General features: G+C 41.6%; 7 protein-coding genes across 11 annotated transcripts; 2 read left to right on the forward strand and 5 right to left on the reverse strand.

The window, feature by feature from the left end:
• The first annotated feature begins 55,133 nt into the window (after positions 1-55,133).
• Positions 55,134-61,338, forward strand: LOC129811850 (uncharacterized). The gene is made up of 3 exons (XM_055863524.1): positions 55,134-56,826; positions 58,918-58,973; positions 59,352-61,338. Exons 1-3 carry the CDS (start codon positions 56,290-56,292, stop codon positions 59,452-59,454), a joined length of 696 nt encoding a protein of 231 aa, XP_055719499.1. The 5' UTR covers positions 55,134-56,289; the 3' UTR covers positions 59,455-61,338.
• A 726-nt stretch (positions 61,339-62,064) lies between these two features.
• On the reverse strand, positions 62,065-82,814 carry LOC129811851 (uncharacterized). 4 transcript variants are annotated; one of them, XM_055863526.1, is made up of 8 exons: positions 78,794-82,814; positions 77,531-77,606; positions 76,003-76,147; positions 65,827-65,971; positions 65,569-65,638; positions 65,339-65,446; positions 65,136-65,225; positions 62,065-64,536 (listed from the first exon to the last, which is right to left on the reverse strand). In XM_055863526.1, exons 3-8 carry the CDS (start codon positions 76,137-76,139, stop codon positions 63,656-63,658), a joined length of 1,431 nt encoding a protein of 476 aa, XP_055719501.1. In that variant the 5' UTR covers positions 76,140-76,147; positions 77,531-77,606; positions 78,794-82,814; the 3' UTR covers positions 62,065-63,655. The 4 variants fall into 4 exon arrangements, with proteins under 4 accessions (XP_055719501.1, XP_055719500.1, XP_055719502.1 ...); XM_055863525.1 differs by having other exon boundaries at positions 76,003-76,150; XM_055863527.1 differs by having other exon boundaries at positions 65,905-65,971; positions 76,003-76,150; positions 78,794-82,813.
• Positions 82,815-84,589: 1,775 nt separating this feature from the next.
• On the reverse strand, positions 84,590-87,217 carry LOC129811853 (membrane progestin receptor beta-like). The gene is made up of 4 exons (XM_055863531.1): positions 86,678-87,217; positions 86,250-86,519; positions 85,939-86,154; positions 84,590-85,832 (listed from the first exon to the last, which is right to left on the reverse strand). The coding sequence occupies exons 1-4, from the start codon at positions 87,215-87,217 to the stop codon at positions 85,497-85,499; spliced, it is 1,362 nt and encodes a 453-aa protein (XP_055719506.1). The 3' UTR covers positions 84,590-85,496.
• Positions 87,218-88,248: 1,031 nt separating this feature from the next.
• Positions 88,249-96,055, reverse strand: LOC129811852 (interleukin-17A-like). The gene is made up of 3 exons (XM_055863530.1): positions 89,566-96,055; positions 88,856-89,031; positions 88,249-88,484 (listed from the first exon to the last, which is right to left on the reverse strand). The coding sequence occupies exons 1-3, from the start codon at positions 89,596-89,598 to the stop codon at positions 88,253-88,255; spliced, it is 441 nt and encodes a 146-aa protein (XP_055719505.1). The 5' UTR covers positions 89,599-96,055; the 3' UTR covers positions 88,249-88,252.
• An 8,036-nt stretch (positions 96,056-104,091) lies between these two features.
• Positions 104,092-105,841, forward strand: il17a/f1 (interleukin 17a/f1). Its single transcript, XM_055864048.1, has 3 exons — positions 104,092-104,097; positions 104,753-104,991; positions 105,317-105,841. Exons 1-3 carry the CDS (start codon positions 104,092-104,094, stop codon positions 105,555-105,557), a joined length of 486 nt encoding a protein of 161 aa, XP_055720023.1. The 3' UTR covers positions 105,558-105,841.
• Positions 105,842-105,858: 17 nt separating this feature from the next.
• Positions 105,859-110,938, reverse strand: LOC129811854 (stathmin-4-like). 2 transcript variants are annotated; one of them, XM_055863533.1, is made up of 7 exons: positions 110,830-110,938; positions 108,933-108,992; positions 108,698-108,787; positions 108,268-108,473; positions 107,828-108,019; positions 107,405-107,422; positions 105,859-106,497 (listed from the first exon to the last, which is right to left on the reverse strand). In XM_055863533.1, the coding sequence occupies exons 2-7, from the start codon at positions 108,943-108,945 to the stop codon at positions 106,489-106,491; spliced, it is 528 nt and encodes a 175-aa protein (XP_055719508.1). In that variant the 5' UTR covers positions 108,946-108,992; positions 110,830-110,938; the 3' UTR covers positions 105,859-106,488. The 2 variants fall into 2 exon arrangements, with proteins under 2 accessions (XP_055719508.1, XP_055719507.1); XM_055863532.1 differs by lacking the exon at positions 105,859-106,497 and having other exon boundaries at positions 106,593-107,422.
• Positions 110,939-117,785: 6,847 nt separating this feature from the next.
• Positions 117,786-121,691, reverse strand: gpn1 (GPN-loop GTPase 1). The gene is made up of 13 exons (XM_055863535.1): positions 121,477-121,691; positions 121,098-121,191; positions 120,751-120,857; positions 120,585-120,622; positions 120,357-120,435; positions 120,164-120,258; positions 119,964-120,009; positions 119,622-119,768; positions 119,317-119,399; positions 119,187-119,226; positions 118,979-119,069; positions 118,694-118,804; positions 117,786-118,480 (listed from the first exon to the last, which is right to left on the reverse strand). The coding sequence occupies exons 1-13, from the start codon at positions 121,651-121,653 to the stop codon at positions 118,389-118,391; spliced, it is 1,200 nt and encodes a 399-aa protein (XP_055719510.1). The 5' UTR covers positions 121,654-121,691; the 3' UTR covers positions 117,786-118,388.
• Positions 121,692-122,269: the final 578 nt, after the last annotated feature.

A 122,269-nucleotide genomic window follows, 5' to 3' on the forward strand; every position in this document is an offset into this window, starting at 1 on the left:
GCACCCGTAAAACTGCTGCCATTTCTTCCGGCACCATTTCTGGCGGTATGCTGGTCAGAAACATTTTATTCCAGCAATGTAAGCCACTATACGGTTTGTTGACCATTACATTTACAGTGTTTTCCCACATAGTGTGAGTAGGTAATCAATACTTTCCCAGTGGTGTGAAGTACTTAAGTAAGAATACTTTAAAGTACTACTTAAGTAGTTTTGGGGGGTATCTGTAGTTTACTATTTATATTTCTGACAACTTTTACTTCACTACTGTACATTCCAAAAGAAATAATGTACTTTTTACTCCATACATTTTCACTGACACCCAAAAGTACTCGTTACATTTTGAATGCTTAGCAGGACAGGAAAATGGTCCAAGTCACTCACTTATCAAGACAACATCCCTGGTCATCCCTACTACCCCTGATCTGGCGGACTCGCTAAACACATATGCTTTGTAAATGATGGCCAGGTGTTGGAGTGTGCCCCTGGCTATCAGTAAATTTAAAAAACAAGAAAATGGTGCTACATGGTTTGCTTGACCTCTTTCAGCTAGGGGGCAGAATTTTTATGTTTGGAATAATAACGTTCCCAAGGTAAACAGACTATTTCTCAGGTGCAGATGCTAGAATATGCATATAATTGACAGATTACCATAGAAAACACTCTAAAGTTTCCAAAACTGTCAAAATATTGTCTGTGAATATAACAGAACTGATTTGCAGGCAAAAACCTGAGGAAATCCAACCCGGAAGTGCCTTTAATTTGGAAAAATCCCTGTTCCGTTGCCTGCCCCTCCTCCATTTAAAGGGGTATCAACCAGATTCCTTTACCAATGTCTTTCTCAGGCTGTGACCAGGCTTTAGACATAGTTTCAAGCTTTTATTTTGAAAAATGAGCGAGATTTTTCAAAATGCGTCAGGTGTCCTTTGATTAGTTCCTGCGCGCGACAGATGTAGCTCGACATTTTCTTTCTCTGTAGTATTGAAAAGGTTACCGTCCGGTTGAAATATTATCGATTATGTATGTTAAAAACAACCTGAGGATTGATTATAAAAAAACTTTTGACATGTTTCTACGAACATTACGGATACTTTTTAGAATTTTCATCTGCCCTTCAGGACCGGAACGAGCCTGTGGTTTTCTGAACATAACGCGCAAACCAAATCTCGGTTTTTGGTTATAAAAGTAATCTTTATCGAACAAAAATAACATTTATTGTGTAACTGGGAGTCTCGTGAGTACAAACATCCGAAGATTATCAAAGGTAAGCGATTATTTTTATTGCTTTTCTGACTTTCGTGACCAAGCTAATTTAAGGCTAGCTGTTCTTAGTGTTTTGTTTAGTGATTGATAAACTCACAAACGCTTGGATTGCTTTCGCTGTAAAGCCTATTTTCAAAATCTGACACGATAGGTGGATTAACAACAACCTAAGCTGTGTTTTGGAATATTTCACTTGTGATTTCATGATGCTAAATATTTTTACTATTTTTTTTTTATTTGGCGCTCTGCAGTTTAGAGGTTGTTGTTGATAAATGATCCCGGTAACGGGATAAGACATTTGACATTTATTTAAATTGTATTTTTATTTCACCTTTATTTAACCAGGTAGGCCAGTTGAGAACAAGATCTCATTTACAACTGCGACCTGGCCAAGATAAAGCATGAAATTATTTATTCTTGTATTTTTAATATGTATATTTTAGAAATTACATTTACTTTCGATCCTTATGTATATTTAAAACCAAATACTTTTAAACTTTTACTCAAGTAATGTTTTCTGGGTGACTCACTTTTACTTGAGTCATTTTCTGTTAACGTATCTTTACTTTTACTCAAGTATGAGAATTTTGTGCTTTCCACTGTGCTTTCCCACTGAGACTCACTCACCTGTCTGTCCCTTGTGTGAACTGTAGAACACAAAGCAGTTGCATGTGTCTGCAGAACAACGGGACCTTGCAATAGCCTGAAAAGCTGTGAGTACGTATCTCCCTTCATTCAGCGTTTTAGCGGAAGTTGAAAAGGGCATTGCAGTCAGCTTTGAATGGGGAGAGGCTAGAGTGTTACAATGACTGCACAAGTTTCATTGTGCTGAGTGTAATACATTATGGCCTTGTCGTTAAGATATGTGACAGCTATATTGAATATCCTAGGTGTTCACCATGAGATGCTAGAAAACAAATGACATTTTCAGAAACAGTAAAACATTTTCATTAAGGGCAAAATACTTATAAATACATTGGTAGGAGGACTAATTATTCGTCTTTTCATTTGGTTTCTTTCAGTACTTGTGTTAAGACACAACTTTGGCCTTCTGATGCATCATTCAGAGAACATAGACGTAGTGTAGATGATCATCTCAGCAACACATACTCATCTATATTGAAATGACAGGACCTTACTCACTAGAAACTCTAACACACCAGCTGCTTTACTGACGTCAAACACAAACTCTTTGTTCAATTCCTGCGGAATCACATATGAAAACTGAAAAATACACCAGAGATAAGACATCTTTGTGGTTGTCTTAGTAAGAAAATCAAAATAGGGGAATATGACATACAGTACCTGAAAGTGAACAGCAAAAGCATGTGTCGAAAAGGGGGCCTCAGAACTTTCACATTGCGATTAGGAAACTTTGGCATCTAGTTCAGATGGAGTTCAAAGTTAAGTGGGCTTTAAGTGTGGTTGTATCTAGCTCTGGAAGAAGAGACTGTCATGGCTGCCATTAATCCTCATTAGGGAGGAACATGACAGGACCATATGTGCGTCCCTAAGCTGGAGAGGAGCCTTCCTTCCAGAGACCCAGCCCAGCCGGCTGCTCTCAGTCGCATGCTCCTGTCGCTAATTAAGATGCCAAGGCAAAGAAAAGGAAGATTTGAAATTTTCCCCTTGAAAGATGGATGGGTTATGATCACAGCAGTGGTGAACCGTGGCTATAGGATTTAAGCCTTCAGAGAGACCAAAAATAATTTTATCAAACTCAGAAATCAAGAAAATAACAGCATCAATTTGCCCAAAATTATATATTCTGTAGTCGGACCATTCTACTTCTAGTGAAAGAGGAAAAATGCTTTTTGATGACATTATGACTGAATCAAACAGGCATTAGCTGCGCTTTGGGCTGCCGAAAACCACAGAGACAGAACAGGCATTGACAAAACATGTGACACACAGGATAAAATAATGCGACCAGCAAAACATAAAAACACACTGTTTAATAACCTATAGTAACCACCCTTTGCCTTGATGACAACTGTGTACACTCTTGACATTCTCTCAACCAGCTTCACCAGGAATGCTTTTCCAACAGTCTTGAAGGAGTTCCCACATATGCTGAGCACTTGTTGGCTGCTTTTCCTTCACTCTGCAGTCCAACTCATCCAAACCATCTCAGTTGGGTTGAGGTCCTGTGATTGTGGAGGCCAGGTCATCTGATGCAGCACTCCATCGCTCTCCTTCTTGTTAAAATAGCCCTTACCTAGCCTAGAAGTGTGTTGGGTCATTGTCCTGTTGAAAAACAAATGATAGGCTTACTAAGCGCAAACCAGATGGGATGGCGTATTGCTGCAGAATGCTGTGGTAGCCATGCTGGTTAACTGTGCCTTGAATTCTAAATAAATCACTAACAGTGTCACCAGCAAAGCACTCCTACACCATCACACCTCTTCCTCCATGCTTCAGACCAAAGGACAGATTTCCACCGGTCTAATGTCCATTGCTCGTGTTTTTTTGGCCCAAGCAAGTTTCTTCTTCTTCTTTGTGTCCTTTAGTAGTGGTTTCTTTGCAGCAATTCGACCTTGAATGCCTGATTCATGCAGTCTCCTCTGAACAGTTGATGTTGAGATGTGTCTGTTACTTGAAGTGGCAGCTAGATAGTTTTGCTCAGTGCACTGGCGCAAAACCATATATAGACCTTGAAACATGGCTTGAAAAGGAGAACCAACATTTGGCAGCAGAGCAAGAACCTGGTCACCTGGACTAAAGTGACGAGGCTTTCATCCTCCTTTCATCCTAACCTGTGAAGACCACCAGTGGCGTACAGGCGTCGCCCAAAATCACACACATAAAATAACAAGGACTGAGGTGGCTTAGGAGACTTCCAGTCATCTTGGAGCACTGCTAGAAGCCCACGCACATTATGTCCAAACACTAGGTCATTTGGACTGAAACTTGTCATTAGGTCATTCCTGGGAAACCTCCCAGGCGGCTAACAGTAACCATGGCAACCCCTCCTCCCAATCGTTAGCTCTTCCCCACCTGCCCTGAATGACGGGCCGACACTGGTTACAGCCTTATTCTAAAATGGATTCAAATAAATGTTTTCCTCATCAATCTACACACAATACCCCATAATGACAAAGCGAAAACAGGTTTTAAGGCATAAAAAAAAACATATATATATTTTTTAGAATAAGGCTGTAACGTAACAAAATGTAGAAAAAGTCAAGGGATCTGAATACTTTCCGAATGCACTGTATATGTTTGTGGCAGAGTGCAGGCTTAATTCAATCAATTACTCAATCAGCCCAATACTCTACAGATCTAATGTCAGGGGTTCTATACTGTATATGACTTCTAACGTACTTGCAATGTATTTAACCTCTTCAGTGCTGAGATAAAAATGAATATTCTGTCTGTGGTTGTGAGACTTGCTCACTGGTAATTTATGAGTAAACTGTGTGTTCGAAAGTTAAGGGCAATACCTAAAGTCTGTACAATTATGTCTGTACAATTATGTCAGAATTATTTATTCTGTTACTAATTATACTTCAATCCTGCAATCCTTATCAGAATGTTCTAGGTATGTACGGTTAGCCACTTTGTGGGTGCTATAGAATTTGAAAAACTTTCGACTGGAAATACTGATGAAGATGTGTAGTGACACTTTAATGTGGTCTTTGCCCGGATGCACATGAAGAGAAGTAGAGACATGTTCAGTTTGACCCACTAGAGTGTCCTTGTCCCTGGATTGAATCTTTTGAGGTGACCAAGGTCTAGCTCTCCTCCTACCTGTTGGCAAAACACCAAAACATCAAACCCAACTCGAAGCAGAAATCGAAATACTCCCCTCATATTAAAGAAAGTAAAACACTAAATGGGAAATCTGTTAAGGATACTAATGATGCCCAGAAGTCACTCTGAGTGAACAGTGTTTTACATCAGCATATACTGTATCTATGCAACATCTAACATGTTAATAGATGCTGGAGTGAAGCTTTTTTCCATTTTATTTGTTAACTCAGGTATCCAGTAGATCTAAAACAGGATATTGTCTCTGAAGATATCCTAAAGTTGGAGGATGCCTATCATCATCAGCTAGTGTCTCTCTAAAACCTGACCGGATACCCTCCCAGCCTAATCTCAGGCTACCACTTATTTCAAAAGCCTGTCAGGCTCGAGCACATGAAAGAGTGTCTGCCGAGACCCCACCGCCGGCCGACTGCAACATTCACAACAGCATTCATTTTTATCCTGGAAACATTTAAGGGAAAAATAGGACAGTGCCCATCTGAAAGTCCTCGGGTCAGCACATACACTTAAAACGTTTTAATCTCATGGAAATGCATTCAAATGTATTCCCCTCACTGCAGGTTGCTACTGTAAGCAGCATACGCTGTATAATGACGGGCTGCTGTGGTGTAAACAATACTTAATCTCCAACATCATCAATCAGACGAGACTTGGGATAAAAGGAATTGGGCAACGGAACTTTGATGGTCATGCACTTCAAGCGGTAGCCAACTTTTAAAGAGTGTTGAGGAAATTGTCTCCATTGCCTGTGGTATAGTTACAAGCCCAAGCATATATAATTGAAATTGTTCCCCTACTGTACACATCAACAACAATAACATCCCCACCTTCAATGGATGGCGAGGGAAGTAATGTCTCATTACATTCATGAGTCTCAGTACCATCTAGAAAAGGACAGTATACATTCATAAACAACAATAGAAAAAACGGATGTAAATAACATAGCTTGCATGATGAAAAGGGTTCTGGTCCGTTTGTTTGTTTGGATGCATGGATGGCAGCATCAGCGAGTCGTATTACCTGAGAGTAGAAAGGATAAATGTATGAGTAGTACAGTATTGCATAACTTAGAAAATATTTAGTGTTATATGTCGACATGACAGCATCCGATGAAGTGGATTTTTGCAGCCCCTTTCAATAGTGCTGCTAGATAACCGGATGACATTGTTTTGTGTAATTTTCCTCAATACTTGACTCCAACTTCCCCTTGAAATTACATGATTGTGTTGTTGATGATGCTTGTGTTGCCTTGACTCTAAATGTAAATTTAACAGATTCATGTGATGTACTTCAAACAGTTTATTATTATTGGCAGTACAGTATTATGATGATTATTAAGATACAAACTATACCATCAAAGAGCTTTTCGTACTTAATATGGAGATCAAGCAAACTGGGTAAATCGAGAAAAACACTCAGTGCATAAATAAACCTAATAAAGCCAGAAAAAGTATCTATTTAATTTTGGTCAGACACTGGTTATAGAGCCGTTTTTTGAAGGGGGCTTGAAAGATAATTGTAGAATTGATTCAGCTAGAGATGAAGTGGAACACATGCCTTTTTCCATATTTGGTCTATTGAGTAATAACAATGCACAGTTCACCATCTGCCTCTACACACTCTACTTAGTTACAGGCTGCTAACCCTCAGGTCTGTTGATCTCTTTCCCCTGTATGTTCATTGGATTTACCTACTAACTTTTTATCATTGAACAACGGCAGGTATTGTTTCCATAGGAAAGCATGGTGAATCAACCATTGAAACGCACACAGAGAAGGGGAACAAACATGTTGGTACATCTATCTTGGATGCAAACGGATGCAAACCCCATCTGCCAAGTCCCTGACAAATGATCCATGTGGTGGAAGATATTAACATATTGAGCATAGGAAACATCTAGCAGTGGGATTACAGCAACAAAATCCTAGATTGTTCAGGAGATCCGGGAGTATTAAAAATGAAATAAGACATTTCAGACTCTGTTAGTGGACTGCTCCGGTCCACTCATGGCAGATGATTTAGGTGGTTTAACAATGGTACTGTACTTCACATTCTCTATTCTTTTCTTTTCTTTCTCTTTTTTTGTATTTCTCACCCAGGGATTGGAGGCCATGGGTTTGGCAAGATCTCAAGCCTATCCTTCAGATATCCATCCTATCAATACCTCAGTAGGTTCTGTATCGACTCTAGCACCAGAGACTGGCTGTCTGTGTTTAGCAAGGGAATATTTGGAAAGTTTGGGGCTGCATGGGAGATGGAGTCATGGCAAATAGACCTCCAAACATGGTGAAGAAAAGCATTGAGACACCATTGAGCAAAGACTCTGCCTTTACAGTTCACAGCCACTGAAATACAACAAATCCTTTAAAAAAGTTCAATAGTGGACGTTAATTAAAACCTCACTGATTTAAACCATTTGAGAACTCATACATTATCATTTTTATTTTAATAGACACTAACTTCAGAATCATTTTTTGAGATCTGAGAATATTAGTATTGGTATGAAATACAGCATAACATCTCCCTGATGGCTGATAAATGTGTTTTTTCAACACTGTCATTAGGTGCTCTATGAAAGGCAAAAAAGGAATCAACATTTATTGGATGCTCAATAAAAAAGCCTGATAGGTCAGTTTTGAAATGATAAACTTTTTTAATCCCCTGTACTTGACACAGTGCTGAGAATATATGCATGAGTGAATATGCATTATTAAAATAGCCCGTTGGAGCTGCTCTAACGCAATAAGCAGAGGGGTTCTCCATGTTAATCTACCAGGCATCCCCTAGTGCTGACTGCGCGTGTAGCAAAAGTTAAAGGGCTACATTTCAGGTCTTATTTCATAATCATGTGCAGCGTTTGCATATTTCATAGCTGGAAATGTACGGGGCTCCTGGTTCTCCCCTTACTGTGACACTGGGCCTGTTCTTGCCTTCCACAATCGGTCCTCACTAATGTCTCCATCTATGGCTTCCATATCTAGGTATCTGTCACGTTCCTGACCTGTTTTCTGTTGTTTGGTATGTGTTTAATTGGTCAGGGCGTGAGTTTGGGTGGGTAGTCTATGTTATGTGTTTTCTATGTTGGGTTAATGGGTTGCCTGGTATGGCTCTCAATTAGAGGCAGGTGTTTGGCGTTTCCTCTGATTGAGAGTCATATTAAGGTAGGTTGTTCTCACTGTTTGTTTGTGGGTGATTGTTCCTGTGTCAGTGTATTCCACATGGGACTGTTTCGTTTGTTCGTTCGTTTTAGGTAGTCTGTTCCTGTTCTTGCGTCCTTCGTCTATATGTAAGTTTGTTTGTTTCAGGTCTGTTGCCTTCGTTTATTGTTTTGTAGTTTGTTCTCGTGTTTTGTCAGTGTTTCGTCTGTTTGTAATAAAGTCAGTATGTATTCATCACCCGCTGCGCCTTGGTCCGTTCATACACCACAAGACGAACGTTACAGTATCTTACACTGTAAGAGTGTGTAGGCTATTTTCCTCAATTGAAAAGGATGAATGCAGCAATAAAATATCACCACCAATGTCATATGTTCCTAATAGGTTATCTTTGTAATATAGGGTAGGTAGATTGATAGGTATAACAGATAATACAATGCTCGTGTTGATGATAACAGTAATAACATGTTAATGACATGTTAATAAACTGTTATAAAACCATGACAAATGCTGAATATTAGATTAATTGTAAAGTGCATTGTTGACTATATTTAGCAAGTTGTCAAAGTTGTGATAGCTTATAGCAGTTGAATAGTGGCATTTAACTACTTTTTCATTGTAATTCTTACCAGTACCTACCCAAACAGTGTTGAGTTTGACAGCACAATTTCACAGCATTAAAATTCAAAACTTTTTTTCTGGACAGTTAGTATTGCCCCAGGACAATATCAATGCAGAGCTAATTGATGAGCAAATATCTTCATTCACCATCATTATATAACGAATCTCTAATATGTCCTGAAAGTTTTAAAACATCTCCTACGGCGTTAGAAATGGGGGAGTTTAAATTCTCTCCACGTCTTCTCTCTCTCCCTCTCAGACAGAGCTTTTGAGAGTCTTGAAGCTCACCGCTCTATCTACTAAAAGCGTTTTCATCAGCAGATTTAAAGAATTCATTAAGGTCCTTGGGTCACATTGACTGTCATATCCTGCTCTTATCATTTTATGGAATCCCATTAGGAGTGTTTATCTAATTTCAACCACTTTCTCCTTGGTTAGTGAGACTCTTACTGCTCTCAATGGAATAATCAAAAATGTGTACTCAGTTTCTCGTCTAGTATGGTAATATCTCCTGCATGAGTTACATGTCAGTACAGTATGTCAAAATGTCAAACGAGTTTAACATTGGCTGTCATAGGTGGACCAACAATAGGCTACTGTTTCCCCAAATAAAGGTACAAGTGTTTGTACTGTAAACCAGTGCTCCTGTAGGTCTATCAGAGTAACTAAAGCAGATCAAGTGTTTGTACTGTAAACCAGTGCTCCTGTAGGTCTATCAGAGTAACTAAAGCAGACCAAGTGTTTGTACTGTAAACCAGTGCTCCTGTAGATCCATCAGAGTAACTAAAGCAGACCAAGTGTCAGGTGGTGCATGTACGTACTTTGTTCTTCAAAATCCACTGCTTCTCTTTACATCCACATTAAAGACTCAACATGGGCACAGTAAGTTATGACCAAAAAGAAGGTTAACATCACAGTATGGATGCATCACAAACATGACACAATCCTCTCTCTCTCTCGCTCCCTCTCTCTCTCTCTTTCTATCTATATATTTCCACCCTCCCTCCTTCACTCTCTCTCTCCCCCCCTTTCTCTCTCTCTCTCTCCCTCCTCCCCTCACTCTAATCTTATTTATCTCCCTCTTCTCTCTCCCACCTCCACAGATAAGATGTTGACGCATAAATATGCATTAAGGGTATTGGCGCAAGTCAATACATCGCATTCAAGGCAAAGAAGTTGGTGATAGAGCTGCAATGGGTAAATTGGTGAAAGACTCAGACAGACAAACAGACAGACATATCCACTCACAGACAGAGACACAGACAGGCAGGCAGGCAGACAACCTTTAAACTCAACCCCTAAACTTAACCCTAGCTTCATGTCCACCTCCCTGCTCAACCCTAGCCCTCACATCTTGGCTAGACATAACCCTAACCTTAATACAATTAACAATTCATTCACCTGCCCTTACCCCCACTACATAATTGGCCCCTGCCCCCAATACATGGCAGAAAGGTAGGCCTCACTTGAAGACTGACCTAGAGTTAATGTGCTTTTGAGTGACATCGGCAGAACGGTTCAACTAGGAGGTGGAGATGAAGTGGGGGTTAAAGTTAGGGGAAGTAGATAAAGGACCTCCTTGCCAAAATCCCGAAGTATCCCTTTAATGTGCTTTGAGTGACATCGACAGGATGGTTGAGGCTAGAAACAAAATTCATGCATGGGATTGATGCTCCTGATGAACACAAGCCTACTGTACATCTGACCATGTGAAATTCACTCTTCACAGTGAAAACTTGGTCCCACAGAGAACAAGGTCTTTCTTTCATTACCTACAGCCCTCACATAACCATGACGCCCCCGTTGACTGTGTTCGATCTGGCTAACCCTCCTTGCACACAACCAATCATGACCTTATAGGAATGCCCTGTGTTGAGGTTCAGCTTCCTGTGGCAAAAGGACATCTTAATTAATCCTCAACACGGTCCTTCATTCTCTCCCTGCAGTAACACAAAAACACTGTCTTCCATCATCATGGTCAATTCTTAAGGTAAAGACTTGAAACTTAAAGGGCACCCCAGGAGGCTGTACATTACTTTTCGAAGGGTTAAAAATATTTTATATTCCCAAATTTGACCTATTTGTTAGCGGGGAACCCAGTATATAAAATTTGAAGTCAATCGACCCAAAAGCATTTTTTTACCTCCATTTGACATAATGGTCTTGCAGTTCTATAAACTAAGACACTTGTTATGAATTCTTGAATGAATTCTGAAGAGGATATTGGTCTTTTTTATTGACTTGAGGGTGGAAGGGGTGCAAGAATGGCGAGGGAGAGATAAGAGATTGAGGGGTGAAGGAGGTAGAGAGAGAGACAGAAAAACATTAACCCCGTGACACTAATCTATTCCCATTGACTGCAATGTATTGAGAACTTTTCCTATGATATCATGTTGGGAGTAAACGTTACCTGTAGGGACAAGACAGGTCTAGGAGCCAGAGGGAAGCAGCAGTCAATAGAATGTAACTAGTGTGTTAGCTTTAAGCTTTCCAGATTGTTTTAATGATAGACAAACTAAAAGACCTTCAAAAATATGTGTTTTCTTGAATATTAAGATGCTATGTTTGCCAGCCTTCAAAAGCGGTTGTAAATAATTAAGCATCATAAGTGATCTTGAAATCACTTAATCACATTTACATTTTATTCATTTAGCAGGCACTCTTTAACTAGAGTGACTTACAGTTAATGCATCCATCTTAAAGTATCTAGGTGAGACTACCACATGTCACAGTAATAGTAAGCACATTTTTCCTAAATAAAAACCTCTAACTGTAACGTTTGTCGTCTGAAGATGAGGAATCATCGGACCAAAACAAAATGAATGAACGAAACAAAACAACAACACAAAACAGAAAACAACTACCCACAAAACAAAGGTGGGAAAAGGCTACCTAAGTATGGTTCTCAATCAGAGACAATGATAGACAGCTGCCTCTGATTGAGAACCACACCCGGCCAAACACACAGAAAAGAAAACATAAAACGTAGAATGCCCACCCCAACTCACGCCCTGACCAAACCAAAATAGAGACATAAAAAGCATCTCTAAGGTCAGGGCGTGACACTAACTATAAGGAAAGTATCTTCTCAAAATAGTCTTCATGGAGGACATTAGAATTGTCACGCCCTGGCCTTAGTATTCTTTGTTTTCTTTATGTTTTTTAGTTTGGTCAGGGTGTGACATGGGGAATGTATGTGTTTTTGTAGTGTCTAGGGGTGTTGTATGTTTATGGGGCAGTGTCTAGTGTAGTTGTCTAGTTATGTCTATGGCTGCTTAGATTGGTTCTCAATTAGAGGCAGCTGTGGTTCATTGTCTCTGATTGAGAGCCATATTTAAGGCAGTCATGGGCATTGGGGTTTTGTGGGTAATTGTCTATGTTGAACGTTTGTTGCTTGTCTATGCACTTACGTCACTTAGCTTCACGGTCGTTTGTTGTTTTGTTTAGTTTGTATTCAGTGTTCGTTTCGTGTTTTCCCTTCTCTCAATAAAAGAGAATGTATTTTGCACACGCTGCGCCTTGGTCCTCTCTCTCACCCATAGACGATCGTGACAAGAATAAGTAAAAAGGTTCATTAAAGGAAGCAGAAAACATTAGGGGATTTCCCAACATCACACCAAATATGGCATTATAGATTTAATATTTTCCTCCATTATCGTTATTGACTAAGATATTGGTTTACTGTCCTGTATGACTGTGTGTATCCCAACCAAGGATATAGGTTTTGACATGTGTTGAAAGACACAACAAACCATGACCACTAAAATGCTATGAACTCATATGAAGGTTCAAATTATTGAAAAACTCAAAGTTGAACCCCCTTATGAACCACATATGTAGATGCATGTAGAGGTCAGTGATGGCTTGGAGCCTTTTTTTCTCTCTGTACAAAAAGGGGGATTGGGTCAGGGAGGGCGGGTTATGACATGAATAATAAATGAGAGAATAAAAGTGAGGATGTGGGCTTCTTTCATCTAGAATACTGCTGCCTTTTTAATTTTTTGCTTACTTTGATTTAATACTGTCTTGTAAGCACACCTAAATGTTAATAATTCCAGTGCTTACAGCTGCATTTCTATAGCGTCCACCCTCCTTTTCTTGCAGATGCGAAGGCCTTGGACTGTCAGTGTCTTCCCTTTCAAACGCCAATGTAGCAACTCTCTGATTCAGCAGCTTTGATAATCATCTGACCTCATCGGGTTTGGTCAGCTGGAATATTCAGAAATCCCAACTTTCTCACTTACCTCTAACATGTGAAAGATATCATCCTAACATATCCAGTAATGTAGGCCTACACTATGTGTGAAGGATACAAGTACCATTAAACATCTTTTAAGTCCTTTTTCAATCATCTGAAAATTCACAATGGAAAAAAAAGCAGACCACTTGTATATTTTTTATTTTTAAGTTTGACTGACCAACAAGCGTTGGCCATTTTTTTTTAAGTCAAAAGCTTTGCATGTTATTTTCTCAGTACTTCAAGAATTATCTTAACATCGAATGTATTTTCTTATCATACTGTGTCCATTAGATGAGCCAGCTACATCCTGGATTGAAGCCATCTTCTCCCACTGATCAATACAGGGGCTCCTGCACGGAGCGGCGGTCCAAGGCACTGCATCTCAGTGCTAGGGTGTCACCACAGACACCCTGGTTTGAATCCAGGCTGTATCACAACCGGCCGTGATTGGGAGTCCCATAGGGCGGCGCACAATTGGCCCATCGTCGTCCGGGTTTGGCCTGACTTGCCTAGTCAGTTAAAAAAGGTACAGGTAAACAGAAAGAGTAGACAGTAATAGCAGCATGGCTTGACATGAGATGGCACACTCCATTCCTTATGCCCTCCGATGAAGACCACCCTGCTCACAACAACATTAGAACAACACAAAAAAACATCACGTTAAAAATGTGTCACAGTGTGCTAACAATGGATATTTGGAGACAATGCATAAGTGTTTAAACGTAATCCTCCAGGTCACATTGCCCATTATATTTATTTTGAATTATATGGAATTATCCATTCACCAGAACCTCCAGTTGAACAGTACATGCTTTCACTCAGATGTACTTGTACTTGCCTATTCAACAAATTCAATTATGTGAAGAGAAATCTCTGTTGGCTCACTTTCGTCTCTCAAACCTCAAACCTTCATTAAACTGAAGCCAAACCCATTTCAATGGCCTCTCATTTAGATATGTAGAAATGATGTAATGATTGTTAAGTCCTGATATATTTCTCTCTCAAAACTTCTTTAGAATTTATTTTGTTCTTTAGAATTTTTAAACAATCTTTACAGCTGGAGAGCCTATATGTTTTCAAATCTTTTACACATGTATTGTACCCTGAAACTCCTTGCCACATCTGTGTTTCATGTAACCCAGCTAAGAGCAGCCTGTAGCTCAAGGTTGTGCCACTTCATCACACCTCTGCTTTGTGTTTCACCTCTCTTGGCCACCTGAGAGGATGGTTTAACATACAAAGATGTGAATGGGATTATGTAACTCGGTTGACAGGAATATAACCTACAGGAGTCCAGTCCCAGCTAGCACATTTTGTTCCTTGTAAGTTGTGGGTATGTTTATGGTTTCACATTGTTGGTGGGAACGAAGCCATACATTTCCTGACCGGTAAAACAACGTTTTACATTCAGAGAATGTTTCTTTTTAGGTTGCAGGGAGGTTCTGAGAACATTTTACTCTGGTTCCTTGAAAGTTTTCCTCAGAGGTTTTATTAATGCTCTGAGAACAAAAAATAATAGGTTATTTGGAGATTTTAGAATATTTTCTTTAAAACTTTAACTGAATGTTTAAAAGTGACTTTAAATAACACTGCTATCTTATTTTGAGTTAACTTGTATATAACTCCAAGCACAAATAGGAAATGGAAATTCATGGAAATTCATTTTCTTAGGTATTAATCATGCATTGCAAACACATTTATTTTTTATTGTGAAAGGGCATCAGTGAGATTCAAACCTATATTCTTTTGTTCTTTATCCATGGAATTAGTCCACTGCACCACCAACTTGGAGCTAGCGTGCCATGTTTTTACGCATACAACATTTTTCATTGTAGTCTATTCAAACAGACCCCATTTCTAAGGAAACAAGCACTCAATAAGAACACACTTAAGAGGATAGAGAAAGTTTTGTTGATGCTGAGAACGGAATGTATATGTTTTAAAATAGAAATCTTGGAACGCTCTCTGAATGTTTTTAAAGTTTTCTTCTGGTTTTTCTGGAAAGTTTTCTTAACATTCTACGAACAATTTGAGAACACGACATTAAATAGAACCATGACGAATCCTGTAGGAAATGTTATGCTGAAGTACTGGCATAGAAATTGTGCTCACTCGTCAGAACACTGTTGTTCAGAGGATCTAGCCCAGAACACAGCTATCACAATCACTTCAAACTGAAGCTGGAAAGATTGCAAACTAACTGCACTTCGTTTCATTTCACCTTTTTTCAATTGACATTTGTTTGCATATATCCATAAAAATTATGCCAGCTGATTCATGATTTCGCCTGGCTGAGAAACGATGCCTGTCTGTCCATCTCCTCCCGACTCCCGACATGTTCATTACTATGGGACAGCTGGAGATCGAATTTGAATATTGAAACAATGTTGCAAATGTCGGAGAGACAGACAGTAAGGTTTATACAAATCTCCGCTGTTGAAAACTAAATGTTGTTCTAAAAGAAATGTGAGATAATGTCTACAGTAGATGCTTTTTATAGTGGAGATCAAGTTTACAATGGGCTTATGAGACAGTGGATTGCGCAGTGAGATGGAACAGAGTATAAATCAATTTTAACGTCATAGATTTAGCCTGTGGTAAATTGTGGAATAGACACCGGCTGAAATGCGGTTTTAACCAATCAGCATTCAGGATTAGATGCACATGGTGTATAAATAGTGATAGATATATAATACTGTATGAAGAGATTCTGCATCACATTTTGGGTTGGCGTATTCTGTATAGGTATGTTTAGTGTTGTTTTGGTACTGTACATCAGGTTGAATAAAGACACAAGGACAGGTGTCAACGTGGGATTGGGCCTGATGTCATCGACACGTGTGATCGCTATGGAAACACTTCCTGTCGCACCCCATTGGGTGTCATTGCCATGGAGGTCCCTGGCAGGGTTCTGTGTACCTCAGTGCTACTGTATGGCAGCCTGACTGTTCCAGGCCACCACATTGTTTCAGCTATGATTAATTACTGTCCTGATGAAATGTAATGGCTCTGAAAATGTCACGGGATGACACAGGCTCATCAACGCGGGGTGGCGGGAGGGAAGGGCATATCACACACAGACATCTGGAAGAAACCATCCCCTCGCTGCCTCTCAAAGGCACAGAGTCTCAACTGTATTTTTCTTCTGTTGAGAGTTTATTTCTATGACTCTTCTATTAGCTTTATGATTAGTTTTATAAGCAAATGCCAACCTACGTAGTGATTCATTTCTACAGAATGAGCTGAGAATCTATAGAAATCAGTATACTGTAGATACCCGGCTGGCCAGAGGTCAATAACTGCCGTAGGTAATCATGTGGCTGATTAATCTATCAGTGGCACATTGGTGTCACAAGATCACAACTTGTCGGTACATTACATTACTATTATGTAAAATATATATTATATTATGTAAAATAAGACAATAAAAGTCAATCTAGTTAGATTGGAGGCCGCCTTAACAATGTGTCGGTTTTTTGTCCATCTGTTGTTTTTTTTTGGACCATTTCCTCTCTTGTACATAGGATTAATCAATGTCAATTCATCAATTTATCAAGTGTTCCTTCCATTTGTGGTCATGAGAAAGCAGGGCAAGGTATCGCTTGATGAAAAACACAGACGACTCACTACATTTCCCTGATGAATTGGTCCATTTACTGAAATAAATTGAATTGATGTGAGAGATCCCAGAGGTACAGAAAATTGTCCAGTTAAAGAACTTACTTTACACTCAGCTTATTTATATTACACATAACACTTTTAAAGATGTGCTGACGACTTCTGTTTTCCACACCTCTGTGACTCCCTTGGGTTCAAGTAAAACATTATAATTAAAAAACAATTGTCAATTAAAATATCTGATTTCTTTCATATGACCTTACTCATTTTTCTCAGAGCAAAGCTTGCTTGGAAAATCAAAGTCCAGAATTGTGTTGTTCAAGAGAAATTCGAAAGGATCCTCATACAGCACCTGTCTATTATTTTATTCCATATGTGCAAGGTGAACCCCGCACAGGAACACACGGTATCCTTATGCTAAAGCAGATTGGTATTGACTTTATAAGTAAGTAGCGGTGCGTTCAATAATCTTGATGATTGGGCAGCCATATCTTTTAGTTCAGGTAAGCCATATGTTCATTGCAGCAAAGATGAGTCTGATTAGTGACGTCTTGTTAATATAAATGTAATATCAAGGATGAACAGTACTATTAATATACAGAGGAAGTCCAACATCTAGGGAATAAGTATACTTAGGCAACATATTGGAATGTTTTGTTTGTATTTAAACAATCCTCCCAGTAACAGTGGGCCCAGTTTTGTTTCAGTAGAAAGCATATGGCCCATATCTCCTCCTGATTATGTATATTGTGAGCAGATGTTATTGGTTGATTAAAGTCCAATTGATTTTATCTGATGACTGTCCATCAGAGCATTTCCTTGTTTGGCTTCTTAATTAGATGGGTGCTAATGTGGCACTTTCCCCTCTCCTCTGGCATTGTGGGTAATGTATAACTGGTTCCAGATCAGTGATGTCACCAGCACAGGGTTACACTTTATGGTGTGGAAAGGTTTAAACTAATTTTCATTTTCAATTAGTATGTTGTTAGTTCATGATGCTATGTCCAGTATTTCATCAACATTGTTGTGATTTTTATAGAATTAAGACATTTGGAAACGTCTTTATTTGACATGTATATGTGTAATGTAATTACTTTTCTTGTACAGTTTTTAGTCATGTCATTCAAATAGATTAAAAGTAGTTTTCCATTCTGTATTTTTATTATATTTACATTTTCATCATTTTGATCATAGTCAGACTCTTGTAACCCATTGCCTATTTAGGGAAAATTACAGAGAAGGGGTCATTGGAGATCACTTGCTACTGTGGGTGAATAGATCAAAGACATTAACAAGCAATAGACTAACAAGCTCCCATCATGACCATTTAACTACAGATTTATTTCCTGCTTTTCCAGTCTTGGTTACATCAAACGTCTTTGGTGGTATTGATCCCAGCAGATGATTAAGACACTGAGATGTCTTAATCGTCTGTGGCTTGTAAGGACATAATATATGAATCACCATTAAAGCACATTAAGCTGTCTATTTGTCAAACCATTGATTTGCTATGCAACCGTCCAATATCTTCCATCCGACCACTTTATAAAGCTACATCATTTATGTGGGAAAATTACAAAAACCTTCCTTCAGTTTTGGCAGAATTAAAAGATTCTGCCTTTAAATGGTAATCATGATTATTTCCAGCCTTTTACCAACATCAAAGAGAGTGTAGGGGCAGAAGTCAGATAGTTAGCAGTATTCGCAAATTGAAAAGAGAGAAAATATCTGATTTAACATGAAGAATATTCGGGAAGAAGGAACATTTGCTACTTTGGCCTCGGATCGGGTGTGACCCCATGGCTCCCTGTTTTGAAATTCTCTTCTGATCAGTGGAGGTCATACAGTAAGCTCAGAAGACAGTAGAAATGTTCCTAACACTCAGAAGACTATGCTGGCTCTCTGTTTGATATCTTAATGAGGTGATACAGTTACTGTATATTTACATAGGACTGTAGCCTTCATACTACAGGTGTTACTGGTACACAAGGTAGACCTGATATTGGCAGGTGAAATCAGCATACTCTATATCAATTGATTCCCTTTGTTTGAATAAATTATGGGGAAAATGGGTTTTCATTTTTGAGTCAATACGTGAATATCCTGTCTTTATTTTTTATAATATTTCAAACATGGTAACTTGGTATTTGGGCTGCAAGGTGAACAAATCAATTTAGAGTGCATCTATGCTGTTACACTGACTTAATGGCTACTGTCCACCATGCATGCACAGAGACATTCAAACTAGCTAACACACTTCTGTCCTTGGCCATAGTATATGGTTGTAGAGGGAGGAAGGAGGGGAGGAGAGGAAGGGGGATGGCAAAGATTGTGAACGTGTCTAATGAGCTTTTTCATGTTCGTGACGACCATGAGAAAACAGAGGGAGCTGAACAGAACAGAACAGAACAGAGGTCTGCTGCAGGGGTGATACGTGTTGAAGATCACTGATCATCCATCTTGGCTGAAGAGCTGGAGAGCCCCCAATGGCAGTTTTTGGAAGGCAGGATTACTGACTAAAGGACAGGACATCTGTGATTTGACCAATAGGGGCTCTGTGTTTGGGCACCACAGCACTTCTTTCCTCTGATTTTGTCTGGAACAGTGTATAGTATGGTGTGAGACTGAGTGTTTGGGTTCCAGGACTCAACACACACTTATAACAACTGCAGACAGACAGACACCATTGTCCTCAATACCTTTTGTTGCTCATTTCAATACCTCCATACCTCATCTCCTTGCCGGAAACATGACACGAGCTGAGATAGGTTCACTATCATACTGTCTTCCTCATTTATAAAATGTCTGAGAAACATGAATGCAGAAGTGTATAGAGTCTGTAAAAGTGAGTTTGTAGGGTCACACTACTCTTTCCCTCTCTCCAAGAGGGCTTGAATAAGTTATGTAAATGTCAGACAATATGCAGCAGTTAGCATCCTCCACGAGGCCTCAGTGCTTTGTTTTCAGAAAGAGTGTGTAACTGTTACCCAGAGTGAACCACAAACAGGCTCAGGTCTGCTTGACTGGATACAAGGGCACTTAGCAACATGATACTAATTGGGGGCGGCGTTGGGCTATAAAATATACAAACGCATTTAACACAGGAAGCTTCACAGACCTAATAGGGCAAAGCAGTAACTCCTCACTTACCCATTTAAACTCGCTGCTGAAGAGTAGATTCTAGGGCTATGATTCCAGATGACAGTTTCTTTACATTCAGTTGCAGTAAATCTGTGGTTCTCAGTCCTCTCCTCCACCCTTTCATCCGATATGCTGAAAGATAGAAACAGAAGCAGAAAAAGATATACCATTTGGTAACTATTACAGCCACTATATGTCATCCGTTTTTTCGAAATGTATAAAAAGAAAGACAGGCAAGGTAATACATCACTTTAATTAGCCTTGTCTTTTTTCCTTCCTCCAGAAAAGAACAGTTATTGTCACGAGGTGTGAGGGTCCTCTTATGTGTCATTTTTTGGGGTCTCATTCGCCATTTTTACCAATGTCAATCAATCCTGAGCAGGTTGTAGTTAAATACCCCTTTTCATTTTATTTTGATGCTCGGGCAGATGGTGTGCCCTGCTCCAGAACAACGCTGACTTTATTGAAAATTGCTTTATAAAAAGCTGTGTGGAACTCACTAGCTATATATCCCTGTGGCAAACATGTGAAAGGGAAACAGCTTTGATGTTTAGGGAGAAAAGAGGTAGGTGCTTATTATGGAGTCAGCATTTAATAGCACACCCGCTTAAAGCTAAAATTCTTAATTGAAACAATATCAAAGAGTATAGCCCGTCTCTGTTTTGGTAAAAAGCTGAGGGATGGGCCTGGAGAAATGTAACCACTCTCAAATCATAGACAGAGTTATGGATGCAACGATTGACCATACATTATCTCAAAATTATAGTTTTAATAATGTTCTGAGACTAAACAGTGTTTGTTTACATTTACATTGTTCACAAACATTGTAGTAAAAATAACGTATATTTTGGGTTCTGATGGGGTACGACAGTTGAACTAAGCTCATGAGGCATTTATCAGTCATATTCTTCAAGAATCAATGGGCATACTGTATATCATTAATTTATAAATCCAACAATGTATGTAGCAATTCAGGATTCTAGCTTAAAGTGTAAAAAATATATATTTGATTTTCATTGTTGGAAAATGTCAACTCGTGAAATGCCAAGATGATACCAGTATTAGCCATGATTTTACTCTGGATCACCATTTCCAGAGTCAAATCAATTAATCCGTGTCATGTGTTTTAGACTAATCTGAGCCCTTTTTCTAACAGATTGAGAGGTAATCAAATCACCACATGGCTCCATCTAGTGTCCTAAAGGTCTGCACTGACCCAATGCCTGCAGTGTAACACTTCAGCACCACTCTACGAGTCTCGCTGTCTTGTCATCAGCATCGACTCAATTTGACGTTCTGCCTGCTACACAGAGCGCGTTGTTTTGAGAGCGGGTAGTAGCAGCAAGGAAGAGGGTCTTTATTCTATTTCCCCCTGCTGTACTGTACCATATTCATCGATTATTCGTAAGTACAATAGGCTTCGGTCCAGATTTTCAAGAGTACTCATTAAATTGTTGCTAGTGGATGTACTAAATTATCCTCTAAATACACAAGTCGCTTTTGTTTACATTGTGAACATAGTCCATAGTACATACTGTACCTTCTTGACTTCATAAACCACCTTTGGTGCATAGTCGAGACCATATGCAACCAAAATCAAATGTATTTCTCATTAGTTATATTCGCAAGATAGAATGAACGTGCTCGTCAGCCATCGAAAATTTAACCTCAGCTCATTCTTGAGCTTGAACGTGACGCAACGCAGGCGCAACATCAGTATAGAGGCTCGCATTGATTTCAAAGGAAACATTCCCTCAATGGCTGATGGCAGTGCTGGATGCCCAATGGCTGTAGCGTAGCAGGGCCATAACTATACTGAAACAGTTCACCCGTAAGTAACTTTTCCTTTCCTTATGTCTTTGTTTTAATGTTCAATTGATTCATGCAACTAGTCTCAGCTCAGACTGTGTAGAGAAGTTTCATTATGTATGATGAAACAAACGCCAGTTTCCTGGCATGTTCCAGAGTGGTCCTCGGGATTCAGGAAGAGAGAGGCGATATTACACTATTTCAATTAGGGACCCGAATCCTCAGTGGCCCACTTATTCCAGACCTCTAGGAGCAAAAATAATGACAAAGAAATTAAACTTATGTCTAAGACTATAGACTGAGAATATGTAAACAAGCTGTTGTTATTGCATGACGAACATAGCCGTTCCCCATGGCAGCGAGCGGCAGTCCTTAAATATTTATTAGTTCTCTGACACAGACATGTCTGCAAAAGTCCCAGATCTTTTATTTATCAGGAATGATCCTCTTGGTAACTGAGAAGAATACTAGTTAACTACTATGCTATAAGCTACTTATAAACAACTCTTGATAGTTTTGGCATGGGTGAAAGGAGGTAACTGTTCTTAGTCATATGGACATCCTCAGCTGGGCTACCCCACACTCCATATTCCATACCATGTGTGTCCATCCATATGTCCCATGTACTGTGGGCCAATGAGAGTGAAAGTTAGATCCAAATTCCAAGGTCAGACCAAGGCCAGCTCAGCCCAGGGAATCACTGTGGACCTCATCTGGTCCATGCTCTGGATGTAAGGAGGAACCCAGCTGGACCAGCAGGGTGCCAACATCATAATAAGAGTTGCATAAGCTCCATACAACAGGAATGCCCTATACCAACTCCTGTTAAGAAGGAAGTGTTATGGGGAAAGAGACTATGTGTGCGTACTGTGCGCATGTGCATGGACAAAGACCGCCAAGCAGATCAGTACATCTGGTCCCACTGGCGCAGTCTTCGTGTCTTAGCGGCTGTTTAAGTTAACAGCATACTGTAAAAGAGAAACTGTTCGCAAATGATTCACGACCGGATCATTATCTGCATCCTCTCATCCTGGAGGCTGTATGTATGATGACTCAAGTGTTCCCTAAAGAGGTGTGAATCCTATTAAGTTTTTAGGGGACCATTTCTTATGCTAATGCTTGTGTAATACTGCAGGCTTCAGCCCGCTATCTGACAGCCACAATTCCCTGTAATTAGGCTGACGCTGGCCACCAGTAACGCCTCGCCACAGGGATTCACTGTGACAGTACACTGAGGAATTTAGGCAGAAAAATGAAACTTATTTAGCCGAATTCTAATGAGGAGTAATGGTCCCTTTTGACAGGTAAAACGTGTGCTTAATCTTTACCAGGTAGATACAGTACGTGTTAGAACTACTATAAAGTTAGGTAAAAGTTGGAAAAACATGTATCTCTACGATGACTTTCATTACAATCTGCCATCTACTTTGATAAACTGTTTTGTGCAATATTACAGCATTTTCTTAGGATCAACAGTTCCAAATTAGGTAGACATACTTATTTTCTTCAAAACAAGCTAAAATGATGGCTATCAGATCACAAGCTTTGTTACGGGTGTGTACTGGAGGCGAAGTCAGGTGCAGGAGAGCAGATTGTAGGTAACAGGCGCACTTTTTATTCCGGTCCAAATGAAAGCACATAAGTACATAAATGTGCCCAAAACACGGAACATAAACAAAAGTCTGACAATACCCACATAACATAAAACAGTTTCACACAAAGACATGGAGGGGAACAGAGGACTAATACATTCAGTGTGATTAGGGAATGAAAACCAGGTGTGTATGGAACAAGACAAAACAAATGGAAATATGAACAATGGAGCGGCGATGGCTAGAAAGCAGGTGACGTCGATCGCCGAACGCCGCCCGAACAAGGAGAGGAGCCGACTTCGGCGGAAGTTGTGACAAGCTTGTGTCTTTTTCTGGGTAGATTGTTAAATATTAGAGAACTTCATAAAAAGTAAGCAGGTAAAGTAAATCAAACTTTTCTTTCACCTGCTCTGAAGATGAAAGCACCTGTCTTTTTGTTCGATGCAAGGAAGAGACTCTGACAGACAGTATTTTTTATGTATTGGTAACTACAGGCAAGATATAAAAGATTAATGAGAGGTCCCTGTTGAGAATGAAATCAGTCAAGTCAAGTTATAGTAAGGAGTAGATACTCTTGCTCTTTCTCCTCTCTCTCTTTCTCTTTCTCTCTATGTAAGGCCTGGGTGTCGGAGTGTGAAGTCAAAGCGCAGGAAACAGCAGGTGCAAATACAAATTTTCTTTAATGAACACGGACAAACTAGGCCACCCTACTAACACACTGGGTGTACTTCTTAACCAACCCCAGACACGGGGGAAACGAACACAGTCCAGTAAACACGTAGCACAAAACCAACACCACTACTTACAAACAAACAATCCCGCACAAAGAAACGTGCGGGCCGGCTGACTAATAAGCCCAACTAATTAACCCTAATACAAAACAGGTGCACCCAATAAACACATAGGGAGGGGGAGAAAAGGATCAGTGGCAGTTAATAGGTGTAAGGCCTGGGTGTCATAGGGTGGAGTCAACACGCAGGAAACAGCAGGTGCCAAATCCAAAATGTTCTTTAATGAACACGGACCATCTAGTCCACCCTATTAACACACTGGGTGTACAATATAACCAACCCCAGACACGGGGTAAAAGAACTCAGTCCAGAAACATGTAGCACACCATCAACACCACTACTTACAAGCAAACAATCCCGCACAAAGAAACGTGAATGCCGGCTGATTAAATAAGCCCAACTAATTAACCCTCATACAAAACAGGTGCGCCCAATAAACACATAGGGAGGGGGAGAAAAGGATCAGTGGCAGCTAATAGGCCGGAGACGACGACCGCCGAACGCCACCCGAACGGGAAGGAGAGCCTGCCTCGGTCGAAGTCGTGACACTCTATCATTATTACATGTTTATTTCATCGAGACAGAAAACTAGACATGGTCAATGGCAGACAAAGTGAGTTAAATAAAAAATACCAAATTATGTCGAAAATTGGATTATGCAATCTAACATGCAATCAAATCTCAAATCTTCATAAAATGTGTGTTGGCCCATGAAGCGGTAAACATCAAAAGTTCAACCACAATAACCTGAGCAGCATTCCACTAAAGGCTGTCGTGACCTTAAACTTCTTATGGCTGCAATCCCGTTAACGGGATGATATGACAACAGCCAGTGAAAGTGCAGGGCGCCAAATTCAAACGACAGAAATCTCATAATTAAAAATCCTCAAACGTACATGTATCTTATACCATTTTAAAGGTAATCTTGTTGTTAATCCCACCAAAGTGTCCGATTTAAATAGGCTTTACAGTGAAAGCACCACAAACGATTATGTTAGGTCACCGTAAAATCACAGAAAAAAACAGCTATTTTTTCCAGCCAAAGACAGTTGTCACAAAAAGCAGAAATAGAGATAAAATTAATCACTAACCTTTGATGATCTTCATCAGATGACACTCATAGGACTTTATGTTACACAATACATATATGCTTTGTTCGATTAAATTCATATTAATATCCAAAAACCTCAGTTTACATTGGCGCCATGTTCAGAAATGCATCCAAAATATCCAGAGAAATTGCAGAGAGCCACGTCAAATAACATAAATACTCATCATAAACTTTGATGAAAGATACATGTTTTACGTAGAATTAAAGATACACTTGTTCTTAATGCAACCGCTGTGTCAGATTTTTAGCTGGCAAGTTAGTACAGAACGCTTGGATCAACCCTTAAAGAGATGGGTAGGGCTAAGGTAGGGCTAAGGCCTCTCTGAACCACCCATCCCGGATCCGGGATCATTGTCATCAGAAACGCTGACTAGCATAGCCTAGCCGAGCGCCACAGGGATATGAGGGAGTGAACAATGCTGAATGGGTGTAGACAAAGAAGGGCTCTCCAATAGTAGTACCAAAACATTGAAAGACGGTTTTCTCAAAAGTGAGTTTACAAGTTAATCAACTTGCAAAGCAGAATTACTACCCCATTGTTTCCTCAAATGCAGTGTATGATATACCATTTTGTAGCTCTGAGTCTCAACTTGTATCCAATGTAAAAATACAGACATTCAAAGTTTGCGACATAAGACTGAAACCAAGTTGTGAGTCACAAATGTAAATCACTTTCCGCAAATGTAAATCACTATCCACAAATGCAGTTCACTATCCACAAACAAAACCTTTTGATTTGTATCTGTAAATCGATATATTGTGTTCGAATTTTTTTATAACTGCAGATATGCAGGTCATTTCCACGGAACTTAAGTAAAATGATTGCCATAAAGATTCTCACATAAGGAGAGATATGCGCAAACATGACAAACCTGCAACTCCATATTTGGAACGTTTCGGTCACCTGACTTTTGGCAGGGATTTTGACAAGAAAAATACAAAAAGTTCTCACACGCAGAGAGTGATTTGTATTCATAAAAAAAAGGTTTGTACCCGTAGAAAGCAATTTCTATAAATCGCTGGCGAACGAGAGGCAGGCCATGTTGATGTCTGCCTTTCAAGGCTGCAGAAATTAGAGTATAGAGTCATCTAATATAGGGTTTCGATTGGACATACTATGGTTAAACGTATGGTTAACATATTATATCACATATCACTTTCTACGTGAGAACTTTTCTTCTACGACTACAAATCGCTTTCTACGCGTAATAACTTTTCTTCTACGACTACATATATGCGTAATAACTTTTCTTCTACGACTACATATATGCGTAATAACTTTTCTTCTACGACTACATATATGCGTAATAACTTTTCTTCAACGACTACATATCGCTTTCTACATGAGAACTTTTTGTATTTTTCTTGTCGTCAAATCCCTGCCAAAAGTTAGGTGACCTAATCGTTTCCAAATATGGAGTTGCAGGTTTGCAATATCTGTCATGTTTGCGCATATCCCTCTTATGCGCAAATCTTTATGGCAATCATTTTACTTAAGGCCTTTGGAAATTACCTGCATATCTGCAGTTATAAAAAAATTCTAATGCAATTTATCGATTTACAAATACAAATCAAAAGGTGTTTCTTTGTGGATATTGAATTGCATTTGTAGATAGTGATTTACATTTGTGGAAAGTGATTTACATTTGTGATTGCTACTTATTTGTACAGATCATGATACACATTACCAAAATGCATGCTGTGTGTTCACAATACATTTGGCATGATATTGATCCCATAGAGGTGGCGCTGCAGCTGCAGAAAGCTAAGTGCAAGGCAATGGGGACAGTAGGGATACCGGGTCGAGTCCTAAAAGCCTGCGCTGCTGAGCTCAGCTCCATCCTCCACAGGCTGTTTGACCTTTCACTATCCACTAGCACAATCCCCACCCTATGGAAAACTTCTAACATCGTCCCCATTCCCAAAATGAGTTCAACCATTACTGACCTGTCACTCTCACATCACTGATCATGAAATGCTTGGAAACATTGGTTCTTAACATCCTACTGCCCACCGTTCACCCCTCCCTTGATTCCTACCAGTTTGCTTACAAAGCAGGGAGAGGAACGGATGACGTGGTGGTCTGCATGCAAAAGCTCCTGGAACACCCCCAGGGGAACGGGGAATTACGCACTCATCCTGTTTGTGGATTTCATCTCTGCCTTTAACACCATCCAACAGCACACTATGATCCAAAAGCTCAATAACTTGGACGTATCTCCCACCATCATCCACTGGATCCACAACTGTTTAGTGGCTGACCTCAGGCCTTGAGGACCGATAACACCCAGTCCTCTGTTCGCATCACCAACATGGGCACGCCACAGGGTTGCATTCTTAATTCGTTCCTGCACACTCTGCATACCAATGACTGCCAAAGTATGGACCACAATACACTCCTTTTCAAGTACTCTGATGACACAGCCATCCTGTCCCTCTTGAACGACCCCCCCCCCCCTCCTTCCAGCAATATCAATCATCCGTTACTCAATTCAGTGAATGGTGTTGCAATAACTACCTGATCTCAACGTCTCCAAAACAAAATAAAAGACAATGACGGCAATATCGTCATCAACAGAGAGGCCGTCGAAATGGTTCCTTCATTCAAATATAGACCAAAGACTCACCTTCGAACAACACACCACTGAAATAGCTAAGAAATCACAGCAAAGTCTGTCTGTCATCAGGCATATGCGCAACCTGTCCATCAAACACAGCCCCCTTCTTCTACTGTACCGGAGCATAATTGAGCCACTACTCCTCTACTCCTCTCATCTGTTACCACAATGTCTTACGACGCAACAAACTCTTAAAGATCACAAAAACGGCATCAAGACTGATTGGTCTCCTCACTCCTCAACTCTCCCTTCTGAATAACCGCAAAGCCTGCCATATAATCTCCTGCCTGATCCATCCACTTCACCTTTGCTTTGATCTCCTCCCATTTGGTCGGAGATCCCAGACAATTCTGTGGTGCACAATGCGTTTTGGGAGGATTTTCATTTCGGGGGCTATCACCACACTATTTATGCCTTGACTGTTGTTTGTTTCTTCTGTGTTTTCATGTTGTTTTATGTATTCATGTATGAGCTGTGCCAAGGTTTTTCTCTTGTAGGACAATAAACGAGATTCTGATTAATAAAATAAAATAAAATGGTATTAGTCACATGCCAGAATACAACAGGTGTACCTTACAGTGAAATACTTACTTACAAGTCCCTAACCAACAATGCAGTTTAAAAAATACAAACAAGAATAAGAAATAAAAGTAACAAGTAGTTAAAGAGTAGCAGTAAAACAGCAATAGTGAGACTATATACAGGGGGGTACTGCTAGAGAGTCAATGTGCAGGGCACCGGTTAGTCGAGGTAATTGAGGTAATATGTACATGTAGGTAGAATTATTAAAGTGACTACATAGATAATAACAGAGTAACAGCGGTGTAAAAGAGGGGGGAATGCAAATAGTCTGGGTAGCCATTTGATTAGCTGTTCAGGAGTCTTATGGCTTAGGCGTAGAAGCTGTTTAGAAACCTCTTGGACCTTGACTTGGGGCTCCGGTACCGCTTGCCGTGTGGTAGCAGAGAGAACAGTCTATGACTACGGTGACTGGAGTCTTTGACAATTTTTAGGGCCTTCCTCTGACACCACCTGGTATAGAGGTCCTAGATGGCAGGAAGCTTGGCCCCAGTGATGTACTGGGCCGTACGCACTACCCTCTATAGTGCATTGCGGTCAGAGGCCGAGCAGTTGCCATACCAGGCAGTGATGCAACCAGTCAGAATGCTCTTGATGGTGCAGCCTGCTCCACTACAGCCCCATTGATGAGAATGGGGGCATGCTCGGTCCTCCTTTTCCTGTAGTGCACAATCACCTCCTGAGGTCAGGGTCACATACAATTGTTATTGTTCTCTGGCCACTAAACCCTATAGGGGTCACTTACTTGGAACAGACACCGTCAGGAGATTGATCTCATTCTTTTTGTGTTGTTCACTATTGTAGTAAAAAATATTAGTCAATCACCCTGACAATCTTAACTAATCATATAGTCCTAAATATGTGGCAGGTTTACTGGACCAAGTTTAAGTCTCTTGCTGGACTAAAAAGCATGCTCAATTGAGAATCTAGGCATAATCTGAGTCCAGGAAACTGGCCAATGATGTTTATAATGGGATTCAAATGGTATATAAAGGCCCTCATCGTAAACAAAGTGTCTCCATGTAATCCTTGCCACGTACAAATCAAAGGCTGTTTTTGTGGAGGAATAAAACGACAGCGAGGGGAGGCCTGCTCTATTGCTGCTGACACCCAGGGTAATTGCATTACTCCACAGCTGAAATGTCACGCATCCTTTTATCCCAGGTGGGTCATCCCATCAGCTAATAAATGTTATTCCCCAGTCTCCCCCTCTCTCTCAGCTCCAAACACTATTAGGTTATACAACAGCAAAAATAAAACTCTTAACTACTGTGTAAGATAATAAAATGTGAGGGGATTAACTGTAGGCTAAACGTGGAAGGCTGTTTATATGTTCATTAGCTCTTGTAATATAACCATATTTTATGATATGTAAGGACTGACAAGACTGTTAACTTCAACCTTTAGGAGCAAATCTATATTATATCACTGTTGCAAAACTGTGGCGGGATCTCCTACAATTTTACGCCGGTCTCCTTCATTTTAGGCTCAAAAGAAGAGTGTAATCCTGTTACAAGCCACTGGGCCCTTTATATTCCCAAGTATTTTCAGAAGAAAAAAAATGTTCAGGTAATTTTCCAGTACTTTTTTTTCAAAAGAAAGCAATTGCCATTATGCTCTGTGGTTGAGAATGATGGCAGCATATCCAGAGTCCCAAAAGTTAAACAGATACATTTCCTAGGAGGGGGGAATTGCATTGAATCAAATTTGTAATTTGATTACTGACTTGATTTATCGCCCGCAAGGGCGAGGTGCTGCTAGTAACTTTATATTTCCATGATGTACATATATTTCAGTAGGACATTTGTAATAAAGATACTGTACAGTATTATAACAATATGGTAACTAATGCCAGTTTTAAAACACCTCATGTGGCCTATAGTATAGGCAAGTTGTTTATTATATGTGTATATTCTCTTTCATTAGTAGCTCCTTGTCAAGCTGGGGAGCTTAATGTAACAATCCTCGGGGATCTAAAACCTGGTAAACACAAGGACACAAAGGAATCTTATCCGAGAAAATTCAAGACACCGGCATCTCCTTCCTGAGGTAAAACTTTCTCCAATGCATGGCTATTTGGCTTTAATTTGCACGAGCAATTACCGAAGCCCTTGTCTCATTTATATGGTAATAATGATATCAGCTCAACTGGTGCAGATCGCAAGCTAATCAGGATTGGCCTTTTGTGGCGAGGGCTTGCTCATTCTCTTGCCTGAATGCCCCTGACTATGAGGCAGTCAACCCTTGTTTGGTCTAAGAGATGAGGGGATATGAGTCTGTCAATGGCTTGAGATACAATGAAGAGCTGAGGTAAAGTTAAAAACAAGCATTTACACAACAAAGGTTAGCTAACTGACAAACCACTTAGCACAGGTAATATACATTTACATTTTACCAATTTAGCAGACGCTTTTATTCAGAGCAACTTACTGTTAGTGCATCCATCTTAAGGTAGCTTGGTAAGAAGACCACACATCACAGTTATGGTATGTAAAACTTTTCTACAATAAAGCAGCTATCAATCAGCAAAGTCAGTGCTAGTAAAATTGAAGACAAGTGCAAGTGTTAGTGCAAGAAAGGCAAGAGTTAATTTTAAAACTATTTTTTATTTTATACAATGTTCCATGACCTGTCAGAGTGGGTTATGTGACCTTACAGAATTCAACAGACAACAACTAAATTGCTCTGAGAAATAAGCAATTGAAAACACATGCTAAAGGTAAGTATGAACAGTCCTCAAGACATTAAAGTAAACTGATACTCTGGGTAACAATTACATACCTTACAGTGATTGTTTTCAATCAAAATGGTCAAAAAGAAACCAAAATAGCTTCTTAGCAAGAGCAATTTCTCAAGCAAGAATTTTGCTAGTACTTTCTGGGAGTGGTCTGAGTGGGGAGGGGAAAACTGAAAACTAGATGTTATTGGCAGAGAGGTTTGGAACTCTCTTTCTTATTATTCACAGAAGGAAAAAAAAGCCAAATACATTTAAACTCAGTTTTTCACAATTCCTGACATTTAATCCAAGTAAAAATTCTCTGTTTTAGGTCAGTTAGGATCACCACATTATTTTAAGAATGTGAAATGTCAGAATAATAGTAGAGAGTGATTTATTCAGCTTTTATTTCTTTCATCACATTCCTGTGGGTCAGAAGTTTACATACACTTAGTATTTGGTAGCATAACCTTTAAATTGTTTAACTTGGGTCAAACAATTTGGGTAGCCTTCCACAAGCTTCCCACAATAAGTTGGGTGAATTTTGCCCATTCCTCCTGACAGAGCTGGTGTAACTGAGTCAGGTCTGTAGGCCTCCATGCTCGCACACACTTTTTCAGCTCAGCCCACAAATTTTCGATAGGATTGAGGTCAGGACTTTGTAATGGCCACTCCAATACCTTGACCTTGTCGTCCTTAAGCCATTTTGCCACAACTTTGGAAGTATGCTTGGGGTCATTGTCCATTTGGAAGACCCATTTGCGACCAAACTTTAACTTCCTGACTGATGTCTTGAGACGCTGCTTCAATATATCCACATACTTTTCCTCCCTCGTGATACCATCTATTTTGTGAAGTGCACCAGTCCTTCTTGCAGCAACGCACCCTAAAAACATGATGCTGCCACCACCGTGCTTCACGGTTGGAGTGGTGTTCTTCGGCTTGCAAGCGTCAACAGTTTTCCTCCATACATAACTCCATCAGAACTGTTTGATCATTATGGCCAAACAGTTCTATTTTTGTTTCATCAGAACAGAGGACAATTCTCCAAAAAGTATGATCTTTGTCCCCATGTGCAGTTGCAAACCGTAGTCTGGCTTTTTTATGACGGTTTTGGAGCAGTGGCTTCTTCCTTGCTGAGCGGCCTTTGATGTTATGTCGATATAGGACTCGTTTTACTGTGAATATAGATACTTTGTACCTGTTTCCTCCAGCATCTTCACATGGTCCTTTGCTGTTGTTCGGGGATTGATTTGCACTTTTCACACCAAAGTACGGTCATCTCTAGGAGAAAGAATGCGTCTCCTTCCTGAGCAGTATGACAGCTGCGTGGTCCCATGGTGTTTATACTTTCGTACTATTGTTTGTACACGTGAAAGTGGTACCTTCAGGCGTTTGGAAATTGCTCCCAAGGATGAACCAGACTTGTGGAGGTCTACAATTTTTTTCTGAGATCTTGGCTGATTTCTTTTGATTTTCCCATAATGTCAAGCAAAGAGGCAGGGAGTTTGAAGGTAGGCCTTGAAATACATCCACAGGTACACCTCCAATTGACTCAAATGGTGTCAATTAGCTTATCAGAAGCTTCTAAAGCCATGACATCATTTTCTGAAATTTTCTAAGATGTTTAAAGGCACAGTCAACTTAGTGTATGTAAACTTCTGGCCCACTGGAACTGTGATACAGTGAATTATAAGTGAAATAATCTGTCTGTAAACAATTGTTTACAATACACCAAGAAAATGAACTAAAGAGAAAAAAGGAAAAGACAGAAGAAAACAGCAAACAATGCAAAAAAACTAAAAAATAAATAACACATTTAAAACAAAAGACATCAAGGACAACTGAAATCATAACAGCAATGCCTACTTTATATGTTTGAGTGCATGTCTGGCACTATTACATGAATGTGTGTGTTCTTGTATGTGTTCATTTTAATGAGAGTGTGTATATATGCATGTGTACGGCATCAGCCTCAGGCAAACCGGCATTAGTTGTAAAAACACTGCCACTTAGTGTCATTCAAATGTACTTTTATTATGTTTTATTTCAACTTTTTTTCCTTTATCTTTTGACCATCATTCTCTCTCTCACAGAGTTACTCCACACCCACTTGTCTCCAATTCCACATACCAACCCTCAGCTTCCCTCAGCCCATCCCATCTATCTCTGCTGGACACCCACTTCGTGTTTCTACGCAACAAATATTTTTCAACTATGCTAAGATGTTTAACGTACAATTTCAATCTATCTAATCGAATAGAATCTACAGATTGCGTGTTGAAGATAAATACTTTTACTAAGAGTATTAGTATATTAGTAATTGACTGACCCGGTCTCTCCAGATCTCCTAGAGTACTATTTCTAGGGTCAATTTTAGATCAATGCTATGCATTTTCAGCGGTTCCTGAACCTGAGACCAGAAACAGGCTACCTGAGGGAAATACCAAAATAAATGGTCTACTGATTCTGTATCCTCACAACAAAATCTGCAGAGCTTCAATGACTTTATGCCCAAAATATTCAACATTTTGTTGGTGGCAAGAATTCTATATAATAATTTTAGCTGAAAAGCACGAAGTCTTGAATCTTGCGTTGTTTTATATATCAACTCATACAGACCAGTTCCCCGTCTCCTCCATTTTTGGGGCAATGCTGTAATCAATTGGTTGTACTCTTGGATTGAGCAGACCTTCCCGTACAATTCTGATAACTCCATGAAGGACATAAATCTAGCATTACAATTTACAATATTATTTAACCTGTTGAGGCTGGGGGCGCTGTTGTCACTATTTATGCTAATCGTGTAATTTTTGAAACGGCTTCCCACAAAATTCTTGATCTTACAATATGCATATTATTATTATTATTGGATAGAAAACAGTCTATAGTTTCTATAGGAGTTGACATTTTGTCTCTAAGTGGAACAGAACCCATTCTACAGCAATTTCCCCGACATGGAGTCAGATTTCAGAAATGTTGGCCCCTGATCTGGAGTCAGTTAAAAGGCCACAGTTATTGCTATGAGTATACGGACACTGCTTACGTCTTCCCCTGGATGCCTTTACGTGATGACGATTTGAATGGGGTCGATTGCGCGTTCACAGGCACTACAAATTAAAAAACCCTGTAGCTAGGAACTCTTTTCTTGCTGCGTTATGCGCCTGGAGGACATCGACCCGCACTTGTTCCAAGCATTAGTGGAGGGAGTAATATTACTCTGGTCATGTTTCTACTCGTTATAGGAGTTAAAAACATCATAAGGTAGTTAATTTAAAGCGTTTTATAGCAATTTATATCCGTTTAGTGCGATTTTGGGACGTTTATTTCTGAAACGCTGTGAATTGCTGGGCACGCTTCCAGTTCATCCCGAACGCAGTTGGCATTTCCACATGGCAAGAGGACAGCTTTCCACCAAAAGACGATTAGACCCAAGAAAGGATCCTTTGCCCAAGATACTGATGGAAGAACAGCTCAAAGTAGGACATTTTTATTATGATAAATCGTGTTTCTGTCGAAAAATGTTAGTGGCTTAGGACGCCATGTTTTTTGACGTAGCTCCGCTTGGCGCAAACTGTATTGAAAAGTAAGGATAATTTAAAAAATGTAATTCCGCGATTGTATTAAGAATTAAATTGTCTATCAATCCCTGTCCACCCTATATTTTTTAGTCACGTTTATGAGTATTTATGTATAAGAGTAGATCACTGTCTAATATGGCGCACGGACATTTTCTCACCAGCTGGGCTACATTTCACATTGTCTAACCATGATTTCGGTGGCTAAATATGCACATTTTCGATCAAACTCTATATGGATTGTGTAATATGATGTTACAGGAGTGTCATCTGAAGAATTCTGAGAAGGTTAGTGAAAAAATTAATATATTTTGGCGATGTTGACATTATCGCTCACTTTGGCTAGAATCAATGCTGGGCTGCTATGTGCTATGTGCTATGCTAATATAACGATTTATTGTGTTTTCGCTGTAAGACACTTAGAAAATCTGAAATATTGTCTGTATTCACAGGATCTGTGTCTTTCGATTAGTGTATGCTGTGTATTTTTACGAAATGTTTGATGATTAGTAAGTAGGTAAACACGTTGCTCTATGTAGTTATTCTAGTCCATTTGTGACGGTGGGTGCAATTGTAACCTATGCCATCTACCTGAAATATGCACATTTTTCTAACAAAACCTATCCCATACCATAAATATGTTATCAGACTGTCATCTGATGAGTTTTTTTCTTGGTTAGGGGCTATAAATATCTTAGTTTAGCCGAATTGGTGATAGCTACTGGTGTTGGTGGACAAATAAAAGATGGTGGATTATGCTAATGTGTTTTTAGGTAATAGATTTACATCTTTACATATTGTGTCTTCCCTGTAAAACATTTTAAAAATCGGACATGTTGGCTGGATTCACAAGATCTGTGTCTTTCATTAGCTGTATTGGACTTTAATGTGTGAAAGTTAAATATTTTAAAAAAATATTTTTTTTTAATTTCGCGGCTCTGCCTTTTCAGTGGGGGTGGGGGGGGAGTGCCGCTAGCGGCACCCTCATCCTAGACAGGTTAAGAACAAAATACCCTTTTCAAACATCTTTCCCATAAATACAGGTATTTTATCAACCAGCACATTTGAGTTCAGCCATGATATTTGTTCTATCTTTTCAGGGGGATGAAATTTAAATTGTAGTCAGCTCTGCAATGCTTGTTTGAAAAAGACAGATACTTTGAAAAAAGTTACGTTTTCAATTAATCGCAAATGAAACATAGCAATCTGCACAAATGCAAAAAGGCAAATTTTAAACAATGGATGAGCTTTTCTTATTAATCTACTTGAGAACCATTTAGGGTTCAAATAAAACTTTTGAATTTATTTATTTATTTATTTATTTTATTTTACCGTTATTTTACCAGGTAAGTTGACTGAGAACACGTTCTCATTTGCAGCAACGACCTGGGGAATAGTTACAGGGGAGAGGAGGGGGATGAATGAGCCAATTGTAAACTGGGGATTATTAGGTGACCATGAATGAGTGAAGCTTAGTGCTTTTATATTTAATAATCTCAACCCACCCAATTCATATTCATTATATAGATTGGCTTGTTTTATTTTGTCTGGTTTAGCGTCCCAGATAAAGCAAAATAATTTTTGCTCATATGATTTGAAAAAACGAATCATCAGGAGTAGGCAGCGCCATAAGTAAGTGAGTAAACTGAGATATGACTAAGGAGTTAATCAGGGCAATCTTTCCATAAATAGACAGGTATTTACCTCTCCATGGTTGTAGGATCTTGTCTATTTTTACAAGTTTTCTATTGAAATTCATTGTGGAGAGCTTTTTTATATCTTTTGTGATATGAATACCGAGTATGTCTACTATCAGCCCGTTTTATAGGTAAGCTGCAAGGTAATGGAAAAGTTGTATTTTTTAAGGATGCAATACGTAATATCAAGTTTATTTTATATAGCCCTTCGTACATCAGCTAATATCTCGAAGTGCTGTACAGAAACCCAGCCTAAAACCCCAAACAGCAAGCAATGCAGGTGTAGAAGCATGTGTAATATTGTACACTTATCATAATTAGGTTTTAGTCCAGAGAGTACAGAAAAGTTATCTAGATCTTTAATGAGACATTGCAGGAATCTAGCTTGCGGACTTAACATAAAACTTGAGTCATCGGAATACATTGACCGCTTTGTTTTTAAGCCTTGGATTTCTAATCCTCTAATGTTGTTATTGGATCTGATTTTAATAGCTAGCATTTCGATGGCCATAATGAATAGATATGGTGACAGCGTACACCCTTGTTTTACTCCTCTTGACATTTCAAAACTCTCTGAGAAGTATCCGTTATTCACTATTTTACACCTGGGGTTGCTATACATTATTAAGTCCTTCTTTATATCCCAAAAGGTATGTTTATTTGGTGCGCTTCATTCAATAATCCACCTGTTTCCTCTCGTTCAAAATGCATACAAATTAATCCCAAACGTTACCAATAAACTTGGTCCAAACATGTCAAACAACGTTCCTAATCAATCCTCAGGTACCCTAATGTGTAAATAAACTAAATGTCCATTTATTTTATTCGTTTGATTCAGAAATACACCTGTTCTAACTCGCCCAACATGCCTACAAAGGAATGCAAAAAGTAACCTGTAAACTTGGTCCAAACATTTCAAACAACATTTATAATCCAACCTCAGGTACCCTAATATGTAAATAATTGATCAAATTTAATTCGGAATAAACTGTTTTCAATACCAGAGAAAAACAACGAGGAGCGAGTAGTCATTCACGCGCACCAAAATACTAGAGTCCTTCTGAGTGACACTTAGTAAGAATACAAATACTTCTTAATTTTTCAAAACAAAAAAACATCAAACAATTTCTAAAGACTGTTGACATCTAGTGAAAGCCATAGGAACTGCAATCTGGGTCCTAATAATTAGGCTTTCCCCTAGAAAAGCTTTGGAAAGTCAAATTACCCCAACAACAACAAAATTCCTGGATGGATTGCCCTCAGGGTTTGGCCTGCCAAATCAGTTCTGTTATACTCACAGACAGTATTTTAACAGTTTTAGAAACTATATAGTGTGTTCTATCCAATGGTACCATGCATATACCTATCCTAGCTTCTGTGACTGAGTAACAGGCAGTTTGCTTTGGGCACCTCAGTCATCCAAACTTCCGAATACTGCCCCCTATCCCTAAAAGGTTTAATACAGAGGACTGAAAACGACCTTGTTATTTTTGAAACCTCCCGTTTTGGACTCAATGTATAGTCACATGCATTATAAACCATAGTTATCTTCTAACATATAAAGACACAAACTCCTTACATTCAATTCTTACAAGATTTAGTGTTCCTTCATTTAGAGGTGTGTGCTCTGCTTGGAAACAGCAACAAATATAACCAACAGCAGACACAAGCCTATGCAACAACCAGCAAGTGAGAGTAAATCAAATACAACATTTTTATGAATTCATCAGAAATTAGAAGCATTACAAATTGACAGATATAATATCTACAAGACCTCATTACTTGGTTAGTTTCATTTCTCTCTTTCAATGCATTTCACTGATATTATATAATGAAAATAGTAATGAAAAGAATTTGGGTGCTGGCAAAAAAAAAAAAAAAAAAAAAAAAAATCATGGTCTACAGATGGAATTTCAGCTGAAAATAAATTACTAGATCGACCAGATCAAAACCATCTTGGTCACAATCGTATTTCTTAGCTATCTTGAATTTGGGGAGTATGTTTCACATTACTTTCAACATACTTTCAGAGAAACCCTGCTCGCCACACACACAACTTTTTATTATGTGAATGTATTCTACAGCAGCAAACGTTTTTCACCCAATGTTTTTTGGGGTCCTTTTTGTCTTGATAAACTCACAACAGGTATTCCAATTATGAAATTATTTTGAGGATGTTTGTGGTCAGAAATTCTCTGGTGTTTGTGGCATCTAACCTAATAAAAGAATACATTTTAATAAATTATTATTATTTTTAGCCTATACTGTATGTGTCATCCTATGAAATTAAGATTTTATTTTATTTTGCCATAGACTGATCCGAACATGCAACAAAGTGTGGTAGCCCAGACAATCAGTAGCCTACAACCGAACATGATGGACAATGTTGATTGGCAGGTGGAATCATGTCCAATGAGATTGCAAGGTTGAAGTGGGAGGCGGAATCAAGTCGGCCCAGTATTGTCCAATGAGGTAACGGGGTGGTCCCAAGCACGTGCACACCGTATGCACACCAGAATTTTTTTAAACTCTCTTTGTGCACACTCTGGCTCTTGAACAACAACATGATACACATATGTGACGTTGTACTGAATTGTGACAATTTTTGGCTCTTGAGTGCTACTTTCAAAACTACTAGTGTAAAAGTATACATAACGTATTTAGCATCTCTTTAATGTCAGAGTTGTTATCTGCTAGTTGGGTGTCATGAATAGGTCAAAAGGGGCTGATAGACACAAAAATATGATAATAATGAGGCAAGAGGAAAGCTCTGTGCTCTGGCCTCGACTTGTCAAGTCTGACAACTTTTGGGTGGGAGGATTTCCACCATCTGTAATGGCAATTGCTAGCATAGCAGGGTCAAAGAACTGGTGGTTGTCCGTCTGTCTCTGAGTGAGTGAGTGAGTGAGTGAGTGAGTGAGTGAGTGAGTGAGTGAGTGAGTGAGTGAGTGAGTGAGTGAGTGAGTGAGTGATTGAGTGATTGAGTGACTGACTGAGTGACTGAGTGACTGACTGAGTGACTGAGTGACTGAGTGACTGAGTGACTGAGTGACTGAGGCGACACAGCCAGTTAACTATGGAGTCCATTCTCCAGCTAATTCCTAAACGGACATTGACCTTTCACAGGAATCATATCATTCTATGTCATCATCACGCGAAGTAAGAGGACTCATATTATTCTCTCTGATGATGTATGTATGCTGTAATGGCAACCAACCCTTTATCCTCAGTTTTCACCCATGTTTTGAATTAGCAAGTTATCTGACAAAATGTATCGCTCTACGATAGTACAATTACACAAAACATGAATATGTTTTTAGTTCCACAGTTTTTTTAACGATTTCCGTTTGTCTGGCATGTTGAGAAAACCCTTTCTGTATCATTTCTGTGAGTCGCCTGTCATCAACACAGAGGTATGAGTACATTAATGAGAGGGACAATATTGATTTCCAATGAAAACATTTCATTGCTTTGTTGCATTTCCTTAACAGGGACTACATTTTCTTCTCAAGGTTGCCGGTGTAACCGGTAAGAAATGGTTAGCTAGTTAGCGGTGTGCACTTCAACGTTTCATCTATGATGTCACGCGCTCTGAGACCTTGAAGTAGTTGTCTAGGAGGATCACGGACAGCTCAGTAGTAAGAGGCAGAGCTCATGGCTGAGATGAACTGGTGTTCTGTTTAACAAGGTGGAACGCTTCTTCTCTCCTCTCGCCATGGAGGCTGTATAAACAAACACACCTTCCAAAGGGGAGGACACTGAGCCTTGTTTGATATCTGGAGATCTGCCCCAATGACAGTAAGTAGTAAGTCTGTTTGTGCTTTTGAAACAGTCTAGTAGCCAAGCAGGGCAAGATTACGTTTATTACAGCAACGTAAGAATAATGAACATTACAACTACCATTAAACAAGTTCCAAACCTGTAGTTGATTAATGTGATAATGTGATAGATGCATGATCTTACTGTTTTCAAAGGATATTAATTACGGTTTAACCTCTGTTATCGCAGCCAGAGGTCTGAACAAGGCTAGAGTGTTGCAGCAGTAGCCCCGCCTCTCTGGCTGTGAACTGGGCCCATGTAGAGGAGAGATGCTGCTGGCAGCCTGAATAATTCAAACGCTCCACTGAGCTCCGGCTGACAAGTATAACAACAGGGGTGCAGAACAAGCTGTGAGACGGTAAGAGAAGATTGAAAATCACTCCACAATAGCAGAGAGGATGATAACATGGATGGATAGAAAGGGTATTTTTTTGTTTCTGAAATTCAGTGATAGCATGAAAAAAGAGAGCTATGAGCAGTGTGTAAATGGTGACAGTCAGGATTGTTCATTTTTGGGTTTAACTACTGGCTCAGTGTCCACAATGTTGTTGATCATACACTACTTCTCATACCACAAAGTTTGTTATACCAACACAATCTACAGTATGAGGCACTGTTTTACCCACTTTTTACTGTTTTACCCGACCTGCTTTCTGTGTACAGTGTCTTCAGAAAGTATCTACTTTTCCCACATTTTATTGTGTTACAAGGTGGGATTCAAATTGATTTACTTGTCATTTTTTGCCAATGATCTACACAAAATACTCTGTAATGTCAAAGTGGAAGAAATGTTCTATCATTTGTAAAATGAAAATGTGAAAAATTAAACACTAGTATATCTTGATTACATAAGCATTCAACCCCAAGTCAATACATGTTAGAATCCCCTTTGGCAGCGATTTCAGCTGTGAGTCTTTCTGGGTAAGTCTCTACACCTGGATTGTAAAATTCCACCTTACATACCACCTGAACAATGTCATAAAGTCACGTAAACAAAATGCTGAAGTTACATAACCCGTAACATATGTTAGATTACTATTAAACACATATGTTACAGATATGTAGTCATGCACAGGTTATTGACTTTTACAATCGTTCTGAGCGACAGGAGAAGTGCACACGTCCTCACAATTTTTTGGGTGGGGGAATCTATTGAGGGTTTCTTTCTGTCGTGGACTTTCTGCCTTGTCTGCCAGATCCAGCCAAATTAGGTATGGGTGCAGACGTGCACATAAATCTCACAAACACTGTGCTAACGCATTTTCAAGTTGCTTACCTTGTGTAGTTTGTCAGAAAAGTCACAGTTCCATACGGTTCTCTTTCTTTACACCCGTCCTCCAAGGATAAAGCTCAAGTTTATGTGCCATTATGTAATACATACATTGGAAATCTTACTCATAGCTCAACCCATCACAGGGATATTAATGGTTAGTCACAACATTAGGCCCTTGGTGTAAAGTATCTAAGTGAGTTGTGTGATTACAGTGAACTGCTTAGGGGCTTTGGGGCTCATCTTGGCTGATGGATGCCCTCAGGATTAGCGTTGTGTGCTGCTAATTTTAAATGGCTGCATTTAAACTGTCAGTAAGCACTTCATTATTACAAACAGCAAGTGTGAGTGTGAGGTAATGAAATAAGCATCACACTTGACACACCTCTGTCCACATGGCCCATTATCTAGCCATGCATACGTTTGATTTGATTCGTCCCTGATGACTTTAGTTCAGGGGGGAATCGGAATCGGTCATTAGTTCCCCTGTTGGCTGCTGGGAAAGCGTAGTACACTTCCTTGTAAAGGGATCAAGAAGGTTCAAATGTACAGTACCATTTAGGGCTTTTTCTGAAACAGAGAAATGCACACACACACACACACACACACACACACACACACACACACACACACACACACACACACACACACACACACACACACACACACAGCTGGGTGCCGCTGCCGAGCCCTCATTAGGATGCTGGAACAGTGACAGAAACGTTGACCAGGAAAAGCCTTATGGAAGTGACAAATTTAAACTGAGTTCTAGGAGTAGACTTTAACTGCATGTTAATAAAGGAAAACATTTAGTCAATATTGCTGCTGTAATTACAGTGGAGTTGATTTAGTCTCTGGAGCATCAGCAGTATAACTACACCACAGAACAAAACAGCATGTTGACTGCTAACTAATTACCTGAACACAGAGATGATGCAATTACCTATAAGAGTCATTAGAGGATATTGAAGAATGTGGTTGAAGAAATGTAACATATTGCTTTTCATACCGTGTAGCAAGAACAGGTGAGACTCGAGTGTAACAAACTTGCATAAACCACAAACTTGCCAGATATAAAAGACTGGGGAACTAGCATGCATACACCCACAGTCACTTATCTTGTTTCTCAGAGCAGAGAAACAGCTAGTGATCCAATACCCTGTCATTTCGTCAGTTACATAAATCCCACATTCTGTTGGAGTTTTCAAACGGTATTTTTAGACTAGCAGGAACAGATGAGGATGCTTGCCAATTACTGCTCCATTACATAACAGGGGGCAATGTATGGCATAACCCCTATGCTTAAATGAGGTAAAGTATCCATTTAGTGTTCTCCTCTCTCTGCCACACTCTCAGAAACATCACAGAGAGAGAGAGAGAGAGAGGGTTGCCTTACTAGCACACAAATGTTACATTTGATTAGGATTACTTAGGATTCTCCATCATGGTCACCTAATAATCCCCAGTTTACAATTGGCTCATTCATCCCCCTCCTCTCCCCTATAACTATTCCCCAGGTCGTTGCTGCAAATGAGAACGTGTTCTCAGTCAACTTACCTGGTAAAATAACGGTAAAATAAAAAAATAAAAAATAAATAAAATGTCCTTGGTAAACTGCTGTGTATACTACTACAGTACTGTGCTCATAGCGTTATCTTAGTAAACTATTTTTATGACCTCTCTGCCTTTAGCCAACTGATTGAAAATAAAATAAATGCTGTTTGGGTTCCTGGTACTCAGATATCAGATAAATTTCCTCACACAAAGTGAAAGAGCAAAACGTTTCTAAACCCACTTCAATTAAATGGTCCATAATACTGTATGCATTTACAGCCTCAAAAGTTTGTTTTTGTAAAATATTTGTGATTCTGCATTACTAATTGGGACAGAAAAAGCAGTTTACACCTTCTGGTACCAGCTTTAGAAAAGAAAGTTGGCTGCACACAATACGGTCAAGATTGATACATATAACGTGGACAACAATATCACACTTTTCTTTCCTCCTTGTTCTTTGAGAGGCTATATTCTATCTGCATGCTAGCCCCACCTGGTGGTTGTGAATATCAAAGGCATACCTGTCTAACTGGGTGAGTTGTGTGAAATAAATATAGATTTTGAAGTAATGCTTTGTTTTTGCCTCAGAAGGACACTATTGAATGTTGAGGGGTTTGAGCAGCACAGCAATTTCACAAAATGTAGAGTCTTAAAAAAGTCTGTGTGTCTGCAATAAACATCATCCCAGGTCAAGATCAAGACGTATAACTTGGACAACAATGTCAACTCTTATTTCCTCCTTGTTCTTTGAGAGGCTATAGTCTGTCTACATGCTAGCTCCAACTGGTGGTTGTGAATATCAAAGGGGTTTTCAGCAACACAGCCACAGCAGCACAGCCATTTCACAAAAAGTGGAGTATTAAAAATGTCTGTATGTCTGCAATAAACATCATCCCAACATCAAATACACTTTTTGTGTTCAGTTTCCCTCACAAGGAATGCAAAGCCAACTTCCTCTTGGGACCCCTGTAGAGCCCTTAATGTCCCAATGACATGTTAGAACCAACATTAGAATTACATCAATCGGGCCTCCCGAGTGGCGCAGCTGTCTAAGGCATTGCATCACAGTGCTTGAGGCGTCACTACATTCCCGGGTTTGATCCCAGGCTGTGTCACAGCCAGCCGTGACCGGGAGACCCATGAGGCGGTGCACAATTGGCCCAACGTTGTCCGGGTTAGGGGAGGGTTTGCCGCCCGTGATGTCCTTGTTCCATCGCGCTCTAGCAACTTCTTATGGCGGGCCGGGTGCCTGCTAGTTGTACGGTGTTAACTCCGACACATGGTGCGGCTGGCTTCAGGTTTAAGCGAGCAGTGTGTCAAGAAGCAGGGTCGTGTTTCGGAGGATGCATGGCTCTTGACCTTCGCCTCTCCCGAGTCTGTACGGGAGTTGCAGCGATGGGATAAGACTGTAACTACCAATTGGGGTTAAAAATGGGTAAAAGTACCACAAAAAAACTGTATCACATCAATCGCCCTCTAATTCACATTAGAAGTTGCATAATTCTAATGTAGGAAACTGGGGGAAAGACCAGTGATGAATAGGCTGACAGTGTCTCTCTTTCACTAAAGCTGCACTCTTCAACAGTGAAAGGGAGGGGGGGGGGGTTACCATAGCAACCTTATATCATTATGTCAATGGGATACAATATGTTTCAGGGCCTTGCGTTGTTCATCCATTCAGCCGATTATGTGCTAAATGTATTGGAGGACATTCTCTTTCACTGAGACTAAAACATTTTTTCCCAACAAACTGTAACGTACATACTGTCCAAGCCAGGGCCGTCTGTAAAATTAAGTCTATAGAATGTCACAAAGTTTGGCAGTGATGGTGAGACCGTGAAGTGTTCTACTTTTGTGTGGGCCCTGAAGGGATTACAGATACAGTGCCTTCATACCCCTTGACTTGTTATAATGTTACATTATGAATACAAAATTGATTAAATAGATGCTTTTCCTCGCCCATCTACACACAATACCACATAATGTGAATAAAGTGAAAACATGTTTTAGAAATTATTGCAACTTTATTGAGGTGTGAATACTTTCTGAAGGCACTGTATGTCTGTTATCTAGGGTAGATCAACAGAACACGGAAAACACAGCAAAATTACACATAAGAATACTGTAATTGATTATCAATGAACGGGCCGGGATCACATAGCTAGCAAATCTGATCACAGCAAACAGATCGCTAACAGGCTGTTACCCAGTATCAACAGCATGGCAGTTCTGAAGGCTGTTGCAGTTTCTTGTTTATCCTTCCTGATTAATGAACTGTGAAGGGATGGCATTCACACATGAACATACCAAGGGAGAGACATATGGAGACTACAGTTCAGGCAGGATGGGATAGAGATAGAGATGTCATGAGTAACATTGAATGTGTTTGTGTACCTGAGGAGCTTATGGTGAGAGAACAGGCCCTGTCACAGTTTTAATGGAATGCCTATCAGTGGGCAGCTGCCTTGTTAAAAATGGCGTCAGCAGTTTTGGTTCCATGTGTGAAACAGAAAGCATAAATCATTTCTAGATCCATCACATTCCATTGTAATAACATCCTTGTTTGAGGCTGATATACCACAAAAATGGAAAGTAAACATTTGTTTCAACATTTGAGGACAATAATTCTAATTTTGGGGGGACTCTTATTCATATGAACTTGGAGGAAGAATGGAATACAGCATCAAACAAACCATAGAAGGGGCCTCCCGAGTGGCGCAGCGGTCTAAGGCGCTCTAAGGCGCAGCAGTCCTTCCATGTTACATTGCACTTTAGCGACTCCTTGTGGCGGGCCAGGCGCATGCAAGCTGACTTCAGTCACCAGCTGGACAGTGTTTCCTCCGACACGTTGGTGCAGCCTGCTTCCAGGTTAATTGGGCTGCAAGCCCGAAGCCGGGCACAATATGACAACAGCCACTTCAAGTGCAGGGCGCGAAATTCAAAATATATTTTTTAGAAATATTTAACTTTCACACATTAACAAGTCCAATACAGCATATGAAAGATAAACATCTTGTGAATCCAGCCAACATGTCGGAATTTTAAAATGTTTTACAGCGAAAACACCACGTATATTTATGTTAGCTCACCACCAAATACAAAAAAGGACAGACATTTTTCACAGCACAGGTAGCATGCACAAAGCCAACCTAACTAACCAAGAACCAACCAAACTAACCAAGAAAGAACTTCATCAGATGACAGTCTTATACCATGTTATACAATAAATCTATGTTTTGTTCGAAAAAATGTGCATATTTGAGGTATAAATCAGTTTTACATTGCAGCTACCATCACAGCTACCGTCACAAATAGGACCGAAGCAGCCAGAGTAATTACCGACACCAACGTCAAATACCTAAATACTCATCATAAAACATTTCTGAAAAATCGATGGTGTACAGCAAATTAAAGACAAACATCTTGTGAATCCAGCCAATATTTCAGATTTTTTAAGTGTTTTACAGCGAAAACACAATATAGCATTATATTAGCTTACTACAATAGCCTACCACACTACCGCATTCATTCATCAAGGCACGTTAGCGATAGCAATAGGCACGTTAGCGATAGCGAATAAACCAGCAAAAGATATATAATTTTTGACTAACCTTGATAAGCTTCATCAGATGACAGTCCTATAACATCAGGTTATACATACACTTATGTTTTGTTCGAAAATGTGCATATTTAGAGCTGAAATCAGTGGTTATACATTGTGCTAACGTAGCATCTTTTTCCCAGAATGTGCGGATATTTTTATGACACTCAACTATTCTGACCAAATAACTATACATAAAGGTTACTAAAAAATGCATGTTGTATAGGAAATGATAGATACACTAGTTCTTAATGCAATCGCCGTGTTAGAATTCTAAAAATAACTTCATTACGACATCCAGCTTAGTTATAGCGAGAGAGTGCCCAAACTCTGGGCGCAAACTACTAGTACAACATGTTCGACAGATATATGAAATAGCATCATAAAATGGGTCCTACTTTTGACGATCTTCCATCAGAATGTTGTACAAGGGGTCCTTTGTCCAGAACAATCGTTGTTTGGATTTAGAATGTCCTCTTCTACAGTCAATTAGCACGGAAAGCTAGCAAAGTGGCGCGAATCTCTCCTTCCTGAACATACGCAGACAAAGCAACACGCCTAACGTCCCGAAAAAATTTCAATAATCTAATAAAACTATATTGAAAAAACATTCTTTACGATGATATTGTCACATGTATCAAATAAAATCAAAGCCGGAGATATTAGTCGTCTATGACAACAGCTTATCAGAAGGCAATACCAGGTCCCTTCTTGCACTCTCCAGAAAACAGGAAACTGGTGACACGTCATACAAAGAGCTTTTATTCGACCCCAGATCAAGTTATACACTCCATTTCTTCTCTCACTGCCTGTCGACATCTAGTGGAAGACGTATAAAGTGCATGTATACTGATATATATCAAGGACATTTATAGGCAGGCCCTAGAACAGAGCATCGATTTCAGATTTTCCACTTCCTGTCAGGAAGTTTGCTGCAAAATGAGTTCTGTTTTACTCACAGATATAATTCAAACGGTTTTAGAAACTAGAGAGTGTTTTCTATCCAATAGTAATAATAATATGCATATTGTACGAGCAAGAATTGAGTACGAGGCCGTTTGAAATGGGCACCTTTTATCCAGGCTACTCAATACTGCCCCTGCAGCCCAAAGAGGTTAAGCGAGCAATGTGTCAAGAAGCAGTGCGGCTTGGCAGGGTCGTGGTTCGGAGGACGAATGGCTCTCAATCTTCGCCTCTCCTGAGTCTGTAGAGGAGTTGCAGCGATGGGACAAGACTGTAACAACCAAATGGATATCACAAAATTGGGGAGAAAAAGGGGTAGAAAAAAATTATAATAGAAAACTAAAGGTAGAAGAAAACAAGACTAGTTATTCAGAGTTGATAAAAAACTGCTTGTCTGCGCCAACCCCTAGACCCCTATGGCTAGTGTCTTCATGTAATGGTTTATTTCTAATATGGCCAGAGTGGAGTAGAGTAGGGAAAACCACAGTTCTGTAGCTGGTCTGTTTGTTCTGTGGACTCCACAGCTGCAGCAGTGCCTCCCCTCTCTCTCTCTTGTCTGGAAGCTGTTGAGCTGAGATTCAGATGTTCTCAACCCTTCTGGGACACATAAATGTAACAGTGAATGGCAGAGAGGGGTCTGCTCAAGAACACAAACACGGCTAGAACAGAACATTTAAGGATATAGGAGGAATGTAAAAAATCCCAATATGGAAAACATTTCCACTCAACATTCAATGGGCTTTTCATCCATATTTGACAACCATATGAATCCTCTCTGACAATTTTGGGCCAGGTGAAGGTCTGAAAAGGATACCGTTTTGTCTCTCTTGTGATAATGCATCTTTAACTTTCTCATGTAAAAAAAAAGTGGGGAAAAGGCCAACACAATTTCTTTGTTTTTATTCCAAGCAGATGAGAAGCCAGCAAAAAGCCTCTGGGCCAGGTGTCTTTGACTTGGTAACTCTCCAGCAAGCTGCGGACCAAACAAAGGCTTATTGAGGAATCTCCGGGAAGCCTGTGTTGTTGGAATGGAATGCCCCTCTATTGTATAGGTCAGCACTGGACATTTAATCACTCACCATAGGATCTGTGAGTCTGTTTTTCACACTACTGCTCTGTGACAGGGTCTCACGTCTTTCTTGTCCTGTCCTCACTTGCCTCAATAGAATCTATTAGTGAAACACAGACATGACAATGGCCCGGGCATTGTTGCTGTCTTGACTAGACCAAGATGTTTCAAACTAATTGCTTCATTCTCTTTGTCACTAATCATCCTCATGTTTGTGCTCAGAGTCAGGAAAAGAGTCAGGCCAACTAGTGGGTACAGTTGCATGATCTGTTTGCACAGTAAAATAAGTGGTGTACATTTAACTCGGAAAGTATTAAATGTACACTATTTTCCGTGAACATATACATGCCACTGAACTGGTATTAATATAACCCTTTTAAAAGTGTTAAAGATTTAACTCTGTGGCAGTGTTTCCCATTCAATTCTTACAGTGTTCAAATTAACTTGATTGTGGTGTTTGCATAGCTCTACTGTAGAGTAATAGGCAACACCTACAGGGTAAAACATAACACTTGATTTAGAGTTAATTGAACAGTGGCTGATACTGCTACACTTTCTCAGTGTAAACTGTCCTGGTGGCAATTTGAATAATTGTTCTACAGTCTTATGGCTTGGGAGTAGAAGCTGTTAAGGAGCCTTTTGGTCCTAGACTTGGTGCACCGGTACCACTTGTCGGGCTGTAGCAGAGAGAACAGTCTATGACTTTGGTGACTAGAGTCTTTGACAATTTTTTGGGACTTCCTCTGACACCGCTTGGTATAGATGTCCTGGATGGCAGGAAGATTGGCCACAGTTATGTACTGGGACGTAAGCACTATCCTCTGTAGTGCCTTGTGGTCAGAGGCCAAGCAGCTGCCATACCAGGCGATGATGTAACCAGTCAGGATGCTCTCGATGGTGCAGCTGTATTACTTTTTGAGGATCTGAGGACTGACAAATCTTTTCAGCCTCCTGTCTTGGTGTTGTTGTTCCATGCTAGTTTGTTGGTGATGTGGACACCAAGGAACTTGAGGCTTTCAATCTGCTCCACTACAGCCCTGTCGATGTGAATGGGGGCGTACTCTCTCCTCCTTTTCCTGTAGTCCACAATCATCTCCTTTGTCTTGATCACTTTGTGGGAGAGGTTGTTATCCTGGCACCACATTGCCAGGTCTCTGACCTCATCCCTATAGGCTGTCTCATCGTTGTCGGTGTTGTGTCGTCGGCAAACTTAATGATGGTGTTGGAGTCGTGCCTGGCCGTGCAGTCATGGGTGAACAGGGAGTACAGGAGGGTACTGAGCACGCAACCCTGAGGGGCCCTTGTGTTGAGGATCAGCATGGCAGATGTGTTGTTACCTACCCTTACCACCTGGGGATGGCCCGTCAGGAAGTCCAGGATCCAGTTGCAGAGAGAGATGTTTAGTCCCAGGGTCCTAAGCTTAGTGATGAGCTTTGAGGGCACTATGGTGTTGAAAGCTGAGCTGTAGTCAATGAACAGCATTCTCACGTAGGTATTCCTTTTGTCCAGCTGGGAAAGGGCCGTGTGGAGTGCAATAGAGATTGCATCATCTGTGGATCTGTTGGGGTGGTATGCAAATTGGATTGGGTCTAGTGTTTCTGGGATAATGGTGTTGAAGTGAGCCATGACCAGCCTTTCAAAGCACTTCATGGCTACAGATGTGAGTGCTGCGGGTCTGTAGTCATTTAGACAGGTTACCTTGATGTTTTTGGGCACAGGGACTATGGTGGTCTGCTTGAAACATGTTGGTATTACAGACTCGGTCAGGGACAGGTTGAAAATGTCAGTGAAGACAATTGCCAGTTGGACAGTGCATGCTCGGAGCACACGTCCTGGTTATCCATCCGCCTTGTGAATGATGACCTGTTTAAAGGTCTTATTCACATCTGTTATGGAGAGCGTGATCACACAGTCGTCCTGAATAGCTAACGCTCGCATGCTTTAGTGTCGTTTGCCTCGAAGCAAGTGTTGAAGTTGTTTAGCTCGTCTGGTAGGCTCGTGTCACCGGGTAGCTTGCGACTGTTCTTCTCTTTGTAGTCCGTAATGGTTTGCAAGCCCTGCCACATCTGACGAGCGTCAGAGCCAGTATAGTACGAATCAATCTTAGGCCTATATTGACGCTTTGCCTGTTTGATGGTTTGTCGGAGGGCAAAGCGGGATTTCTTATAAGCGTCAAGGTTAGAGTCGCTTATTGAAGAGTTAGAGTCGCTCCTTGAAAGCGGCAGCTCTACCCTTTCGCTCAGTGCGGATGTTGCCTGTAATCCATGGCTTCTGGTTTGGGTATGTACATACGTTCACTGTGGGGACTATGTCATCGATTCACTTATTGATGAAGCCAGTGACTGATGTGGTGTACTCCTCAAGGCCATCGGAATAATACCGGAACATATTCCAGTCTGTGCGAGCAAAACCGTCATGTAGTTTATCATCTGTGTCATCTGACCACTTCCTTATTGAGCGAGTCACTGCTACTTCCTGCTTTAGTTTCAGCTTGTAAGCAGGAATCAGGAGGCCTAAAACAAATGTAAGATATATACACAGCAACTGAAATATTTTACTAAAGTAAAGTAAGGTGAATAAATTATGGTTAATAAGTGATAAGCAGTAATGGGCAGTCACTACCATCATGGGACTTTTAACAATTGTTTTATTCTGTGTTGTTACAGCATTCAACCCACATAATGCATTTAATGTAAAAAAATAAAAATATCTAAAACAGTTATTATTTTTTAGTAATTGTATTTTGTATTTATTTTTGTTTAACCATTATTTATCTAGGCAAGTCAGTTAAGAAGAAATTATTATTTACAGCCTATCAAAAGGAAAAAGGCCTCCTGCGGGGGCGGGGGCTGGGATTAAAATTAAAATAAATTAAGTAAAAATATAGGACAAAACACACATCACGACGTGATCAGAAAGAAACCGCCCGTATTATGTCATCTTAAAAGATGACGGATAATAGTTGGTAATTCTATATATTACGGTGAACTTTAAGGGCATATAACTCAATATCTGAGAGCATATAAATTTGAGGGCGTATAACTCAAGTTTTCCACTGACAAAATGGCGCGTAAACATAATTTGAGATATGTCACTATTAGATCATTAATCCAGTGTCATTAACATTGCAAACCATAAGATGTCCATTTTATGCCAGTTCCAAGATGGTCAAAATACTTGCTTACTCTATGTTACAGTGAACTTTGAGGGAACTTAATTACATTTTAAAACATTAAAAATGGATGGTAAACATTTTGTGACAGGTGTGCCACTCGTAGATCAATAATCTATTTTCATTAACATTGCAAAGCGTAACATGCGCATATTATGCCAGCTACAACATGGGACAAATACTTGTTTTGTTCTATTACAGTGAACTTTTAGGGAACCTACTTCAATCTTAACACAGTAAAAATGGATGGTAAACATTTTGTCACGTGCCACTATTGGATCAATAATCCATTGTGAGCTAAATGCACTATGCATTATGTGGGTTGAATGCTGTAACACGGAATAAAACAATTATTAAAAGTCCCATGATGGTAGTGACTGCCCATTACTGCTTATCACTTATTAACCATCATTTATTCACCTTACTTTACTTTAGTAAAATATTTCAGTTGCTGTGTATATATCTTACATTTGTTTTAGGCCTATTTGATGACTTTATTATTTCATTCCAAGTCATCCTCTCATCTCTATAGAGCTGCTGCCTATGCTGTCTGACAAAATCACTATTTTAGTAGTTCTTCAAAGTAAATAAGGCAAACTTTTATGACTGCCGAATAACAACTATGAATAACTTATTTTCAGGTAGAGATACCTCACAAAGCACCTGATCTCTATCCCTCTAGATTGGCTTTCTTCTGTCTCTTCTCTCCGGCTATGATTGCACCATAGAGATATATAGAGGACTCATCTTAATATCTGTGCCATTATAGCGTCTGTGACAGCATGGGCAGCGCCATTGAGGCTCCAACCCATAGGAATCCGCACCCAGTTGACTACTTTAAAATGGCAGAAGCATGGAGGAAGCCCTTAATGGGGCTACCAATGCTTAAGTGGCCTTTTGGCCTCCAGAGGCCTCTATCATTTCTATTGTCTGCACCACACAGACCAGACAAGTAGGCACGCAATGGATTATGGTCATTGTAACTAAATTAATTACCAGGCTTTGGGTGCTAAACTATGTTGAATATTGGCCTGTTGGAAACTACAACTCTCTACTACTGTAACGGCAGTCTAAGTCGTCCTCCTCCTCAGACGAGGAGAGGCGAGAAGGATCGGAGGACCAATGTGCAGCGTGGTAAGTTTCCATGATTTACTGAACATGAAAACAATATACAATTACAAAATAACAAAAGAACTAACCGTAACAGTCCCGTGTGGCACAAACACTGACACAGAAAACAACCACCCACAAAATCCCAACATAAAACAAGCCACCTATATATGATTCTCAATCAGGGACAACGATTGACAGCTGCCTCTGATTGAGAACCATATTAGGCTGAACACAGAAACAGACAAACTAGACACACAACATAGAATGCCCACCCAGCTCACGTCCTGACCAACACTAAAACAAGCAAAACACATAAGCACTATGGTCAGGACATGACAGTACCCCCCTCCTGAGGTGCGGACTCCGAACGCACCCCTAAAACTCAAGGGGAGGGTCTGGGTGGGCATCTGTTCGCGGTGGCGGCTCCGGCGCAGGAACGAGGACACCACCCCACCATTGTCTTTGTCCCCCTCCTTAGCATCCTTTGAGTGGCGACCCTCGCCCCCGACCTTGACCTAGGAATCCTCACCAAGGTCCCCACATGATTTAGGAGACAGCTCAGGACAGAGAGGTAGCTCAGGACAGAGAGGTAGCTCAGGACAGAGGGGAAGCTCAGGACAGAGGGGCAGGTCCGGACTGAAGGGCAGCTCCGGACAGAGAGGCAGCTCCAGACTAATGGCAGCTCCGGACTGAGTGGCAGCTCATGACTGGAGGGCAGCTCATGACTGGAGGGCAGCTCATGACTGGAGGGCAGCTCATGACTGGAGGGCAGCTCATGGCTGGAAGGCAGCTCATGACTGGAAGGCAGCTCATGACTGGAAAGCAGCTCATGACTGGAGGGCAGCTCATGACTGGAAGGCAGCTCATGACTGGCGGCTCTGGCAGCTCCTGACTGGCTGGCAGCTCTGGCAGCTTCTAACTGGCTGGCGGCTCTGGCAGCTCCTGACTGGCTGGCGGCTCTGGCAGCTCCTGACTGACGGGCGGCTCTAGCGGCTCGGGGCAGAAGGGCGGCTCAGATGGCGTTGGGCAGACGGATGGCTCAGATGGCGCTGGGCAGACGGATGGCTCAGACGGTGCTGGGCAGGCAGGCAGCTCAGACGGCGCTGGGCAGGCAAGCAGCTCAGACGGCGCTGGGCAGGCAAGCAGCTCAGACGGCGCTGGGCAGACGACCGACTCTGACCTGCTGAGGCACACAGTAGGCCTGGTGCGTGGTGCCGGAACTGCTGGTACGGGACTGGAGACACACACCTCAAGGCTAGTGCGGGGAGCAGGAACAGTGCGTACAAGGCTCTGGAGACGCACAGGAGGCTTAGTGCGTGGTGCCGGAACTGGAGGTACTGGGCTGGAGACACGCACCACAGGGAGAGTGCGTGGAGGAGGAACAGGGCTCTGGAGACACACTGGAAGCCTGGTGCGTGGTGTAGGCTCTGATGGTACTGGGCTGGGGCGGGAAGGTGGCGCCGGATATACCGGACCGTGAAGGAGTACACGAGCTCGTGAGCACCGAGCCTGCCCAACCTTACCTGGTTGAATGGTCCCCGTAGCCCTGCCAGTGCGGCGAGGTGGAATAGCCCGCACTGGGCTATGCTGGCGAACCGGGGAAACCATTTGTAAGGCTGGTGCCATGTACGCCGGCCCTAGGAGACGCACTGGAGACCAGATGCGTTGGGCCGGCTTCATGACACCCGGCTCGATGCCCAACCTAGCCCTACCAGTGCGGCGAGGTGGAATAGCCCGCACTGGGCTAAGCACGCGTACTGGGGACACCGTGCGCTCCACCGCATAACACGGTGTCTGACCAGTACGACACCCTCTCACTCCACGGTAAGCACGGGAAGTGGGCGCAGGTCTCCTACCGGACTTCGCCACACTCCCCTTTGCCCCCCCCCCCCCCCCCCCCCCCCCCAAGAAATTTTTGAGTGAGCCTCTCTGGCTTCCAGTCGCTCTGCCTTGCTAGCGCCTCATAATGCCGCCTCTCCGCTTTTGCTGCCTCCAGCTCCGCTTTGGGGTGGCGACACTCCTCTGGCTCTGCCCAGGGTCCTCTACCATCTAGAATTTCCTCCCATGTCCATTCCTCCTGGTACCGCTGCTGCTGTCGCTGCTGCCCGTTGCCACGCTGCTTGGTCCGGGTTTGGTGGGTGGTTCTGTAACGGCAGTCTAAGTCGTCCTCCTCCTCAGACGAGGAGAGGCGAGAAGGATCGGAGGACCAATGTGCAGCGTGGTAAGTTTCCATGATTTAATGAACGTGAAAACAATATACAATTACAAAATAACAAAAGAACTAACCATAACAGTCCCGTGTGGCACAAACACTGACACAGAAAACAACCACCCACAAAATCCCAACACAAAACAAGCCACCTATATATGATTCTCAATCAGGGACAACGATTGACAGCTGCCTCTGATTGAGAACCATATTAGGCTGAACACAGAAACAGACAAACTAGACACACAACATAGAATGCCCACCCAGCTCACGTCGTCCTGACCAACACTAAAACAAGCAAAACACATAAGCACTATGGTCAGGACGTGACAACTACATTGCACAGTTCCAGCTTGATCTGATTTATCTCTAGAGAAACTGTGCATTGCGCTCACAAAAAAAAAATTATGAATTAGGATTCAAATAATTTCACTTAGTTGCTTAGCACTAGGCCTCTTCTGCTATGCAATGGTCATCACACTGGATTAATGATCTACTAGTCGCACACATCTCAACAAAAAGTATACCAGACATTTTTACTGTGAATTTTTTGGACATAGGGACCAATCTAAGTTTAAAATGTTGTGAGTGCGTGAGTGTGTGTGTCTACTGTATTTGTGTGTCACGACTGTAAAGACATTTTTCTTTCACATTTGGTAAACAGCACCCTGGTAGGCTTCTGCAGCCTTTGCAGCCTCACTCTACCCATAATATCAAAGTCATTTTTGATAAGGCCAAACTGTTATGAAACGAATATTGAAGAAATGTGTTTCAAACTGTTTGCTTTGAATGATTTGTACAGTACCTACTGTACATTTATATCTGACTGCGCATGAGAGCGCATCCGAATCAGTCAGAAAAGACGTGATACCGTAAAGTGTTGTGTACTCGCGCACACAAATTTAGGAGGAGGCTGACGCGCGGATGGCTTGACTGCGCTTTGCAAGCTACCGGTAGACGTCTAGATTGAATCAAATTATTTCACACTTTTTATTTGTGTTTGTATGATTCCATTGCGCCACAGACAGAAGGACCGCTTTCCCCCGAGTGCGTAAGTGAACCACATTTTTTGGTGATCTATTGAGTGGAGGCAAGTTAATTTTTGACCTAACTTCTGAGTTCTTGGATTACTTGGTGGGGGGCCAAGGGAACTGGCAATGGGAGCGTGCCTTTGCTGTGCCTCGTACATTTTTACAGCCTGGTGCCAAGGGACAACAACAACATGGGTAGCGGTAGTAGTTGTGGAAAGAAGGTTGCAACTGCGAGTGTCAAAGAGATAAACGCATTCAAAAGAGATGACAACACAGTCCATGTTTCGAACGAGGAAAGTCACTTGTTCAAACCATTGAAGATACCCAAATTGACGAACTTCAATCAGTCACGAAACATAGCGCAACAACTAGACTGCCACAGTGAAGGACACGACTCGGAATTTTCAGTAGAGGATTATGACGTTGATGTGGAACTGGACCGGGTTCTAGAGGAATATAACAATCGGGAAATGCGTTCCAAAAGGAAAACTTTTGCAAAGACGCTTTTAATCGGGTCAGACACGTATGGATTCTGTAACTCCAGACGGGTCCACAATGAAAGCGATTTCAATTCAACCCCTCACTTGCAGAGTTCTGAGTTGTCGGAAGGGACGGGGGCACATTGTCCTTATAACGGTTCTGTAGAAGTCATCAACAAGGACAAGCATGTCTTTCACCACTTTTCCAAAGATACACACATTCAGCTCCCAAGCGCCTCTCGGGAAAATGTAAGAATATTATTTTAGCTCATTCTCATTAGTGGTGATGGACGAGCATAATCAAATTGACAGCATTTGATTTATTATTTCCTGTTATATAAAATGTTAAAACTACTTAACCAATGGCATTCTTAACTGATTACATTTTTTTATTGTAAAGTTTTCTGCAAACCATATACAGTGCTTTCAGAAAGTATTCACACCCCTTGACAAATGAAGTTGGTTGTTGATCATTGCTAGACAGACATGTTTTATAATTACTTTGCCACTATGGCCTATTCATTGCCTTGCCTCCTTACTTCATTTGCACACACTGTATACAGATTTTCTATTGTGTTATTGACTGTAAGTTTTTTTTAGCCCATGTGTAACTCTGTGTTGTTGTTTTTGTTGCACTGCTTTGCTTTATCTTGGCCAGGTCGCAGTTGTAAATGAGAACTTGTTCTCAACTGGTCTACCTGGTTAAATAAAGGTGAAATAAACAACAACAAAAAAATATATATATTTTTCAAGTATTGCCATAGATTTCCAAGCCGATTTAAGTCAAAACTGTAGCTAGGCCATTCAGGAACATTCAATGTCGTCTTGGTAAACAACTCCAGTGTATATTTGGCCTTGTGTTTTAGGTTATTGTCCTGCTGAACAGTGAATTTGTCTCCCAGTGTCTGTTGGAAAGCAGACTGAACCAGGTTTTCCTCTGATTTTGCCTGTGCTTAGCTCTATTCCGTTTCTTTTTATCCTAGAAACTTCGTAGTTCTTGCCGATGACAAGCATACTCATAACATGATGCAGGCACCACAATTCTTGAAAATATGAAGAGTGGTACTCAGTGATGTGTTGGATTGGATTTGCCCCAAATATAACACTTTGTATTCAGGACAAAAAGTACATAACTTTGCCAATTTTTTTGCAGTATGACTTTAGTGCCTTATTGCAAACAGGATGCAACATTTGGATAATTTGTATTATGTACAGGCTTCCTTCTTTTCATTCTGTAATTTATGTTAGTATTGTGGATGAGCTGTTTGATCCATCCTCAGTTATCTCCTATCACAGCCATTAAACTCTGTAACTGTTTTAAAATCGACATTGGCCTCGTGGTGAAATTCCTGAGCGGTTTCCTTTCTCTTTAGGAAAGGTGCCTGTATCTTTGCGGTGACTGGGTGTATGGATACACCATCCAAAGTGTAAAATTAATAACTGCATCATGCTGAAAGGGATATTCAAAGTCAGCTTTTTTTTACCCATCTACCAAAAAGGTGTCCTTCTTTGCGAACCATAGGAAAACCTCCTTGATCTTTGTGGTTGAATCTGTGCTTGAAATTCACCAGTCGACATAGGGACATTACATATGTGTGGGGTACAGAGATGAGGTAGTCACTTAAAAATCATGTTAAATACTATTAATGCACACAGAGTGAGTCAATACAACTTATTATGTAACTTGTTAAAGCTGAAATACTTTTTTGGGCGACCCGACCAAATTCACATAGAAAGTGTGTTATGGATCTGTCATTCTCATTGAAAACAAGTTTATTAAGCGGTAGATCTGTTCTGTGTGTGCTATTTCTATTCTTCCCATTCTTAAGTTTAGTTTTTGCGTCTTTTACTTGCAGTTTTGTACACTAGCGGAAAAGACAATATTTTTGATTATTGAAAATATATTTCACAGCGGTTTAGATGGCACAATGTTTCTCTACACTACAAATTGCTTGTTTTGTCACATAGACTGAAATTAGGCGAACTCTTAGAATTTTAGCAACCAGGATATGGCAGAGCAATTTCTGCATATTGCACCTTTAAGCACATTTTTACTCCTGAACTTATCTAGCCTTGCTGTAACAAAAGGATTGAATACTTATAGACTCAAGACATTTCAGCTATTCATTTTTTATTCATTTGTAAACATTTCTAAAAACATAATTCCACTTCAACATTATGGGGTATTGTGTGTAGATCAGTGAAACAAAATCTAAATGTTATCCATTTTAATTTGAGGCTGTAACACAACAAAATGTGGAAAAAGTCAAGGGGTGTGAATACTTTCTGAAGGGACTGTATGGTGTTCTCTGACAACTCTATTGTCAAAACTCTCAACAGGACTTCTTGACAAAGGGGACTTGTGTGGAGTCAGTGCCTCGCTCAGAATCAGACTCGTGAGTAACTGCCGATCGGGCAAGATCAAATTCACCTTGAGCATAACAAAATACCAAACCTTTGGGCAGATCAGATTAGTTACATGTTAGCAAAACACTTGCAAACTGCTTTATTGTGGCTAATTTATTAAGATACTTTTAAACATGAGAATATGCTATAAAAAAAGATGATGATTAAATATTGAATTACACTTAGAAGTTATTGTGAAATAGGCCTAGGCTATATTGCCTCTATGGTGCACATTACACACTGACTGTATCCATTACGCATCACATCTATAAAACTATTGCTTTCATCTAGGCCCATTTCTGAAACTCTCTCTGCGAGTCAATTTCTTGTTATAACAATTTCTGACATATCTCTCTGTTCCTTCCCAGAGTCCCTGCCGATAGCCACGACCCCTCTCTTTCCATGCCCGTCATCCTATATGATGGATCAGAAGTGGACCTGATGGAGACCATAGAGAGAGAGTTTAGTTGACCCCACAGGAGAGACTGGTGGCAACCTGCTCACATTTCCTGCATTCACTTTTGGAGAAAGTGCTCACATTGCTCATTTTAAAGATGTACTATGTTGCTAAAATTTGAATAGTTCGCCTAATTTCAGTTTATGTGTCAAAACAAGCAAGTTTAGTGTAAGGAATCATTGTACCGTCTAAATCGCTGTGAAATATATTTTCGATAACCAAAAATATAGTATTTTAAGCTGTTTGAAGCTGGTGTACAAAACCGCAAGAAGAAGACGCAAAAACGAAACTAAAGAACGGGAAGCATAGAATTGGAGCACATAGACCAGATCTACCACTCCTTAGACTTGCTTTCGATGACAATGACAGATCTATGACACAAATTTCTATGTGAATTTGGTTGGGTCGCCACAAAATTTACATATTGCCGTTTTAAAGTCTAAAATGGCAGGATAACTTTTGAACCAAAGAGTTGTTGTTTTTTTGTTATGAATTGATGATAGGTGCTGTATCAGTCAGTTGAAAAACAATACTGCATTTGCAGCACCATGCAGGGCACCCACCACCAACTAATCTACTAAACTATGAATTATCTCCATGGTTATGTCTGTCAATGGCTAATAGACAGAACCATCAATCTCACAGTGGAATTCAACATCAAATCGGACCACAAAAATGCTGAAGAAACAATTCTTTCCACAGTCTTATAAATATTTGTCATTGAGCAATGTACTTGTGGTTTTGTTTTCTTACTGTTGCATAACGTTAGAGTTAAACAGCTGAAGGACGTTGCACTCATTTCCACAAGGCTTATGGACGTGCTATACTAGTAGAAGGAAAGGCATATTTTTCTCTCCATGCCTACTTTTGAAAGGTATGTGCTAGGTTTGTGTATTTATGTTTCATTTCCTGACCACAGTTCCTGCGGTCTTTCCACCCTTCCTCAGAAGGAATGTACAGCAGCGGTGGTGATTTTAAAATTCAAATATTGACTGGCCAAACTCAATCAACAAAGCTCATATGCATCGAAACCAGTACACTACACTGGCAACACATTTAATGCACTTATATACTGTTGTGACAGGAAATAACAGATTTGCATGCAAATCTCTTGGATATTGGTGGCGCTCCGCCCCACCTGCCTCACGTGATGCATCGGCAGCAGGATTTTAGAGGAGCTCAATGTGGCCCCTTTTTTGGCAACTCCCTTTCCACTGAAAGAGAGAAATCCAGTCACAGATCTTCAGTTCTACTACCCCACTGTGGTGAGATACAGGAATTGCATCTGCAATATATTGAATTGGAACACTGATATATGTGTTGAATTTCGCTATGTCCCTTCCACAATGTGATATTTCTAAAGTGGCTTAATTTCAGATTATGACATTCACTCCCTCAATGGTTGAGGGAATTAATGAGGTAGAGATTTGCAATGTAGTATTTCATAGTAAATGATGGCCAGTAGGCTGTACTGAATTCTGTTTACTACATCTGTCCTCTTGTATTTCAATCTGCTTATATGTTCTCATAATGAAAATTAACATTTTACAGCACAGATTTACATAGTTATAATAAGTCCTTAAATCCCAAGTAGGATAACCTCCCGAGTGGTGCAGCAGTCTAAGGCACTGCATCTCAGTGCTAAAAGCATCACTACAGACCCTGGTTTGATTCCAGGCTGTATCACAACCAGCTGTGATTGGGAGTCCCATAGGGCGGTGCACAATTGGCCCAGCATTGTTAGGGTTTGGCCGGGGTAGGCCGTCATTGTAAATAAGAATTTGGTCTTTATTAACTGACTTGCCTAGTTAAACAAAAAATAAAAAACATTTCAATGATTTATTATACCTCTCACATGGAAAGCTTTGAATAAATAAATAAACTAGCTATGGCTATTATATTGTGTTGATGTCAATTTAATTTATTAATATACATGCATGATTTATTAAGAATGGACCAGTATAGTCATTATAGTATTACGTTTGTAATTCTAGAGAGAGAGTCTTAGTTGACCCAGTTAAATGAATCTCAAAGAAACAAAAACTCCTAGATTTATAATTGTGTAATTGCCATGTCACGCTGTAATGTGTTAGTACATACAAACATAAAGGGTGCATTCTTTTGTCTAGGTGTTGCTGATGCCTGCCAGATCTTAGAATGCCTGGGTAGGTATTTAACGTATTAGCGAACCACATCATATGTTATAGCAATCCATTAGTCGATGACACAGTCGTTGACGTGGCACGCAACCATTGGTTGATGCATGCAACATCTGAGCAGGGGAGCAGCCTACTCTAGCACATGTTAAGGGACCCAGTTCTATTCTGGCTCGGGGTTCATTATGGAATGCATAGCATGGCATTGAGTTGGAACAGTGTTTGCAAAACCAATGAAATTACTTGGAAGGAGGAGAGGATAGTGAGATACCTGTCTCATATAAGAGTATATTAGATGGGGAAGTGTTACTTTCTATTTGGACTAGTTACAACCATTACCCTCATCATCAGATATATTATAAGTCTAGAAATAAGGCACAGATAGTTGAGTATACAGTGCATTCGGAAAGTATTCAGACCCTTTGACTATTTCCACATTTTGTTATGTTACAGCCTTATTCCAAAATGTATTTTTTTTTTAAATAATCCTTATCAATCTACACACAATATCACAAAACAAAACAGATTTTTAGATGTTTTTGCAAATGTAAAAAACACACAAAAAATACCTTATTTACATAAAGATATAGACCATTTAATATGAGACTCAAAATTGAGCTCAGGTGCATCCTGTTTCCATTGATCATCCTTGTTTCTGCAAATTAATTGGAGTACACCTGTGGTAAATTCAATTGATTGGACATAATTTAGAAAAGCACACACGTGTCTATATAAGGTCCCATGGTTGACAGTGCATGTCAGAGAAAAAACCAAGCCATGAGGTCGAAGGAATTGTCCATAGAGCTCCGAGACAGGATTGTGTCGAGGCATATCTGGAGAAGGGTACCAAAACATTTCTGCACCATTGAACGTCCCTAAGAACACAGTGGCCTCCATCATTCTTAATTGGAAGAAGTTTGGAACCACCAAGACTCTTCCTAGAGCTGGCCGCCCAGCCAAACTGAACAATCGGGGAGAAGGGCCTTGGTCAGGGAGGTGACCAAGAACCCGATGGTCACTGACAGAGTTCCATAGTTCCTCTGTGAAGATGGGAGAACCTTCCAGAAGGACAACCATCTCTGCAGCACATCACCAATGAGGCCATTATGGTAGAGTGGCCAGACGGAAGCCACTCCTCAGTAAAAGGCACATGACAGCCCACTTGGTGTTTGCCAAAAAGCACCTAAAGGACTCTCAGACTATGAGAAACAAGATTCTCTGGTCTGATGAAACCAAGATTGAGCTCTTTGACCTGAATGCCAAGCGTCACATCTGGAGGAAACCCGGCACCATCCCTATGGTGAAGCATGGTGCTGGTAGCATCATACCTTGGGGATGTTTTTCAGCTGCAGGGACTGGGAGACTAGTCAGGATCGAGGGAATGATGAACAGAGAAAAGTACATAACGATCCTTGATATAAAACCTGCTCCAGGGTGCTCAGGACCTCAGACTGGGGCGAAGGTTCACCTTCCAACAGGACAACGACCCTAAGCACACAGCCAAGACAACGCAGGTGTGGCTTTGGGACAAGTCTCCGAATGTGCTTGAGTGGCCCAGCCAGAGTCCGGACTTGAACCCGATTGAACATCTCTGGAGAGATCTGAAAATAGCTGTGCAGCGATGTTCCCAATCTAACCTGACAGAGCTTGAGAGGATCTGCAGAGAAGAATCGGAGGAACTTCCCAAATACAGGTGTGCCAAGCTTGTAGCTTCATACCCAAGAAGACTCGAGGCTGTAATCACTGCCAAAGGTGCTTCAACAAAGTACTAAGTAAAGAGTCTGAAGACTTATGTAACTGTGATATCTATTTTTTATTTTTAATACATTTACAAACATTTCTACAAACCTGATTTTGCTTTGTCATTATGGGGTGTTGTGTGTAGATTGAGGAGGGGGTAAAAACTATTTAATCCATTTTAGAATAAAGCTGTAATGTAACAAAATGTTGAAAAAGTCAAGGGGTCTGAATACTTTCCGAATGCACTGCAAATAAATACAAATAGCATTGAGTACATAACACACATTTGCAGGGCTTTTTAAAAGTCTGAAGGGATATTCTACGATTCCTCCATCTCTCCACTTCTTTCCGGTAATGGAGGTAAAGATTCCTCCTCTTCCTCGTCCTCTGGCGGAGGCACAGGGGGTGGGGTAGGGCACCTACTAAGCTTCCTGCTCACCCTTGCGTACATTGGATTCCACCCCCTGTCACTCAAACCATCCTCTACCTCCTCCACCAATGAGAGAGGGCTTGTCAGGTCAAGATCCTCCCCCGGGTCTGTGCCTGTAGTTTTTATTGGCTCATTGTCAGGCAGTGTGGTTGCGCTCAATTTCTGGACCAGTTCAGCTATAATCTCATAGTCTGGGCTTGCCAGGTCCGAGGGCATTGTGACCATGGTTGTGTCATCGTTAGGCTGTGTGGTTGATTCGTGGACCAGTTCAGCTATGGTTTGATAGCCTGGGGTTGTCAGGTCCACTTCCACAGAGGGTTCATCAGGTGTGAGCTCCCCAAAGATCTCATAGGTGTGCTGGGGTCGGACCCCCAGGGAAGGGCCCTGGTCCTCACCCTCCACCTGACCCTCTTTTTCAAGCTGAGCGATAAAGTTGGAGCTGAATTCTGCAGGGGTCTCCAGGAGGTCAAGGTCGTTCACGATGGGGATATTGAGGGGGTCAGTGTCATTCACAATGGGGATATCGACAGGTTCAAGGCTGTTCACAATGGGGGCATCCACAGATGCAAGGCTGTCCATGTTGAGGGAATCCACGAAGGGGGCATCCAGCACCAGGGTGTGGTGAACATTCATGATGGGGGTGTCCAGGGTGTCCCCTGAATAGACAGGTGGGGGTACGGACTCGAGGATGCTGTCATCTTCCACCACGGATATAGGTGCTGGAATAGAGCGGAGCTCGGGTGTGAAGTTCAGGACCTCCCTCAGGTCACCTACAAGATGAGAAAATAAGAAAATAATAGAGGAGAGTCACTTAACCTGAAGCTTAGCCAAAGAGAGATTGAGCCCCATTAGTTTCTGCCTGTGGCTATGGAACCCTGACCTGTTCACCGGATGTGCTACCTTGTCCCGGACCTGCTGTTTTCGACTCTCTCTCTCTACCGCACCTGCTGTCTCTAACTCTGAATGATCGGCTATGAAAAGCCAACTGACATTTACTCCTGAGGTGCTGACCTGTTGTACCCTCTACAACCACTGTGATTATTATTATTTAACACGGCTGGTCATCTATGAACGTTTGAACATCTTGGCCATGTACTGTTATAATCTCCACCCGGCACAGCCAGAAGAGGACTGGCCACCCCTCATAGCCTGGTTCCTCTCTAGGTTTCTTCCTAGGTTCTGGCCTTTCTAGGGAGTTTTTCCTAGCCACCGTGCTTCTACATCTGCATTGCTTGCTGTTTGGGGTTTTAGGCTGGGTTCCTGTTCAGCACTTTGTGACATTGGCTGATGTAAAAACGGCTTTATAAATACATTTGATTGATTGGTTGATCGTTTGAGAAGTGCACATAGGTGATTTGAGGTAGTCTACCGATGTCGACGGTGGTGGGAGGAGAAGGAGATATAGTCGTCATGGCCACAGGGGTTCCGTTGGCAATCTGCAAGGAACCTAGAGAATCACCTGCAGGACATCAAAACACACCTGTAATACTTACCCACTACTCACCAAACTTGTGTGAAAGACACATGGGAGAAATGCGTAGGGGGATACAGAGAGAGTGATGAAGGCAGTACCTTGCTGATCTGGCGCCACCCTGTGGCTCCTCCAGGGTTTGATCCTGATGCCATCCTGCTCAGCAGGAAGCTGCTCTGGGACACTGTCTTCAGGTATGGGACTGAAATCTAACCAGGGAGGAGATGAAAACAGAACACACACTGTAAGACAACCCTTCTAGCAGATCTAGAGGTAGCCTCGCTTACGGCTGAAACTATAAACACAGAGGTGTAACAGTTTGGTTTCCCACCTCTCTCGTTTTTTCTGATGTCATTGATCATGGGGTTCTCCCTGGCGGCCAGGGTGTTCTCCAACTTTACCTGTCAATCAAAAACACTGGGGTAATGACATCACAGTATACTGGGTTCATCATTTTGCTGTCATTGGTCTCAGGACAAAGTACTCTCAAAAGGATTCCATCCACTGTATCCCTCCCTCCCTTCTCTCTTCAACCCTTTGATCCCTTCTACAACTTCCTAGCTTCCTCCCTTCCTCCGTATCTCCCTACCTCCTCTCTTACTGACTTCTGTGTAACCCTGGTCAGGACATAGCTGTCGTCATTGTTGTTGCTTGTTTTGTCTCTCACCACTCTCATCAGCTGTGACTGGGTTCTCTCCACCCTCCCACCACCGTCCTGGAGCTCAAAGGATTGCCTGTGGAACACAGCACAAACTAGAGAATCCGAACAAGTACAACAGATACCTACTGATGCTTACAGAATTTCAAAGAATTTGGTACACTCCCCAATATTCAACAATGCATGAAAAAGTATTTACTTTTAGAATCAAGTGCACAAACAATAAATGTGGTTCACCATTAACTAATCCATATCAGCAACAGTATCTATTAGCAGTATATAAAGTGATTATTTGCTGATAACAGACCTGTATTTAAAGGTGTGTTCATGATATATTAGTCTGTGTTTGAACTTTTGCACTTGCACTTTGGCGCTATCAAATCACTATTTGAAGGTGTTGGATTCTGGCTTGAAATATACTTATTCATGTTACCATACCAGAACCTATTGATTACTTTACACATATAAGAAATGTACATGTCAAAACAAATCACATTTAATTGGTCACATACACGTGATTAGCAGATGTTACGGTGGGAATAGCGAAATATTTACGCTTCTTGCTCTGACAGTGCTGTAATATCTAACAAGTAATATCTAACAAATTACACAACATGTACCCAATACACACAAATTAATTAATTAAGACTATATATATATATGGACGAGCGATGTCAGAGCAGAATGGACTAAGATACAGTAGAATAGTATAGAATACAGTATATACACATGAGATGAGCAATGCAAGATATGTAAACATTATTAAGTGACTAAGATACCATAGAAGTATAGAAAGCAGTATATACATATGAGATGAGTAATGCCAGATATGTAAACATTATTAAAGTGACTACTGTTTTATTCCTTAAAGTGGCCAGTGATTTCTAGTCTATGCCTATAGGCAGCAGCCTATAATGTGCTAGTTATGGCTGTTTAACAGTCTGATGGCCTTGATATAGAAGCTATTTTTCAGTCTCTCGGTCCCAGCTTTGATGCACCTGTATTGACCTCGCCTTCTGGATGATATCGGGGTGAACAGGCTGTGGCTCGGGTGGTTGATGTCCTTGATTATCTTTTTGGCCTTCCTGTGACATTGGGTGGTGTAGGTGTCCTGGAAGGCAGGTAGTTTGTCCCTGGTAATGCGTTGGGCAGAATGCACCACCCTCTGGAGAGCCTTGCGGTTGCGGGTGGTGCAGTTGCCATACCAGGTGGTGATACAGCCCGACAGGATGCTTTCAATTGTGCATCTGTAAAAGTTTGTGAGGGTTTTAGGTGACAAGCCAAATTTCTTTAGCCCCCTGAGGTTGAATAGGCTCTGTTGCGCCTTCACCACACTGTCTGTGTGTGGTCCATTCCAGTTTGTCAGTGATGTGTACGCCAAGGAACTTGAAGCTTTCCACCTTTTCCACTGCGGTCCCGTCGATGTAGATAAGAGAGTGCACCCTCTGCTGTTTCCTGAAGTCCACGATCATCTCCTTTGTTTTGTTGATGTTGAGTGAGAGGTTGTTTTCCAGGCACCACAGAGCCCTCACCTCCTCCCTGTAGGCTGTCTTGTCATTGTTGGTAATCAAGCCCACTACTGTTGTGTCGTCTGCAAACTTGATGATTGAGTTGGAGGCGTGCTCGGCCACACAGTCATGAGTGAACAGGGAGTACAGGAGGGGGCTGAGTACGCACCCTTGTGGGGCCCCAGTGTTGAGGATCAGCAGAGTGGAGGTGATGTTTCCTGCCTTCACCACCTGGGGGCGGCCCGTCAGGAAGTCCAGGACCAGGTTGCACAGGGCGGGGTTCAGACCCAGGGCCTCAAGCTTAATGATGAGCTTGGAGGGCACTATAGTGTTGAATGCTGAGCTATAGTCAATAAACAGCATTTTTACATAGATATTCGTCTTTTCCTGATGGGATAGGGCAGTGTGCAGAGTGATGGCGATTGCATCGTCTGTGGATCAATTGGGGCGGTAAGCAAACTAAAGTGGGTCTAGGGTGGCAGGTAAGGGAGAGGTGATATGATCCTTGTCTAGTCTCTGAAAGCACTTCATGATGACAGAGGTGAGTGCTATGGGCGATAGTCATTAAGTTCAGTTACCGATACCCTCTTGGGTACAGGAACAATGGTGGCCATCTGGAAACATGTGGGAACAGCAGACTGGGATAGGGAGAGATTGAATATGCCCGTAAACACACCAGCCAGCTGGTCTGCACATGCTCTGAGAACGCGGCTAGGAATGCCGTCTGGGCCGGTAGTCTTGTGAGGGTTAAAACGTTTAAATGTTTTACTCACGTCGGCCACAGAGAAGGAGAGCCCACAGTCCTTGGTAGCGGGCCGCGTTGGTGGCATTGTGTTATCCTCAAAGCTTCCAAAGAATTTGTTTAGCCTGTCGGGAAGCAAGACGTCGGTCTCTGGTTAGGGTAGGTTTTAGTAGTCACAGTGGGTACTACATCTCCTATACACTTCCTTATAAACTCAGTCATTGTATCCGTGTATGCGTTTAGATTATTTTCGCAAGCTACCCAGAACATATCCCCGTCCACGTGATCAAAACAATCCTGAAGCGTGGATTCCGATTGGTCAGACCAGCGTTGAATACTTCTTAGCACGGGTACTTCCTGTTTGAGTTCCTGCCTATAGTAAGATAGAGTCGTGGTCAGATTTGCGGAAAGGAGGGCGGGGGAGGGCCTTGTAAGCATTCCGGAAGTTTGAATAGCTATGGTCGAGAGTCTTAGCAGGGCAAGTAGTACAGTTGATATGTTGATAGAACTTCGGCAGCCTAGTCCTCAAATTGCTTTGTTAAAATTCCCAGCTACAATAAATGCAGCCTCAGGATATGTGGTTTCCAGTTTGCATTAAGTCCAGTGAAGTTCTTTGACGGCTGTCATGGTATCGGCTTGAGGAGGGATGTAAACGTCCGTGGTAATGACGGAGGAGAATTATCTTGGGAGATAATATGGTCGGCATTTGATTGTGAGGTACTCATAATTGGGTGCACGAAATGACTTGAGATCCTGTATGTTCCTATAATTACACCATGAGTCGTTAATCATGAAACACACCCCTCTGCCCATCTGCTTCCCAGAGAGATATTTATTCCTGTCTGCGTAATGTACTGAGAATCCTGTTGGCTTTACCGTCTCCGACAGAGTATCCCGAGAGAGCCATGTTTCCGTGAATCAAAGTATGTTACAGGCCCCGATGTCTCTCTGGAAAGAAATCCTTGCATTAGCGAGTAATATACTCGGAAGCGGTGGGTGGTGTGCGCGCCTCCTAAATCAAACCAGCAGGCTGCCTTGAGTGCCTCTCCTCAGCAGGTGTTGTTTTCGGATCGGCCTCTAGAATATGTTCAATTGCTCTGGGGAGAGTGAACAAAGTATCTGCTCCAGGGAAGTCGTATTCCTGGTCGTAATGCTGCTAGTTCTAATGAGTTACCGCCGCTCAAATATCCAATAGTTCTTCCCAGCTGTATGTAATGACTCAAAACATTTCCAGAGCTAATAATGTTAAAAATAAATAGTACATTAACAACAAAATACTGCAAAGTTTCCTAAGAGCTAGTTGAGATGCTGTCATCTCCGTCGGCGCCATCACGTTTGTATATGTTGGGGTCAATGAAGGGTGAATAGGAACTTTGTGTATGGTAAGTAAGTTACTGAGTGAGAGAAAGTTAATATTCTGTTCAACCATGTTATTGCTGAATATTAATATTTCTAAGGAAGGAGGCAAAGAGCAACAGTCTAGTCTCAGTTCCAACAGGCAGGCCTGTTGCGGCGGAACCAGGACAATGAGGGATCTGGAACTCAACTCGAGATAAGGTCAACAGTTTTTTATTATGTTTCTTATTTGTATTTTTACTCCTTTTTCTCCCCAATTTCGTGATATCCAATTGGTAGTTACAGTCTTGTCCAGTGCTTAATTTGAGCCGGATCCTGCCGGCACCTCTCAGATTTGACTTTGTTTGTTCCGGCACCTATTGCCCAGATCTGGTAGCTCTCATGGCATGATTTATTAATTATGTCACTGTTCACACTATAGACATTCTAATAAAAGCGATCAGTATTAAATCAAGTTGCCCCCTCGTTATTTCTCCCACCCCCCCAGAAAGACCATCATGTAGAAGCGCGGTGATCCTTCTTTGTGATCATCCTATCATGCCACACTGATTCCAGACCTGCTCTATTATATGTACATAGAGGTTATGGGGAGGGCCAGTGGGGTAAGTACCTGATCTTGACACAGGTCTTGGTAGTTGCCTAGTCTCGTCATGTCCCTACTGAATTTGAGTCGTGGGAAAGCCAAATACATTTTTTATAAGAAAAGGGAATCGAGTTTGACATTTTTCAAGTCCAAAAATCCAGAGAAAGATGGTGAATCGAACCCAGAAAAAGCCACATAATCACATAGCCGAGTCTAGTCATCTACCTACTGAATTTGAATGGTGGGAAAGTCAAATAAAACATTTATAAGAAAAGGCAATTGAGTTTGACATTTTTCAAGTAAAAAAATCCAGAGAAAAATGGTGAATCGAACCCAGAATGAGCCGGAGAACTGTCAGTGCTGGAGGAGAGGAGTGAGGGGCAAACTTTTCCTGATGGCAATGCCTTAGCTAGCAGTTCTGCTAATCCTGCCAGTTCAGCATCACCACTGGCACCTTCACTAGCTAGTAGGCCTACTAGCGAGTCAGACTCAGCAGGAGAGGGAGACGGGGAGCTGGGGGGGACAGTGTATCAAACACCGATGAAGTGCTCGGAGAAGGTGCAGTTTTCAGTTCAAGAACAAGCAAACGTATAACCCCTGGCTTGTCATGCAGAAGTCAAAGGTGGGCTGGACAACATGCAAAAAGGTTGGGAGCGTCGGTCTAGAAATGACTGGAGGACTTAAACTAGCAAAAGAGAACCATCAGGGAAAAAAAAGAAGAAAAAAAATATGCACTATAGCCAGAGTCAGAACAGTGTTAGAAGAAGGCTAAACGTCACAGGCCCGCTCATGGCTTTGAGCAAGAAGTTGATTCTCAGGAGTTAAATGCACTTGACATGGGGAAAGTCATTGTGGGAAGTTTTGAAAACTAAGGTAGGATTTTTTTTAGTTCCTTTGCCTTCACAGCACAGAACAAGTTTGTAATCTGAATATGTGCTTCATATTACCAGATTGGTGGGAGGCCTAGAGTTGATGTTGGAAATGTACATACATTTAGGTTGGAGTCATTAAAACGATTTTTTCAACCACTCCACAAATGTATTGTTAACAAACTATAGTTTTGGCAAGTCGGTTAGGACATCTACTTTGTGCATGACACAAGTAATTTTTCCAACAATTGTTGACAGACAGATTATTTCACTTATAATTCACTTTATCACAATTCCAGTGGGTCAGCAGTTTACATACACTAAGTTGACTTTGCCTTTAAACAGCTTGGAAATTTCAGAAAATGATGTCATGGCTTTAGAAGCTTCTGATAGGTTAATTGACATCATTTGAGTCAATTGGAGGTGTACCAGCCATCATACCGCTCAGGAAGGAGACGAGTTCTGTCTCCTAGAGATGAACGTACTTTGGTGCGAAAAGTGCAAATCAATCCCAGAACAACAGCAAAGGACCTTGTGGAGGAAACAGGTACAAAAGTATCTATATCCACAGTAAAACGAGTCCTATATCGACATAACCTGAAAGGCTGCTCAACAAGGAAGAAGCCACTGCTCCAAAACCGCTATGAAAAATCCAGACTACGGTTTGTAAATGCACAAGGGGACAAAAATCTTACTTTTTGGAGAATTGTCCTCTGGTCTGAGGAATCAAAAATAAAACTATTGGCCATAATGATCATCGTTATGTTTGGAGGAAAAAGGGGGAGGCTTGCAAGCCAAAGAACACCATCCCAACCGTGAAGCACGGGGGTGGCAGCATCATGTTGCTGGGGTGCTTTGCTGCAGGAGGGACTGGTGCACTTCACAAAATAGATGGCATCATGAGGTAGGAAAATGATGTGGATATATTGAAGCAAGATCTAAAGACATCAGTCAGGAAGTCACAAATTGGTCTTCCAAAGGGACAATGACCCCAAGCATACTTCCAAAGTTGTGGCAAAATAGCTTAAGGACAACGAAGTCAAGGTATTGGAGTGGTCATCACAAAGCCCTGACCTCAATCCTATAGAACATTTGTGGGCAGAACTGAAAAAGCGTGTGCATGCAAGGAGGCCTACAAACCTGACTCAGTTACACCAGCTCTGTCAGGAGGAATGGGCCAAAATTCACCCAACTTCTTGTGGGAAGCTTGTGGAAGGCTACCCAAAACATTGACCCAAGATAAACAATTTAAAGGCAATGCTACCAAATACTAATCGAGTGTATGTAAACTTCTGACCCACTGGGAATGTGATGAAAGAAATAAAAGCTGAAATAAATCATTCTCTCAACTATTATAGAGAGACATTTGCATCAAGAGCCATGCGTCCTCCAAAACACTACCCTGCCATGCCACACTGCTCACTTAACCCGGAAGCCAGCCACCAATATGTAGGAGGAAACACCATCCAGCTGCCACAAGGAGTCGCTAGAGCATAATGGGACATGGAAATCCAGGCCGGCTAAACTCTCCCCTAACCCGGACGACGCTGGGCCAATTGTGCGCTCCTCATGGGTCTCCCGGTCACAGCCGGCTGTGACACAGTCTGGGATTGAACCCAGGGCTGTAGTGACGCCTTATGCCGCTGCGCCATCTGGGAAGCCTTTAAGGTCAACAGTTGAAGAGAGAAGACACTGCTGGGAGGGGGCCATAGGGTCCCACCTCAAAGACCATCTGATCAAAGTCCTACCTCATACACAATTCCACGCCCAAGAGGGTCCTAGACTTAGGCAGGGCCATGACAATACCAGTAAGAGGCACCGACCGAGTTTCTGCCAAACAACAGAAAAGGAGTGTTTATCTTGGACATACAAGGAGGGGACTCATAGTCGTAAGTACTGTATATGCTTGTGTGACTTGTGTCTGTAGATGAAGCACCCAGTGGGTGAATAAACTTGGTTTAAGCTTTTTCTAGTCATCTGTTGCTCGGAAAAGAAAGATAAACAGAGTGAAGTATCTGAGTGATTCACCGGTGGGGCCGGCCTATACATTATGTACATTATTTGAAGTGTGTCGTTTCGTAATGTAGAGAGAGGGGAAGAGAGAGTCCTATGCCTCATACCACAGGAATTCCCGAAGCCACCAAACCTGAAGTTCTGTCTGACTGGAATGTGTGTGTGTTTGTGTGTGTGTGTGCGCATGCGTGCATTTGAGACAATCATAAACCAAAATATGTATCTACAAGACAAAAGACAATACGACATTCAAAGACAATGTCTCAGGTGTAGAGTATCATGACATTGATCAAGCATACATTGATAATGATCCATAAGTACACTCAAATCAAAATCAAATCAAACTTTATTTGTCACATGCGCCGAATACAGCAAGTGTAGACTTAACGTGAAATGCTTACTAACAAGCCCTTAACCAACAGTGCAGTTCAAGAAGAAGAAAATATTTACCAAATAAAATAAAATAAAAAGTAATAATAAAAGGTAACACAATAAGAATAACAATAACGAGGCTATATACATGGGGCACCGGTACCAAGTCAGTGTGCGGGGGTACAGGCTAGTTAAGGTAATCTGTACATGCAGGTAGGGGCGAAGTGAGTAACAATGCATACCTATGCATAGGTAACAAACAAACAGTGAGTAGCAGCAGTGTACAAAAGGGAGGGGAGTCAATGTAAATTGTCCGTTGACGATTTTATGAATAGTTCAGCAGTCTTATGGCTTAGGGGTAGAAGCTGTTGAGGAGCCTTTTGGTCCTAGACTTGGCGCTCAAGTATCCGCTTGCCGTTCGGTACCAGAAAAAAAGGTCTATAACTTTGGTGACTGGAGTCTCTGACAATTTTATGGGCTTTCCTCTGACACCGCCTATTATATAGGTCCTGAATGGCAAGAAGCTTGGCCCCAGTGATGTACTGGGCCGTTCGCACTACCCTCTGCAGCGCCTTACGGTCAGATGCCGAGCAGTTGCCATACCAGGCGGTGATGCAACCGGTCAGGATGCTCTTGATGGTGCAGCTGTAGAACCTTTTGAGGATCTGGGGACCTATTTCTAATCTTTTCAGTCTCCTGAGGGGGAAAAGGTTTTGTCGTGACCTCTTCACAACGGTCTTGGTGTGTTTGAACCATGATAGTTTCTTGGTGATGTGGACACCAAGGAACTTGAAATTCTCGACCCGCTCCACTACAGCCCCGTCGATGTAAATGGGAGCCTGTTTGGCCCGCCTTTTCCTGTAGTCCACGATCAGCTCCTTAGTCTTGCTCACATTGAGGGAGAGGTTGTTGTCCTGGCACCACACTGCCAGGTCTCTGACCTCCTCCCTAGAGGCCGTCTCATCGTTGTCGGTGATCAGGCCTACCACTGTTGTGTTGTCAGCAAACTTAATGATGGTGTTGGAATCATGTTTGGCCACGCAGTCGTGGGTGAACAGGGAATACAGGAGGGGACTAAGTACACACCCCTGAGGTGCCCCGTGTTAAGGATCAGCATGGCAGACGTGTTGTTGCCTACTCTTTCTACCTGGCGGCGGCCCGTCATGAAGTCCAGTTGCATAGGGAGGTATTTAGTCCCAAAGTCCTTAGCTTAGTGATGAGCTTCGTTGGTACTATGGTGTTGAACGCTGAGCTGTAGTCAATGAACAGCATTCTCACATACGTGTTCCTTTTGTCCAGGTGAAAAAGGGAAGTGTGGAGTGTGATTGAGATTGGGTCATCTGTGGATCTGTTGGGGGCTGTCTGCGAATTGGAGTGTGTCTAGGGTGTCCGGGAGGATGCTGTTGATGTGAGCCATGATCAGCCTTTCAAAGCACTTCATGGCTACCGACGTGAGTGCCACGGGGTGGTAATAATTTAGGTAGGTTACCTTTGCTTCCTTGGGCACAGGTACTATGGTGGTCTGCTTGAAACATGTAGGTATTACAGACTCGGTCAGGAAGAGGTTGAAAATGGCAGTGAAGACACTTGACAATTGGTCCGCGCATGCTTTAAGTACACGTCCTGGTAATCCGTCTGGCCCAGCGGCTTTGTGAATGTTGATCTGTTTAAAGGTTTTGTTCACATTGGCTACCGAGAGCGTCACACAGTCATCCAGAACAGCTAGTGCTCTCGTGTATGATTCAGTGTTGCTTGCCCCGAAGCCAGCATAAAAGGCATTTAGCTCGTCTGGTAGGCTCGCGTCACTGGGCAGCTCGCGTCTGGGTTTCCCTTTGTAGTCCGTAATAGTTTTCAAGCCCTGCCGCATCCGAAGAGCGTCAGAGCAGGTGTAGTAGGATTCAATCTCAATCCTGTATTGACGCTTTGCTTGTTTGATGGTTCGTCTGAGGGCATAGCGGGATTTCTTATAAGCGTCCGGATTAGTCTCACGCTTTTTGAAAGCACCAGCTCTAGCCTTTAGCTCGATGCGGATGTTGCTTGTAATCCATGGCCACTGTTAGTATTCCTACATATACAACAGGTACATTACTTTTCTAGTCATGGTTTAAATGTAAAACCACTCTCTCCTTAGCCCCAGTTGATGGGACAAAGTCTTCTAGAATCTCAGAAAGAGTTGGAATTTTAACCTGAGGCCGTGGTGTACTGTATGGAGGGATGAACTAGTTGTAGCCTGGAGCACTGAGCTCCATGCACGTTTCATTCATACATTTACCTACACCTCATTCCTGTAAGCATGCCATATAGGGTCTTGTACAGTACTCATACATATGTAGCATCTTAATTTGAGCCAGTTTGCTACAGCAGGAAAAAAATCCTGCTGCTATAGGAATTGTAAATTATTAAATGGATTATAATTAATTTCCATGTTTGTAGGAGTCTATACATATTTCGTAAGGGAAAAACAAGTCTGGAATTTCAAAGTGAAAATTACAAACTTCAGAAGCCTTTTTTAAGCTCAAATACACTACACGTTTTACATTTCATGTATTGCAGTAAAGTTATCCTGCTACAGGTTGATCAAATTAAGATTCCACATCTGTAGGCGTCAAATACTTTTTATAATGGAACAAAATAAGAATGTTATCAAATGAATCTATCACTGACCTTCCACAGATAGTGCAGAGGGTGAGGAGGATGATGGAGAGGAGGAGGAAGAGCAGAGAGAAAACAACGACCTCTGGAGAGAATGACTTCGACACTGACACTGCCCATGACCCCATGACCTCTCCCACCGGCGCCATGGCAACTGCTGCTGTAAGGGGAAACAGTGAGTGAGAGAGGTGGAGAGAAAGAGAGAGAGTTTGTGGGTGCATACATACATTCGAGTGTGCTTTGGTGAAATAAAAGCGTTGGCTCATCTACTGAAAGGAGTGTTTATTTTGTGTATAGTTGTGATTGATGGTGTCAATTTGTACTTTTATGGTTACGTGATCAAAGAGAAGTTGACAAAACAAAGCATGGCACACATTTGTGCACTGAGAGGATTAATCTACTTACTCATTGAAAGATAATTCCAGAGGGTTCATGTATACACATATTATTATAGTATAGGATTGAACTCTTTGTATATTCCCAGCCCTGCCTGCACCCATGTCTACTTAAGGAAGGGTAGGCTGCTTGCTTATCCACTTGAGGGTGAGGGGATCTGGTTATACCCTTACAGTAGATTGTAAGTTAGCAAAAAACTTTGCTCCTATCTTATGCAAAACAGTGAGGGATTTCTATTGCTGGCAGTATTGATCACCGATATTTATCAAAAAATGTGCCTATAAGAATAATGCACACATGCACAGACAGACAGACAGACAGACAGACAGACAGACACAGACAGACAGACAGACAGACAGACAGACAGACAGACAGACAGACAGACAGACAGACAGACAGACAGACAGACAGACAGACAGAATTATAGCACAAATAAGATAACTCTGACACTGAAGATAGCTGGGATACAATTTAACAAATAAAGCTGTAATTATGAATGCAGAGAGCAGAGACAACTATATGATTAACTCCCTGACCCCATCAAATACATCACTTACTGATGATAGGAAAAGTCATTTTCTCTGAGAGGCTACTCTTACTTAATTACCGTTAATTAATTAATCACTTACTGCACTTAAATACAAAATTATCAACAAGTGTGCGAAACATTCTAAGAAAAGTAAAACATTGAAATAGAAACAGTGAAAAGAAAGAAAACCGACATAGATAGACTGACCAGGTGAATCCAGGGGAAAGCTATATGATCCCTTATTGATGTCACTTTTTAAATCCACATCAATCAGTGTAGATGAAGGGGGAGACAGGTTAAAGAAGGATTGTTAAGCCTTGAGACAATTGAGACATGGATTGTGTATGTGTGTCATTCAGAGGGTGAATAGGCAAGACAAAATATTGAAGTGCTTTTGAACGGGGTATGGTAGTAGGTGCAGGCACACCTGTTTGAGTGTGTCAAGAACCGTAACGCAGCTGGGTTTTTTACACTCAACACTTTCCCGTGTGTATCAAGAATGGCCACCACCCAAAGGACATCATGATATGACATGTTCAGTCAGTATATGGCTTCTACAGATGGCTTGTTACATATTGAACATGAAACAGTATTTCATATAAAAAAAAGACTTACCTTGTGATTCACAGGGATAACGTCGTGACTGTTATAATCCAATCAAATGCATAACGCAGGGCCATCTGTCAACATCCTGTAAGTGTCAAATAGCAGAAAGAAAAATACACAAGCTTTTAATTTACATTTAATACATCTGATAACTGATATCATTAACAACGTTTATATTCTATTCTACCATTTCAGGTATGACCTCATGTTAGTTCCATTCTGTGTTCTCTGAAACACTTTCACCTGTTTGGAGAGGTCTCACTGCCACTGCCAATCAATGACCCGTTGATTTGAGCCAATCAAAATGGGCTGGTGTTGATTGAAAAGCATTTTGATACAAGCCTGTGCTCATAAAAATGCATGTGCTAATTCTACTGCTCACTCTGTACTTGATGCGGCCTACACGTTGTTCAAACAATTCAAATTATATTTTGAAATGTAACTTTTTCTTTCCGGTAACCCATGAGCAAATACTGTAATCCTAATGTACAAACACACACTCACACACTATGCTTGCACAGAGGAACAGGTTGTTTTGACCACACCTGAAAACTCACTCTAAGAACAGTGTCAATGAACAGGTTTCTCCTGCCGCCTAAGACTTAGACTCTAGCCTACGGCAAATGGGTTGTTAATAAAAGTGGAAATGGAAGTTTCTACATTCTGCAGTTTATTCATTGACAGCCTTGAACACACAGGACAGAGGGCAAGGACAGAGGGCAAGTACTGAACAGAGCTGCTATGTTTGTGTTATATGGTCAATAATGACTTTCACTGTACAGGTGTCGAAGGCTTTAATACTGAAACACACACTATCTTTCTCTCTCTCTCCTTTGAAAGGCTCTTGTTGTGTTGTTTTTTGTGTGTATTGTGGTCTGGGAATTGAGATCAAGCTGTTTTTGTTGTTGTACAATACTGTGACAAGGGATTAGTATACAATGATATCAAACTGGCAGCTATTTTAGCAGTGCACAGCAGCCCCCAACTGATGGTTAACCCTTGATCAGTGGTGCTTAGTGTGTTGTGACCCCAGCTGTGTGTGCCACTGAGATGATAGAGGCAAAGAGAGAAAGGAGAAGAGAAAGACCACTTACTAACTTGAAGGAGAGAAAGGAGAAGATAAACACTTAGCAGATGGTAGATATTGTGTATGACAGTGTGAGGAGTTTCAAAATGCAAACAAGCATATACAGTATTCGTGGAGTATATACAGTATCCGTGCAAAGGCCCACAAGCACACACACACACGGGTGAAAATAAATAAGTACTCACAAAGTAAAGTATTTTGCGGGGTCGGACAGCTGACCTTGTCAAAGACGGTCAACAGACAGCAACACCTTCTCACCCAAATGTACCATGTCAATATGGTACACCACAGCCACCACCTCTCTCTCTCTGTCTCTGTCTCTGTCTCTCTCTGTGATCTTGTCACAGATCTCTGTTAGCATTAAGCAGCAAGTAACTTTGGAACTTTACTTCCTCATTCTCTCTCTCCCCACCTCTTTCTTTCTCTCTCTTTCTCGCTCAATGTGACACACATCACAGCAAAACGGAAACATTCACAGAATATTTGCTAAGATCCCCATTACGTTCCAGTCCCGGTTTTATCTAACATTAGGATGATAACATCCTAAACCATTCAAAGAATGTTTTTGATAACAAAATGTTGTTGTTTTGTCTTCAGAAAATGTTTTCAATTAAATATCTTCAGAATGTTCTCCTTACATTCACTTACATTCACTAAAATGCTTTGCACAGCATTTGGAGCAACTGCCTCAGAACATTCCTCATACTTTCTCAGTAGGTTTTCGGGTAATGTAATAGCACAATGTACTAGGAATGTTTTTAGGTCATACTGCTGCAACAAAATGTCAGAACGATAGAAATAGTTCTGAGAAAACATTACGGGAACGTTCTGCTAATGTTGATTGAAATGTTATTAAAAAGACTGATAACAACAAGCAAGGAATATTCCCACAATGCTCTCATAAAGTTATAGTGTGACGTTATGACATGATTGTTCCAATAACATTCTCTTAACATTATTCAGCAACCATGTCTGGTTTCAATCACATTTTTTTCGGAGAAAACATTATTGGAACGTTGCGCTAACGTTAATGGAGATGTCATCCGAGACATCTACCCAGGTATAGGATCTTAATTTGACCCCACAGCAAATCAAAATTGGTTCTGTGAATGTTCCCAAAACATTCATTATGTAGCTCCGAATGTTCTAATAACACAGAAACGATCCAGTTGTGCTGATGATCATACAATGTAATATAAACACTCAGCTGATGTTGCAAGAACGTTCCCAGAACACATTTTGTCTGTCCTTTAAAGGTTCCCAGAATATCGGGGACGTCACAAGAGATGTTTCCAAAACATAGAAACTGACCAGTTGTGTTGATGACTATACAATGTTGGCATTAAGGTTGAAAAGATATTCCTCTGATGTTGCAAAAATATTAACAGAGCATATTTTTTTATGTTATTAGGAAAGTTCACAAAACATCATTAGGTTTGTAAGAACAGTGTGGGGACATTGCAAGAGATACGTTCCCAAAACACAAAATCTGTCCAGTTGTGATGACATTCTTACAATGTTTGAATCAGGGTGCACAAAACAGTCCCTCAATGTTCTTAGAATGTTATTCCTATGTTCCCAGAATGATAAAATGACATTATGAACAGTCCATGGTGTTTTCTTTTTCCGTGTGTTATCTTACTATTGAGGAAGTTAGTTGTACAACAATCCATGTAGAAACACACATGGCACTTATTTGGAATCACATGACAATTTATTTGACATTTATTGTACAAACATACAGTAGTTTCACTGTATTTGTTGATAGCCACAAGCGGAGATCAAACCTGGGAGCTTTGGAGTGTTATCCTTGGAATGAAACCACTGGGAAACCACTGGGATGGAACTAACACACATATTTATCTGTTTATGCTTTTACTCTGACTTCTAAGATGTGGTTATCCAAAAGAGAGGATAACTAAATCTAGAAAAATACGTGTATTTTATTATTTATTACTCTACCAAGTTTGTAGGTAAAATACAAGTCAATACATCCCAAGTTTACAGTATATAAAGAAGATTGGTAGAGTACAAAATAATAGAGAGAACGTATTTTTCTAGATTTAGTTATTCTCTCTTTTGCAAAGACAAAGATCACATCCTGGAGTCAGAGTAAAGGTGTAAACAGCTTTGTGTTGCGTCCCATCCCTGTGGCACGGTGGACTAACTCAAGGGATATCACTCCAACGTTTCAAGGCTCTATCCCCGCTTGCGACTATCAACAAAGTAGGTTAAAAGTGGGGCCTCCCTAGTGGTGCAGTGGTCTAAGGCACTGCATGGCAGTGCTAGCTGTGCCGCTAGAGATCCTGGTTCGAGTCCAGGCTCTGTTGCAGCCGGCTGCAACCGGGAGACCCATGGGGCGGTGCACAGTTGTCCGGGTTAGGGGAGGGTTTGGCTGGCAGTGATGTCCTTGTCCCATTGTGCTGTAGTGACTCCTGTGGCGTGGCGTGGTGGGACGGGCACATGCACACTGACATGGTCACCAGGTGTACGGTGTTTCCTCTGACACATTGGTGTGGCTGGCTTCTGGGTTAAGTGACTTGGTTGGGTCTTGGTATTTGTGACTTGGTTTCAGATGACGCATGGCTCTAGGCCTTCGCCTCTCCCGAGTCTGTACGGGAGTTGCAGCGATGAGACGACTGTAAATTCAAATTGGATACCACTAAATTGGGGAGAAAAAGGGAGAAAATTACAATTAAAAAAGTAGGTTCAAACTATGTTTGTAAATAATTGGCATATGTGTTTCTACATGGATTGTTGTACAACTAAATTCCTTGACAGTAAGATGAAAGGAACATAGGAATAACATGCTAAGAATATTGAGGTAATGTTTTGTGCACCCTGATACAAACACTACTGTATAAGAATGTCATCACAATTGGACAGATTTTGTGTTTTGGGAACTTATCTCTTGTAATGTGTTCCCACAACCTAATTAAATATTCTGGGATCCTTTAAAGAACTCAGAATGGCTGTTCTGTCAACATTCTTACAACATCAATGGAGTGTGTTGTTCACCCTGTTGCAAACATGATCTGAATGTCAGCACAACTGGACAGTTTCAGTGTTTTGGGAACTTATTTTGGGAACTCCACAATGTTCCCACAACCTAAAGAAATGTCTAGGAACTTTTAAAGAACATTAAAAAAAATGTGTTCTGGGAACATTGTTGTAACATCAGGTGAATGATTTTGCCCGCCAAAAGACACATTGTGTAATCATCTGCACAACTGGACTGTCCTTGTGTTTTGTTCACATATTTTTTGTGATGTCCCCACAATGTTTCCACCAGACTGTTCCCACAACCTATTAAAACATTCTGGGAAACTTTAAAGAGCAGGCTAAATGTGATCTGGGAACATTCTTGCAACATCAGGCAAATGTTTAATACAAACATTCAATAATCTCTTGACAAATCATCAGCACGACTGGACAGCTTTTGTGTTATGAGAACATTTTCTGCCACCTAACAAATGTTCTTGGAACTTTCTGGGAACAGAAATGTCTGACATGCTTTATCTCGCTCTCCCACCCTGATAAGTGTTAACATGTCTGCCTAGCTTTCAGAATCACAACTATCACAGCTCAAGTTATTAGGTTAAGTGTATGTTTTATATGTAAAGACCTGCACAGATAATGTAATTTTAGCTAACACTTTACATTCAACCCTTACATTAGTGTGTCCTTATTACTGGGTAATTATTACTCTGAATACAGTGCAACAAGCTCTTTAAGTATTATTGCACTGTACTTACAGCAGTGAAAATTAAGTACTAGTTTAAAAGCAGTAAAAGTCTAGTGTCATTATGTGAATGGTTCAGTCATTATGTGAGCCAAAAAGATTACCAAGGACCTCAGGCACCCAAGCCACGGCCTGTTCACCCTGCTACCATCCAAAAGGCGAGGTCAGTACGAGTGCATCAAAGCTGGGACCGAGAGACTGAAAAAGAGCTTCTATCTCAAGGCCATCAGACTGTTAAATAGTTACCACTAGCCGGCTTCCGCCCAGTACCCTGTCCTGAACTTTAGTCACTGTCACTAGCCATTTACAACCCGGTAACTCAACGCTGCACCTTATAGGCTGCTGCCTATTGTACCGCCCTGGCCATAGAGAAGCTTTTATTCTCTATTTTAGTTAGGCCAGGGTGAGACTAGGGTGGGCATTCCAGTGTCTTTATTTCTATGTTTTCTGTTTCTATGTTTTGGACGGGTATGGTTCTCAATCAGGGACAGCTGTCTATCATTGTCTCTGATTGGGAATCATACTTAGGCAGCCTTTTTTCCTTTGGTGTTTGTGGGTAGTTGTCTGTGTTAGTGGCCTGTATAACCCTAGTCAGCTTCACGTTTGTTTTTGTTGTTTCTGGTTTTGTTGGCAACATTTATAACATTTAAAAATAAAGAAAAATGTACGCTCACCACGCTGCACCTTGGTCCTGTCATTTCCACCCTGACGACGTTTGTGACACCTATGTACATAAACATGTAACACTGGTCACTTTAATAATGGAACGCTGGTAACTTTAATAATGGAACGCTGGTCACTTTAATAATGTTTACATTATGTTTTACCCACTTCATATGTATATACTGTATTCTAGTCAAGGCCATCCTATTTAACTATTGCTGTACATATACTTTTCTGTCCTACATATTCTACAGATATACTATATTTTCTATCTATATACTGTCCATAATGTCTAGACATCCCATCATATATATATATATATATATATATATATATATATATATATATATATATACTCCGGACCTCGAGATTGCTCGTCCTTATTTTTCTATATTTCTTCATTCCATTCATTTACTTTTTTAGATTTGTGTCTATTGCTGTGTATTGTTAGATACTACTGCACTGTTGAAGCTAGGAACACAAGCATTTCACTGCACACGCATTAACATCTGCTAAATATGTGTACGCGACTAATCCAATTTGATTTGATTGGATTTATTTGGTGAATACAGGGCTGTGTGTTTGAGGCGGAGTGGGAATGTTGTAGAGGAGTTTTAGCATGACATCACCCCAGGGTGCTGATTGAGACATACTATAGCAACAGGGTCTAACCTAAAAATATCCTTATCTTCACCGACACACAGTCACTCATGCACCCATGCATGAATGTCCTTTGTGTTTGCAGTGGCCATGGCTCACTAAACCTGTATATGTGTTTGTTTTCGTGTGAGGAGGATCACATTGTTGAAAGATGCATGTGTCAGAAAGTTTAGTTTATTGTTTGAAAAATTATGTTTGAAACAGAGTGAACCTAAACAGTGTGAACCTAAACAGTGTGAACCTAAACAACGTGAACCTAAACAGTGTGAACCTAAACAGTGTGAACCTAAACAGTGTGAACCTAAACAGTGTGAACCTAAACAGTGTGAACCAAAACAGTGTGAACCTAAACAGTGTGAACCTAAACAGTGTGAACCTAAACAGTGTGAACCTAAACAGTGTGAACCTAAACAACGTGAACTTAAACAGTGTGAACCTAAACAGTGTGAACCTAAACAACGTGAACCTAAACAGTGTGAACCTAAACAGTGTGAACCTAAACAGTGTGAACCTAAACAGTGTGAACCTAAACAACGTGAACCTAAACAGTGTGAACCTAAACAACGTGAACCTAAACAGTGTGAACCTAAACAGTGTGAACCTAAACAGTGTGACCCTAAACAGTGTGAACCTAAACAGTGTGAACCTAAACAGTGTGAACCTAAACAGTGTGAACCTAAACAACGTGAACTTAAACAGTGTGAACATAAACAGTGTGAACCTAAACAACGTGAACCTAAACAGTGTAAACCTAAACAGTGTGAACCTAAACAGTGTGAACCTAAACAGTGTGAACCTAAACAACGTGAACCTAAACAGTGTGAACCTAAACAACGTGAACCTAAACAGTGTGAACCTAAACAGTGTGAACCTAAACAGTGTGACCCTAAACAGTGTGAACCTAAACAGTGTGAACCTAAACATCGTGAACCAAAACAGTGTGAACCTAAACAGTGTGAACCTAAACAGTGTGAACCTAAACAGTGTGAACCTAAACATCGTGAACCTAAACAGTGTGAACCTAAACAGTGTGAACCTAAACAGTGTGAACCTAAACAACGTGAACCTAAACAGTGTGAACCTAAACAGTGTGAACCTAAACAGTGTGAACCTAAACAGTGTGAACCTAAACAGTGTGAACCTAAAGAGCGTGAACCTAAACAGTGTGAACCTAAACATCGTGAACCTAAACAGCGTGAACCTAAACAGTGTGAACCTAAACAGTGTGAACCTAAACAGTGTGAACCTAAACAATGTGAACCTAAACATCGTGAACCTAAACAGTGTGAACCTAAACAGTGTGAACCTAAACATCGTGAACCTAAACATCGTGAACCTAAACAGCGTGAACCTAAACAGCGTGAGCATAAACAGCGTAAACATAAACAGCGTGAACCTAAACAGCGTGAACCTAAACAGCGTGAACCTAAACAGCGTGAACCTAAACAGCGTGAAATTGTGAAATGCTTCTCAATAGGAACATAATCACAGCATGAATGTGCTTGGAGTAAAAGTGTTCATGTTTGCTTCACAAACCACAACTCTCCCTGCAGTAGATAGTAATGACAGTAGACACTGCCTCCCTATGGCCAAAGATGCACACTACAAACGAGACAACAACATACATAAATAAGCCTATGATCACCAGTGAATTATGTTCAAAACAAATAAGTGACCATAAAAGCTAGATATCAAGTCATCGTAGGAAGGCCTTATAATGTATAAGAATTCATCTTACAATCCCCAAATCTCTCTCTCCTTCCCCTTTTACCCTCTCTTCCCCTTCTTTCTACCTCACATCAGATCTCTCTTTCTCCCACTCTCTATCCTCTCTCTACCTCCTCCCCCCATCTGTCCTCCTTCCTCAGCCTCCTCTCCACCAATCTCCTCATGACCACAGCTGTCAGCACGCTACAGAACACCAGGACAGGAAATGACACGGCTGCCACCAGTAGGCGGCACTCCCCGTACTCCCTCGTCAGGGACGCCCGCCGGGACAGGAAGTCCTCAAACACAGCTTCCTGTTGGGTCAGCGTGCAGAGGGAGAGGAGGAAGTGGAAGAGCTGGTGCCCGTGGCCGATGATGTCACAGTGCCCAGGAAAGAAACGCTCAGGCATGGGACAGGAGAAGAAGAACGCTGCCAAGAGGAACAGCAACACCTGTGTGTGACATCAGAGTGTCAGATTGTGCAGAAACCTCTCCCCAACCTCAATCTTCTCTATCTCTTTCTCCCTCATTCCCCCTCTCTCTCTCCCTCTCGCTCACCTGTATTGCGTGTAGGGTCATAGCAGGGTCGTCTCCCCAGGTCCTGCTGACCAGTCTATGTGCCACAGGACTGCTGTCTAGCAGGTACGCCAGACCAGTTGGCACAACCTGGCACAGCTTACGATGGAGTGGGTATGGGTGGTGGGAACTGAGTTTGGCAAAGCAACAGCAGGCACAGGACAACCAAGCCAGGAGAGCTGCTGCAGGGAGGAACACCTAACAGAGGAGAGGTTTGTTCGTAACTTTGTTCTTTTGTCCACTCATTCATTCACTCATTCACTCATTGACTCCCTAATTCACTCATTCCCCACCTCTCCTACTCGACTGCGTCTCCACGCAGGATCAGAGCTGTAGAAGTAAAGAGCCAGGGCACAGCCATACTGGTACACAGCCACTCCCACATAGTCCAGGAAGAACAGGGCATAGTGGGCCAGCTCGGAGTGGGACTGGAGCAGGTGGGCTGTAGCGCTGCAGCACAAGTAGGTCAGAAGAGACAGGACGTAGTAGACCAGCGGTAGACAGGCCAGGTCCAGGTAAAGACCCAGGCCGTCTGGTCCATTCAGGGTCAGGCCCACGAGACCCTTAGGAAGGGTGATGAGGTTTAAATACAAGGTTTACATCTGCAGTAATTGTGTGGCATTATTTTGGACACAAATACGCACATACAAATGCATACATAAAAAATGCATCTAAATCTAACCCTAAAACACACTAAATTACACAAAAAGTATTGAAGTACCCCTCCACACATCACAGCAAACACAGAGAACCTCAGCGCCACGCAGACTCCGGCCAGCAAGTGGCTCCACACGTTGATTGTCTCATTGTGTATCTGGAAGAGGCTGAGGAAGTAGAAGCTCCAGGAATGGCCCACGGGCCGGTAGCCAGACAGGATGTAGGGCTCACGGAAGAGAAGGGGGACCTCAGTGTCTCTGACGGTGTGGGGGAGAGAAGACAGAGAGGAGAGGAAGGAGGAGAGGGAACTCATGGGTTTTAGGGGGAGGGAGACAGATATACTGGGCATGGTGGGATTGGGGGCAGAGGGAATGAGGGGGTAAGGAGAATGGTGCACCTGTGAGGAGGTTTGAGGTGAGGTGAAGGGGTCTGTCTGTAGAGGAAAGGACAGCAGGTTGGTAACTGTGTTGTCATACTGAGTTTGGTAGAATTTGTTGAGGTGCATGCTTTGCCCAAAAAATTTGTAACACAATAAGAGGTGTACATGATTTGTACATTTACAGACAGAACTGTTATTGGACAAACATGTTACTAGACTTCTCATGCCTCTGGTGTATCCTCTGCCATATAATGCTCCTCTTTCAAATCAACATCAACAACATCAACATGCTGCTGACTAATCTGGTTACCAATGCTCACAGTGACCATCACAAAGACAAACCAGGAACTCAACCATGTGAATAACAGTTAGCAGAAGACATACTTTTAGATGTCTACTATAAACTAAACCAGAAAGCCCTGATGAAACACGTTAAAAGTGGATGTAGGAGAAACAAACCTAATTAAACAGAACTTTGAATGCCCCCTTTTAACACATATATAACAAGTATAGGCTGCTGTTCCACAGAGGTGAGATAAGGAAAAAGGAACTAACCTGAAACTCTCCCTTTCTGGACTCTCCCACCTCTGACTACTGACTGCAACTTTATGTGTATCAACATTTCACTCCTACCGATCCCAGACATCATTCCCTCATTATAGGGATCTATTTTGCTTGGCCATCTCTCTCTCTCTCACACACACACATGCACATGCACACATGCACTCACACACATACACACACACACACACACAAGGGTAACAGACGGTATGTTCTACCTCATAGCTCTTAGTCAGCTTAATAAAACAATGAGTCTCCTTTTCTAAATGAATCTAAGAATTTGTTTCCAATTGTGCTTATTTTCCTCCCAAACACAAACTGCAGACCACGAGGATAATCAGTCATGAGACATTCTTTAAATTGTAGTGAGATTTCCCTAGTAACTTCTACTGCTGATTTTTCAATTCTGATGAATGGACTGGACATTCTATTCTACTTCAAAAAATTATATATTTCAAAAAGTTTAAGACAATTGGGTTTTAAAAATGTTTTTATTGCTCAAATAGAACGAACATATGTCAATGGGGATCTTTTTCTTCAATTCTACAAAACTATTCACAGTCAATTCTTCTGGCTTAGTGGGATTAACAAATGTTGGACCTCCCTAGTTGCTTTAAATTAAAATACATTACATTTTGATTGAACTAAATGAATAACAAAACAAAGTAAGGCCACAGATGTAGTATACTGCAGGTTACATCAACTAGTCCTTGCCCAGGCACAGGTGCACCCCACGGCAACAGACAGGAAAGAGGCGCTGTAGCACTTCCTGGTGGCTGAAATGTAGAGTACCAAGACCTGCTGGTAGATAGGTACAGAGTTCTGCCCGTAGCGCATGTACTGGCTGCTGTTGGTGGGGTTGTCACAGTACATAAAGCTGCACTCGGCCTCCCACATGGTCTGAGGAAGACGGTTCTCCACTGTAGTGCTTCTAGAGATTCAACAGAGAGAGAAGAAAAATAAATCAACAACAAATATTTAAACCTACTAATTACTGTTTGAAGGGATAGTTTTCACAGGCTTTACATAGAGCTTGTATTAAGATTGTAAGACAGTCACATAACTCAGATCGAGGTCAATTTATTTGAAAATACTTTAGTGTGTATGTTATTGTAAATTTGCGGCAGGTAGCCTAGCGGTTACGAGCACTGGTCCAGTAACTGAAAAGTCACTGGTTCAAATCCCTGAGCCGACTAGGTGAAAAATCTGCCAATGTGTCCTTGAGCAAGGCACTTAACCCTAATTGCTCCTGTAAGTCACTCTGGATAAGAGTGTCCGCTATATTATGTAAATGTAACTCACTTCCAGGTCCAGGGTGACAGAGAGCGTGTGTGAATGTTCCCATTTCCCTCTGATTCCTCTGTGGGAATCTTGTAGTAGTCTGAAGGGATGATCAGTGTTTCGTTACACCTCTCATTTGTCCCCTTCTTTCCTTTCGCCATGGTCAGGCCCAGCAGCATAGACACACAGCACACAACCTGAAGATGGTAAGAGATGGAAATACAAGTAAATATATTAGAAGTTATCTAACTAATGAATAGTGCTGAAACTTAAGCACAAACAGGCTAAACAAAAACCATTGGACAGAAACGGTTCTATTTTTTTATTTAGATCAATTAAATGAATCAAATTGTCAAAATCGGATGTGACTCTGCACTGTACTAATGAATACATTAGAGATGATGCAACCAAAGAGTTTTTTGTTTATGAGATGAATTAATTAGCACATCACAAGTACATGGCAAAAAAAGTATGGCAAATAAGTATATGTATGGTAATCCTTATTAGGCAGTTAGTAGCCTAGTGGTTAGGAGTGTTGGGCCAATAACCGAAAGGTTGCAATTTTGAATCCTTGAGCCGAGTAGGTGAAACATCTTTGGATGTGCCTTTGAATTAACCTTAATTGCTCTCGATAAGAGTTTCTGTTAAATGTAATCAATTGTTACATACAATTTTCAGTATAACAAAAAACATGAGTAGTAGCTTTATCACACGCTGACTGTTATACTCACCAGGTACTTCGAAACGTTGCTTTTGAGATCCATCTCTGATCTCTGTTTGTCTATCTGTCACGTCTTTATGTCGAACTTCTACCTCCGGGTGTGATGTATTTATCTGAATGCCTTGAGTGGTAAATTTGCATGTAATAATGAAAACAGATGAAAATGAGATAATATCTCTGACCTGACCTGTTTGTAGACCATTTGAAACAAAGGGGGATTCTGCAGATCTGAAATAGTTGGCCTTATCACTAAATCTACTTCCAGGCGCCTTCGGTGTGGAAACACCACGCAAAAACGTGTTAAAGTTCACCCAAATTACAAATTACCTATTGGTTTCCTTACCCTGTAAGCAGTCAATGGACAGGGTATGACAGAAATTCATACTTAGGTTTAGTTTCCCTGCACTGTTTCGGTATGGTAATTTTTTCGCATTTGTTGCACAAATCCGATTCAAGACCTAGTACAAATATCAACGTTAGTCACTTATATAGTTGAAGTCGGAAGTTTACAAACACTTAGGTTAAAGTCATTCAAACTTGTTTTTCAACCACTCCACAAATGTATTGTTAACAAACTATAGTTTTGGCAAGTCGGTTAGGACATCTACTTTGTGCATGACACAATACATTTTTTCCATCAATTGTTTACAGACAGATTATTTCACTTATAATTCACTGTATCACAAATCCAGATGGTCAGAAGTTTACATACACTAAGTTAACTGTGCATTTAAACAGCTTGGAAAATTCCAGAAAATGATGTCATGGCTTTGGAAGCTTCTGATAGGCTAATTGACATAATTTGAGTCAATTGGATGTGTATCTGTGGATGTAGTTCAAGGCCTGCCTTCAAACTCAGTGCCTCTTTGCTTGACATCATGGGAAAATCAAAAGAAATCTACCAAGACCTCTGAAAAGAATTGGAGACCTCCACAAGTCTGGTTCATCCTTGGGAGCAATTTCCAAACACCTGAAGGTACCACGTTCATCTGTACAAACAATAGTACGCAAGTATAAACACCATGGGACCACGCAGCCATCATATCACTCAGGAAGGAGATGCGTTCTGTCTCCTAGAGACGAACGTACTTTGGTGCGAAAAGTGCAAATCAATCCCAGAACAACAACAAAAGACCTTGTGAAGATGCTGGAGGAAACAGGTACAAAAGTATCTATATCCACAGTAAAAGGAGTCCTATGTCGACATAACCTGAAAGGCTGCTCAACAAGGAAGAAGCCACTGCTCCAAAACCGCCATAAAAAAGCTAGACTACGGTTTGCAACAACACATGGGGACAAACATCGTACTTTTTAGAGAAATGTCCTCTGGTCTGATGAAACAAAAATAGAACTGTTTGGCCATAATGACCATCGTTATGTTTGAAGGAAAAGGGGGGACGCTTGCAAACCGAAGAACACCATCCCAACCGTGAAGCACTGGGGAGGCAGCATCATGTTGTGGGGGTGCTTTGCTGCAGGAGGGACTTGTGCACTTCACAAAAAGATGGTATACTGAGGATGGAAAATTATGTGGATATATTTAAGTAACAGCTCAAGACATCAGTCAGGAAGTTAAAGCTTGGTCGCAAATGGGTCTTCTAAATGGACAATGACCCCAAGCATACTTCCAAAGTTGTGGCAAAATGGCTCAAGGACAACAAAGGCAAGACATTGGAGTGGCCATCACAAAGCTGTCACGCCCTGGCCTTAGTATTCTTTGTTTTCTTTATGTTTTTTAGTTAGGTCAGGGTGTGACATGGGGAATGTATGTGTTGTGTAGTGTCTAGGGGTGTTGTATGTGTATGGGGCAGAGTAGAGTAATGTTGTCTAGTTATGTCTATGGCTGCCTAGATTGGTTCTCAATCAGAGACAGCTGTCATTCATTGTCTCTGATTGGGAGCCATATTTAAGGCAGCCATAGGCAGTAGGCTTTTGTGGGGTGTTGTCTATGTTGTACGTTTGTAGCTTGTGGTTGCACTTACGTATTTAGCTTCACGATCGTTTGTTGTTTTGTTTTCGTTTTTGTAATAGTGTTCGTTGCATGTTTTTTCCCTTCTCTAAAATAAAAGAGATGTATTTTGCACACGCTGCGCCTTGGTCCACTCTCTCTCACGAAGACGATCGTGACAAAAGCCCTGACCTCAATCCTATAGAAAGTTTGTGGGCAGAACTGAAAAAGTGTGTGCGAGCAAGGAGGCCTACAAACCTGAATCAATTACACAAGCTCTGTCAGGAGGAATGAGCCAAAACCCAATTATTGTGGGAAGCTTGTGGAAGGCTACCCGAAACGTTTGACCCAAGATAAACAATTTAAGGGCAATGCTACCAAATACTAATTGAGTGTATGTAAACTTCTGACCCACTGGGAATGTGATGCAAGAAACAAAAGCTGAAATAAATCATTCTCTCTACTATTAATCTGACATGTCACATTCTAAAATAAAGTGGGGATCCTAACTGACCTAAAACAGGGAATTTTTTCTTGGATTAAATGTCAGGAATTATGGAAAAATGAGATGTAATGTATTTTGCTAAGGTGTATGTACAACTTCAACTGTTGATGATTTGAACAAGATGTGGGATAAATGCTAATATCGGTACCAGGACGTGAATAGGATTTGTGCCACAAATGCTAAAATGTTAGCATATGGAAACAGTGCTAGGGGGAAAAAAACAAAGCATGCATTGCTGTCATACACACTACCCTCTGTAGTGCCTTGCAGTTGGAGGCCGAGCAGTTGCCATACCAGGCGGTGATACAACCAGTCAGGATGCTCTCGATGGTGCAGCTGAAGAACTTTTTGAGGATCTGAGGACCCATGCCAAATCTTTTCATCTCCTGAGGGGGAATAGGCGTTGTCGTGCCCTCTTCACGACGGTCTTGGCTTGATTGGAGTATGATAGTTTGTTGGTGATGTGGATACCAACAAACTTGAAGCTCTCAACCTGCTCCACTACAGCCCCGTCGATGAGAATGGGATTGTGCTCGGTCCTCCTTTTCCTGTGGTCCACAATCATCTCCTTTGTCTTGATCACATTGAGGGAGAGGTTGTTATCCTGGCACCACACTGCCAGGTCTCTGACCTCTTCCCTATAGTCTCATCATTGTTGAGGATCAGGCCTACCACTGTTGTATTGTCGGCAAACTTAACGATGGTGTTAGAGTTGTGCTTGGCCATGCAGTCATGGGTGAACAGGGAGTACAGTAGGGGTCTGAGCACTCACCCCTGAGGGGGCCCCGTATTGAGGATCAGCGTGGCAGATGCGTACCACCTTGGGGCAGTCCGTCAGGAAGTCCAGGATCCAGTTGCAGAGGGAGGTGTTTAGTCCCAGGGTCCTTAGCTTCGTGATGAGCTTTGAGGGCACTATGGTATTAATCACTGAGCTGTATTCAATTAATAGCATTCTCACGTAGATGTTCCTTTTGTCCATGTGGGAAAGTGCAGTGTGGAGTGCGATAGAGATTGCATCATCTGTGGATCTGTTCGGGCGGTATGCAAATTGGATTGGGTCTAGGGTTACTGGGATAATTGTGTTGATGTGAGCCATGACCAGCCTTTCAAAGCACTTCATGGCTACAGACGTGAGTGCTGCGGGTCTGTAGCCATTTAGGCAGGTTACCTTGGTGTTCTTGGGCACAGGGACTATGGTGGTCTGCTAGAAATATGTTGCTATTACAGACTCGGTCAGGGAGAGGCTGAAAATGTCAGTGAAGACACTTGCCAGTTGTTCAGCGCATGCTCCGAAAACACGTCCTGGTATTCCGGATGTTGAATGTTGACCTGCTTAAAGGTCTTACCCACATCAGCCACGGCGAGCGTGATCAGACAGTTGTCGGGAACAGCTGATGCTCTCACGCATGCTTCAGTGTTGCTTGCCTCGAAGCGAGCAGGGAAGTTATTTAGCTCATCTGGTAGGCTCGTGTCACTGGGAAGCTCACGGCTGTGCTTCGCTTTGTAGTCTGTAATAGTTTGCAAGCCCTGCCACATCCGACGAGCGCTGGAGCCGGTGTAGTACGATTCAATATTAGTCCTGTATTGACGCTTTGCCTGTTTGATGGTTCACGAGGGCATAGAGGATCATTTAGCTCAGTGTGGATGTTGCCTGTAACCCATGGCTTCTGGTTGGGGTATGTATGTACGGTCACTGTGGGGACGACGTCATTGATGCACTTATTGATGAAACCAGTGACTGATGCCATTGGAAGAATTCCGGAACATATTCCAGTCTGTGCTAGCAGTCCTGTAGCTTAGCATACTGCGTCATCTGACCACGTTATTGAGCGAGTCACTGGTACTTCCTGCTTTAGTTTTTAGAGTTATGGTCAGATTAGCCAAATGGAGGGCGAGGGAGAGCTTTGTACGTGTCTCTGTGTGTGGAGTAAAGGTGGTCTAGAGTTGTTTTTCCTCTGGTTGCACATGTAAAATACTGGTAGAAATTATGTAAAACGGATTTAAGTTTCCCTGCATTAAATTCCCCAGCCAATAGCAGTGCCACCTCTGGATGAGCATTTTCTTGTTTGCTTATGGCCTTATACAGCTCGTTGAGTGCCGTCTTAGTGCCAGCATCGGTTTGTGGTGATAAGTAGGCAGCTATGAAAAATATAGATAAACTCTTAGTAAATAGTGTGGTCTACAGCTTATCATGAGATACTCTACCTCAGGTGAGCAAAATCTCAAGACTTCCTTAATATTAGATTTCGTGCACCAGCTGTTACTTACAAATAGACACATACAGCCTCCCAATGTTTTACCGGAGGCATTTGTTCTATCTTGCCGATGCACGGAAAACCCATCCAGCTGTATGTTATCCATGTCGTCGTTCAGCCACGACTCGGTGAAACATAAGATATTACAGTTTTTAATGTCTCGTTATAGGATAGTCATGATCGGAGCTCATCCATTTTATTATCCAATGATTGCACGTAGGCTAATAGGACTGATGGTAAAGGCAGATTACTCACTCGCCGTTGGATCCTTACAAGGCACCACGACCTACGTCCCCTATATCTCTGTCTGTTCTTCATGCAAATGACAGGGATTTGGGCCTTGTCGGGTGTCTGAAGTAAATACTTTGCGTCCGACTCATTAAAGAAAAAATATTTGTCCTGTATGAGGTGAGTAATTGCTGTCCTGATATCCAGAGGCTCTTTTCGGTCATAAGAGATTGTGGCAGAAACATTATGTACAAAAGAAGTTATTGGTTAGTAGCCCGTAAAACGTCAGCCATCACCGCCGCCGCCATATCAGAATTTAGCCAGGACACCGGGGTTAACACCCCTACTCTTACAATAAGTGCCATGGGATCTTTAGTGACCACAGAGAGTCAGAACACCCGTTTAACATCCCATCCAAAAGACGGTACCCTACACAGGGCAAAGTCCCCAATCACTTCCCTGGGGCATTGGGATATTTTTTTAGACCAGAGAAAAGAGTGCCTCCTACTGGCGCTCCAGCACCACTTTATAGACCATATACTACTTACAGGGTAACAAAAACAATCCCTCTGTCCCTTTAAGACTGGTTTACTGACATTGTGCATCCTCAACAAAAGTGAAGTCTAGATTGTATAATTTCTTGATTATAAGAGCATATCATTTTGTTTATGTGTGGCTCTGTATGTTCTTCATTGCTGGTCCTGGGGACCTACCTGGTGTACATGCTTGTGTTCCAGCTCAGCTCAGCACAAACACACCTGATTCGACTAGTGATCTCATAATCAATGTCTTACTTAGGTGAATCACGTACATGTATTCGTGCTGGGCTGAAACATAGGCCTTCACACAAAGCAGCTATAATGCCCGACCAAGCAAAATGGCAGTAGCTGCTCATTTGGTCGAGAATTAGTTCATGTAATTTGTGCTACATTAACTACATGCTTAATCACGTGGACAAGTATCCTGCCTCTATTGTGTTGTGTTTTGGAGAAAACTGGGGTCATATTAGTAACTGAACTTACTGCCCTTTAGCTTGGTTTTAACCTGCCCTTGGCTACAGTTACTGCCTTTTACCTTGGTGTCATATAATTTTATTCTGATAGTGATGCAATCAACCTGTATGACACTGACTGACAGCTCTAGGGACACTACAACATGGCACAGCATTCCCGGGGGGAAATGATGGTTGAACTTTCTCTGAAACGCTGACACCCAGACAGCTAGCTAAGTAGATCTGAGAACATAATTCACATAATCGCCATCACGGTTGACAACTCCATTGTGTCCTCCTCCCAGAGTGCTAAGAACCTTGGCGTGATCCTGGACAACACCCTGTCGTTCTCAACTAACATCAAGGCGGTGACCCGTTCCTGTAGGTTCATGCTCTACAACATTCGCAGAGTACGACCCTGCCTCACGCAGGAAGCGGCGCAGGTCCTAATCCAGGCACTTGTCATCTCCCGTCTGGATTACTGCAACTCGCTGTTGGCTGGGCTCCCTGCCTGTGCCATTAAACCCCTACAACTCATCCAGAACGCCGCAGCCCGTCTGGTGTTCAACTTTCCCAAGTTCTCTCACGTCACCCCGCTCCTCCGCTCTCTCCACTGGCTTCCAGTTGAAGCTCGCATCCGCTACAAGACCATGGTGCTTGCCTACGGAGCTGTGAGGGGAACGGCACCTCCGTACCTTCAGGCTCTGATCAGGCCCTACACCCAAACAAGGGCACTGCGTTCATCCACCTCTGGCCTGCTCGCCTCCCTACCTCTGAGGAAGTACAGTTCCCGCTCAGCCCAGTCAAAACTGTTCGCTGCTCTGGCACCCCAATGGTGGAACAAACTCCCTCACGACGCCAGGTCAGCGGAGTCAATCACCACCTTCCGGAGACACCTGAAACCCCACCTCTTTAAGGAATACCTAGGATAGGATAAAGTAATCCTTCTAACCCCCCCCCCCCCCTTAAAAGAGTTAGATGCACTATTGTAAAGTGGTTGTTCCACTGGATATCATAAGGTGAATGCACCAATTTGTAAGTCGCTCTGGATAAGAGCGTCTGCTAAATGACTTAAATGTAATGTAAATGTAATAATGAATTAGCTAGCTAGTGAGCATAGACTAACAATCCTACCAGCTCCCATAAGAGGAGATCTGCAAATTATACTAACTTCAATCTATTAGCCCTATAATGAATTATATTCTGAAATTTCATCTGAAGGTTTCTTTGAAGCAGTACAACACACACACGATTTCTAGCCTGTGACAGCCACCAAGCTAGAAGTGACGCACCCCTACCAAAATGTAAAAACCTACCTAGCTAGCATTAGCATGAAGCAATACATTTGAGATACCTGCTCCCATAAGAGGCAATCAGCAATTTATCCTAGCTTCAATCTATTATCCCTATAACGAATATAAACCATATAATTGTATTCTGACATTATATGGGTTATTTGAACGTTATCAGTAACGTTACACCACACACACGATTTCTAGCCAGCTGACAGTCAGTAGACGTGCATCCCATACTGAATTGTCAAAGCCATACACCCTTGTTTTCCAGTTGAGCATACACACAGCATTGCTACCTCACTAATAATATATCTAGTCACATGTCCAGCGTTTCTGGTTTTCTTTTATATTCCAGTATTGAGTGACTGTCCTGGTCAGGAAACAAAAATTGTATCCAAAATTGTATCCATCACCTTTGTTGGTGGCGTATGTTATTAGCACAACAAGCTTTGGCATGCCAAACGTGTGCTCAATGTGTCTGCTTCGGTGCCATCCTTACTTGAATGCGGGAAGGAACTGTTTTGCCAAAATGACTTCCACCAATCCCTGTGGCCTAGATGATTATAGTATCTATGGGGATCAAAGTTGCCATGTGAGGGTGCATTAGGACTGCTTTTCACATGTATTATTATAACAAGACATGGGCTACTTGTAAAACACAGTATGTAATGTGACTGACCAGAACCTACATCTCCATATAAATGCAACTGGTATCTTAGTGGAAGACACACAGAGGAAGCCGTTTCAACTCTGTTACAGCAGAGCAGTTACTGCCTTTTTGCTTGGTAGGGCAGCATAGCACAACCCATTACACCCCTTTGTTGATCACTGTTGTAACCTGTTGCATGCATGTACCCTCTTACCTCAGCGATCAACCGCATAGGCTGAACAGATAATAGAGAAGCAGCAGTTGTGTGATACTCCTACCTCCTCCTACCCAGTTGTAGTCTAGTCATTCCGTAACCTCTAGACTACACAACTACACAACAGTTTTACTATCTATCTCTCTATCGAGAACGATACTCTGTTCTAGATAGATGCCTCCAATGATAGGGCATCCTCATGTGCTCTCTACTACCCAACCACTGCACAGATGAGTGAAAGGCTGACTGCATCCAGCCACTGTCCCATTTTAAAACAGGTCACATCTACCACATTAACAAGCCCTCTCAACCTGGGAAAAGTTCACATGCACACAGTCAGATGCTGTCCCATGGAGGGAGGGAGGGAGGGAGGGAGGGAGGGAGGGAGGGAGGGAGGGAGGGAGGGAGGGAGGGATGTTTTAGTGGAGGCTATGCACAGGTATTCTCCCACCCACTTATTTTTCAGTGGGCACTTCTTAATCCCCATGATGCGTATCAAAGTAGTGTAGTGGAGGTATATGTGTATCACTTAAATGAAACAGGATGAAAGAGGATGAAACAGATCAGAATGCTTAGCTTAACATTTTGATAAAGCATTATTTCACATTTTAGGCCCAGCAATGTGCACACGGTGCTAGGCCTATGCGTGAATGTTCTAAAATGCAATTAGCAGGTGTTAGGTTCTAATTCTCAGAGTAAAAAACTATACGGACACTATGAAAGCTAAACAAAGTTTAATTCTTCCCAGAGGATCAATAAAGCTGCATTAGACAAAACATGTTTCCACCAACACAAGTATATATACTCCAATTTAGATGCACTCTTCCTCCTCTCCAACTCTTACATCTGTTATGGTTCGAAAGGAAGACGAAGTGATGGGGTAATAAACAGTGCCTCCTCCCTTAAGGTGATCTGACCTGACCTCAACCCCCTTGATGCCTAATCCAAAGCTCTCCACCCGTATCACCTATAGCACTCCCTTAACAGCCTCCCCTCTATCCAGCACATTCCAAAGCCATCTGGCTCCTACAGATAACCATTTAACTTCTGATAAAAAAAACTGTCTCTATCACTCCTCAGACACTATAGTATAACATTGTTCCAAGTTTAACCCAGACTCTAACACAGGAAAACACAGCTCTAAAATGCGCTCCGCACATGCAAGTGGACAGAGATGAGAATATCGGTTAGAAATGTAGAAAGAGGAGAGATAAAGATGCAACAACTATCATGGGTTGCTCATATGATTAGGATAATGCCTTTCGCTGCAAGACAATTAAATACATTTGAAAGAATAGAACAGGAGAACGCAAATGAGGATGTCTTCATAAAATAATTGCCTCCACGTTTCTATGGTGGGATTTGGCTATAGACTACTTTGAGCAAGATAACACATGCTTCATAATATGAAGTAAAATGTCCAGGTTTTAAACAATTTAAGGACGTAAAAAATATAGAAATGCTAATGATAGGCGTAACTTTCTGGTAAAACCTTCCCAATTAAATGTTAACTGGCTACAAAGTAACCTATGCCTACATGGCAAAAATGATATAGTCTACCTGGCATTTACATCAATCCAAGTGGCCATTTGTTTTTCAAACTTAATCTCATGTGCTACAGAAACGCTAACCAAACAACAGTGCTACTGTAGGTGCCTGCACACGTGAATTAAAGGGTAACTACACAAAGAAATCTACATTTCTTAGATTTTTCCCAGCCTTCAAAACTGGTCTCCTGATGTGGTTTAAACATTGGGTTTAGAACATCTAATTGTGTTGTGTTTCTATATAAAGAAGTGTGACTTTGAGGATAAAAACCTTCTGACTCAGTTGATAACCTCATTAATCTGTTTCAATAGTATTACTCTACTTGCACAGTACAGCATGGGTTGGCCTGACTGTGAAAAACCAATATGGGATTCATCCTTTTAGATCATTTAGAGTGTATGCCACTGTTTCTCATATAATTTTTCACCCAGGGCGCCTTTCCTTTGCCCGGGCAGGCCATTTAGGAAATTTTGGGAAAAATTTGAGTATACCCACTTCTCCAGGCCCACTACACCATTGACTACAACATTTTAAAACAGACAAAGCAGCATATTACTGTTCATTATCCTTGGATTTTTGGAGCTGACGGGTATTGTACTGTACAGTACATTACTTTCCTTTTATGGACCTACCAACTTCCTGTGTCTTTCCTGCTGGCCCCACCTCTTACTGTTATGTCACAATCTGTGTGATGTGGTTCCTAGCGTCCTCTGATGTGGTCTGGTCGGACTGTGTCGAAGTTTCGTTCTTAGTCTGCTGCTGTGACTCAAGGGAGACTTACTTGTGGGAAGTGTATCAGCACTTCTGTGACCCCATTTTATCTAGAGAGAGGAGGTGTGTATGTAGACAAATGCAATGCTTCTGATATAACTGCCACCCATGATACAACAAAATACAACATAGAAAAATAATATGATATACACTACCGTTCAAAATTTTGGGGTCACTTAGAAATGTCCTTGTTTTTGAAAGAAAAGCACATTTTTTGTTCATTAAAATAACATGAAATTGATCAGAAATACAGTGTAGACATTGTTAATATTATAAATGACTATTGTAGCTGGAAATGGATGATTTTTAATGGAATATCTACATAGGCATACGGAGGCCCATGATCAGCAACCATCACTCCTGTGTTCCAATGGCACGTTGTGTTAGCTAATCCAAGTTTAGTCTAAAAAAGTCCAGTTTTATTGCTTCTTTAATCAGAACAACAGTTTTCAGCTATGCTAACATAATTGCAAAAGGGTTTTCTAATGATCAATTAGCCTTTTAAAATGATAAACTTGGATTAGCTAACACAACGTGCCATTGGAACACAGGAGTGATGGTTGCTGATAATGGGCCTCTGCACGCCTATGTAGATAGTCCATAAAAAATCAGCCATTTCCAGCTACAATAGTCATTTACAACATTAACAATGTCTACACTGTATTTCTGATCAATTTGATGTTATTTTAATGAACAAAAAAATTTGCTTTTCTTTCAAAAACAAGGACATTTCTAAGTGACCCCAAACTTTTGAACGGTAGTGTATATAAAGTGACTAACCAAAAGTCAGGAAAGTGCAAATATATTTGTGCCCTGTTCCAAGCTCTTGATTGACCAGTGTCCGCCACAGATACACACGTGTAGCCTTTTCCTGCAATCAAATGACCTAGTAGCCTCATGGGTGGAATGTTCCTTAAATATTTTTTTTCAACTGTGTTTATATGTCAAACGGTTTAGTTAAATTTCAGTCTTCTGTGATGTATATAAAGTGTAAAATTGGGACGCAAACTCAAAATTATGGTACAGGTGTTAGGGCTGTCGCTCTCCTCATCCTCAGACGAGGAGAGGAGAGAAGGATCATCAGACCAAAATGCAGCTTCAGGGAAATAAGCCATCTTTTTATTTAACACGATGATGATGGCAACACGAAAAACAAAAAACACTTTCAACTTTACAAAACAAGAAAACGACGTCAACGAAACCTGAACATAAACTTACATAACTACACGTAAACTCACGGACAGGAAACAGACGACATCGAAACGAAAACGAACAGCCAAAACATTCCCGTATGGTGTAACATAGACACAGAAGACAGGAGACAATCACCCACAAACAAACAGTGAGAACACCCTACCTAAATATGACTCTTAATTAGAGGAGAACGCAAAACACCTGCCTCTAATTAAGAGCCATACCAGGCAACCAAAACCAACATAGAAACAGATAACATAGACTGCCCACCCAAAACACATGCCCTGACCTAAACACATACAAAAACAACATAAAACAGGTCAGGACCGTTACAACAGGTGTCTTCTTTTTTTAAGCTCATAACCATGTGTGTGGAGTGTATACTTTCGTTTCAAAGTAGATTTGTTTATGACTACCAATAAACACTCTGTGTGATCCTGACTTAGCCCAGTGCAGTAAAAGGTTAATCGATCAAATGTTTTTGGGTCTCCCCCCATGGTTCCTGGATATTACTTTGCCCACGCTGGTTGGCTGTTAGCGGAAGAGGAGGAAGCAACTTCAGAGATTCCTGGATGTTTAGAAACCCCCATGTAGGTTAACCCTGGCCCGGACATCCACATTTCGACTGACAGTGGTGTCCTAGATTGTGATGACAGAACAAAGGGGGAAAACTAAGTCCTAGAAGACCTGAGCCACATCAAAGCCTGTCAAGCCTTAATGAAATACCTGAACTCGCTCCGAGATCCCTCGCTTTCCATTGCTTCAGCTCTGAGATAGCGTAGTATAGCTTTTTATGTATCACGAACTGGATATCAAATTGTTTTGCAACTAAGAGAATATGACCCTTTGTTTCAGAAAGGGCTGTAAATGACCCACCGAAAGATTTTTCTTGTCTCTTAAAATGAATCAAACCAATGTGTCTGGCCTGAACTCAGTTCTTTGCTGTGACCCTAGTGGAACTAGTCATGTCCAGGCTCTCTATTTGGGACGTACTGTGTTAGGGTTCAACCTTGTACGGTGAAATTAATCATTCAAGAGACATCTACCGATGTAGGATCTAAATTTGAGCCAATTCTTTTTCAGCAGGAAAATAATCCTGCAGCAACAGGAAATGTGAATTATAATGTGGATTATAATTAATGGACATATTTTGTAGGGGTTTTCGTTAGGGTAAATCAATTCTGACATTTTAAAATGGGAATTACAAACTTTAGATCAAACTAGGATCCTACACCTGTAGTAGATATGATACACCATGAATAGTTGGGAATCTACCCTTGATGCCATTGTGTAAATGCCAATAATACAAAATGTAACCGCATTGTCTCGATATCATGTTCATCATCTCATCATGTTCATCATCTCAAGAGGAAAAAAACAAAGCCATGACAAGGCAAGAAATGTGAGGATGGAAACTCACAGTGCTGTCTATCTGAACCCATGGTTACATAATGATCGGCATGACAATCCAGGCCAGTTGCTGATTCTATTGGGTTCTGATTGTTGAAGCGTGGGAGTATCAAGTGTGAGGAAGTGCGCAGTGTCTATATACATATAGTTGTATTATTACTATGATACGATTTTAACTTTGTGTGTGCTATTTTCCCAGGACAGTGAAAATCTCACAAAGATTTTGATATCAAATTGCAGAAAAACATTAACCACACATCATCATTTTAATCACATTGTTTAAGCACACAGTTTGCCACACACATCATTTTAAGCACATTACCAAATTAATTGAGTTGATCTAATATAATATAATCAACAACAAAAAAGTCAGTAGACTCCTATGGCCATGACAATCACACGGCTTGACAATGGCTGTTTAAACTGACATACTGTTGCTGTGACATAGACATACATCTTCATAACTATCAGAACTATTGACACGATCTGGCCCATAACCATACAGCTTCCTATGGCTGGCTGGCTGGCTAATGTCAGTATCAAATGATTTGGCAAACACATTGTTGAGCCCTACATAACACTAATGATAATAATGATAATACTTGTCATTAACAGTCTTTTGAAAATGACTTTGTCATGGAACAGAGTTATCTGGCCTTACGGACCCCAAAACCGTTATGGACACCAAAAACCGACTTGAAATTCCCAACATATGACAATAAGATTTCACTAACACTTTACTTGACACTCAGTATTCTAACACATTATGACACAGTCATAACCATGTCATAATATGTCATAACAGCTGACATAACTTGTCATAAACTATCATAATAATTGCATTATTTTCTGTCTAGTTATGACACCTATATAAGGGTGTCAAAACCCACATTTATTCAAATAATATGTTTCCCTACCAAGAAGTTCCCTTTTGTTTGCAAGTTTGTTTCTTAAATCCTTTCTTGTTGTTGTAATGAATGATTTACAGTCATGTTTTCTTTCATCATATTTTAAATAACCTGTAGGAAATACGCTTTATGACACTGTCAAGAAGCATTATGACCATCCTGTGTCACTTTAATTGGACTAAGTATTATGACCATCATATAAGCCAGATAGGTCTATCATGTACATGCCCTTATGTCAATCATCAGTCAAAAAGAGGGTGTCTTGTCCTGCTCCTGCAGTCATCCCAGTCATCAGCCACAGAGCATTGGGGTATGTGCAATTGCAGTGATAATTGAATATGGTCAATTCATATTTTTTATATGGCATAAACATATTGTTGACACGTAGGCTATGGTGTAAAGCAATGTTTTGCCTTGTGTGGTAGGTTTTGTTGGTTTTGACACTCTTATGTAGGTTTGTGTCATAACCAGTCCTAAAATAACGCAATATACAGTATGTCACAACAGGTCTAAAGATCTGTGTCATGACAGTATTATGAACATATTAAAACAGTTTATTACAAGTTATGTCAGCTGTTATGACATATTATGACATGGTTACAACAGTGCCATAACGTTTTATGACGGTGGGTGTCAAGTAAAGCGTTTCCAAGATTTCCATAGATGACAGCAGTACCTACGTGCACTACTTTTCACGCTGTGTGGTTAGCTAGTAAGCATTAAGCAGAGGATGAAAGGTAATCGCAGCATCACAGGAAGTGAAACTTCTGAGTAGGCACACAGCCACTACAGTATAAAACCTACAGCATCACCTCAGACTTGAACAGAACCAGAACACAACAGCAGAAAAAGACGAGCAGAACACTGTCAGACAACCAGACCACCAGACAACCAGACCAAGACTACAACACAGCAACGACCTTCCACTGAGGACGACAAGACTAACAAACAAATCATGAGTTCTACTTCAAACGTACACTTTTTGATGGTAAGTGATTACTTGAGTATCTTCAAGATATCAGCGGAGTTTGCCACTGGTGTCTGTCTACTGAGCAAGAAGTTGAAATTGTTTTAAAGTTCAGTTCTGTCATTTTGATTATCCATTTTCCCTTAATGGGTTCATAGTAGAGTAAAGATGATGTTTTGTGTTTTGCTGTTGAATTTGCCTGGCCCATAGTGTAAATCAACAAACATATTTAGCAACACATTTAGCAAAACTGTCCTATATATGCCTACATTCAGAGGTGATACCAGGCCACCAACAGTCCCTCTGTTCCTCAGGTGCTGTGTTTAATGGGGCTGTTGGTGATGATGATGATGGGTGCAGAGGCAGCCCCCCACGTCCATCCAGGGATGACAGGGAGACGCTCACAGAACAACCTTCAGGGACACAAGAAGCCTGTAGAGCCTTCAGCTCCAAACACAATAACTGTCCCCCTGCACCTGGACCCGAGCAACTTGATTCCTTCCCGCCCCGTCAGATCCATTGGGAACCACTCGATCTCCCCATGGACTACCAAGTGAGGACCTGCAACGAGCTTACATAGACACAATAGAAATACCACAATACACACAGGCATTTTTTTTATTTTATATATATATATTTTTATATGCCTTTCAAAATAATAATAATACTAAATTTTATTTGAGCCTTTCAAAATACCTAAGAACAATTACAGAGTAAGGAATAAAATAAAATAAGAAAATGCTATATGCCTTTCATACCTTTAGGAAGCTTGCTTAAAAAAAGTCTGAATTCTCAGCTGTACTCTGTTGAATTCATTGTGATCTCTAATATTGTCCTCTCCCCTTCTCTTCCTATCTCCTCTCTCTCTGTCTCTCCAGCACCACCTATGATGAGTCTCGCTTTCCCCATACCATCTCAGAGGTCAGGTGCTCTCTGGAGGGCTGTCTGAACGTCGCGGGTAAGGAGGACAGGAGCCTGGAGTCCAAACCCATTTACCACCAGATCCTGGTCCTGAGGAAGATGATGGGGAGCGAGGACAGATACTACTACCGGCTGGAGTCAAAGATCATCGCGGTGGGCTGCACCTGTGTCAGGCCTAGCATTGAGCACCAACAGTAATGATATCAGAGGTCAAGCCTGGCGGTGCAGCTGGTTGGGCCGTGAGTGTTGGCAATACCAAGGTTGTAGGTTTGATCCCCACATTCATTGAAAGTATTTGTGTGTTCGTTTTATGGAGCTTTGGCTCTATGTCATTGAAAGATCAATTTGAATAGTCAAATATGGATATATTTTCTATTGAGCTTTAAAGCACAAAATTAATTATGTATTTATTCAGTATGTGGTTCTATTTATTTTGGGGTTATTTAATGTATTGGATGATATTTTGGTATTTATTGAATAAAGAAATTCACATGATCAATTCAAAACAGAACTCCTTTAATTCTCTTTTGGCATCTAAAATAGAGCATCATTTCTGTACATCAACAAGCAGCCACATCATTCCCTGACCTTCATTCGCTTCAGTAGATTTACAATGATTTTGGCTCCAACAGACTCAAGTTTACAAACCAAACTCATAAGGACATTTAAGTTAAAACCTTGCCTGCAGGTGTGAGCTCAAAGCAAAATGTGTGATATCAAAGTGTTTTTACTGAACTATACACACTCATGCTCACGCTCATCCTTAACAGAAACGCTCACACTCACACTCAGACCCACCGTTGGCACTGTTGGCACGTCAGCAAAGCACAGAGAGAATCCTGAGCAGAACACTGAAGAAGGTAGCAATGACATCATCCTTTGTCATAGGTTTCAGCTCGATCTTTTAATATCTTTTTTGTTGTACTGATCAGTTCCTAAAACAGGGCACACTGACCAATCCGCTTCAGTCGTTGACTTAAGCACCTCTCTCATGTGTCATCATTAGAATCTCAAAGTCTCAGTCATTTCTCCAAACGACTGAACCCAGAGGGCTACAGTCTGAACAGGCTGGCGAACGCCCTTCAAAATGGCTTCCAAAATAAGTTCAGCTCGTGTTGTGATCAGGCCGTCATGAAACCTACAACACAGAGTTCAGAGATAGGACAGTTAGATAAGACACAAGCGCACACAGGTGACTAGTGCACATGTAAGTAAGCATACAAACAACAAGGGTCTCTTATACAGATGTTGTACTTTTTTAAATTGATATTGAGTGATACATCACATACATCTGTAACTGGTACATATTAGTGCAAACAGTCTATTCCCCTAATAATCAAATCTACTATGTCTGAAGAAACACCAAAGAAACTAGCCGTGCACAATTAACACTACACTACACACCACAGTGAAACACAACAGCCATTGACTACAGAATAAAGACGGAGATAATTAACACTTCAGATCAAGGAGCTTTCCTATTTGAAAAAGATATAAATTGCGAAGCCGGTAGCATCAGTATCCCATTCAATGACTATTTATGTACTGTACATAAGCTAACATGCCAAAAAGTAGTAAAAAGTGTAACAAACATGACGTGTAGAATGCTTTAAATGGAAGTATATGTGTCAGTGATTTTAATGAACAGAACTTTAAGAAGGTAAGTTATGTTAAGACTTCTTGCAAATAAGGATGTGTTCAAAGTCTATTATAAATACCAAGCCTACAGAAGGTGTAATTAGCTACTAAATGATGCATAGTGCTCTTATACTCCACTACACTCAAGCGCAATACAAAACTACAACTTGATTTTCTGTCTCTCCAGGAAACCGCCTTGTGTGCACTTCTCCTACTTCAACTCCATCATTGTGGATTCTCGTCTGTCAAACAAATCCCATGTCCATTTTAAGAACCTAGTCTCTTTATTTTGTCTCTTCTCTTCCATCCTATTCTCACGCAACAAAACAGAGGCACCACGGGCTCTCTTTCTTTGTCTCCATCTCTCTCTACCCGCTCTCCTCCTTGTGCTCTCTGTTTTTCCTCACCTCCACAGCGTGCTTGTCCTGAAAGAGAGAAACACAGACACCACTCTTTAGACTTCCCGTCCGTTTCATATCAACAAAATAATGGTCAGAGGTAATGATATTCTATGGATGACTAGTCAGTAGAGCGTATCTCAAATGTGTCTTGATTGTTTCTCAAACCAGCTACATTACATAGAGGTAATACACAGCACTCTGAACTTTAACATCACAAACAAGAAAATATCTTAACCAAATAGAACTATTCTGACAGAATATTGATGATATTATCCATGACAGATGAAAAACAAACAAAAGACAACGGAGATAGAGTTAGGGTTGGGGTTAATTCCATTTCAATGTTCATCAATGCACTTCCTGTATTGAGTGAATTGAAATGGAATGGACCCCAATCCTGCCTTGGGTATCAGCTGAGTGTAACTCTACCTTCTCCTGCAGGCGTTCCAGCATGGCGGCCAGGTGTGCCTCCCGTTTCTCCTTGTTGTGCTCCATGCGCAGCTCCATGCGTTCCTTGGCCAGCCGAATGAAGTTGTTGTGTTCCTCCAGGGCCTTCTGGGCCACCTCACGCTCGTGTTCCCGCTTCTCAGCCAGGTGCTTCAGCAACTCAGCCTCCTGGCACTAGGGTGTGATAGAGAAGGGTAGAGGGAGGAGTGAGTGGATGATCAGAGACCAGAGTTCCTATCTCTTCAATGATGCAAAGCAGTCTTGCTCAACACTGCACACCTAAGGATTCCATCTCCCCACCAAACTGGAAAAATTCAATTCTGACCAACATTCTGTGAGCATTCCCATCTCCACCATACAAATCTAGAAACAGTCAATGTTGGCCTTCTTTCCCTCTTGACCCCTGATCTCTGACCCCTCACCTTTCTCCTCTCCTCAGCGGCGTCCAGCTTTCTCTGGATCTCTTCCAGGGAGGGCTCCCTGCGTGGAGGTGTTGTGGCAAGAGGGTTCGGACCCCCGTCAAACGAGGGGGGCTTCAGGATGACCTCGAAGGCCTGGCCGGACCTCCTCTTGTTCAGCTCAATCACCTCCATGTCCCTGATGATGCACAGATTCAGGTCCACCACATCTGCAGGGAGGGCAGAGATTAGGGGGCAGAGATTAAGAAAAGTGTGACATTGTATAAAGGAAGGACCCAAAGGAAATAGAATACCAATAAGGGGGCGGGGTGCCATTTGTGTAGCTGCATCAAAAAACAATAATTATAGTAAGCTGATTGCTGGCTCATTGAATGAAATGGCTTCTATGGTGTGTTGCAGGTAGATTGTGGTAAAATTGTGTAAAGCTATTTGCCTTTCTTGGTGGGCTTCTCTTTGGCTTCAGGTAGGATGCAGGAACAGAAGATGGACACTAGAGGGAGCTCCCGTATCTTGTCTCTGTAGGCTGCATGGGAGATAAGACCATTAGCATGAATCTCCCTCTCCCTCTCCCTCTCCCTCTCCCTCTCCCTCTCCCTCTCCCTCTCCCTCTCCCTCTCCCTCTCCCTCTCCCTCTCCCTCTCACACACATGCTAACACACATACATTACCTGCGAGAGTCATTCTGCCTCTTGTTATCTTCTAAAGACACTGTGGTGAATCAGATAGTCCTAAAAGGGAGACAAAAAAAGTTGATTAACATCAGACCCTGCAATCTGCAAACACATGTTAGATCCCTGTACAGAAACAGAATTCCATTCCCATTACCATAAAACTGACCATTGTGAACTACTGTAAAGCCTTTATTCAGACCACTCATAGAGAGCATTTGAGCCCTTACGCTTGTCACAAAAAGAGAGAGGGAGGGGTGAGGAAGAGATAGAGAGGAGGATGGAGATTGGGTGAGAGCACCATCTGCATTCTGCTGCAGAAGTGACCTAACCACTAAGCTCCTCGTGATAATCAGGTGGACAGATCACACATTATCAGAGCGTGATGGTACACTTTTGTTATATAATTAAACAAGGCAGGGCCTGTCTAGCCTGCTCACATAACATACAGGTCTTATTGTCTACAGCAAAAAGGAGAAAGTGATGGAGGGAGAGAAAAATAGATACTTGATAATAACATCATAATAATCTTTCCATTTGTGTTAGCTCCTGATCTTCAAGCAATCGCTGTGACTCAATTGTGGTCTATTCACTTCACCACAAAGACAACAAAAGAATCCACCCACAGAGAATCTGAATATTCTCTCTCGCACTTTCTTTGCTTTTCTCTCCTCTCTCTTTCTCTCCATCCACTCCTTTCTCACTGGCCCCTAATCTCACACACTTACACAAAGCTACCTCGCCACAGTAGCTAGGCCACAAGGCCACACAATACATTCCCCTTATATACTCAAAACCTTCAGTCATGACTAACTGCAGGACTACTGTTCCATATTGAACATTCTGTTGTTGAACCTGCCTACTGTGAGGCTTGACTGGAGAAAGAGTCTGCAATATATTCAATCCTTCACCTACTTGAATTCAACATGCTTTTATGACTTACAGTGGCTTCCTTTCTCTATGAGGTGTCTTGTTGCCTGTTATTTTGTTTCCTCAATATTTTTGAGTGAGTATTCATGCCGTGTTGAAAGAACAGGAAGGCACCACACAGGGAGAGAGTAGGAGGAGTAGGAGGGAACCAAAGGCCCACACACTATCCTGCACACACAAACACACACACACAAGCGCGCGCGCGCACACACACACACACACACACACACGCACACGCACACGCACACGCACACACACACACACACACACACACGCACAAAGCCACTTCTTCCCACAGAGTAGACGAATATACACATCGTACAGATTTCATTATCACCAGTCAATCACAATAAAAAGGAATCCCATAGTTACCACTGATATCTCGATCCTAATCTTAGACTCACAATCTCCTCATTGCATAACCAAAGTCATCTCATAGTCATCTTGTACTGATCATCAACATCTTCTTTCTCACTTTAAGCTATTTCTTCAACAAGTAAAGCATTTTGTAATAAATGCATAATAAGTAACGCACACTGTATGAATTGCATAAACTGCATGTCTGGGAACCAAAGTCACTTTACAAAATCATCTGGGACAGACTGTTTCTTGTTGTTTCACTACATTTCAACCTATCTGTGGATAATCTGTGCAGCCAGACACGGTGCACATGCACACACTTGAACAACTGAGGTGAGGTAAACTCCCTGTGCAACTCTGGTGATGTCATAGTCAATGCTGCACAGAGAATGTCCGTCATACGTGGCAGAGAGGCATCCCATGCATACACTCTGTTTTCTGTGGCTAAAGTCTTTTCAGATATGAACCAGAACAATCTTTAGAGAATGCACAACATACACACTTAAATTAGGAAAATATACAAGAAAAAATGAATATAATAGGACTATATCCTGGATGCAACATCTCATATTTTTGTTTGCTGTTTCAGTAGTTTAGATGGACTCACCCTGTGCTGAGCAATGTTGGTGGTACTCTCCTTTGATTTCTTTATCTCTCTTTCTTTCTTTCCCTCTCTCTCTGTCGTTCTGCTGCTGTTTGGGCTGCTCTCTCAGCAGCATCAGCACCACAACCAGCTATTACTGCATGACATCACCTCCAAGCCATCCCATTGGCCCAGAGGAATCAAGGCCCCTGATTGGCTGGAGAGATGGTGGAGGGAAGGGGATGGGGGTAATGTGGAGGAGGAATGAGCTGGGGGTGAGGTTGTGTTCTTTAGCGTTTACTGAGTGGGGGCAAGCTGCAAGGATGGATACATCCTAAATGGTGAGAGAAACAAGATAATAGCAATACAATAAATAGGTGGATAATAGCACGGTCACCAGGCACAAAGGATATGTAAGGACAGATGTTTGTCACAGCAGTTCAATGCATATAAAGATGGGAAACATGAAAAGACAGAGAAATTAGGAAGGGTTGCAGGAAATTAGGTTTATTACTGCAACATTTTCTCTCAGCCTCATGGCGAAATGTGTAGAAAATCAGGAAATTTGCTTTAAAACTACAATATTTTCTCTCAGCTACATGGCAAAATGTGAACAAAAGCATGGGATGAGCTATAAAATAGCTAAAGAAAATGTCTCTGTCTCTGTCCCATAACAAAAAGTGTAATATTGCAGGAAATTAGCATGTATCTCTCTGCACCATGGCAAAATGTGTTGAAATGTAGTAAGTTCGCTTATTTTCCCAAAACAAACAAAAACCTCGTAGGTCGGTCCCCCAAAAGCACTAGTTCCGGCCCTGATCCATGAGTTCATAATTTCTTGATAATTGAGTGAATGAAAACACTGGTCACTCATGTTGTATGACACTGAGCTGAAGTACTGAAAACAGAAACCATGAATTGAGCACAACATGTAAGTCGCCCTTTCTGATGAAAACAAACGTGTGGTTGAATTTATTCAGCTACTATGACTGTTGTCTTTTTGTTGTCTCGGACTTATTATATATCACGATGGCGTGTGAACTATCGGGTTATAGAGCAAACAACTCAATTATCTCAACACAGGTTGTAATATGGCTTTTTTCCTGGCTTGGCTTCCCAAGTGATTTTACCCACACACCACTACTGGTCAAAGAGGACTTCTGTAGTGCTTTGGGAGTCTGATGGCGGTCACTGACTGAAACGTTTCAGCGATTTTGCATGAGCGTTGCATAGAGTTTTTCCTTTACTACGCATACATAGCACTCTGAACAAAAAGTTAGTTGCAAAATTGGATGTGAATAATGTTGAATTAAGGGGCTGGTTGTGACTGGTTTGAGTCAGTCAGATTTTAGCAGTAAATGTCAGATCTATTACTGTCAGAACTGAGGGTTCTGTCTCATCATTTTCAGTTCCAGAGCTGTGGATGACTAAACAACACTCACCGCGCAAACAGCCCTGTGTGGATCAGCTACTACCCACGCGCGCGTGAAGTTGAGATGTAAAGGGTCTTAATATAATGGAAACAATTACTTAACATGCAGAGTGTGCAGGTTTTATTCCACCCCAGCACCATTACTATTAATCAGATGTGTTAGTAAGTGCTGGGATGGAGCAAAAACCTGCAGACCCTGCAGCACCGTGGGACCAGGACTGTCCAACCCCGTACTGACAATTTTTAGGCTAGTGTGAGACTCCACAGAGCTAGATCCCCTTAATAAACTACATGTCCCATGATGCCATGCATGGAAGTGGTACCTGGAACAGAACACTGAGTGCTCTAAGAACATCAGGAACACAGACTCCTAGCACGGCCATGGCATCAATCAGTGTTCGCAGAATAAACAGGGAGCGACTAGTAGCTGGAGAAAAAAGGGATAAAGGCAAATGTGATACAATAGGATGAAAGGAACCTGAGCCATCCACCAATTTACGTCAAATAAATTCTCTAGACATAAAAAACTGCATTTCTGTGTGAAGACTCACAAGCATTAATAGCGGGAAACATTCATATTAATGATCGTGCCCTCAAGGCGAGAAGTCAGGTGCAGTCGAATGATGTCATAATACATTAGCGTTGCAAGGCAGGGGGATAAGGGCAGGGACTGTGGAGTGCAGCAGCTCAGGGAGGCAAATAAAACAAACACATTAACAATACAGCATGCAGTAGAGAGAGGTGGTTTTATTAGCTCAAGGTGTATTGTTATTAGACACAGAGGGGGGAGGGATCGCACTAGCCCAAATGATGTCATGCAGCTGCATGCCAGCAGGAGAGTCGTGTGCAGAGAGAGAGAAAGTGAGAGAGGAGGAGAAGGGGGGTGAGAGTGGGTGCTGATGAGAGAAATGTGTGGGCTATGAGTAGAGGAGAAAGGTACAGTACAGGATGCAGAGAGAAAGAAGAGAAGGAAAGAGAGACGGAAGGAAAAAGAGGGGGTGGAAGAGAGTGGTAGAGGTTATGAGTGGAGGAACAGAGCCACAGCATTGGAGGCATTAAAGAGATTGAGGGAGAGAAGAGGGAGGACGTTGCTTGTATAACACCTTTCCATTGTCTATCACTGCATTGGACTGTGCAGTCTTACCCCTGCAAAACCCGAAGAGCAACCCCATATACCTTGAGTCAGTGTAAAACAACGACATAAACATTCCTAGGAGAGGATGGAGAGGGGGATGGGAGGATGAGCAGAGGAGGAGAGGAGGGTAGACGACGATGTGTTTAAAAGGAAAGCCTCATCACCAGTAACCCTTCAGTGATGTCATTTCCAGCCAATCACAGGAGCTCCCTTTCCTCTCTCTGCATGCATCAGTCTCATCGTCCGCATAGATCACATAACTAGACACAACAAACAATGAGAGGACAATGTCACGAGGAAAGCAAGGACTTACATCACTAAAATGTAATAATCATAAATAACAGACGATGCAGCAACAGTTATGTTTGCACGAGGTGGGGTGGGGGCGCACATGGTTTTACAGTATATCTATAGGTGTTGTGAGGGGGCGGGGACGCACATGGTTTTACAGTATATCTATAGGTGTTGTGAGGGGGAGGGGACGCACATGGTTTTACAGTATATCTATAGGTGTTGTGAGGGGGAGGGGACGCACATGGTTTTACAGTATATCTATAGGTGTTGTGAGGGGGAGGGGACGCACATGGTTTTACAGTATATCTATAGGTGTTGTGAGGGGGAGGGGACGCACATGGTTTTACAGTATATCTATAGGTGTTGTGAGGGGGCGGGGACGCACATGGTTTTACAGTATATCTATAGGTGTTGTGAGGGGGAGGGGGGGCGCACATGGTTTTACAGTATATCTATAGGTGTTGTGAGGGGGAGGGGATGCACATGGTTTTACAGTATATCTATAGGTGTTGTGAGGGGGAGGGGACACACACATGGTTTTACAGTATATCTATAGGTGTTGTGAGGGGGAGGGGACGCACATGGTTTTACAGTATATCTATAGGTGTTGTGAGGGGGAGGGGACGCACATGGTTTTACAGTATATCTATAGGTGTTGTGAGGGGGAGGGGGGGTGCACATGGTTTTACAGTATATCTATAGGTGTTGTGAGGGGGAAGGGGAGGGGGGACGCACATGGTTTTACAGTATATCTATAGGTGTTGTGAGGGGGGGGGGAGGGGGGACGCACATGGTTTTACAGTATATCTATAGGTGTTGTGAGGGGGAGGGGGAGGGGACACACACATGGTTTTACAGTATATCTATAGGTGTTGTGAGGGGGAGGGGACACACACATGGTTTTACAGTATATCTATAGGTGTTGTGAGGGGGAGGGGACACACACATGGTTTTACAGTATATCTATTGGTGTTGTGAGGGGGAGGGGGGACACACATGGTTTTACAGTATATCTATAGGTGTTGTGAGGAGGAGGGGACACACACACATGGTTTTACAGTATATCTATAGGTGCTGTGAGGGGGAGGACACACACACATGGTTTTACAGTATATCTATAGGTGTTGTGAGGGGGAGGGGACACACACATGGTTTTACAGTATATCTATTGGTGTTGCGAGGGGGAGGGGGACACACATGGTTTTACAGTATATCTATAGGTGTTATGAGGAGGAGGGGACACACACATGGTTTTACAGTATATCTATAGGTGTTGTGAGGGGGAGGGGGTACATAGGTTTGCAGTGCTACAATCTGTTTGTAAGGGTTTGGCACACATAGTGACATTGGTTTAGTATGGTGGGACATAGACTCTTGTGACAGACTTAATAATAAAAATGTTAAATTCTGTGTGTGTGTGTGTGTGTGTGTGTGTGTGTGTGTGTGTGTGTGTGTGTGTGTGTGTGTGTGTGTGTGTGTGTGTGTGTGTGTGTGTGTGTGTGTGTGTGTGTGTGTGCAGGCTTGCAGGCTTGCAGATCTGCAGCAAATCTCTAGGTGCTGTTTGGGGAGTCGGGGTGGGGGGCTTGTAGGTCTGCAGCAAATCTCTAGGTGCTGTTTAGGGAGTTGGGGTGGTGGGCTTGTAGGTCTGCATTGAGCCTCTGTGCAGTGGGATGAGCTCACTGCGTCAGTCCTGTGCTGTTGACCACTCACCCATACCAAACAGCACCATCCATTATTCATTAGACTCTGTCGTCATTCCTCTCTCTTGCTCATTATACAGCCTCTGTAGTGATATTAGAATTCAGGGTTTCAATCAATCAATCAAATTACCATTTGAAAGACCTTAGGGCAGGAAGGAGTTGAAGAGAATGGAACACAATGAGACCAGGCAGAATGTATGTCAATGTTTATGCCATTGCCAGTAATCCCCAGCATTTATTTTATGTCCATCAGATACAGTAAGAATGACATCATGCTGTATTCCAAAGGGGCAACACACATCCTGAATCCACTTACCCTCCTCAAATCAAACCCAGAGGATGATGTCATAATAACAAGACTCAATTTTGTGATGGCGTCATGAGTCACCCTGCTAAGCGAGACTGCTGGACCAAAGTTACCCTAACAATAAATCAGATGAAATCAGTTTCTTATTTAATTTAGTCTAATATGCCTGCAGGCCCATATAATGATGTCACCTTGAAGAATACATGTCGTCATTGGACTTGGACACCACAGATCTTCTTCAATGAAAACAAAGTTTTATTAAGGTTAGGTCTTTGTTATTATGTGAGAAAGGAAACGTGAAGGTAAGTAAATGTATCAAATAGGAACCCCAAAGGGTGTATCAAGTCACAGCTAATGATAAGCAGCAGGTAGCCTAGCGGCTAAGAGCATTGGGCCAGTAACCGAAAGGTCGCTGGTTTGAATCTGTCGACGAGCCCTGGAGCAAGACACTTAACCCTAATTGCTCCAGTAAGTCGCTCTGGATAAGAGCGTCTACTAAAATGTCAGATATGATATTGCATGAAAAAGATAAGTCAGCCATGATTTGCACAGACAAAAGATCATGACATTTGACCTTATTCACTACCTCCCAAAGAGTTCACTTGCATGAAAATGTGATTTCTCAATTGTAGTTATAACATTCTTCTCATACTTGTGTTCAACTTCGACACATTATTCTGCTTTTTACTGTAGATATGTAATTACTAGTAGGCGTTTTGACACTTTCCCACTGAGCTGTGAATTCCTCTCCCGCTCAAGAGATCCTATTTGTTCCCTGTGTGTCTGGCGACATTTCTTGCCCACGGGCTGAGAGGAGGGGCGTGGAGGGTGTGTGAATGTTCTTGTAAATGCCATCGCGGAAGTGAGTCACCATCACTGGAAGAACACCGACACACGAGGCGTCTGGCTGCTGCCATTGTTTGTGTTGCCGCGACAACACTTTCATCTCATCAGAGACACGGTTTGTGTTTATGTGAATCTGTGTGGTAAGACCCACTCATCTTGAGCAAATGGAGGGAAACGTTGGCCATTAAGACTGAGATCTGTGATAAAATACTCCGCTGTATCTGTTGGCTTTCTGTGCTGCTGCAAACACGACTCAGCAGGCGTGACTCATGCATTTGCATTACACATATAGCAGGAATATACAATAAGCAGCCAAAGCAGCAACTATCAGAGCAGATGAAATCTGCATCTACCGTAAAGATCTGTAAACATTGAATGGTTAGGGCCGACTGAAGGGTAAGTGATTTGGGACAAGAGGACTCAGCGATGCAAAGCATTGAAGAGAAAGCTCACCCATTTTTACATATGGCCTTATTTTCACTATTTCTGTGCTTGTAGTTGATCCCCCCCAAACTGTTTTAGGATATTTTGTTTTAAGAGAAAATTGGTTGCGACATTTTGCTGAGTGATCACTTGCCATTGACTACTATGCATTATGAAAATGTGTGTAAAGCATGTTATAAAACAACTCATAATGCATCAGAACCTCATTCTGCATAATGTCCCAGGACATCTGTGTTTGAATGATGTCGTTTAAAACAACTAAAATATGCAAATATGGGACAGAGGAACATACAAAAAAACATCTAAATAAATGTCGTGCAGAAACAAAATCCACAATGACATTCTGATGTAATAACATACGGTTTGGAGTGTTTCAGCATTTTATATAACATGTCTAGACACATTTTAATAATGCATTGTAGTCTATGGCAAGTGATGACTCTGAAAAGAGACAAAATATGGAGATTTTTTATTTATTTTTTTACTTTTGGGATATCACCTTCAAGCACAGAAAGAGTCAAAATAAGGCCACGTAAAAATTTGTGAATTTCCTCTAACAAATGTGTTTTAATCTGTAAACTCATATTCGGTCATTCTGTAGGCAAATGATGCCATACCCATCTGCAGCAAGGTAAAATAAACTGTATTTTCAGTCTTCACAGAATACCATTCTGCTGTATTTGTGAATGCCAGTTTGATTCTTAGGCCAGATGGTGAGAAGGCGTAGAATCCAGAATATTCCGGCTATCCACCCCCTCACCCCATAGTTTCATTCACATATGGCAGTGTGCATCTCACGAAGCCACACACGACTAGGCTGAACACATTCATAACCAATTTATTTAGCTTTAAAAATGATCGAGACAAACAACACTACAGGACTTTAACATGAGCACATTTGCACTAAAAAAGAAAACATTGTGATACAAAAATATACACTTCCAGGACTATGTGACTATTAAAGAGCATTCCCCAGATAGGAAGAATGAAGCTTCATAGAATGAACTTACAAACAATATGCAATAAAACAACTTAGGATAAAAATAATAGGATACAAGTACATTATTCCATCAGCCATTATCGCAATAACCCTCCCTTATAAACTAAATGAGTCTCGAGCTTCTGACAAAGAAATAGGAAACAAGTGGTTCACTTTTTCCAACACTTATGCAAAAATAGTCCTTAACTTGATAAGTTGCAGTTAGTAAGATCAAACAAAAAACCTACATAACACTTGCATTCACAAGGAAAAATACTAATTTTCAAGTCAGAGTTGAACTGCAACACTGCATCAGTCCAATGAAGTCCAGCACTTGTGAAGAGGGGACCAGTTGGCATGCAGGTAGGGATAGAAGTCCCAGTAGCCAACACACCTAGGTGTATCTCCATAATCTAAAGTGGCATCCTTACAGGGTCCTCCAGACATCATTGAGACTTCCTATTTCGTACCTGCACCACTTCTTTCCTCTCCTTCAGGAAGTTCCCGAAGGCTGTGCCCTCCTTGCTCTCCTCAGTCACTGAAAGGGATGATATGTTAAGTCAACAAGGGAACTTATATTGACAGTATTTTTGTGTGTTTGATCATATTTTTGTAACAAATCTTTGCTTTCCACGCAAGAATCATTCACGAATCATGATTAGGCTTGTTGTTAGGAATACAAGGTGATTTGATGTTATGGGTTAAATCAATGATAGGACCTTGAGGCCACTAAAAAAGTTTCTCCCCTTACCGTTGTGATCTATGTCATCCGTGTCGCTGTCCTCCCCCTCCTCTTCCTCATCCTCATCAGGGTTACCACGGTTGAAGATGAGATCACTTCGGCCCGCCACATCAGCTTCCCCTGGAGGACAGGAAGTGGCATTTCATTATTTATTTCACAGAACACCTATCTCATGTACCTGATCCAAGCATATAATACACAAAATATGATCTCTTACACTCACACAATCAAGCACGTAATGCATTGGGGGTCACTCTCTCTCTCACAGGCACACAAACATGGACACACACACACCTGTCCGTGAGGTCGTCTCCATGGCAACAGCTCCCATGTCCTTCTGTAAATGCTCCATCTGCTCCTGCTGCTTCCTGCTCTGAGCATCGGCCTGGAGGACATACCAGGACCGTCAGAGAATGATAGATGTCCCGTGCGCACACACTGGCAAACATACAGTAGTTCTCAGTATTGTGCACAGACGTAGCATTGGTATTTAAACACTCACCAGTTCTTTATGAAGTCTTTCATATTCAGGACGATAATCCCTGAACAACACAAAACAATTAATTTTCACACAAATATTACATAGTAGTACACAGTGGTGTGCGTGTTTGCAGAGCAGCCCCCTCACTCACGTCTCGTACTCCTTTGCAGCCTCTGCCACCTGAACAAAGAAATCGTCCAATCCGCTGCCTGTGACTGCAGACACACCCACAACCTGCACATGAAACACAGACGTGACCAATCAGAGGGAACACGCGATAAACCCTCTCAAAAATGCACAGAAACACTTCCCCATAGGTTGATGTAAAAGTCCAACACAAAACTCATAGAATATTGTCTCACATACACACATGCAGATCACACACAAATAATACTACATATAGTTCACAGAAGTGTGCACTGAAGAAGCATAATGTATTGAAAGACAGACACATACCCGTAAGTTGGTGTAGAATTCGTCCAGCACAAGGCTCATGGAGCGCGTCAGGTTGCTGACGTAGGACGTCTCCTGGTTTAGAGCGTCCTGGAACACCTCAAAGTCCTGCATCCACTCCACCGCAAAGCTGTGGTCGATTATGTCTGTCTGAAACCACACAACACAGACATGTACCAAAATCTGTGGTTTGTTATCTCTGTATTATTATCCTCCCCCAAAAACATATTTCCTTTGAGCATGTCAACACCTACGACTACACACCTATAGTTTTTTCCCCTCATTCAGTAATTCACTGTTACCAAGTTAAAGTGGTTTGATGAAAGTGTTCCAATCATTTCCTACCTTGTTCATGATGACAATGAAGGGCAGCTTTGTCTTGTACAGGATGCTGGGGGGTAGGGGGGACACAGTCACAAAGTGAACAAGCAAAAGCCCCACACTAGTTCTTTATTGCCCATATGTAAAATATTCAATTTGTTCGAACCAATTTGTGGTTTTATTTGACCATCGGAAAGTAGCTAGTGCTCCCTACAGTGTCAGACCTGCAGGCGTAGAGCATGTTGGACATGAAGGTGACTGGGTTGACACTGCGAGACGTGTCCATCACGTAGACCACCACACAGGGGAAGGAAGAGGCCTGGAAACACATTCACACAGACACCAAACAGATCACAATTATGTTGCATCTAGTCATAATTTTAGGCCTAAATGTTATAACACATTACTACTACACACCAGAGTTTCAGTGATGATGGTTCCAGATGCTGACCAGGTGAACACTTCTATCTGTCCAGGAGTGTCAATCAACACATATCTGTAGACATAGGTCAAAGGTTAGGGCAGGTAGGTACACACCAGAAGAGGGGATGGCAAAACAACAGTACAACGCTGTACTAACTATGCTGCTTCTTTGCTTACCAGGAGTACATCTACTAACTTTCAGATTTAAAAAAAAATACTTACTGGTGATTGTACTGTTTCTTCTCAATGAATTTCATGACCTGAGAAGGCAAAATGGGAGATTTTGATTCATAATATTCAAATTGTGCAAGCAATAATAGTGACATCTATTGGACAGTCTAGGTGTCAAATACACGTCCTGTTATAACAGAAAAAGAGTTGGGCCTACCTGATCAAACCTCGTAGCAAAGAGATTCAACGAGGTGACAATTCCTCCATTAGGACCTAGGCCATATTGCTTCATTACTTCTTTGTAATTCACTGTGTCACGAATATCTACAAGGGGGCAATAAGCAGCTTTCTGTTACTTATTAGCCATGCTAGCTAATACACTAATAGTGTCGTGGGATATCAACATATTCACAATTCTTGAATTCTATCTCAATAGAATACCAAGGACAAAAAACATACCTTTCTGAACATTCAACAAATGAATGATTGGCAAGAAGTATTACAGTATCAACATGATGCCAGACACATGCATGGTTATGCATGGTGGTCTGAATGATTTCTTACCGATGTTGGCTGGGAAAGGAACTTCGTGCACCGCAGGGTCTAGGTTGATTACATATGGAGGAGACTTCTTGGTGTGAAGATGAGCATTGAGTCGCTGAGAAGGAATATCAACAACGTCAGCTCTAGCTAGGTAACGTTAGCATAGGTAGCTAAGTTAAAACCCAGATGTCCGTGACTTAGCTAATATATACCGTTTCCAAACTGCTTGACTAAATAGCAAAGAAGAAAAAGACTAAATTCCAGAAAACAATTGTGCTTAGTTTGGTTGAGCTAGCATAGCTATGTCTCATACACCGTACTGGTAACGTTAGCTAGCTAACTTACCTAGCTACTGTAGTGCTAACAGTTAGTTAGCCAACATTAGCTCGTTTTAGCTTACCTGCACAAAAGTTGTTTTTCCAGACCCTGCCATGCCAAGCACTATGAGACAAACGGGTTTCTTCTGCGAAGCATTTCCCGAAGTAGTCTCTTTTGCTGAGTCACTATTGTCGCCTCCTCCATCGTCGCATTCACTCCTTTCTCCTTCTTGACAAGTGCTCCCAGACGCAGTAGCCATGCTTGTTGTTGGTATAGACTGTTGCTGTGAAGTAGTCGAGTCTGTCGCAAAGCCAGCTTGTCTTTCTTATTTCCACCACTAAGTGATGCTCTTACCCGCTCTTTTTGTTTCCGTTTTTCTCCTTCAGCGTAAAAAAAGGAAAATGGTATTCAATGGCGTAAAGTACTTAAGTAAAAATACTTTAAAGTACTGCTTAAAACTTCTTCTTAATAGGGGGCGCTGTTTTCACTTTGGGAAAAAATTGTGCCCAAATTAAACGGCCTCGTACTCTGTTCTAGATCATACAATATGCATATTATCATTACTATTGGATAGAAAACACTCTAACGTTTCTAAAACTGTTTGAATTATATCTGTGAGTAAAACAGAACTCATTTGGCAGCAAACTTTCAAACAGGAAGTGAAAATTCTGAAAATGGGGCTCTGTGTAAGGGCCTGCCTATTCAACTGGCTTATATTTATGGATCTGTATGCACTTCATACGCCTTCCACTAGATGTCAACAGGCAGTAGAATGTTGAATGGGGTGTCTAGCTTGATCTGAGACCGAATGAGAGCTTTTGGAGTGACAGGTCCGCTCTTTTGTCAGTATTCAACTGTGCACCAGGGAGCCTAAC

Source organism: Salvelinus fontinalis, chromosome 15 (assembly GCF_029448725.1).
Source record: "Salvelinus fontinalis isolate EN_2023a chromosome 15, ASM2944872v1, whole genome shotgun sequence".
Taxonomy (NCBI): Eukaryota; Metazoa; Chordata; class Actinopteri; order Salmoniformes; family Salmonidae; genus Salvelinus; species Salvelinus fontinalis.

Coding starts and splice junctions, on each gene's coding strand:
- il17a/f1 (XM_055864048.1), top strand. Junction 104,992..105,316: donor ATCTCCCCATGGACTACCAA/GTGAGGACCTGC, acceptor CTGTCTCTCCAG/CACCACCTATGATGAGTCTC.
- LOC129811853 (XM_055863531.1), bottom strand. CDS start 87,217: ATGAGAAGTCTAGTAACATGTTTGTCCAATAACAGTTCTGTCTGTAAA. Junction 86,520..86,677: donor TTGCTGTGATGTGTGGAGGG/GTACTTCAATAC, acceptor ACCCTTCCTAAG/GGTCTCGTGGGCCTGACCCT. Junction 85,833..85,938: donor TGACCCTACACGCAATACAG/GTGAGCGAGAGG, acceptor TGTCACACACAG/GTGTTGCTGTTCCTCTTGGC.
- gpn1 (XM_055863535.1), bottom strand. CDS start 121,653: ATGGCTACTGCGTCTGGGAGCACTTGTCAAGAAGGAGAAAGGAGTGAA. Junction 120,623..120,750: donor TTGCTACGAGGTTTGATCAG/GTAGGCCCAACT, acceptor TTGCCTTCTCAG/GTCATGAAATTCATTGAGAA. Junction 120,259..120,356: donor CCATCATCACTGAAACTCTG/GTGTGTAGTAGT, acceptor ATGTGTTTCCAG/GCCTCTTCCTTCCCCTGTGT.
- LOC129811852 (XM_055863530.1), bottom strand. CDS start 89,598: ATGGATCTCAAAAGCAACGTTTCGAAGTACCTG. Junction 89,032..89,565: donor GCAACGTTTCGAAGTACCTG/GTGAGTATAACA, acceptor TACCATCTTCAG/GTTGTGTGCTGTGTGTCTAT. Junction 88,485..88,855: donor CTGTCACCCTGGACCTGGAA/GTGAGTTACATT, acceptor TTGAATCTCTAG/AAGCACTACAGTGGAGAACC.
- LOC129811851 (XM_055863526.1), bottom strand. CDS start 76,139: ATGGCGCCGGTGGGAGAGGTCATGGGGTCATGGGCAGTGTCAGTGTCG. Junction 65,639..65,826: donor AGAAGTCAGTAAGAGAGGAG/GTAGGGAGATAC, acceptor TTTGATTGACAG/GTAAAGTTGGAGAACACCCT. Junction 64,537..65,135: donor TCCCACCACCGTCGACATCG/GTAGACTACCTC, acceptor CTCATCTTGTAG/GTGACCTGAGGGAGGTCCTG.
- LOC129811854 (XM_055863532.1), bottom strand. Junction 108,474..108,697: donor AGAGAAGCCCACCAAGAAAG/GCAAATAGCTTT, acceptor CCCTCCCTGCAG/ATGTGGTGGACCTGAATCTG. Junction 107,423..107,827: donor TGGAACGCCTGCAGGAGAAG/GTAGAGTTACAC, acceptor TCTCTCTTTCAG/GACAAGCACGCTGTGGAGGT.
- LOC129811850 (XM_055863524.1), top strand. CDS start 56,290: ATGGGTAGCGGTAGTAGTTGTGGAAAGAAGGTTGCAACTGCGAGTGTC. Junction 56,827..58,917: donor CAAGCGCCTCTCGGGAAAAT/GTAAGAATATTA, acceptor AACTCTCAACAG/GACTTCTTGACAAAGGGGAC. Junction 58,974..59,351: donor CCTCGCTCAGAATCAGACTC/GTGAGTAACTGC, acceptor GTTCCTTCCCAG/AGTCCCTGCCGATAGCCACG.